Source organism: Astatotilapia calliptera, chromosome 17 (genome assembly GCF_900246225.1).
Source record: "Astatotilapia calliptera chromosome 17, fAstCal1.2, whole genome shotgun sequence".
NCBI classification, from domain to species: Eukaryota; Metazoa; Chordata; class Actinopteri; order Cichliformes; family Cichlidae; genus Astatotilapia; species Astatotilapia calliptera.
This window is the reverse complement of record NC_039318.1, coordinates 39178670-39295653: the sequence shown is the minus strand read 5'-3', so window position 1 is coordinate 39295653 and position 116984 is coordinate 39178670. Positions and strand designations below refer to the sequence as shown.

Here is a 116984-nt window from a genome sequence, read left to right as displayed (position 1 = left end):
CCCGAACATAAGTAATGTGTGGCTTCCAACAGAGCTTGTGGTCAATGATCACCCCAAGAAATTTTATTTCATTTACTCTTTCTAAATATACATTGTCAACACATATTTCTACTTCGATGTTTTTCTTTTGGTTTCCAAACAACATAAATTTGGTTTTATCGAGATTCAATGATAATTTATTTATATCAAACCACTTCTTTAATATCGTTAATTCCTGTGTGATCATTTCCAAAACCTGTGGCAATTCCCCACCTGCACACAGTATATTTGTGTCATCTGCAAATATTACAAACTTTAAAATCTCCGATACTCTGCAGATATCATTTAAGTACATAATAAACATTTTTGGACCCAGTACTGAACCTTGAGGTACTCCACAAGCTATATCCATCAAATTAGATTTATATTCATTTATTTGTACATATTGTTGCCTATTCCCTACATAGCTTTTTAACCATTCCAAAACCACTCCCCTAAACCCGTACTTTTCCAGTTTTTTTAATAGAATTTCATGATTAACAGTATCAAACGCCTTCTTTAGATCTAAGAAAACTCCGAGCGCATACCTCTTACTATCCATACATTCCGTTATCTTTTCCATTAAATCTATCAGTGCCAAAGCTGTTGATCTGTTGTTTCTGAACCCATACTGACTATCTGTCATTAATTCATATTTTTCCACAAAACTGTCAAATCTTTTTATGAAGAGTTTTTCCAGTATCTTAGAGAACTGGGAGAGTATTGACACTGGTCTATAGTTTGTAAAATTATGTCTTTCACCGGTTTTGTAAATGGGAATAACTTTAGCAACTTTCATTTTTTGTGGAAAAACTCCTTTTTGAAACGACAAGTTGAATATATATTTTAATGGTTTTACGATACCATCAAGTAGTGACCGAAAGAACGAGATCACGGATACAAGCGGCGGAAATGGGCTTCCTCCGAAGGGTGGCTGGCCTCTCCCTTAGAGATAGGGTGAGAAGTTCGGCCATCCAGGAGGGGCTCAGAGTAGAGCCGCTGCTCCTCCACATCGAAAGGAGCCAGCTGAGGTGGTTCGGGCATCTGAGCAGGATGCCCCCTGGGTGCCTCCTGGATGAGGTGTTCCAGGCATGTCCCACCGGGAGGAGGCCCCGGGGCAGACCCAGGACACGCTGGAGAGATTATATCTCTCGGCTGGCCTGGGAACGCCTTGGTGTTCCCCCGGATAAGCTGGAGGAGGTGGCTGGGGAGAGGGAGGTCTGGGCTTCTCTGCTTAGGCTGCTGCCCCCACGACCCGGCCTCGGATAAAGCAGATGAAGATGGATGGATGGAACTTTATCAATAAAACTGTCACGGTCCGCTGTGACGAACCGAGTGGAGAATGCGTGTAATGGACCCAGGTGCGTACACAAGTGAGCAGACGGGAGTGAGCTTTAACAGAAGGCGAGCCTTTTATTGTGGCTGGTAACACAAGAGAAACAAACAAGAATAAGGGCAGCACAAAAGCAATAACTAAACAGAAACCTAAACTGGGAATGAACTAAGGTAAGGCTATGACTTAGAATACAACAGACCGGGCATGGAAACACGGGGGGTGGGAACACAGACGACGCGACACAGACTGTAAGAAACACAGAGACTAAATACACATGAGGGATGATCAGGGGAAGTGGCCACACATGGGAACGCAGCTGACACACATGAACTTAACGACAGGACAGGAGGAGTGAAACTGAATACACTGACAGTGAATGCAGGCCTTCAAAGTAAAACAGGAAACATGAGACATGAACCGGGGAGATGTAGTACAGGGGGAGGTGACAATACTGACAGCATGAACTTGACAGTACAAGACGCACAGACATAAACACACGAAGGGCAAGGGAGACGTAATGCAAGGGTGATATATACAAATGGCTGGACTACCTTAATGAACCTAAACAATCAATAAACATCAAAATAGACTAAACACAAAACACTGGGTCACACGACCCAGGACCATGACAAAAACAGCTGCAGCTTTCACTACAGCACGTGTGGTACTTTGACCTTTGTACTGTTGTCATCGGTTCATTTTGCAGTTAACATGTGAACATGTTTTTTCATGTCTATTTAAGTGCTATTTATGACACTATGTTTGCACTGAAGCACCGCAGCAATTTCCTAATGTTGTAAACCTGCTCAACATTTGGAAATAAACCCCTTTCTGATTCTGATTCTGATGTTGGATGATCTGTCTGCTGTCACTGGGTGTTGCTGAGGTCTGAATCTGAAGGCAGCTCCTGTAATCACAAAGACAACAGAACCATCAAACTCAAATATAAATTTTATCCCTCAAAATTGAAATAAAGCTGATTTTTTTTTCTTTTTCTTTTTTTCTTTTTTTTTCTCTTGCCTGTCCCGTTTGGCTCTTTTGCCATCAGAATTGTTGTCTAAAGGCAAAGAAAGATGCCCAATGGATTTACTTTACCAAACTGACCATCCCAGCCTTGCCGTAATGGTCCATTTGATTCACCTTTTATTGTTTATTTTATTTTCACTTGCTGAATATGGGACAGACTTGACTGGGGGAAAGAAGGGGAGAAAGAAAGAGGGAAAGAGGAAACAGCTGAGAAGAGGGACGGGGGAGAAGGGCAAAAAAACAAAAACCAACAGAACGGGCAGAGAAAAAAAATGCATATATCGATCACCTGGATCACCTGCTGAGAAAGAAAAAAGAAAACAAGCAGAAGAGAACAAGAGTAATAGAATAAACAGCATCACAATGATATATGGGAATATGACAGTAAATACCAAATGTTAAACATTATTGTGCAGCACATAAGATCAACAGAACACAGTGTGCTTTGAGGTAAGAGCCAAAAAGGGTGTAGTTTGTGGGTGTGATCACCCGTGTGTACACCTGTGAGCATGGACGCGCTTGTTTTTTTAAAAGGTTCCTTCATGTAATGATCTGCTAGAGGGTGGGGGGGGGCCACAGCCCCGTCCTCCAGGGCATGAAGCAGGTATGGAGGAGATCAAAACTCCAGACATCCAGAGGCCCCCAGAACACAAGAGACCAAGGAAGACCAACAGAGGGGCAGCCGCGCCACTGTCCCAGAAAGAGCTGAGGAGAGTCCCAGATGAGGGCTCGCCCAGCAGCCGCGGAGCAGAAACCAGGGGGAGTTGCAGTGACGCACCCGTGAGCTCCGCCGGCAGACAGCCGTGCCTGAGTGACCGAGCCCTAGGCCGAGAGGCCGGGGGCACCCCACCTCCGAAGTGGCCCGAGCGAGCCCCAGGCTCCAGGCCCCGACAAGCGGCCGCCAAGGAGTGAGCCGGTGTGTACCTGGATGCCCATCCCCAGACACAAAGAACCACCAACGCACCAATGTCTGAGGGAGTCCGCCACTGGCAGGGGAAGTGGTGGTAGGGGGAGATAGGCCTCCAAACCCTGGAGGGCCTGAGATGTCCCCAGAGAGGTGGCGCCTGACACCCAACCTGACATATAGACACAGACATACAGGCACACACAGACACAAACATCCATTCCCACCCTCATGCTCTCATATGCACTTACTCCACACTCAACCAACGTGGAGACAGACATAAAGAGACGCCGTACACACGATCACACTCCCCAAGCGTACTCTACGAACCGGGTCTAGGTACCCTTGCCCCTGGAGGGGGGAACTGCACCCAGACCCAGGTGGTGTTACCCTTTTCCCTGCGGTGGGGAGAGGCAGACCGCCCCGACTCCGCAGCAGCAGGGAGGCCCCACACTCCAGACCGCAGTCGGACGGCCAACTCCTCCTCCTAGCCCCCCTGCTCCAGCAGGCCGCAGAGAACGGGGGTGAGAGAAGACTCCAAACCTCCCTCCACCCACTCATTGTAGTGTTGATGCATGTGTGTTCTAAGGTGCATTTAAAACCCAGGAGGGCATGGAGCTACCTGCCAAGGAGCAGCAGGTAAGCGCATAGTCCCTCCTGCTAGCCCTCAATGTCTACGTGTATTCAAAATTGAGAGGTGGGCAACAACGCCAGGGGTGAGGTGTACACCCTGATGGTCTTTTGGAGTCCGTGTAGCGTGCCCACCCCCAAGGTCCTATATGTATGTGTAATGAGAGTGTGAGTAATGTGAATGTCTAAGTTGTGGGATAAAATTGAGGCAGAGGCAGCCAGAAGGGGACAGGGGGGGGGGTAGCCTCCTCTGCACCCTGGTGACATACCCCTACTCCAAGGCCCTGCATGTGTGGGTGGTTGTGGTGGAGCGGGAAGAGGGAGGCAGCTGGAGATGGGGAGGGAAGGAAGGGAGGGGCAAGTGACCCCCATACTCCGCGACCCGCCAGGGAAAGTTAAAGTCATTCAGCCATCTGTTTATACATGGTTTAGCTTTAAAGTATCTGCATTTGTGAATAAAATTTTTTCCCATAAACAAAAACGTCCTAATCAACAGGTCAAAATCTGCATTCTCAGCAAGTATTCCAAATACTTCACAGATACTTCACCTCTTTTTTGATGTGTATATTATTTATTGCTTGCAGGGGACACTCATGCAGAGCTAGAATTTCGCATTTATTAATATTCAGCTGTAGGCCAGAAGCTTTGGAGAAGTGGTTGATCACCTGTACCCACCGACGCATGTATCAAGCTCACAGAGTGAAACCTGTATCGGTGCGTGCGTCGCTTTAAGAAAAAGTCACGTGATCGATACAGCTGCTGTATCGCTCATTGCCAACGCGCCAAACTGTGTTTAAAAGGTACCGCATCCGCATCTGCCAACGGAACGAGTCTCCACCAAAAAAAAGACAAAATTACTCTCGCAAAGATAAAAAAAAAATAATACACATCTCTCCATAACAAAATGGAGCCCGAAAGAAAAAGAAATGTTTCTGCTGCGGGGGATCATTTTGATCTTTTAACTGCAAATAGTTAGTCTGTCTTTGTTTCAGTGTGATCTATCAGAATAGAAAAAACAGCAATGTGACCTGCAGTGTAAATTATTTATTTTATTTTATGCAGGTTAAATGTCGCATCTGTTCTGCATTTCTTACACAAACAAAAGCACCTCCTCAGTGTTAAGGCATTACAGAGCCAAACATGAAGATGAGGAGATAAACACACCGAGAATGAACACAGGTAGGCCTATACTGACACTGAACAGCTTTATCATCTTTTTTTTTTTTTTTATTAAAATGTGTTTTATTATTTTGAAATCAAACATCTAGGAAGACTGTTCTGGACCAGGCAGTCCTGAATTTTATTATAAAAGACTGCCAACCCCTTAGTATTGTGGAGAGTGTCGGAGAGAAACATTCCAAGATCAGAGGATCCTTTAACATACTGGGGGAAAAGGAAGACATCCGAACCTTTTCCACCTGGCTTTACAGTTTTTGTGTACCCCAGCTTCATTTATGCCTCTGAGTTTTCCAAAGCTGGGGAAATGGTGTCAAAAAAACACAATAGACTGAATGCAAAAACATTGAATAAACTTATTTTTCTTAAACTCTGAGTCAATTACATTTAAATGGGTAATATTATATTCACAATACTTTCATTTTAATTTTCACTTAATGTCATTCACAATATTTGAAATGTAAAAGATATAAAATGATTCCATGGAAAGTACAATACCTTACAGTGTAAACAAGTATGACTAGGTCATTGAATCAGTGTCTGTTGTGAGTCTCAAGTAAGTTGCCTGCAATGATATTTAAGGTCCAGCAGGTGTCAGTATGGAGCAAAACAGCAACACTGTGTCGACACAGTATCGATACTGTTATGTATTTAGTAAAATCAGTTTATAGTTTGTGGTACTACTTTCTGTTACATAGTAGAGAACACAAAGTGTGGTGTATGTGCGCATTGATATGCCTGCGCCTTTCCTTAGACTGGTTATTAAAGTAAATCACTACAACTAAAGAAGGCGTCGTTACTTACCAGTTAAGTTATAAGAGAGAATATAACAGATACAGTTTTGGGAATGTGCTGAAACGCCTCACGAGGCCTCACTACCTCAGGCTGTCAGGTTAAAACACTCGGTCGTGTTTTCGTAGCGTAAACGCTGGCACTCCTCTCAGAGCCTACGCTCTATCTGCTATTCCCGAACAGAGATACGCAAGTTTCTCCGTGACTGCAGCTGCCAGTCAAAGCTGTTATGATGACGTTTCACAACAATTTAACATCACCACTCTAGGAATTAGAATCACACTTATGGGAAAGGAGACCCCTTGAACATAAATCAGCGTGATGAGAACTATTGAAAACAAAAGAAAGAATCTTTGAAAAAAAAAATCTGAGGAGAATAAATTTATTTTAGTCTGACCCCAGTCCCATCTGCTAACGTGGAGGGGGGGGGGGGGGGGGGGGGGGGTTATGACCTATACTGCAGCCAGGCACCAGGGGGCGATAGAGACGTTTTGGCTTCAATGGGCAAAACAATGGGCAAAACATGCACATGCTCTTTGAGAGCTTGTTCCCGGCTCGTAACCAGCCCGCTCTGCCGTCAAGGACGATCATTGGCTAATGGTCATCATGTGACTGATGGAAGCCAGATCCCTCTGATTAGCAAAACTGTGATTAATAGTTAAATGCTATTGTTGAGGGGCACAGGCAGGAGTCCACATGCACACATAGAAAATAAAGAAAAGGGCACTTCGGGCACCAATCAGGAGAGGGCCAGGTGCTCCCCCCCCCCTCCCCTCATGCACGTGCATTACAGTCTAAGAGTACAGTACAGTAATAATAATTGTACAGTAACTGTAATGCTGGTTAGTGACTGAGCAGCCTGGCGACTTTTCTCAGTTTCTTATATAAACTGTTTTAGTGTCTCATCTTCAGCTGCAGGTCCCAACATCCTTCAATTCAGTCAGAGCAGCAGATCTAATGTCTGCATGACTTTAATCAACATTCAGGCTCACAGTTATTTCTTTAATCAGGGTAAAATCACTCATGTGCACAGATTAACTGACGACTGCTCATCTTAGATGTTATGGTGACGTTGCACCAATTTAATGCCATTCAGAATTATTAGAATTATTAGAATTACACTTATGAGAAAGGAAACTCCTTGAACACAAATCAGCAAGATAAGAAGTGCTAATAATGGCAGATTTTTTTTCTTTGGGAAAAAATGTATTTGAGGGGAACTTTGTTTTAGTCTGACCTCAATCCCATCCGCTAACATGAAGGGGAGACGGGGTTTATGACCTATACTGCAGCCAGACACCAGGGGGCGATAGAGACGTTTTGTGGGGAGTTCTTTGGTTGTGTGTCCCTTTAAGATTCATGTAGCTTCCGGACTCCGTCACATTTACGTCACACACGGAACTGTCAAGATGGAGGACGGTAGAGAAGCTTCCACGAATTCACTTTTGAAGGATGGTAAAATGAGTTTTATCATGACAGAATTGGTGCATCGACTTTAAATACGATCGTCGATCGTTTGAAGGCATTTTATCAAAAGCTGCGAGAGTCTCGCAGGACTGTAAAAAATTCTTTAGCCAGTGAAGAAGCGACATTAACATCAATAACCTGGTTTGCATTGTTTGTACAATTCATTTGGCTAAATTAGTATTTGTGACAAAAAAAAGTAGAAACTACATTTGGTACCCATCAAGTCGCTAATTGTATAATTAGACAGTGACGTGTCTGATTATGTGCTCGCTGTCTAATATGTGAGACTGGGAGAGTTAATGGCTTGAAAACTGACTGCTGTGTTTGCAGAGTGTTATGCTGATTTCCTAGTAAAGGACTTTGATGTGAAGACATACACCGCTCAGGCCATTCACCATGCTGTAATCGCTGAACAGCTGGCCAAGCTGGCACAAGGCATCAGTCAGCTGGACAAGGAGCTACACACCCAGGTACAAATCCAGCTCACCTGGGCCACTGTTTCCCTCAGAATGCACTAATTTATAAACTTTCAGTAATAACCAGCATTCCCAAATTACTGTGAGAAAACTAAGCAGATCCAAATAGATGAACCCAGTGTAAGTTTAAATGTCTGTATCAGTGTGACAACTCAGGACGAGCGCTGGATCTATCCTGAGTTGACCTGTAGGATGTGTTGACGAATGCAAAACATGATTGCCAAAGTATTTTTGGGCAAGATGCTGGACGTCACAACAAAATTTAAGCCATTAAAAAGTTACTATTATTGTTTTAACAATAAATACCAACACTAAGGTAGTCTACTGAAATTTTAGCCACTTTAGAAGTGCTGAAAGTTAGAATCAAATAACCAGTGTTGGTCAAGTTACTTGAAAAAAGTAATCAGTAACTAATTACTGATTACTTCCCCAAAAAAGTAGTCCCTTTACTTTACTGATTACTTATTTTCAAAAGTAATTAGTTACTTGGTTAAAAACATGATTTACAACCTGAAGAGGTGATAAAGCGATAGATCTTTCAGCCCAATTCTACTTTTTCTGCCTAATCCGTCATACAAAATGTAATCAAATGGAAAAGTCTCTTTTTAAAACTTGTTTTATTAGTTTTAATCTTTTAACTTTATGCATCAAGCAAACATTAAATTATATGCACCATTCTCTGACTGGAAGAAATTAGTTTAACATTTAAACCTATTTTCTGCACATTCCAGCACATAAAATAAAATATTTTTTTCTGTTTACACTCAGTCTTTCAAATAGATGCAAGTAAAATACAGCAGAAAATAAATAAAGTCAAAGTCTCAGCAGTCCTGTTGCTCTATTTTCACCTGTATAGCAGGCGGATGTTTGCCCTGGTCCAGGTGTGTTGTAGCGGTCAGTTGAAGAGTTTCTCTGTGAGTTTCCCATTACGTCGTAGCTACTCGGTGCTTGCTTGGAAGTTTAGGGGTTTTTTTCGCTGTAAAAAGAAGTTTTCTTCCCACGCAGTGAACAGCGGATGCTAATTAATGTTTTTGTCACTTTTTGCGGAATCAAACTCAAAGTAAGGTCAGTACTTCCACGCTTTAAACGCTGCACGCTCACACTCTCTCCCGCACTCGATATATTATCCTTTGTTGATCTGCACACAGCTGTTGCCACAACTGTCGCACTCGCTTACGTCACTGTCATGAGACCCTCACAAAAAAATCACGGTTTTAGTAACGCAGTAACGCAGCGTGCTTACGGGAAAGTAACGGTAATCTAATTACCTTTTTTTTGCAGTAGTAATCCCTTACTTTAGTCGTCACTTGAAGAAAGTAATCGGATTACAGTAACAACGCGTTACTGCTCATCTCTGAAAATAACAATGTGAATATATAAAATGTGACTAAAAGCAACTTAAATCAAACATTAATATGTCATATAAAGCACAAACAGTTACCATAACATGTGCAGTCTTCTTATATTTATGTTTATATTTTCCAGGTTGTGGCCAGACATGAAGACTTACTTGCTCAGGCTACTGGGATAGAGTCTCTGGAAGGTAAATTGCCACTTTTCCACAAGCTACTCTCATAAATTCAGATCTGTCAACTTCTTTTACAGACAAATTGATTTTTAGCAGTTTTAGGCTTCATCGTGTGAATCACTATGCCGAACAAATGCCATGCTTTGATTAGTTCAACTACAGTCAACATTTGATCATCTGTGAACGGTGGCTATTTTTAGAACTGCTGGTACTTAGGAAGGAATTAATTACTGTTATTACACCGTAAAACCACATCTGCTTTAATATTAAACTTATACTTTTCAAATGAACCTGAACTTTGATCATTAAGAGGATGGATGGGTAACATTTGCAGAAGTACTAAAGGAGTACATTCATAATGGGCTTTTCAGATGCTTGCAGTTCCTGCAGTTTACCAAAAGAAAGATCTAACATTGCTTGAAATAAGTCTGGTAACAAAGTAGCTCCAAGTTCAAAATATCCTGAAGGACTAAAATTATGATGTTGTTTTCAGGCGTCCTTCAGATGATGCAGACAAGGATTAGTGCTCTACAGGCAGCTGTTGACAGGTAAACGTGTTTGCCTCTGACTGTAGCCAGTCTATATACTGTTGATGTTAACAGGAAATATGTAGACATGTTTGGCTTAGTTCTTCACATTCACCCACTGTTTTCCTTTTACTGCCTTTAGATTTCTGTAACTGGGCATCTAGTGTGGTCTGTTAACAAAAATAACAATGAACTAAAAAAGTGTAGTGGTGAGATCAATAGAGTGAAAAGAATAAACGTCCAGAGCATCACAGTGGACCGGATACACTCTAGGTCCTTGGGAGCTGGAAACATGTCAAGCATCAATTCTAAAGGTGAGGCTGCAAAGTCGATGTCATTCTAAGCCAGTAGAAGCAAAATCGGCTCCCACCAGAGCAGATGCCAAATAGACTCGGAGGTTGAAAGAGCTGGCATGGATGCAACTCTTAATGCGCTTAATGAAGGAGGCAAAACTGAAGCTGCTCTAGCTGCAGCAAAGGTGCCAGAAGCTGCTACAGACAGTGACGATGGTAAAAGTGAAGTCGTGGTCCCCGGCCTTCCTTTATTCCCTGCTGTGTCACTGATGAAGATGTTAATGCACACTTTAGTCATGGGCAAAATGAAGACACTTAAGAACTTGACTCAGGGGACTAGATACAAACGAGCACTTTGTTCATTAGCCATTATCCTCATTCTTTCATTTTGTTAATTATCACACAGAAATGAAAACAGACCCAAACTTTTCCCTTCAGAGCTCCAACATGACACCCCTCACTCTCTCTGACACTCTGCAGTAAGACTGAGACTGTAGCCATGAAGCCTGGTATGGATCCACACAAGGATTGTCCCGTTCATAAGAAACCACACTCTTTAAAAGTTTCCTCAAAAAGCATTCCATTTATTAAAAATGCTGCATATCTATGAACCACAAAGCTAGAGATTGCAACACTGTAATGCGCTGTTCTGAGTGCTCTTTGCATGCCGGCTCTTCCTAACGGTCCACCTCCATGCATGACACGACGGTCTTGGATTTCAGAGGAGGAGCAAGGTGGGGAGCAAACCAGGAAGAACTCTCCTATTACAACATCCAGCTGCACAGAGGACTGTGGGGAAGGCAAAGTTCAAAGCTGTGTTTAGTCAGTGTGTGTCCCAGAGGAAGTCCTTAAAAAAAGAAAATGTGTGTGGAAGAAGGGCCATTGGCTTCATAATCCAAGCTGTAGATGGTTGTGTATCCCTTGGACTACCAACAAGTTTAGCTCGATTCCCAATAATAGACAGGAAATTCCCACACCAGAGACCGCTACTCATCAGCCTCATCTCAAAGCTGCTGCTGCCAAAATACTACCTCTTGACCCAGCAGCTGAAATCCTCTCACTGCTCGTAAGGGACATTATCTGTGTCCATGAGGTCCACAGTCGGTATTATGGACCACCCCATGCACAATATGCCCAATGCCTGGACTTCTGATGGGTAGGAGACATTTGCCCACAAACCTACTGTGAACCTATTGAAGACCAGAATTCTGGAGACCGTCCAGCTCAGTTTTTTTCTGACCATGTGAGGCTTACAGGTGAGTGCGCAAACAGGCCTTCTGAAAAGCCAGTTCAGGATAACACTGGCTACCAGAGCTTTAGTCATGCCGCAGAGGATAACAGACGGGCACCGTCAGTTAAAGATGAGCTTTTTCTTCACATCATGAACACCAAAACGGCATCTGTCTAAAAACCGAGAACAAGCGAGTGTCTCACATCTCTTGGATGTGCTTTGAAAAGAAACCAAAGAAAAAAGACCACTATGTGCATGGAAAGGATCGTCAGCAGTGCTCATGCTGATCCGACAGCCGATATATGGAGCGACTGCCTCTCTCTCTCTCTCTCCCTCCTGCTGCCACTCACACTCTCTCCCGCACTCGATATATTATCCTTTGTTGATCTGCAAAGTTTAGCCAGGGGGGCCGATAGGGCATGAACAGGGAAAAGGGGGCACAAAGACATTTCTTTCTTATTTAAAATGTCTAGCTTTTAATAAATAATTATCTGAATCTTACACCCAAAGTTTTAATCTGATTTAAATGTATAGAAGTCCATTACTGTATATAGTAACTGTTAAGTCTAATATGCCCTAGTAAGCTATAGTACTTTTTCCTTTGGGAAGGTACCATCTGTGCAGTCTGTAGAAGAAAGATGCTGAATCTATTTAGGCAAGGCAAGGCAAGTTTATTTGTATAGCACAATTCAACAACAAGGTGATTCAAAGTGCTTTACAGAGACATTAGAAACAAGAACAAATAAAAAGCATGATTTAAAATTGAATAAAACAAGCAAATAAACGAACTAACTAATTAACAAACAAACAAACAAACAAACAAACAACAGTATATAAAATCAAAACAGATAAAATCAGAACAGTAGATAAAATCAGTAGTTAAATGTAAGTTTTGAAATTTAAGCTTAAAGTGTGGATTTGGTGCTTTATTCAAATGCAGCTGAGAACAGGTGAGTCTTCAACCTGGATTTAAATAAACTGAGTGTTTCAGCTGATCTGAGGCTTTCTGGGAGTTTGTTCCAGATATAAGGAGCATAAAAGCTGAATGCAGCTTCTCCGTGTCTGGTTCTGACTCTGGGAACTGATAAAAGACCGGATCCAGATGACCTGAGGGATCTGGAAGGTTCATACTGGGTCAGGAGGTCATTGATGTATTTTGGTCCTAAACCATTCAGAGCTTTATAGACCAGCATCAGAACTTTAAAGTCTATCCTCTGACGGACAGGCAGCCAGTGTTAGGACCTCAGAGCTGGACTGATGTGGTCCACTTTTTTGGTCTTAGTGAGGACTCGAGCAGCAGAGTTCTGAATGAGCTGTAGTTGTCTGACTGATTTTTTAGGTAGACCTGTAAAGATGCTGTTACAGTAATCAAGCCTACTAAAGATGAATGCATGGACTAGTTTTTCCAGGTCCTGTTGAGACATCAGATCTTTTATTCTTGATATATTCTTGAGGTGATAGTAAGCTGATTTTGTTATTGTCTTAATGTGTTTTTCTAAGTTTAGGTCTGCATCCATCACTACACCCAAATTTCTCGCCTGGTTTGTGGTTTTTAGATGTATAGATTGAAGTTCTCTGGTGACCTGTAATCGTTTTTCTTTGGCGCCAAAGACTATTACCTCAGTTTTGTTTTTGTTTAGCTGGAGAAAATTGTGGCACAACCAGTCATTGATTTCCTCAATGCATTTACCAAGAGCCTGTACAGGGCCTCGGTCTCCTGGTGACATTGTGATATATATTTGTGTGTCATCTGCATAGCTGTGATAGTTTATTTTGTTGTTGTTTATAATCTGTGCCAGTGGGAGCATGGAGATGTTAAACAGAAGGGGTCCCAAGATGGAACCTTGGGGAACTCCACATGTGATACTTGTCTGCTCAGATGTGAAGTTACCTATTGATACAAAGTATTTCCTGTTTTCTACGTATGTTTTGAACCAGTTTAGTACAGTTCCTGAAAGACCTGTCCAGTTCTCCAGTCGTTTGAGTAATATGTTGTGGTCAACTGTATCAAATGCTGCACTGAGATCCAGTAAAACTAGGACTGACATTTTTCCACTGTCTGTATTCAGACATATGTCATTAAACACCCTCACGCAGCTCCAGCTATTTCTTGACAACAACAATCTCTATGAGAAGTTCCAGTCTGGTTTTAGAGCTCGGCATAGCACAGAAACCGCCCTACTGAGAGTTTTTAATGATTTGCTTTTAACTGTTGACTCTGGTTGTGCTGCTGTCTTAGTAACCTTGGACCTGACAGCAGCCTTCGACACTGTAGATCACAACATACTGCTAGCCCGCCTTCAACATTGTGTCGGTTTAAAGGGCACTGTCTTAAAGTTTTTCCAGTCCTATTTGAATAATAGGAGTTTTTCTGTTCACCTTGGTGAACTGTCATCTCCCAGAGCTCCTTTAACCTGTGGCGTACCTCAGGGGTCCATACTAGGGTTGGGGGTCACGGTGGGGAAATAAGGCAAGAAACAAGGGTACAAAATAATAGGGCATGGGTGAAAACTAAACAATAACCTAAACTGGGTGAACTAATAACAAAACATGAAAAACCTTAACCATAATGAACTGACATGGGTACCTGGAGATGAGACATGGATGAGCAGACGACCTGACCAGGAATGACTGAAAGCGCGCGGACTAAATACACACAGGAGGATAATGAGGAAAGTGGGAACACATGAGGAAACAGCTGACACACATGAACATAACAACGTGACAAGGGGAGCGTAACATTAACAACATTGAACCTAGGAACACAGGAACCCTTCAAAATAAAACCGGAAATCTAATGAAACGCAGACCTGACAACATAAGACACATAGATAAGAAACACACGAAGCGAAGGGCAAGGGAGACTTCACAGGGTATGACAATACAAGGGGGGAACTGATAAACAGATGCACCTAGGAAACATAATAAGCTAGAACATACACTAACAGCATCAAAAGAACTGAAACTCAAAACACTGGGTCATAAGACCCAGGACTGTGACAGAGCCCCCCCTTTAAGGGCGGATTCCAGACGCCCGAAACCTCGAAAAAACAAAAACAAAAAACAACCCACCAAGGGCGGGCGGCGGGGGTCCAGGATGGAGGGCCAGAAACAAGGCCACAAAAAACAAAATGTCCAACAAAATCACAGGAGCACAGGGAACAGTTCATGACTCCTCAGGGGGCCGACCCGGAGGGTGACGGTCCAGCAATCCATGGTCGAACAGTTCCGGGGGCCGTCCGTGCGGACGGCAATGGTGGTGACATGGAAACCGTTCAGGGGGCCGACCGTGCGGACGGCAACGGCGTAGAAACAGTTCAGGGGGCCGACCTCGACGGCGGCGACGTCCAGCAGGTGGCCGAAGATTCCCGGGTGCAGAGCGAGGCTTGGGCGGCGGCATAACAGCCGTAGGACCAGGCGACGCTGAAGCAGAGGCTGGACCAGGCGTGGCAGAGGCCGAAGACTCTGACGAGGCCGGACCAGACGAGGCCGGACCAGGCGAAGATGAAGACTCTGACGAAGCCGGACCAGGCGAAGATGAAGACTCTGACGAAGCCGGACCAGGCGACGGCGAAGCAGGAACAGAGGCCGAGGCTGAAGCCGGACAAGGCGAAGCAGAGGACGAAGGCTCCGATGAAGCCGCACCAGGCGAGGACGAAGGCTCCGATGAAGCCGCACCAGGCGAGGACGAAGGCTCCGATGAAGCCGCACCAGGCGAGGACGAAGGCTCCGATGAAGCCGCACCAGGCGAGGACGAAGGCTCCGATGAAGCCGCACCAGGCGAGGACGAAGGCTCCGATGAAGCCGCACCAGGCGAGGACGAAGGCTCCGATGAAGCCGCACCAGGCGAGGACGAAGGCTCCGATGAAGCCGCACCAGGCGAGGACGAAGACTCGGAGGCCGCACCAGGCGAGGACGAAGACTCGGAGGCTGCACCAGGCGAGGACGAAGACTCGGAGGCTGCACCAGGCGAGGACGAAGACTCGGAGGCTGCACCAGGCGAAGCACAGGCTGGAGCTGCAGCAGACGAAGCACAGGCTGGAGCTGGACCAGGCGTAGCAGAAGCAGAAGGTGGCTGGACGAGCTCCTCGGGCCCGCCAGCAGACGTGGCATGAGGCTGGAAGGGCTCCTCGGGCCCTCCAGCAGACGTGGCATGAGGCTGGAAGGGCTCCTCGGGCCCTCCAGCAGACGTGGCATGAGGCTGGAAGGGCTCCTCGGGCCCTCCAGCAGACGTGGCATGAGGCTGGAAGGGCTCCTCGGGCCCTCCAGCTGACGAGGCATGAGGCTGGATGGGCTCCTCGGGCCCTCCAGCAGACGAAACTTGAAGCTGGCTGGGTTCTCCTGAACCTCCAGCAGACAAAACATGAAGCTGGCCGGGTTCTCCTGAACCTCCAGCAGACAAAACATGAAGCTGGCCGGGTTCTCCTGAACCTCCAGCAGACAAAACATGAAGCTGGCTGGGTTCTCCTGAACCTCCAGCAGACGAAGCATGAAGCTGGCTGGGTTCTCCTGAACCTCCAGCAGACGAAGCATGAAGCTGGCTGGGTTCTCCTGAACCCCCAGCAGACGAAGCATGAAGCTGGCCGGGTTCTCCTGAACCTCCAGCGAACGAAGCATGAGGCTGGCTGGGTTCTGCTGAACCTCCAGCAGACGAAGCATGAGGCTGGCTGGGTTCTGCTGAACCTCCAGCAGACGAAGCATGACCAGCAGGTGTAGAGACCACCGGCTGGACAGAAGGCTGAGCAGGCGATGGAGCGAATGACTGAGCTGAACAATGGGGAGCTGGCTGAGCTACACAGTGGGCTAAGGGCTGAGCTAACGGAAACGCAGGAAAATGACCTATGGACTGGGCTGCTATCAGAGCTAATGACTGAGCTATAGACTGAAAAGCATGCAGTAGTGGTGGTGGTGTTGGTTGCAGACTGAATTCTCCTGAGCCTTCAGTAGAGACAGGGACGGGTGCAGGAGCATGCCGGACACTAGTCACTCCCACCCGAGGAGTAGGTACGGGTGCGGAGACGGGCTGTATCCTGGCTGACCTCACCCTGGGGACCGGCATGGGTGCAGGGGTGGACTGGTTCACAGCCCCCCTCACCCCGGAAGCCGGGACAGGCACCGGCAACGGCTGGGCAACTGCCCTTCCCACCCGAGGAGCTGATACGGGTGCAGAAAGGGTCAGAGCCTCAGCCGGCCTGGAAACCAGAGCGGGAGCCAACTGGGCCTCAGTCTCCCCCACCCGAGGAACAGACACGGGTGCAGAGGCACGCTGGGCCCGAGCTGCCCCGGAAGGAGAAACACGAGCAGGAACAGGAACAGGCTCAGATAAAACAGTCGCAGAAACGGCAGGCTCCGGGTCAACATATATAGGGTCGACAAAAACGGATCTATCAAAAATGAACCCGCCGTCCACTTCATGTGTAGCAGTCTTAGCAATAGCAGTCTTAGTTTTAACAGTTTTCGAAATCCTAGGGTTAACAGTCGCAGAGTGGGTTGACTTGGGGATGACTGAACCAGACTTAACAAAACCTGAACTGACAGAACCTGAACAGACGGAAGTGGAACTGAGTGTGTTTGTCCTGGTAACATAATTAACAGTCTGTCCTTTAACCCTATGTGCAGGCTTAGGCGAGCGGGAATTGTCTTTCATCCCTCCCTGTGTAGAGGGAGTAAAACAAAACGGATCCTCCCAGTCCACGTCGTCATCCATAAGGGAAATTCCCCATGGATCGGAAGTGAGCCGATTGTTGTTAGCGTCAGACGGGACGTGAGAATAAAAGTCATTTTCACTCACCACCGTGAGCTGCTCAGCGATGTCCGGTTTATGGCGGCGTGCGCGCCGCTTCCTGCGAGTGGAGGAAGCCGGCGGAGCGAGCGACTGAGCCCCTGGTGCACAGAATGGTGACACCGAGGCTGGAGCGTGAGCGCCTGAAGCCACACGGAGGACTCCCACCTGAAGCGAGCGAGGCTTAGATGCAGGCAGCGCAACAGGCGGGGACTTTCGGCAGCTCTTGGGACCTCCGAGAGCTAGCCGAGTCCCGTGGAAAATGCGCTCGTAGTCGGGGGTACGCCACGGCTTCCAGCGGAGCTCCTCCTCCAGCTGGGCGAAGGCTGCCTCCCGACGCTCGTAAAGCTCGCGGTCTGCTGAGTCCATAGTGGTTCAGGTCGTACTGTCACGGTCTGGCTGGGGCAGACCGTATGTGTTGCAGGGAAGGACTCAAGCGCAGACCAAAACGTGGTGTGGATTAACAAAACAAGCCGTTTAATAAGGCAAGAAACAAGGGTACAAAATAATAGGGCATGGGTGAAAACTAAACAATAACCTAAACTGGGTGAACTAATAACAAAACATGAAAAACCTTAACCATAATGAACTGACATGGGTACCTGGAGATGAGACATGGATGAGCAGACGACCTGACCAGGAATGACTGAAAGCGCGCGGACTAAATACACACAGGAGGATAATGAGGAAAGTGGGAACACATGAGGAAACAGCTGACACACATGAACATAACAACGTGACAAGGGGAGCGTAACATTAACAACATTGAACCTAGGAACACAGGAACCCTTCAAAATAAAACCGGAAATCTAATGAAACGCAGACCTGACAACATAAGACACATAGATAAGAAACACACGAAGCGAAGGGCAAGGGAGACTTCACAGGGTATGACAATACAAGGGGGGAACTGATAAACAGATGCACCTAGGAAACATAATAAGCTAGAACATACACTAACAGCATCAAAAGAACTGAAACTCAAAACACTGGGTCATAAGACCCAGGACTGTGACAACTAGGCCCCCTGTTGTTTATTCTGTACTTGCTCCCTCTGGGCGATGTGCTCCGTAAACATAATGTGTCCTTCCACATCTTTGCCGATGATATTCAGATCTACCTCCCTCTGAGGTTGAACTGCAATGTTTCTTTGCAGCCGCTACTCTCCTGCTTGTCTGACATTAAGACTTGGATGACTCTTAACTTCTTACACCTTAATGAAAGCAAAACTGAAGTCATTGTGTTTGGGCTTCCTAAAGATCCCAACTTCTCTCTTGACTTTTTGGGACCCCTAACCTCCGATTGCACTTCTTCCATTAAGAGTCTTGGAGTTATTTTTGACAATGCTTTTAAACTTGATAAACAAATCAGCTCTGTAGTTAAGGGATCTTTTTATCATTTACGGATTTTAGCCAAAGTCAAGTCTTACCTTTGCAGGAACGATCTAGAAAGAGTGGTCCATGCTTTTATTACTTCACGGCTGGACTACTGTAATTCCCTCTATGCTGGCCTAGATCGTTCCTGTCTACATCGCCTTCAACTGGTGCAGAACGCTGCCGCTCGCCTGTTGACCGGTTCAAAAAAAAGAGACCACATCACTCCGGTTCTCTGCTCTCTCCACTGGCTCCCAGTTGCTTTTAGGATTGATTTTAAAATCTTACTGCTGGCTTTTAAGGTTTTAAATGGCACTGCACCTTCTTACCTGTCAGAACTCCTTAGTACTTATCGCCCCAGGAGATCTTTGAGGTCAGCCGACCTGATGCTTTTAGATGTTCCCAGGTATAAATTAAAGACAAAGGGAGAGAGGGCGTTTGCTGTGGCTGCACCCAGACTGTGGAACAGTTTACCTCCTCACGTCAGATTCTCCAAAAGCCTAGAAACTTTTAAAACTGCTCTTAAAACTCACCTCTTTTCATTGGCTTTTAGAAAGGTTTAATTTATTTGTTTATTTATTTTTTATTTTGATCAGCGAGGTGTTTTACGAAATTGTGTTCTATTGTATTTTTATCTGTATTTACTGTACAGCACTTTGGTCAGCCTTGGTTGTTTTTAAATGTGCTCTATAAATAAACTTGACTTGACTTGACTTGACTTTGGTCAGAGCGGTTTCAGTGCTGTGGTTCTGTCTAAAACCTGACTGGAAGGCATCGTAGCAATTATTCTGTTTTAAGAAGTAACTGAGCTGTTGAGAAACTGCTTTTTCAATGATCTTACTTAAAAACGGGAGATTTGAGATCGGCCTGTAGTTGTTCATTTGTGTCTTGTCAAGATTGTCCTTTTTCAGTATAGGTTTGATTACAGCAGTTTTTAGTGATTCTGGAAACACACCTGATAATAAAGAAAAGTTGACGATCTGTAACAGGTCTGACTCTAAAGTCTTTGAGACCTTTTTGAAAAAACTTGTTGGAAGGACATCTAAACAGCAGGAGGAGGAGTTCAGTTGACCTAAGATGTCCTCCAGGTCTTTGCTGTTAATAGGTTGAAACTGTTTCATGGTGTTTAAACAGTTTTTTGGTGGACACAGTACATATCCTGGATCTGCTGTTGATGTACCAATTGCTTGTCTAATTTTTTGGATTTTTTCAGTGAAGAATTTGGCAAAGTCATTGCAGGCCATGGTTGAATGAAGTTCAGCTGCCACTGACACAGGAGGGTTTGTTAGCCTGTCAACTGTAGAAAATAAGACCCGAGCATTATGGCTGTTTTTAGTGATGATGTCAGAGAAGTAGGACCTCCTTGCATCCCTCAGTTGTAAATTATAATTGTGAAGTTTCTCTTTATAAATGTCATAGTGAACCTGGAGGTTTGTTTTTCTCCATCTGCGCTCAGCTTTCCTACACTCTCTTTTTTCATTTTTCACCAGTGTGGAGTTTCTCCATGGAGACTTTTTCCTTCCAGAGATAACCTTCACCTTAATGGGAGCAATAGTGTCCATTACATTTAACATGTTAGCATTGAAGCTATTGACGAGCTCATTGACTGACCCTCTGGGCAGGTCAGGTGTTAATGGGAAGACCTGGTTAAAAATTGCACTACTGTGTTCAGTTATACACCGTTTTGTGATCACTGTTGGTGATATATTTGTGTGGGCTGAGATTTTACTTTCAAAGAAAACACAGTAATGATCAGACAGGCCCACATCAGACACAGTAACCTTTGAAATGCTCAGGCCTTTGGAGATCAGTAGGTCGAGAGTGTGTCCTCTATTATGTGTGGCCTCTGTTACATGCTGAGTCAGCCCAAAGTTGCCCAGAGTGTTACTCAGGTCTTTAGTCCCTTTGTCCTGAGGGTTGTCCACATGAATGTTAAAATCCCCAGCAATAATTACACAGTCAAAATCAACACAGATCACAGACAGCAGTTCACTGAGGTCATTAAAAAAAGTCTGTGCAGTATGTGGGAGGCCTGTAAACATTAAGAAACACAACTTTGGATGGGGCCTTCAGCTGTAAAGCCACATATTCAAAAGACTGAAAACTTCCAGGAGATAGCTGCTTACATTGAAATGATTCATTAAATAAGACAGCAACCCCTCCTCCTCTCCTGCTCGCCCTGACCTCACTGATAAAACTGTAGTTAGGAGGGGTCGTCTCGATGAGAACAGCTCCACTGTTACTTTGGTCCAACCAAGTTTCAGTTAAAAACATAAAATCAAGGCTGTGCTCAGTGATTAAATCATTAATTAAAAATGTTTTCCCAGCTAGAGATCTAATGTTTAATAAAGCCAACTTAAGTGTTTTAGAGGTATTACTTGTCCCCTCATGTTTGGGAGCAGTCTGTGGCACACAAGGTATGTTTACTATGTTTAAAGATCTTTTAGAGTGCATTTCTCTGTGTTTTGACCAGGCCACATGTCTCCTGTCACCTAAAAGTACAGAAATTTTAAAACCTTCTAGTAAACAGGGTCCCAGCTTGTCCTGGGAAAAGTCATCACTGCCATAATCCTCACAGCCCGGACCCTTCACACATCACGCATCAGACTGCGGAGACAGGGCATGAAGAGGAACTAAGGGGGGCGAGGCTGGGCAATGTGACTTCGATTGCTCTGTTGAGGGTGGGGCTCGATGGCGAACCTTTGGCCGCTCTGGTGGGGGGTTTATGGGGGACAAAAAGGGATTCGGACGGGGGGTAGATCTGAGCCCAGCATTGACCCGCTCCATCATCTCCTCAGTGAATTTCAGGTGTGGGGAGGAGGGAGAAAGGGAGGGGGAGGAGGGTGATGGCCTGTCAGGGGTTTGGGGGACTGGGGAAGGTCGTGGTCCCTTGTCCTGGTCGTTGGTGTTGTTGAGAGAGTTGGAGGCAAATAGGGACCCCTCTTCTTGCCTTAGATGTCTCTCCTTTCTGAGGCTCTTCCCGGGTGGGGGCAAATGGAGCTCCTCCTCAAGGTTTCTGCTGGGCTTTGTCTGTTCTTGGAGTACTGTTTGTTCCTCTTTATGAGATAACTCCTCGTTTATCTCAGCCTTGGCACCAAGCACGGATGGATGACGTATGGAATAAAACAAGTTGGAGGTGAACAGTTTCACCCCTGACTTGTTAAAATTAAATCCATTTGCTTTGAACAGATGCCTGCGTTCCCAAAAAATATTAAAGTTGTCGATAAAGTGCACTGAGTGGTCAGCACATGCTGATATAAGCCATTTATTCAGTGTAAACAACCTGCTGAATCTCTCGTCTCCTCCTCTGACCGGCGGTACAGGTCCACTGATGAATACAGCTGCATTCAGAGAGTTTACAGTGTTTAATAATCCAGTAAAGTCCCGTTTCAGAACCTCCGACTGTTGTTTGGACACATCGTTTGACCCTGTATGCAGAACAATGTTTGTCACAGTTGGATATTCATCTGCAATTTGAAGAATTCTCTCCTTCAGGTTGTTGACCATATCGTTAGGAAAGCAGAGGACTTTAGTGTTCTTACCGCACATCCTTTGTACATCCTTTACGGCAGAGTCACCCACAATCAGAGTTTCAGGCCTAGCCTTTAGCTTTCCCTGTGGCCTTTCACTTTTCAACAGATTTTCAGACCTTATTTCGCTGCTTTTAGATGGATGGTTGTCCGATATAGATCCAGGGTCCTTTGATAGTGGAGCAAATCTGTTCTGCAGTTTCACATTCAGTTGTTTTGGAGGTTTGTTGTTAACCTTCCTATTCACGGTTGTCCAGTCCTGTTTCCTCCCGTATACAGGGGTAGAAGAGCTTCTCTGTCTCGTAGGAAGTGAAGGCCAGTCGGTTTCAGAGATTTCAGCTCGCTGTGCCCTGCCTGTGATACGTCCTCCCCCTTCCAGGAGACATGATTTATGTCTTGGTTTTGCACCAAGACAGTCTAAGGGGAGATTATCACTTGAGGATTTATAATAATGCACAGAGTCTACTTTCTTGGTCATGTTATCTGTGCTCCTTAGCTGTGTACTAGCTTGCTCATCGCCATTGTTTTGAATCAAAGGCAAGGTTGTTTCATTTCCACACAGTCCATTTACCTCCACGTTTACTTCTAAGCGATGAATTTTTGTCTCCAGTACTGCAATCTTCTGCAGGAGGCTGTGGTAGTCATCTGTGGAGAGGGAAGGCATCTTGTTGCTAGTTAGCCTAGCGGTTAGCACCTTTCCAGGCTATTGAGGCTGCTCGGTGCCCAGACGCTGTAATCAGGCTTCAGCTGTGTCTAGGCCACAGACACACGGAGCGCTGAGGACAAGGTAACCATAAAATGTTGCTGTTTCTGTTAAGAACACTCTAGTCCTAATGATCTACAAGTGTCCAGAAGTTATCGCAGGTAAGCTCACACGGAAAAAAGGGAAAAAATCAGCATAAAAATCAATAAAATCAATAAAATCAATATAAGAAGCAAAGCATTCAAGAGCAAAGAGATGAAGCGTCCACACTCACAAAGGGGAGGAGCAAGCACTTTTAATTATTCTTGAAAAATAATTTATTTCTGTGCATTTTTTTTTCCAACCTGCATCAAATTAAAGTTGATTACGTCGATTAAGCATCATAAGGTGGAGGGTGGAGGGTGGTTCCCTATTTTTTATTTATTTATTTTTGTTGTTGCTGGGAGTTTTAGAGCCCTATTAGTTAGGTTGCTTAATATTTCTGCTAAGTACTCTTTAAAATACCAGAGTAGGGAGGATGGAGCAGGTTTAAGTTTATTAGATTGATCAGTTTTACTGAACTATGAAATATTTTGGGTGCAGTGTATTTTTAACAAAATAGCTTTAGTGTTTTTTTTGTTTTGTTTTTTTAACTTGAGTATGAACTTATACAAAAAGCAGCAAGATATTAAAAAACAGTTTTATTGATTAAAAAACACATTATATCGGATTCATATCGGTATCGGCAGATATCCACTTTATGATATCGGTATCGGACATGAAAAAGTGGTATCGTGCCATCTCTAGTATTTGCCAAGTTTTGGTATCTATCATTCAGAAACCAGGGCAAATCAGGCTACTGTTTGACTGCAGAATTTGTGGATGGGATGCAGTATTCCCAAGGGAAAACAACAAAAAGGGGCAGAGATGGAGGGATTCTCTTCAGGACAGACGGGAGCTAAAGATACTGAGAATGTATATTTTGCTCCTGTTGTCAGCAGCTCAAAGTTTACCCGACCCTCATAGACAGGAGGTCAAAGTGGGTCAGTGTTTGGGAAAGCAAAAACACTGTGTGCTTTGGTACTAGCTGCTTCAGAAAGAGTCGGATACCACGGTGGGTGATTCTTTCCTCCTGGCATAGGGTGGCGCCTGGCTACATCTTTAACGAGTCAAGACGCTTTCACGTTGATGTTCACAATCATTACACAGTCCACAGGTGCTGGGGGACAAACTCTTCATCTTCTGCAGTGGCAGACATTTGATTTTGTTTTGTATTGGTTTAAGTTAGTGTTACATCCAGGAAGCGTCAAGCTAAACTGTGCAGGAAACAGCTGTGACGGGCAGATGAAGGCACGTGGTCAGGCGCTGATTGAAGGAGAACTTGATTTTCTTTGATGTTTTAGATATCATTGGATTCTGTTTATTTAATCGTGAGAACCGATGATTAGTATTAAAATTCAGTCGACTGTGCGGCATTGCCACAGATTGTAATAAAACATGGAAACTCACCTTGACTAATGTAACAAACCTCAGCCTGTATGCACATTCCAAAAGCTGGTGTGAGGTTCCAGGTTGTTCCAGGTTGTTCCAGGTTGTTCCAGGTACAGTTTTTGCTGCAGTACAGCTCTATCTGTCTGATCTAACACTGATGTCCTTCCAGGATAAGGACAAAGATTGTTGAGCCATACAACAAGATTGTGGCCAGGATCACTCAGCTCGCCAGGCTGCAGGTAAGTTGAATATCATGTCATTTGTGAATAAATGATTGAGTGTCATTTGAAATGATAGATGACAACTCTTTACGTGACAGTTTGAGTGAAAAACCTTTGAAAACCCAGAGAGACCACGGTGCAGACGAGAAGGTCGGCTTTTGTTGGCCTGAACTCCGAGCTGCTGTTTGTGCAGCTCTGTGAGAACACGGCGCTCCACGCCTCCTGCTCGTGCAGACGAGGAAACTCAGGGTTAAATATTGATGAAACAACAGCTGTAAAAAGGTCAGCGTGTTTCAGGAGTCCCTCTGGGGCTGATGCCTCTGTGTTGTGCATGTCAGCTGTTTTGTGCTTCTAGTATGAGACTCAGCAGCTGTCAGTGAGACAGTGTGGGATCATCTACAACATCTGAGTGCAAAGGTTAAATAAAACAGTTCTCAGCAGATTTATTTTAGTAGTTTTATTTGTAAAAGGGTGACATTTTACAAAGTCTGATAATTTGCATAGACTGTATAAAACATTTTAAACTGCACACTCATTGGCTATTGGCTTGTCAATGACAAGTCCAGGCCAGTCAGCGTGCGGTTTTACAGTTAAGTGGAATTATGCCGCTCCACTCCAGGGCCCGTTCGTCTGCCTGCAGTGAGCTCTGTGGTCAGATGGAGGCAGTATAGAGAGGATGTCCTGCAGCCGGTCTGTGGGGCGCCCCTGCTGTTGTTGGTCTGAGAGCCAAGTTCAGTGTTAAACGGTGTCAGCGCTGCCGCTGTCTGTGCTTTTCATGGTTTATTTTGGTTGTTGAAGTTTTTTCACGGTTTCCCCAGTGACTGACCGAAAAGTGTACGCAGATACGTTTCCCATTTAAGATCTGTTTTTCTTTATCACAACCAGTTTTCTTTTAAAACCAAGATGGAGATGGTGTAAGCACTCATCTCCAGCCTTCAAAACTGGACGTGAGCAGCCAATAGGTGACATCGCAGTAGCTCCATCTGCTATTCTACTTTTTGATTATACCGACTCCACGCTGTGTCTGTTCTTTGAGTCATTGTGCTTCAGCAACGGTTCACATAAGTAGATAGTTGTAGCACATTGGTGATAAACCATTGATCACAATTCAAACAGTGTCACAGACAGGAGACAGGCTTGCTGGCTTACTGAGCATTTGACAGGTTCAAGGCAACGATACACAAAATTCACGGTTCGGTTCGATACTTTGGTGTCACGGTTCGATATTTTTTCGATACAAAAAAAATGTTCATGCCTTTTTAATTTGTCATTTATTAAAATTATAAATATATATTTTAACTCAAAAGTACAGTTTTTAAATTTAACCCTAACCCTTGTGCGTGTTTTTTATTTTGACAGCGAATGCGCACCTGCGGACCACTTATGTGCAGCCCTGGTTATTTAGCTCGTCATATTGCAGCCACAGAAATTCTTTTGTCCATGAAACCATAAAGCTGCACTTTCTTTTTGCCTTATAGTCTGATTTGTCATAACTTCTCCGTTTTGTGGTAAGCTTTTCTTTGGCTGTCACTTCTTCACCCTGACCTGTCTTGTTTGGCTCAGCAGAACTGAAATGCTTTTACACACGCACTCACATAAGCTCAGCGATTCTCTGCGCGATCAACCTCTCACATGTGTAAGCTGCGGGAGATTTCACTTGTCATGTTTGCATAGTAAGCTAACGATTAATAAGACGATGTCAGAGGAATTGGTGCACAAATTATCATCACTCACAGATCAGTGCTGTCGCTCTCTATACATAGAGACACCACAAAACAAACAATAGTGTATAGTATGAAACAATAGATGTTTTAATTTCATCACTTGATATATGTCGTCATATCGCACAGAAACCATTTAATGCGATATGAAAATGAGAAGCATACTGGAAACATGTTGTTCTTGACTGCTTTTTTGCCGTGTCTCAATTAATGGAATTAGTTGTGTAATTCTCAGTTCTTGTTTACATCAGTCGTCTCAACACCTCCCTTCTTCACTGCTGCAGGGTGCCTGTGACCTTCTGCGGAGGATCATTCGCATCTTGTATCTGAGCAAGAGGCTTCAGGGACAGCTGCAAGGAGGCAGCAGGGAGATCACCAAGGCGGCTCAGAGCCTTAACGAGCTTGGTAAGGACATGCATGTCTATCATAGAACAACTGTTACATAAGCAGCTGTGTGTTTTTCACAACTCAGATCTACTCGACACCTAGAACACCGGTAACTTTAAAGCCTTTTTCCACTAATACCTACTCAAGTCCGCTCGGCACGACTCAGCTTGGTTTTTGGGTTTTCCATTAGGTGGTAGTACCTTGTATTTGATACCAGCTACTTTTTTAGTACCTGCTTGGCCAAGTAAAGTCAACAGACTGCATGCGACTGATTGGCTAGTCAGCTGCGTCAATGAGTGGTGAGAGGATCTCGTTCATGAAAATCAAAACAGTCGCTTTTGAACGAGAAAAATGGCTACAGAGAAAAACAACAGCGTAGTCCCGAAGACAAACACACCACAGACCAAGCAGCAGGTATATCATCGCAGCGTGTCACAATATTCACCTTGTTGTTGAGTGGAAAAGGCAATGAAGTGTTACTTTCTTTAGGTTAGACTTGAAACAGACAGGTTTTTATTAACACAGACAATCAAAGAAGATCCATCCATCCATCCATTCGCTTCCACTTATCCTTTTCAGGGTCGCGGGGGGTACTCCGGGTTCTCTCATTTCTCATCAAAGAAGATGAAATGAACAAATATGTAGACATGTAATGTCATATTCAGGGGCTACCTCGATTTGTTTGGACTGAATATGTAGACGTTTAATTTTCCTGTGAAAACATCAGCAGGTTGCACTTTTAGGAGGTTTTTCCTTGGTTAACATATCTATAAGTTTGGAAACGGCTGAACTCTCGGCGCTTCGATGTTCAGGGTTAGATGTGATATTGTAATGAACCCTGCAGCATAAAAGTATTTTTGGTCCATACAATCACATGAAAAGAGTTTTGTACAGTGGCTCCAGTGACGACAGGACTGTTGATTTTTAAATTGTAGTGTGACGCCTGCATGCTCCGGGCTGATTCTGCAGAACACTATCCAGAACCTGAACGAGACTCAAACATAAACAGAGAAAAGCTCAGTAGAAGAGGCATGCTTCCCCCAGTTTAGAAGAATGGATGTGTTTTAGGTCGTCACACTCAAACATCATTTTATTTTTTAAAATAACAACTAGCCTGAATTTTGGCTTGAAAGCGTGAACAGAAGATGTTCGTTACCCTCTTTAGTTCCACAAAGTAACCAGACTGTTAACAGAGCACAAAGTGTTTGTTTTTTTTTGTGTTTTTACCTCCTCCTGTGCTTGTTTGATACACTGGAAGAGACCAAAGGCAGCACAATGATAGGATTGCAGTTGTGCAAAGCACAGACCCTTACTGGGAATCACTGTGGGTTTCAGTTAGGGCTGAAATAATTCATTGAGTAATCAATTGTTGAAAAACAAATCTTAAATGTAAAACTTTTGCTTCGATGGTTCGTTAAAGTCACAACTGTGTAGCACTTATCGTCCGTCTACTCACGGCAGAGAGCAGTGGAAAGAACAGGTGCAGTGCAGGAAGCTTTTCTAGCATCACTGTAACACTTTTGTTACTGTAAGCGCCATAAAAACCTGGGACAAAGCTGGCAGGAGTCCTTAATCAAACAGTCTGCCCAACAAGCTCCAACGTGAAGACAATCCAACTGATCCCATTCTACTACTGTTTGTTTTACACTGAAAATCTACAAGAAACCTACAGAAGGTAAAATAAAATATGAAGATGAACAGTTAAGGTGCCAATATACCCTTCGCAGTGGTCATCGCACAGATGCAGCCATTTATACCCGCGGCGCAGTATTCTCCTAAACCATAGGTGTCGCCACTCGGACAGGATTTCGTCATACGCGCTGATGATGAGGAGAAGTCAAAAGACTTTGTCGAGTGTTTAGTTTTTTATTTATTTTTGTAAAGTTCTTTTCACAAACTCCAGTTTTCAAACAGTCCCAAGACCTCTGCAGCAATTAATTATTTTAGTAATCGAGTAGTCTATCGATGATTCCATCAACTAATGAAGTAATCGGATAAGAAATACTTTTCTTAGTAATGAGCAATAATGAATATTCAAAAGAGAAAAGTCTTTCAGAATGACTGCCCGTCGGTTTCCATTTTAGAAACAGTTTGACTGCATACAACAACAAACCCTTTCGGTTTACGTACATGTATTACAACATGTTTGTGATGCTGAAAACTGAAGTTATGGTGGTGGAAACATTAGTTAATGCTAATAGTAATTCAGCGTCCAGCCTAACAACTGTCAGGTCAGTGGCTCAGAGTTATTTGGCCCATGTATAGAGCCATCTACTAATCGGAAGGTTGATGGTTCAGTTCCTGGTGGTGCCAGACACTGACCCATGTTAGATTGATAGCATATGTGTTTGACAGAAAGCACTTCTACATAGAAAATTAGTGCATGTATGAATGGGTGTGAATGGAGCCGATCCAAAGAGGTCAAAGGTCGATCCTCCAGCTCGCTAGTATGGGGAGTCCCAGCCAGGATAGCTTTGCATTCGTGCTGTCAGCGTTAATCTCATTAAAATGCATGTAATGCAGCAAATCTCCATTAGCGAGTTAGCGCAGATCGCCCCGTGTGTGTGGCTGCACAGCGTCAACGCGTTAGCGCAGTCAGCTCGTTAAAGCGTTAGTGCAGATCGTGGGCGGCTGCACGGCACTAACTCGCTAACGGAGATTAGTTAATATAAGATAAGATGAGATGGCGCCGGTGAGGTCGGCTGCCGTCACGACTGCTCCGACCACTTTTTCTTTGTCTTTGTTTTTTAAGTTAGTTTTCAGCGTTTCTAAATCGGCAAAATCATCACCATTGGGTACATTAGGTATGACAGTGACACTCTTGTTTCTATTGGTATACAATGTACTCACAATTCGAAGTTTTTAACTCCGGATCCGAGCTGGCCGAGTGAGATCTCGAGGGAGAACAAAGGGAAGCGGCGGCGGCCTAGAGGGAAGCGAGCCGGCGTCAGGAACAGGCTGAGAGCTCGTGCACACCGCACACCTCTGCCTAGCATCCTGCTCGCCAACGTCCAGTCACTGGAGAACAAGCTTGACGACCTCAGGGCCAGGATAAAGTTCCAGAGAGACATTCGGGACTGCAATCTCCTCTGCTTCACCGAGACATGGCTGAACCCAGCGGTGCCGGACCACGCCATCCAGCCGGCCGAGTTCTTCTCGGTTCACCGCATGGACAGGACACGGGACTCGGGGAAGTCAAGGGGAGGCGGTGTGTGTTTAATGGTGAACAACAACTGGTGCAACAGTGCGAACGTTGTTCCTCTCACACGCTCCTGCACACCTAATCTGGAACTACTGTCCATCATGTGTCGTCCTTTTTATCTACCTCGGGAATTTACATCAGTCATTGTAAGTGCCGTTTATATTCCACCACAAGCGGACACGGTCACCGCCTTATGCGAGCTGCATGAGGCACTCACACAGCACCAGACACAACACCGGGACGCTGCGCTTATTGTGACGGGGGACTTTAATAGCGCCAACCTCAAACGCGCAGCGCCGAACTTTTATCAACACATCACCTGCCCCACCAGGGGTGAAAGGACACTGGACCACTGCTACACTACGGTCAAGGACGGCTACAAGGCACAATCCCGCCCTCCGTTTGGCAAATCTGATCACGCCGCCATCTTCCTCATGCCAAAATACAAACAAAGGCTGAAACAGGAAGTTCCGGTTCAGAGGAAGGTCGCGCGCTGGACGGATCAATCGGTGGCCGCGTTACAGGACGCACTCGATGACGCAGACTGGGGCATGTTCAGAAACAGCTCCGACGATGACGTCAACGTGTTTACGGAAGCGGTTGTGGGATTCATCGGGAAACTAGTGGATGATACCGTGGAGACAAAGACTATCACAACGTTTCCCAACCAGAAGCCGTGGGTGGATAAAACCATCCGCGACGCTCTGAGATCCCGCACCGCTGCCTACAACACGGGACTCACGACGGGGGACATGGACCCGTACAAAGCCGCGTCATATAACGTGCGGAGGGCGGTGAAAGAGGCGAAGCAGCGCTACGGGAGGAAACTAGAGTCACAACTCCAACAGAGTGACTCTAGGAGCCTGTGGCGGGGACTAAGGACAATAACGGACTATAAAGCACCAACAACCGGTATGACGAACGCGGCCGTGACTCTGGCAGACGAGCTGAACACTTTCTATGCTCGCTTCGAGGCTGCAGCTAAGGTCTCCAACAATGCTAGTGTTAGCGGCGCTAACGGCTGCAGACAGGAAGATACTGCCAGCACCGGAAACGTGCCCGTCATCTCCGAGCATGAAGTAAGGAGAGCCTTCAAGAGAGTGAACACCAGGAAAGCAGCAGGACCAGACGGCATCCCAGGTCGTATCCTAAGAGACTGCGCATACCAGCTAGCTCCTGTGTTCACTGAGATATTCAACATCTCTTTATCTCAGTCGGTGATCCCCACATGCTTCAAAGAGTCCATCATTGTTCCTGTCCCGAAGAAACCCCACCCTGCTTCTCTCAATGACTATCGCCCTGTAGCCCTCACCTCAGTAGTGATGAAGTGCTTTGAACGCCTGGTCAGAGACTTCATCATTTCTTCACTACCAGACACACTGGACCCACTACAGTTCGCTTACCGTCCAAATCGTTCCACAGACGATGCCATCTCTCATCTCCTCCACACATCACTCACTCACTTGGACACTAGAAGGGGGAATTATGTTAAAATGCTCTTCATAGACTACAGCTCTGCATTTAACACCATAATTCCCTCCACACTCACCACCAAGCTGGAGCATCTGGGACTCAGCTCATCTATGTGTCAGTGGATCTCCAACTTCCTAACTGGCAGACCACAGGCAGTAAGGATGGGCGGACATGTCTCAGCCTCCACCACTCTCAGCACTGGAGCCCCCCAGGGGTGTGTTCTGAGCCCCCTGCTGTACTCTTTGTACACATATGACTGCGTGGCCACTACCAGCTCCACCACCATCATCAAGTTTGCTGACGACACCGTCGTGGTGGGCCTGATCTCTGATAACAACGAGACGGCCTACCTGAAGGAGATTAGGAATCTGGAGAACTGGTGCCAGAGGAACAACCTCCTTCTAAACGTCAGTAAGACAAAGGAGCTGATAGTGGACTTCAGCACTAAGCAGGAGAGGAACTACCAGACCCCCGTCATCAACGAGTGCCCAGTGGAGAGAGTGGACAGCTTCAAATACCTCGGAGTTCACATCACGCAGGACCTGTCATGGTCCTGTCACATCAACACCGTGGTGAAAAAGGCCCGACAGCGTCTCTACCACCTCAGACGCTTGAGAGACTTCCAACTGCCCTCCAAGGTGCTCAGGAACTTTTACTCGTGCACCATAGAGAGCATCCTGGCGGGAAACATCTTAACCTGGTTCGGGAACAGCACCATGCAGGACAGACGAGCTCTACAGAGGGTTGTGCGGTCAGCTGAGCGCACCATCCGCTCAGAGCTCCCTGACCTGCACTCAATCTACAGCAGGCGGTGCTGGACCAAGGCCAGGAAGATCGTGAAGGACCTCAGCCATCCCAACAACAGACTGTTCTCTCTGCTGAGGTCAGGAAAGCGATTCCGCTCCCTGAAGACCAACACAGAGAGACTGAGGAGGAGCTTCTTCCCACAGGCGATACGGTCTCTCAATCACACCACCACACAGTACTGACCCACACATATGGTTCTTACACACACACTGGACTTTCTGGACTTTGTTTTTGCACAACACTGGTCACTATATTCTTCATTTCCGGTTAATACTTGTACAGCTGCTGTTATTGTGTATATATTTATTTATATTTAGATTTCTTCATACATTCTTATATAGTTCTATATTGTGTAATGTGTATTTTGTTGTACAGTTATTTTATTTTCAACTTTAATTTATATATTTTATCTTATCCTTCCCAGTTAAATTTACCCTTCATTCTAATTTGTGTTGTACAGTTATTTCATTTTTAACCTTAATTTATATTTTATTCCTTCCTAGTTAAATTTACCCTTTTTAATTTTTCATATTTATTTCCTATCTTATTCATAGCCTTTTCCTTTTTTGTTTTCTTTAGGTCACGAGCAGTTGTCCAAGCATTTCACTACATATCGTACTGTGTATGACTGTGTACGTGACAAATAAAATTTGAATTTGAATTTTTAATGCGCTTATGCCGTCAATGTCATTTTAATGAGATTAACGCTGACAGCACTACTTTGCATACATCAGCAAAGCGTCCTCGCGATGCTGGAAGCAGGCTCAGTGCCAATATCCGTGCCCACACCTCTGTTCAGAGCCCTAAACACACTCAGTGCATGGAGGCTTTGGCTATTTTTCACAGAGCTCTATGAAATGGCTCTTTAGTTTGCAAATACACTGCACACTTTTTGCATGCGCCTCCAGTCAAACCTTCTTTCTGGCTCTTGGTTGAAAACTTTCTGTTGTGTTGTCTGTCTTTCTTCAGTTTTTTTATAAAGCACCTTTCCCAGAAAAATTCAAAGTGCTTGACACCAAGATGAAAAGCAAAATAATAATTGAAAAAAGACATGCATGAACAATAAGACACACTTAATTACCCAGATGTCTGTGTTTATTCCCACCTAGTTGTTTTATAAAAAAACTTCCCTGATTTGGTGAAACATGGGAATGAAGGAAAGTCATTCCAGAGCCATCACTCCAAAGGTGCCATCTGTATGTTTCAAAGTGGATACTACACACTAACAGTAATCTTGGTGTTGTACTTTGGGATTTCACTCTCTTCACAGGCCACTCGTTTGCTTCTGATGCCAGGAGGGCTTCCCATCATAAAATACTTTGAGCGTCTGAGCTGGAAGCTGTTGCTCACAGTTTGGCCTTGTTCAGAGACATGGAGTCCCAACTAAGGCCCCTTGTTGTTCAGTTCAGTAGAGTAAACTGTGCTTTGAACTCTGTGATTTGTTAGTGGGTGAAGGATATCATAGATCTGATAAAGCTGTGAGCCATGAGGTTGACCCCAGGTTGTTTAATGCCCACCCCCAGCATGGGCATACCTGACTGATGACAGTGGTTTCACCGGAAACCTCTACTGATAATGACCCACACCCTTTTTCACACCTTAGCTCATGTGATGAGGAGTGTTATCAATAGTGGGTCAATGACCCTCTTAAGTCAATTTATTTATAAGCACATTTAAAACCTACACAGGTTGACCAAAGTGCTGTACAGAGTGAAAAATAAAGAAGCAAGACACAAAAGCTAAACACCTGGGTCACAATTAAAAGCTAGAGAGTAAAGATGTGTCTTCAGACGGGTTTTAAAAATGTCGAGTGTTGGAGAGATCTTTATTTGAAGAGGCAGACTGTTCCAAAGTTTAGGTGCAACAATCACAAATCTCGGTCTCCTCTGTGTTTCAGTCTTCTTCTAGTAACAATCAGAATCAACTTATCAGCTGACCTGAGAGTTTGGTTTGGAGTATGTTTGGTTAAAAGAACAGAGAGGTACAAAGGAGCTAATCTATTTTAGAGAGTTAAAAACGAGCAATGAAATCTTACAGTTGATTCTATAACGTTCTGGAAGCAGAGTGTAAACGAGCCAAGACTGGGGAAATATGATGGTGTTTACGTGTGCCTGGCAGGAGTTGGGCTGCAGCGTTCTTAACAATATGAAGAAGAGAGAGCAGAGCCTGGCTGATACCAAAATACAGACTATTGCAGTGGTCGAGCCTGGGTGAGAAGATGTTCTTAGCAAGGGCCCTCAGCTGAAAGAAGATGGCTCTTACAACAGAATTTATTTGTTTCTCAAATGAAAATCTGCCATCAAAGAACAGAGTTTTCCAAAGGGCCAAGGTCACCCTTAAGAGAGGAACGAGGGTCAGGAGGTCCAAATAGTTCAATCTCGGTTTTTTGATCATTCAAAATCAAAAAATTCATTGCCTACCGTGATTTTAATGTTGTCAAGGCGATACGTGGGACTGTCCACCATTTGGACTTAGAACTGAGGAAGCTTCTCAAATGAGACGTGAACCGTCTTCAAGAAGTCCAGTCGCTTTTCTTTCCAAGTTCCTCAGATTTTAAAGTTTTAATTCTCTCTGTGGTCACAAAAGTGGCCTTTAGACCCTGATGCCCTCTGTCAGCACTCCATCACAGCCTTGTGCTGATTCTCCCAGTTGTAATTGTAGCTGCGTAGGCCTGTGTGACCTTCTAGTGTCACAAGAGAAAAAGTGATAATGAAGCATTTCATGTAACTGCCATCAGTTATCTATGTGCTACACTACTCTTAGTTATCACAAGGCATTAAGCGATACAGAACAGGTTCACAAGGACAAGTATTTTCAGCTGCCTGTGACCACTTCTCATACCACACTCACATATGTAAACACACACTCAACTCACAAATTCCATCGGCTGCAAAGAGCTGTTAAATTGGGTCAGAGTCCTCAGTGCTCTCCAACACGGCAACACATTTGTATCGGTGGTCTCAGTTTGTGCTGTCTGCTCTAACAGAAGGTTGCCTTCCAACAACTAAGTCAGCTTTACTAAATTCCTTTTGTTTTGGTTGTGCTTCACACTCCTGGGTCCGGGAATCACTTTGGTTGGACTAAAGAGGGTTGTCTTGTGATTTGCAAGGCACTTTTACAGCATGTAAGGCATGCGCACTGTACCTAAATAATTTATATAATTTACTTTATAGTGCTTTTCTACCCGATCTGACCACTATAAGCACTTTGATACAACTTGCCTCATTCACACAAGCGCTTTTTCATATGTTTTTTCTATGCAAGTGCTTTCTATCTAAGAACACATTCATACTCTGACGGATGCATCGGAGGGCAACTGGAGTTAGTGTTTTGCCCAAGGCTATGTGGGGATCAAACCATCAGCCTTCTGATTAATAGATGACCTGCTATACCTCCTGAGCCACTGAGAAACAATGGTTTGGTCTCTAAAACGGTTGTTTTAGAGAATGAGTAGTTGAGTCAATAGATTTGAAGCCTTTGCATCATTCCCAGAAAAATCTAAAAATAGGAATTTGATGAAGGGTGAGGGAGGAAGTGAAGGAGAAATGATATTTCGCTTGTCACGCTTGCTCCAGGTGGAAAATCACCAGGCGTACTGCCACTTGTTGTGTAGTTTATTACAAATGGTAACAAACAATATCAAGGTATGAACAGAACAGATGTTCTTCTCATACTGTATTACCAGAAAATAACAAACACTGCTGCTTAGATGAGCATTTATTGACTAAATTGTCCTTGGCACTCCACAACATTTCACAGCACATACCAATATGTTACTCTCTTCGTGTATCTATGATGCCTATCTTGAGAATTTTCTTTTGCACTGAGATAAGAAAAACAAAAAACGATATGCAGTTCTTAAACTCAAGCTACTGGTGATTTCCCTTATGACATGTGATGTGTATACAAAATATACAAAACCCTTCTTTTTTTCTGTTTATTCCTTTGTTTTCAGGGGACATGAACTCATTGGCTTATCTGAAGTTGGCATATTAGTTTATATTTCAGGTAGCTCACTAAATACAAACTATATTGCCAAAAGTATTTGTTTCTCATGTTTAGCTGTTTTCCACTTTTTCTTTGGTCATTTTAGCCTTTTTGGCCAGGGTGAAGGGAGTACCTGCCATCAAACATGAAGACAGCCGCATGTAACTACGACGGTGTTTGCTAGTTCACCTTACATGCATTAATGTAATAATGTGGTTAGCCTACTCAACGTAAATTACACACGAACAACATTAAGCTACTCATGCAGAGAAGAACGGCTGCTGCTGCATCATCATCCGTCATCATTTCTGCTACACTGGCAGGGCTAGGGGCCAGGACTCTCCTCTTCGGGTTCTTGGGGGATGTTGCTAACTCCGGGTCCGATAACAGGCACCACACCTGCACTCGGTGTGAGGTCTCGCAGCAAGCTATCAAATACGGTGCATTTCTCGGCTTTTAACAAAACGCTATGCGTCGCCAGGCGTTTCATCAGATTCGAGGTGTTACCTCCTTTGCACAGTATCAGCTTAAAGCACTTGTTGCTGCTGAGTTTGCATCTTTTGCTGTGAAGTACAGCCAGACTTTTGACCGCTTTGCCTTGGGCATTTTTAATCTGTAGCTCTGCTCTAAAAGAACTTACATACCTGGGCCTGCCGACTATCCTTGGAAAGGTAAAATGATTGGCTAAAATCCAAAGTGTATGACATCTCAGGGAAATAAAGCACCGAAATGTGCGCTGCTTTTCGGTCTGGTTACTACTGTTTATGTCAGAACCGGTGCGATACCGGTACCCATCCCTACTCGGGGCCTGGGCCGGACTTCTGAAAAACAATCCCTCACCCCAATTCCTTCACTCAACTTTACACTTGGCCCTGTAGAGTCAGACAAGTGCCATTCTCCTGACAACCACCAAACCAGGACTTGTCCATTGGATTGCCAGGTGGGAAAGTGAGATTCTGCACTGTAAAGAAGTGAAGGACTCTCTAGAGTCCAGTAGTGCCATGCTTTACACCACTACAATCAACACTTTGCATTGCACTTGGTGATGTAAGGCTTGGATGCAGCTGCTCGTCCATGGAAATCCATTCCATGAAGAACTCTACACACTGTTCTTGAGCTCATCTGAAGGCCACAGGAAGTTTGGAGGTCCGTAGAAACTGAGTCTGCAGAAAGTTGGCGACTTCTGTGTACTATGCGGCATCCGCTGACCGCATTCTGTGATTTTACATGGTCTGCCTATGATCTACATTAAGTAGCTGTTGTTCCACTTTGCTATAATACAATACCACTAACAGTTGACTTTAGAATATTTGGTAGTGAGAAGATTTCACAACTAGACATGTTGCACAGGTAGTACCCTATCACACTACCATGCTGGAATTCACTGAGCTCCAGAGAGCAACCTTTTCTTTCACAAGTAATTGTGGAAAGCAATCTGCATGCCTAGGTCCTTGGGCTTATGTACCTGCGGTCATGGAAGTGATTGGAACACCAGAATTTTATGATTTGAATAGGTGAGTAACTTTGCCAAACAATTATTAATCAACAATCAAAAGACCCAGAGACAGTTTTAAATCATTTGAAAGGCTGACACTTAGCTTTGTCTGCCCTTCGTTGGAAAATGAGATCTTGTTCTGACATATGGCATAGAGACTGAACATTTTACAGTGTTTCCAGAAAACCCTCTCTTGTCTGATCATTTTCTAATGGTATATAAATTTACAATAATGGGTTACATAGCAGTGGGGAATACATTTGATCAGAGTAGATGTCTTTCACAAAGTGCTGTAACTAAGTTTAAGGATATAATCTTAATCTTAATATTAATAATATAATTATCTTCCTCAATGCTCTGTACCAACATGTTGCAGAGTGGGAGTAGTAGTGGTAGTGTCGCCACACAGGTCCATTATCTTTTTTTAAATATTTTTACTTCTTCCCTGCATACAACTTTAGCTCCTGTGAAAACTAAGGTCTCTAATCAGAAGTACCTGACTCCGTGGTATAATTCTCAAACACGTAGCCTAAAGCAGATAACTCGTAAGCTGGAGAGGAAATGGCGTGTCATAAATTTAGAGGATCATCATTTAGCCTGGAGAAATAGTTTGTTGCTTTATAAGAAAGCCCTCCGCAAAGCCAGAACATCTTACTATTCATCACTGATTGAAGACAATAAGAACAACCCCAGGTTTCTCTTCAGCTCTGTAGCCAGGCTGACAAACAGTCAGAGCTCTGTTGAGCCAACCATCCCTTTAACGTTAACTAGTAATGACTTCATGAACTTCTTCACAAATAAAATTTTAACCATTACAGAAAAAATTACCAATAATCATCCCACAGATGTAATATTATCTACAGCTACTTTCAGTACCATTGATATTCATTTAGACTCTTTTTCTCCAATTGATCTTTCTGAGTTAACTTCAATAATTACTTCCTCCAAACCATCAACGTGTCTTTTAGACCCCATTCCTACAAAACTGCTCAAAGAAGTCCATCCATCCATCCATCTTCATCCGCTTTATCCGGGGCCGGGTCGTGGGGGCAGCAGCCTAAGCAGAGAAGCCCAGACCTCCCTCTCCCCAGCCACCTCCTCCAGCTTATCCGGGGGGACACCAAGGCGTTCCCAGGCCAGCCGAGAGATATAATCTCTCCAGCGTGTCCTGGGTCTGTCCCGGGGCCTCCTCCCGGTGGGACATGCCCGGAACACCGCGCCCAGGAGGCATCCTTGTCAGATGCCCGAACCACCTCAGCTGGCTCCTTTCGATGTGGAGGAGCAGCGGCTCTACTCTGAGCCCCTCCCGGATGGCCGAACTTCTCACCCTATCTCTAAGGGAGAGGCCAGCCACCCTTCGGAGGAAGCTCATTTCTGCCGCTTGTATCCGCGATCTCGTTCTTTCGGTCACTACCCACAGCTCGTGGCAATAGGTGGGGGTAGGGACGTAGCTCAACCGGTAAATTGAGAGCTTCGCTTTTACACTCAGCTCCCTCTTCACCACGACGGACCGGTGCAGCGTCCGCATCACTGCAGCCGCCGCACCAATCCGTCTGTCAATCTCCGGCTCCCTTCTCCCATCACTCCGAGGTACTTGAACTCCTCCACTTGGGGCAGGAACTCATCCCCGACCCGAAGTGGGCACTCCTCCCTTTTCTGGCTGAGAACCATGGCCTCAGATTTGGAGGTGCTGATCCTCATTCCCGCTGCTTCACACTCGGCTGTGAACCGTTCCAGTGCGAGCTGGAGGCCCTCACCCGATGAAGCCAACAGAACCACATCATCCATGAAAAGCAGAGATGAGATTCTGAGGCCACCAAAGTGAAAGCCCTCCGCCACTTGGCTGCGCCTAGAAATCCTGTCCATAAAAATTATGAACAGAATCGGTGACAAAGGGCAGCCCTGGCGGAGCCCATCACCCACCGGGAACGAGGCCAATTTATTGCCGGCAATGCGAACCAAGATCTTGCAACAGTTGTATAGGGATTGAATGGCCCGTAGCAATGGGCCAGACACCCCATACTCCCGCAGCACCTCCCACAGGACACCCCGAGGGACACGGTCGAATGCCTTCTCCAAGTCCACAAAACACATGTAGACTGGTTGGGCAAACTCCCATACACCCTCAAGTATCCCTGAGAGGATAAAGAGCTGGTCCAGTGTTCCGCGACCAGGACGAAAACTGCATTGTTCCTCCTGTATCCGAGGTTCGACTAGCGGACGGACTCTCCTTTCCAGCACCCTGACATAGACTTTCCCAGGGAGGCTGAGTGTGATCCCCCTGTAGTTGGAACACACCCTCTGGTCCCCCTTCTTAAAGATGGGGACCACGTGGTCTGCCAGTCCAGGGGTACTGCCCCTGATTTCCGAGCAACATTGTAGAGGCGTGTCAACCAGGACAGCCCTACATGTCCAGAGCCTTCAGGACCTCGGGGCGGACCTCATCAACACCAGGGGCTCTGCCACCAAGGAGTTGTTTAACTGCCTCAGTGACCTCGCCTCCAGAAATTGACGGGTCATTCCCCTCATCCCCAGACTCTGCTTCCTCCTCGGAAGACGCATCAGTGGGATTATGCAGGTCCTCGAAGTATTCCTTCCACCGCCTGACAATTTTCTCAGTCGAAGTCAGCAGCGCTCCGCCAGCACTATACACAGTGCAGGTAGAGCACCGCTTTCCCCTCCTGAGACGCCTGACGGTTTGCCAGAATCTCTTCGAGACAGTCCGAAAGTCTTTTTCCATGGCCTCTCCAAACTCCTCCCACACCCGAGTTTTTGCTTCAGCCACTGCCCGCGCCGCGTTCTGCTTGGCATGTCGGTGCCTGTCAGCTGCCTCCGGAGTCCCACAGGCTAACCAAGCCCGATGGGACTCCTTCTTCAGCCTGGTGGCTCCCTTCACCTCTTGTGTCCACCTGGCGTCCTCAAAGAAGTCCTGCCATTAATTAATGCTTCAATCTTAAATATGATCAACCTATCTCTAATAATCGGCTATGTACCACAGGCCTTCAAGCTGGCTGTAGTTAAACCTTTACTCAAAAAGCATCTCTAGACCCAGCAGTCTTAGCTAATTATAGGCCAATCTCCAACCTTCCTTTCATATCAAACATCCTTGAAAGAGTAGTTGTCAAACAGCTAACAGATCATCTGCAGAGGTTTATTTGAAGAGTTTCAGTCAGGTTTCAGAGCTCATCACAGCACAGAAACAGCTTTAGTGAAGGTTACAAATGATCTTCTTATGGCCTCTGACAGTGGACTCATCTCTGTGCTTGTCCTGCTAGACCTCAGTGCAGCGTTCGATACTGTCGACCATAATATCCTATTAGAGCGATTAGAACATGCTGTAGGTATTACAGGTACTGTGCTGCAGTGGTTTGTATCATATCTATCTAATAGACTCCAGTTTGTGCATGTAAATGGAGAGTCCTCTTCACACACTGAGGTTAATTATGGAGTTCCACAGGGTTCAGTGCTAGGACCAATTCTGTTTACATTATACATGCTTCCCTTAGGCAGCATCATTAGAAGACATAGCATACATTTACACTGCTATGCAGATGACAGCCAGCTCTATCTGTCCATGAAGCCAGATAACACACACCAATGAGTTAAACTGCAGGAATGTCTTAAAGACATAAAGACCTGGATGGCCGCTAACTTTCTGCTTCTTACTTCAGATCAAACTGAGGTTATTGTACTCGGCCCTGAAAAGCTTAGAAATATGGTATCTAACCAGATTCTTACTCTGGATGGCATTACCTTGGCCTCCAGTAACACTGTGAGGAACCTTGGAGTCATTTTTGACCAGGACATGTCCTTCAACGCACCTATTAAACAAATATGTAAGACTGCGTTCTTCCATTTGTGCAACATCTCTAAAGTTAGAAATATCCTGTCTCAGAGTGACGCTGAAAAACTAGTTCATGCATTTATTACTTCCAGGCTGGACGACTGTAATTCATTATTATCAGGAAGTCCTAAAAACTCCCTGAAAAGCCTTCAGCTGATCCAAAATGCTGCAGCAAGAGTCAGACTAGAAAGAGAGAGCAGATTTCTCCTGTATTGGCTTCCCTTCATTGACTTCCTGTTAAATCCAGAATTGAATTCTTTGTTGATAATATGGAATATTTTTGGCAATATAGTGTAAGCATTCCATTGTTTAATCAGCACACCATTTTAGCTTTAGTTTTTCTCCCCTGTTCCATCTCCATCTCCCTTTTAGCAATATATTGTATATATTTGACATATTTACATTTGAGCTAGCCCCATTACTCTGCGTCCTGTGAACATAGACATTTTTGTCTGGCATCTGTGTCCTCAAAGGTGACCTTCTTGTTTCTCCTGGGGTCGATCCATGAGTTATGTATGACCACATTGTTTGGTGTAGGGTCAGCTTCAACAACAGACACCACCCTCTTCTTCATCTTGCTCTTCAAAACCTTTTGGAACTTCTGCCGGGTGAAGGCGTAGAGGAGTGGGTGAAAGATGGTGGTTCCATAGGCCATTACCAAGAAACCCAGGCGGAGGCGATCAGCCAGATCACTGGGTCCAGTACTGAGGATGATCGTGTTGAGTACAGTTATTGGAGTCCAACAAAATAAGAACGTGGAAATGATGAGAAGAGACATTCTGAAGACTCGTTTCTGCCTCTCCCTTCTCTCTCGATGACGTTTTACGGCTCGTCTTAGTGCAATAATCACAGACACTGATGCTCGCATGCCCAAAGGTGCATTTCCACCTGCCCTGACACCTGTACTGCTCTGTGAAACCTCAGTTGACTCTGCTTGTGTTGCAGTGCTAAGAGAGATGGTGTTTTTGCTCTTTTGCTTCTTTTTAGGCAAGTTGTTCTGAAACCGTGTTCCAATGCGAATGTTAAGAGCCTGAAGAATCTTGTAGTAAGTCACCAGCATTACAACAGCTGTGAAAAAGAATATAGGAATCTGTGCTAGCAAGTGATAGTACAGACCCACCTCTGTGTAGTACTCATTTGTATGAGGTACAGTCACCACTGTAGTCTGGTTCAAAAGATATGAACTGGATCTGATAAAGAAGCCCACTTCCATGAATGGAACGAGGAAACTGAAAAAGGATAAAGCCCAGATGGATCCCAGCAGAACCACAGCTCGGCCCATTGTAAGCACACGGTTCGCTGGACGTACTGAGATGTCATAACGGTCCACGGTGATGGCTAGGACATTAGCGGCGGTTGCTACACTCGTGAAGGAGACGCAGGCTTCATGGAAGCAGCACATCATGGCTGTGTCCACCTCCAGTGGAATCAGAATCACCATAGTTGTCAGTGGGATGCAGCACACGCATATCTGGAAGTAGAGACGGAGACAGATCATGTCCCAAATGCAACATGTTTGATTTTATTTCATGTATTGGTTAAAGGCAGGCTTATTGAATTTATTCTTTAATTTTTTCCTCCAAGTCCAGTTTTTATCCCTCGGCTGTAAAAGGCTGATGAGTTATTGTTGAGCGGGCAACCAACTTTCTGAATCCGATAGCTTGAGAAAGAAGCCACGTAGGATTGTAAAATTCATACCATAGGCACAACTGTTAAACATCTCAGATGAGCTCAAATTTCAGTGACCTCGACCTTAAGGTCGAGGTCAGAGGTTTGGTTTCCTGTAAATCTTGCAATAAGATAAGAAGGAAATCATATCTATCTACTGTGAGGCTGAGGGGTAACACTGGCAGCTACCAGTATTTTTAATATGCATTTCTGTTAACTGTTTAAGTTTTTTCCCCACAGTGTTGTTTGGTATTAATTGCCTGTATTAACCTTGGTATACCTCTGCTGCTGTTGATAAACAGGAGTGGGCAGGAAGAAAAGAAACATACAGTTAAATATGACAATCAGAACTGTGCACAGCCAAACTGGGGACAGAGTTTTTGATAAAGACCCTGCAATATTCGTATCGATATTGAACCGTTTGATACAGTGCTTTCGGTTCGGTACGCATATGTATCGAACAATACAAAATTTGTAATTTATTTTATCAACTTTCCTTCTGACGATGCTGTCTGTGTTGAGCGCTCAGTGAATCTGCATTCGACTACTCCGCCTAGGCTGCACTGTCGAGCGCAGATCCACTGAGCGCTCAACACAGACAGCATCGTCAGAAGGAAGAGCGCAGTGCAAGCTAGCGAGACAGAAGTTAAGCTCTCCTTGCAACATGGCAAATTGAACCTCCCCCACCCTCATTCAGATCTGGCGTTTGGAATTATTTTGGTTTTCATGTGACGCATGACTCTGAAGGTAAGCGCGTCATGGACTAAAGTAAAACGGTATGTTGGATGTGCCACGCAATGCTCAATTACATGGGTGGGAACTAGTGTGTTAGCGCAGTTAGCTTGTTAACGTGTTGGCCGTCTAGCCCCATGCACGGGGCGATCAGGGGTAGCTCGTTAACGGAGATTTGCCGTGTTGTGGCGTTAAGGTCATTTCAACGAGATTAACCTGAAAGCACTAGTGGGAACACAACGAATATGACTGCACATTTACGCCGACGACATCCTAGTGCAAAGACAAAAACAACAAGCATGCATGCTACAAACTTTAGCCGAGTCATTTAGACAGCCGTTAGCACATGATTCTCCTTATGCTGCTGAGAATATAGCCCAGAAGAAGCGGATAGTATAGCTTTTATTTTGGAAAGAGCCATTTCTCTGTAATAAACTCTCTTTTCCAAAGATGAGTGATTCCTCAATCAGATACAGGGCTTGCAATATCGCTAGCCTGACGTCCTGGGGCTAGCGATTTTTCCAGTCGGGCTACCAAAATCTCTCTGCCCTGCCCGTCGGGCTATTGTAGGAAGGAAAAATATACGTCAATGCTTTTGCATTCTTTCAGAAATGTAGCTGGGTAATTATGTCATTGGCATCGGTGAGCCACTGTCAATATGTGACATATTGAAGTCGCGTTTGAATTTGCGCTTGTTTTTTTGCTTTCACTTTGCAATCGTGCAAACTATGTATAGAGAGCGACAGCACTGATCTGTGAGTGATGATAATTTGTGCACCAATTCCTCTGACATCGTCTTATTAATCGTTAGCTTACTATGCAAACATGACAAGTGAAATCTCCTGCAGCTTAAACATGTGAGAGGTTGATCGCGCAGAGAATCGCTGAGCTTATGTGAGTCCGTGTGTAAAAGCAGCAGGATTTATATTTCAGTTCTGCTGAGCCAAATAAGACAGGTCAGGGTGAAGAAGTGACAGCCAAAGAAAAGCTTACCACAAAACGGAGAAGTTATGACAAATCAGACTATAAGGCAAAAAGAAAGTGCAGCTTTATGGTTTCATGGACAAAATAATTTCTGTGGCTGCGATATGACGAGCTAAATAACCAGGGCTGCACATAAGTGGTCCGCAGGTGCGCATTCGCTGTCAAAATAAAAAAACACGCACAAGGGTTAGGGTTAAATTTAAAAACTGTACTTTTGAGTTAAAATATATATTTATAATTTTAATAAATGACAAATTAAAAAGGCATGAACATTTTTTTTGTATCGAAAAAATATCGAACCGTGACACCAAAGTATCGAACCGAACCGTGAATTTTGTGTATCGTTGCACCCCTACTGTTTACATATGGTTTCATCTACCTGCTCAACAAAAGGTTCAGTGTCAACTTTAATTGGACAAAATGTACTGCTGCTTTCAGTCTCTGAACCTATTCACATGCTTGTAATGGAGATGCAGATATGTGCTACAAGTTTGTGTTTTTGCATGACATTTAAAAATATGGGTTTAGCGAGGTTAGTACATAGGATTTTTAAAAATACAGTATTATTAATGGGCTGACTATGATTCATCACATCCACTCCACCTGCAGGGTCTTCCCCTGTAGAGCAGTTAAACAACACTACACTCTTAGAAAACAAACATTAGTGACATAATCGTTCTCAATGATGTGAGAACCTCAGAATCGTTCAGTGGTAACCCATAGTGCTATGAAATGCCTCTTAGCAGCTGACTCTGATAGTGTTGTTAGTGGAAACGATGACTGCAGTGGAGGAAATGGCGTTGGCCTTCTTCAGAGGTCATTGGGCGCTGGAGCAGGTAACGGCAGTGTGTGCATAAATAAGAATGAGGCTAAAATGCACATTTTTGTGTTCCTCACTGTCATGTTCGCACTCAGCTTTTCATTATCTGCTGTGCTGATATTGCTTTGGTATGAGGCTGTTTATGCCTTTCTGACACATGATGGTTTGAATTGGAGCTCGTTGTTGGATTACTTGAGTTACTGATAAACCAGTTGCCTGACACAGTGAGCACGTAGTGTGATCAATGCAAGCAGAGCTGTGAAGCTGTTTTTGGCGCACATCCCTACTCACCAACACATCAACCACATGCAGGTTCATGGTGATGATGTTGGACACGGAGCTGATGAGGTTCTGCTTCATACAGTAGAGGATCAGCACAGTGAGGTTGGAGCTCAGACCCAGAATGATCTCCAACAGCAAGAAGCCTGTCAGAGAAGCCTGTCGACAGAAAGACATTGGAGGATATGAGGACGCTTCACTGAACATTTTGTAGAAGTTAAATTACGTATTTTTTATTTGACTGTAAGCAAATATCCTACAGCTGTGTAATATTACTAATAATAGTAATAATAATAAAATGAAATTGCTGATAAAAGAAACCGATGTGAGAAGACATCAGATGTTTAAAAACAATAATATAATTTTATTACTTAAAAGCACCTATATTAGAAACATTTTATTAAAGAAGTTAAAGGAGGTCACAGAGTCTCTGATCTCCTTTTGAAGTTCAATCTAAGATGCGTCTATAAGGGTGCAGCAATACCTGGAAGCTGATGGGATATATTTCCTCAGAAGAGTTCATGTCAAGATCAGATGGGTCAGCGGTGTCAAGCACAGTCGTGTTGCTCATGGTGGCTGCAGACATCAACACTGAGGACGTGTGCATTATCTTGATAGGAGGAAGAGGCCTGAAGAGTAGTTTGCACAAACACAGACTGTTCAGAAGTGTGAAAGCTTAGTTATATGAAAGATTTGTTCAAGTGTCATCAAACCGGCAAACCCTGCAAAGGACACTGCGCTTGGTTTTAGTGAAGAATGGATCGTCTACAAGCACAAAGCTTTCCCCTTGCGTGACATTGCTACTCTTTGATCATTTAATTGTGCTTGTTGAAAATCTAATTTAAGTAATGTATACTTCACAGTGGAAACCAAGTTAAAGAAATCAGTGTTAAGCGGTCATAATTAAAGACACTATTATATCTTCAGAACTGCTTGCATGTCTTTTTCATGATGATTATTCGTTGTCTTGAAAACGTCAGAAATGGATGGGGTAAGTGTGTGATAAGATTTCAGACTGAAAGGATCATTCACCAGCAAAATGCAGGAATTCATTTAGTAGAAATTTGAAAAGGGTTCGGTAAAAACCAAAGACGGTCTTTGGATAGCTGCAGTCAAACAGGAAAGAAAACCCTGAACATCAAATACATGTGCCAATGGTTAAGGTTAGGTTAGTTTGTATTAGAACATTTCTAAGACTCCAGAAGGCTTAAAATGATTTTACCAAAGTGGAACTGGACACATGTTTGTATAAAGAGCAGTGCTTTAACCAAGAAAAGCATGTCGTTATTGGCCAGGTGTGTGAAGAGAACAGCCAGTGACCTTTTACTCGAGTGTTTTTAACATTTTTTTTGCAGTTACTGTAGTTATTTTCCATGTTTACAGCCACGCCAAGTGAAAGTAAGCTTTCCATTAGTGTAGCTGTTTAATATATAAAATATCTATAAAAACATTTATGTATATATTTGTTTTGCCTTGAACACACATTTTCATTGGTTCCACGTACACCCAGGTTCTTTAGCTTTAGGACTTGTAGTGTTCTCGTTGGGAACAAGTCAACTGTAATCGTCTAAGACCAGAGGTGGGACCAAGTCATTGTTTTGCAAGTCTCAAGTAAGTCTCAAGTCTTTATCCTCAAGTCTCAAGTCAAGTCTCAAGTAATGTCAGGCAAGTCAGAGTCGAGTCTCAAGTCACTGGTGTAAAAGTCCGAGTAAAGTCACAAGTCTGAAACTTTGAATTTCAAGTCCTTTCGAGTCTTAAAAAAAAAATGAAAAAATAATGTTGCAGTTATGCTAAATGTAAATATTAGACCATGTAATTTTTAAATCTGTGTTTTTCTCAACACATGACAAAATAGTGAACTTAGAAAATATACACAAATTGTGAAATTGCACCTCTTTAAAATGCAGCTCAATTAAACTTAGCTCCAAGAATAATTTTCACCGACAGTTCTGAGATAAGCTGCATGTTATTCTTGGATGCGCTTGTAGGACCGGCTTTAAAATCGCATGACAAAAATATCATACACATTAAAAAAACTGCATCACCAACAGAGCCTGGAAAACATTTGCTAGTTAGATGAAGTCAGCTATCTCATCGTAGCATATTTATATGCATATTTATAATCATACGGTTCTTGGAGTGAGTGCATACACTCATGAAGTTTAGTAACTTCAGGTCACTGCAACAAGCCCAGGTACAGTTTACCGACGGATGGGTGCAGGACCTTGAAATGCACCGTGTAGAAAGTAAAGACCATCGTATGTATCATAAGTTTACCAGTCTCACAAATCGTCGTCATAAATACACATTCGTTAACCGTTTATTAATATAACCTTTGAGCTCAACGGTAATTAATTAGCAGTGGAAATAATTTCTGGTTCATCACAGAAATGTAGCAGTGACAATAATATTGTATGCTGTAATCGCACTGGGCAATTAGTGATACAAAACAACAGTTTTATCCTGTGAATAAAAGTATATGTTTTTGTCAATGTACCATAATAACAGAAGCGAAACGCAATATTGTGTCAGGACAATTCACTATTTATGCACAATAAATAAAGGAGCATAGCGCGACAATTTCTGTTCAGCGCCAGACTTGCTTGTAACCTATATCACCAGTTATGTTAAGAAAAATGACGTATTAACTACAACAGCAGACTGACCTGTGTGGAAATGCTTGGAGCAGACTAACCTGTGAGCTGGAGAGTTCTGGGACGTTATAATTGGTCTTTGAATGGCTGCAATCCAGTCGCCTCTTTATTACTTCGGAAACATGGCTCGAACAATTTCTCTTCAACGACGTAATCCGATAACAACCGATCTCTTTACCCGTCGGCTTCCCGTGGCTGTCATGCGACCGGCTATTGCAGTTAATAATACAACAGCTTCTTGACATTTTTGTGTTTCTTTTTTATCGCTGTATAACTGATTTTAATTGAAAGCCTGCGTGCGCTAGTACCGCTTGCCACGAGTTCCCAGAATCCTTTGCGGTTCTACCCGTGAATGACGTTACATTTTCAATCTCTATATAATATGCGTGTTAAATTTTATATTTGGGGTAAAATATCAAGTCTTTTCAAGTAAACCGGTTCAAGTCCAATTCAAGTCCCAAGTCATTGGTGTAAAAGTCCAAGTCAAGTCACAAGTCTTACAACATTTTTTCAAGTCAAGTCTAAAGTCATAAAATTAATGACTCGAGTCTGACTCGAGTCCAAGTCATGTGACTCGAGTCCACACCTCTGTCTAAGACTGACACGAGAGGTTTAAACTCACCACTTCCTCCTAGCAGTGTCCTCTCCAGCTTAGCAGTATTAGAAGCATGTTGGACCACTCCACTGTCTCCGGACTTGGTAAAGTTCATTTGTTTGATCCATCTCTTTTGCAGCTTTTGATGTTCAGGGATACTGGTTCCAGTTATCCAGTGGTAAAAGTCTGTGCAGTGCACACCCACCCCTCTTCGGGGTGCATGTGATTTGCACCAGTGAACTAACATCAATGGCGTCTTTCATGTAAAGCTCTGTCCTGTCATTGTCCGTTGTGCTTAAACTGTTGCCTCCAGTGTCATCTCTGCCTGAAAATGATGCCAGCACCAAAACAATCCTCCTCTCTGCTCTGCTTCCAGCTTTTCAGGACATATTCAGCTTTTGACCTTTGGAGATTATGAAAGTCCCGTTAGGGGCTAACGCACCTGTGAGACTTTGTCAGGTTCTCGTGTTCTGCACAACACTGAAAGGAGAAGGTTGAAAATGGGGGGAAGGAAGGTTGTTTGATTGTTGCTCTGAACTTTAGAGGCCTGTGGTCCAAGGGCAGGGAGTGTTGCACCAAGGTCAGCACCGAGATAGTCACACATGCACAGAGAGTCCTTATATACCAGTCGGACTAACGGAGTCCATCCACTGATTTATCATTCATAGACTGGAAGAACTGATTGAAGCAGAGAATTTTGCCATGTCCCTCTGTCATCAGGATTTGTGCTCCTCCTCAGTCAAATTCCATATGACCCTAGGGCAGGAAAAGGTGAAATATTTTTTATTAGGAAATGTTTTCCTCCTGGTCTGGATGTCACATCACATCTCTATCATTTAACTCAACTGGTTGATCATCCTCTAACACATGGCCTGGTCCCTCTGCCGTCTTCTTCATGTGCACAGTCTGCATTTAATCAGTTTTTGATGCCTTGCCTTTTGTCTTTGATGGTTCTCATCATGTGGTGTTCACAAAATGAGTGCTGAATACTGCGAGCTGGTTCTCTGCAGTACAACCAAGGCGACTGTTGTTGAGGTTTGGCACTGTATACATAAAACTGAATTTAATTCATGTGTATGAAACGACACTGATGGGTCAAAAACAGAGCACACATCGGTTTGTCACCACATGACTATATCTGAACTTAAACTGTCTGGTCTTAATCGGATCAGATAATTCCTGATGGAGATCCAAATTTCCCTACAGTTGAGTGGTCAAAGGAGCTTCTTCAGTTCCTTAGAACTGAAGAAGCTCCTTAGACTACGATGACCTGGATGACTGAGAACCTTCACAGACCTACAGTTGAGTAATTGAACTTTGAATGAATTAAATTGTACTCACAAAAAATCTAATCTAAAACCAGAAATGATGGCATCATGCCACACCTGGTCCAATATTCCTCATGTAAATGTAGGATTCATACATTTCTGAAAACATTACTGGAGCCAACAGTGCATGCGCCATTTTGATTATTCTAAAAGATTAAAAATACCTAAATGTATAAATCTGGTGTCTTCACTGATTAAAAACAGGGTAAATTTCAGGTACATCAGTATTTTTGCACATTGAACAAATAATAAGTGTTAGCTGCAGCACATCTGTGTGCTGTGAGCTCAGACTTTTCGTCAACACGTTTGTCCCCAAGCAGAGTTCAACACCTTCATTTGCTGTAGTGTAATCTTAAAAATGCCCCTTTGAGAACACAAAATTACTCTTTTATTTAAGCTCATATTATCTGTGACATGATAAGGTTTGTCCTACTGACCTCAGCCTAAAGACGCATGTAAATGAGTTTGGTGTTGTATCAGCATTTTGTTGTGTCCATCTCCTCAGGGGGCAGCAAAGTCGCTGCATTTATCTTATAAGAAGTGTTTGTTGCTGCTTGCCAGCCGCTCATTTGGTCTAATTATTCTCTGCTCAGAATAATCACTGCTGGAAAATCGTGACTCACAGCTCAGCAACATGTCAGCACGCTGTGTGTGTTTATCTACAAATGAATTCCTTTTACGGTGCAGCACATTCACATGCTGTCAGAGCAGCACTATATGATGATGATGATGATGATGTGCATTAGTTTACCTGCTGAGATCATCTCTCAGTGATCCTTCATCCTCAGGTGAGGTAGTGCAGTGGCCTCAGGTGATGTGAGGTTCAGCTCAGAAGTCCGTCGTGCAGCGATCACACTGTTGAATCCTTTCTGGGTGGAAATCTGTCTGCATGCAACTCCAGAGAGAGAGCGAGGGACTCGTAAGACCACAGCCCTGCCTCCCCCTCTCTCTGCGCTCTGCTTCGCTTCTTCTGTCAGCCTGTCTCCGTTTCCACCTCTAGTAGCCCATCCCACTCATCCACTGCTCCCGCCCCCTCCATCACCCCCCACCATCAAACCATCTTTTCCTGCTCTTCTTTTTCTTTTTGCTCTTTTGCGCTTAACTAATTGGGTTTACAAAGCAGACGTTCTCCTAATGTTTTTCCCGCTCTCATGCTTTGTTTCTTCCTGTACTGTATATGTGTTTTGAGCTGCTTGTAATAAGTTTCCAGCATGCAGGAGTCATTGTTTGTTTCCCTTTTCTTCTGCACCATCTCCCCATAAGTTTGTTTGCCCTCATTAAAGCAGTGGCCATGACGATACCAACGACAGCATCTTTCCTGTCAGGACTTTGGCCACTCCTCCGGTGTTTGTGTTTGCAAAGCACCTGCCCGATGCTGCATGCTTAATTGTCCCGATCTGGCTACCATTCAAGTAGCTGCGGTGTTGCCCTTATTGCTCGCCGTGCGTATCTGCGGCGTAGCTCGCGAGTGCACTAATTAGAGCTACTTGTCATTGGCATGGCAACAACAGCACCACCAGACAAAGCCAACCCCGACACGTTGGATCAGAATTCAGATCAGGACCGTGTCTGTTTTGTGTAGGGTGAACATGATTTTTCACTACATCTGGCTGCTGCTCTTCATCTGTTTATTCAAGAAATGTAACAGGGATGATGGTCTCTGCAGTCCACCTGTTCTCAGCCACATCAGGTGTTTAGCAGGAGAGAGATGGCCGACCCCGGGGTTATGAAGAGGAACTGAATACAGGCTTTTTCTCTGATGACAATTTACATGAAATGTGAGAGAAAACAATGGAAGGAGACCGAACACAAACATTTCTGCTCAGTTTAAACTCTTATGCTGCTCTAAGCACGGCAGAGCTCATAAATGTAGTGACACGTCGTCTCCACTATTTCAAACAGACGTGCACATTGAAAGCAAAAGTGTGTTTTCAGGAATACACAACCAACTTTGTGTGACAAATGCCATATTAACAGACACTGACGTTAGGCTTCAGAGGGAGAGTCTCATTTTTATTGCCAAGAGTCCAAGCTTCACACATTTGGTTTACAAATAATGCCGGTGCACAAATACTTCACACACAAATCCAACAGTCATCCCTGAACAACTTCAGAGCTCGCTCCATCTTTGAAACTGCAGAGGAAGCAGGTAAGCACTAAATAACATCCAAACATCCTAGTTTTGTGTGAAAACAAGAATATTTTGATGAGTATAGAGGTATATCTTTGAACTGTCTCCCCATCTCGCTCATCCTCATGAACACCCCCAGTTGCTTTTTTATTATTATTATTATTATTGTTAAGAACAGCTTTTTATCTTGTGTGTTTATATGAGAACACCCACCAGCCAAATATACGGTTCTTTAAGTGCAAACCTATTCAGATTAATTTCACGGGTAATGAATTTCTTTGGTTTTATTATGTATTTATTTGAAATGCTTAGGATGTATGAGGGAGAGCTAATACCCAAAGATTAGAGATCATTGACATTGTGCCTTTAAGCAAATGGACAAACAGAAGGACTAGTTGTGATAGCCTTGAGCTCAGCAGCTGCACAGTCTCTGTGCTTCTTTACGTGCTGTGTTTACAAAGATGTTTCAGGCATTCTTCTTCTTGAAAGCTAAAAATAAAACTTCCTGCAGAGCTGTCTGCTTTGTGTTACAACACATCTCCCCTTTTATCAACAAAGTATTTGTCAGAGAATCTTTCTAAGTTCAGCTTGAAGAAAGTCATTTTGTCTCCTGTTTTTGTTTGGTATGTTTGACGTTTCACAGTAACAAATGGATCCATTTCTCAGTTTTATTTCTATTTCAATGCTTCCCTTTGTCTTTTAGTGCAGATGTGAGCTGACCTGATAAAGGTTTCTTTTATTCGATCTTGTTTGTTTGCTTATCAGGAGGACCATGAGTATGGGCTCATAAAAACTTTGCTAATTAGCTGAAGCATCTGCATAGAAACGGATTATTTCAGCTTGAAATTTAAAGGTTCTCTTAGTGAGCATATCAAGACTCTCTCTCCACACCGTTACATATGTAACGGTGTGGAGAGAGAGTCTCTCACTAAGAGAACCGAGGTTACACTGTAACCGTACGTTCTCAGTCAGAAGGTCATCGTGGTCTAAGGAGCTTGGAAAGAAAAGGGTCTGGACTTCTTTAAGGTTCCTGAAGACGTTTCATCATCACCTTCTCAGATGGGAGGTGAAGCATCTCATGAAATTAAAGCCCCTTTGAAACTGAGAAGTTTGAGGTGTGTTTCAAAGCTGCTGTGATTACCGAGCGTCCAGTATATGACACTTGGTCATAACAGCGTGATGTTTGACATTCACCCAGTGCCATTTCTGGTGTGTATGAGAAACACTGTAAAGCGAGAGGCATATTTCAGTGGTCTCTCCTGACACACTTGCACATCTAACCAAATAGTCTCTGTGGCTGACGCGTGGGTCCAGAGCAAAATCAAACTATATTTAATGTCATTTAAGGATTTGGCAGCTTTGACAGGGAGGTATTAATGAATTTTTTGGGAATGATAACGAGTCAGAGGAGCTCTGTGTGGCCAAACAGAAGCCAGGTACTGCTGCAATGTGGTCTGGGAAACGCTACGTTTCCATGAAGCGCGTAATACTGCTCTCATTGTTCTGCCTCTGGGTGACCGTGTTCTTATGTTCCCTTTGAACTGCAGCAGCTCCAGCTCTGCAGCCCTGTTGTCTCCTCTATGGTTCCTCTAGGTCTTATTCCATTCAGTATCACTGGTCTACTCCATGCATCACTTGGTCCTGTGTGTAAACAATGCAAATAGTTGTGTGCTTTAAAAAAATCCCACAGATCCCAGGCCATTTGTGCGTTACTGAAGATCCACATGACTCTTGTTTTCTGCAAAGGTCATCTAAGCAAGTGTAACACTGTCCCATTAGAGTGGCTACTGTAGTGGTTGACACATCCACCTAACAAGCCAAAGATCCCAGGTTCTTTTCTGGGTGGAGATGGGAATCATAATGGGATTGCATCAGGGACGACATCTGGTGTAAAACCACTCAAATATGCGGAAGTAACCGCAGTGAAGGCTCATTGGGTGTAGTTGGGCCTGCCATGCGTGGTGTGATAGAGTAGCTCTTACTGTTATCTCTTTGTTCTCTATTTCATACGCTGAATGAATTCACCACGTGTGTACAAAAGTCAAATTTTTCCTTTTGGGTCTAGCACATCATGGCCTGCATTATCTGTGCATATTTAGACACAAGTCAGAAAAGACCCAGTTTCATTGTTAAACACAAACCTAGAAGGAGGCAAAGAGACATGGAGCTCATCTGTTTCATCACGGAAACCATCGCACTGGGTCTGAGGCTTCAAACAGATCGGTTTGACTCGAAGGTGGCTCCTGTCCAACTCCCTCGTCCTCTGTGCCTCATCCTGCCACCTGCCTGTAAACACTGTCTCTCTCTCTCTCTCTCTCTCTCTCTAGACAAATAGCATCTCTGAAATGGGTTGTTATCAGTCCCGGTCACTCTTTCCGCCTCTCTTCTCATATTCAACAGCTGATGTCCTTTTATTTTTCTGTCCTCTCGATCTATCAAAACATAGCCGTGTACTGGAAACATCCATCTGTCACAGGGGGGAGGAGCCTATCCCAGCAAGTCCAACATTGCATTCAAAAAAATAAATAGAGACCGTTTCTAAATGGAAAGATTGTTTGTATGCTTGTGTGCTCCGTATGGGACTGTGCGGGATCAACAGTCAGATACTTTGTGTCTGTTTTAAATTGCAGATTCTGACTCATGTTGATGGTAAAGTTCAGGCTTTGCTCTTTAATAACTTTTGACAGATCCACGTTCAATATTCTCCTGTGTGCTTTCTCCAGACTATCTGTCGCAGGGTGTGGATCTGAGTGGCATCGAGGTGATCGAGAACGACTTGCTGTTGATCAGCAGAGCCAGGCTCGAGGTGGAGAACCAGGCCAAGCGGTTGCTGGAGCAAGGAATGGAAATCCAGGTAGAAAATTTCCGTTCTTTTGTTTTCTACCTGTACTGCGCTGTCTGAGACCTGGTGTGCTGCCTGAGATTTAAGTCTCCTAAGGGAGAATGTCAGTGACTTATCAGGCTGAGAGATCAGTCGGTCTTCACCTGGCAACCACTAATTGGTTGTGGCTATTCTGAAACCAGTTGGCAAATGGTTTCTGGAGGTCGCTGGCAGTCACAGTGAGAGCTGTACCGTGTTTCCATGTGACGGCTTTTAGATGCTGCTGTTGTGAGTAGCGTGCATGTTAGAGTGTGACATACTTCTCACCAAGCAGCAGTGAAAATGTTAAACACAAAATAGCATCGTACGTTTGTGATCCTTTAAAAACAGCAGTTATGGGAGAGGTTATACATTTTTTTTGCAATATTTGATAATGAAACATCTACGAAAGAAGAGTTCATTTATGGTGATGAAGAAATAACAACATTAGAGCTATTTCATGTTTAGGTGTGTGAACCCAAAGAAATGCTGAGGAGTGTCTGCAGCTGCTGACAGAGTGGAGATTAGTAGGAGACTGTGACTGTAAGGTTCCTGTGAACGTCTATGTCTGCATCGAGACAATAAGCCGTTCCTCCAGAAATAGAAAAACACACACACACACACACACACACACACACACACACACACCTCTGTCCCCCTGGTGTATTTCACCCACAGGAGAAGTATTTTTATCCTGACCACTGCTGTGTGTGTGTGTGTGTACACATATGAAAAACGCACACATCACACATACTGTATGTACTGTATGGACACACAGTGACAGCTTCTTACGCAGTTGCTTGTTGTGAATGTTATGTAAGCTTGGACGTGCTGGCTGGGCTGTGTGGGAGATTCACCTCAGTCCTCTGATTTTTGCTAGCAGATACCCTGTAGCCCATCTGGTGAGTGGGAGCTCCACTGACCCACGTAAAAAAACACAACAACAAAAAAACCCACACTGCTCTTCTTTATCTAAAAAAAACAAACAGTGGCTAAAGTCTATAATGTTAATATTATGGGTAACTCTGTTTTCATGAACATCACTGAAGAGCGCTGTTAGGGTTCGTCTGATGTCCTGTCAGACTCTAACGTTAAGGTTTCTAAATGTAAACGTAGCACCGTTGGTGCTTTCACTGTTTCATAGGAACACAGATTAGCTTAGAAATCATCGGCTTAGCTTGCTCTCTCTTCATCACCGCTGACTGCTGCAGTATCCGCATCACTGCCGACACTGCACCGACTGTCTGCCAGTGTCCGACTTCACTCTACCTTTCCTAGCGCATAGGACCCAGAGATACTCCACTGCTCCTGTGGGGCAGCTGCCCATTCCTGAATTGGAACTCAGCCCTTTCTGACTCTAAGGTGCTAACTCTCATTTTTGCAACTTCACACCATTGGCTGCAAACCAGAGAAAACTGCCTGATAAAACCACAAAGATAAAATCGTCACCGACGGGGAAACCCTGCAGCTGCTGACTGCTTCTAGAAATGCTGTCTGTGATTGTTAACCCAGCTCTCAGGATGGTTCTTGGTTTGACATACAGCATAGAAACTAAACATGTCACAGTATTCCTTGAAAACCCTCTTTTCCCTGATCATTAATAATATTTAATTTAAATGTATAATAATGGATAACACAGCAGTTGGGAGTACATTTCATTACAGTAGATGTCCCTAACTGTGACTAAATAAAGACACATAATTCCTTCTCTGTTATCTTCTTCGGTACCATGTGCCGACGCACTACTTTCAAAGAGGTCGGTTACCTTCTGAATACTTTTACTGCATATGACTCTGAATACTGTGACTCCTCTGAGAAAGAAACCTTGGCTCCCTGGTATAACTCTCAGATGCCCGCCCATCCCTGAGTCTGGCTCTTCTGGAGGTTTCTTCCTATTAAAAGGAAGTTTTTCCTTCCCACTGTCACCAAGTGCTTGCTGATAGGGGGCTGTCTGTTTCTTGGGGTTTTCTCTGTATTATTGTGGGGTCATTAAATTACAGTATAACACGCCTTGAGGTGACTGTTGTAATTTAGCACTATATAAATAAAACTGAAGTGAAATGAATTGAATTGATTGCTACAGGGACCAATTGGCCAATAATAATGGTTTTTAGAGACCTGGTCCTTCTGAAACACCCCCAACAGGAATCCCTGAGGGACGTAGCTGAGTGCTTTCTAGAAGTCAATCAATCAATCAATCAAAATTTATTTATATAGCACATTTTTAGGACTGAAGTACACCAAAGTGCTTTCCAGTAAAATCGCAGTACAAATAAAATCACAATAAAATATAAATTACAAATATATAAAATATAAGATAATTACAAGTCCACAACACTCATCTAGATTGGCTGAGCAAACGCCTTGAATAGCTTCAAGAGGATAACGAGCTTGAAACGGTCCCATGGCCAGAAAGAAAACCCCATTGTTGTTCTGGCTCTGTGGCTCTTCTAACAGCCCGACTCCCCCCCCCCCCCCCCCCCCCCCCCCCAACAATGGTCCCTAGTGGGTAACGACCAACACCCCAGTCAACATGACTGAAGTCACAATTTGTCCTTTCAGGAGTAAGTTGATATATAATGTCAGTCTGTGTTAAGTACACTGATTGCTATCAGGACAGGTTAGCTTAGCTTACCATAAAGACTGGAAATACAGGAGAGCAGCTAGCCAGGTTTGTTCAGACTTACCAACTCCTCAACATCTCTGACGAACATGTTTGAAGAAATTAAAAAATGACTAGGATGTTTCTTAATGAACAGCAGCCAGTACTTCTGTAGTATTTCTGGTTGTTTCCTGGCAACGTTGTTGTGACGACAAGACTGTGGCAAGTTTACCCCCTGGCACATTTCATGAGAGAGACGTGGCACTCATATAATCCTGAAGAGATTGTGCTGCCCTACAGAGGCGATCGACATCCATGAATGCACACAGTAGAGGCCGAGGACAGTTTCCGCTTTATGTAGCAGTCATATTAACTTGCTACGTTGTATCTAAGTGCTTCTGATGTTTTCTTTGATTACTGTGTCCATAATGGGAATTAGCATGGCACGTGCTTGGAGATTAGACGGGATACCGATTCATTCAACACTCAAGCACTGAGTCACAGACTCACAACGCGTGTCTGTGTGTGAGTGTGCTTGTTTGCAGGGCGGGGATTTATCAAGTGTTACAGTAGATATGCCTAACAAAGACGCTAACAAAGCTAAGAAGTGTAATGCAGGTCAAGTTAGCCAAACATTTTTAGCGACCTTATTAATGCTATCAGAAAGGCTTTTATAGAAGATAACTGACACTGACAAAAACAATAATGTTACTTTTCTCTCCATCAAATGTTTTTTGTTCTTGTGTGAATTAAGCTAAATCTAAATGAATGTAGCAGTGGACCTGCAGCTGCTTCGTTCTGTGAGATTAAGCTGTTTGGTGACCGCTTTTAAAGCTGATATCGACGCCTCATTCATTTTCACCCCCCCCCCCCCCCCCCCCCCCCCCCTCTTTCTTTTGATAATCAGAACCCAACCCAGGTTGGCACAGCCCTTCAGGTCTTCTATAATCTGGGTAATCTCAGAGAAACCATCAGCCATGTGGTTGGGGGTTACCAGACCACCATACAGGACAACATCACTAGTGCTCTTGACATCAAAGGCCTGACACAGCCAGCTAACCCCAGAGGTAAGCCTGAAGAAGACTGTGCTTCAGAAAGGTTTGCCCACTGAGTGCATTGTTCTAATTTGTAATGATCAAACAGAAGAACATTTAATAAGTGGATCTATTTCATGAGTTGGTTTGAAAAACAGTGGTGTGAACAAGTGTTTACCCCCTTTGTCGCACATAAATGTTTCAGATCAATTTGAATATTGGACAAAGATAACACAAGTAAACACAAAATGCAGTTTCTAAATGAAGGTGTTTGTGATGCAGACTGCTTCTGCCAACATTTGTGAAAGAATGGGTCACTTGGTGAATTCCAGATTGGTACTGTAATGGGATGCCACCTATTGTGATATTTCCTTACTACCAAATATTCCATAGTCAGCTGTTAGCGGTATTCCAACAAAGTGACTGGGAATGACAGGACCTCTGCTGTGTACAGTCACAGAGCGGGGTCAGCGGATGCTGAGGCGCATCGCGCACAGAGGTCCCAACTTTCTGCAGAGTTAGTCGCTATAGACCTCCAAACTTCATGGGGCCTTCAGATTAACTCGGTGTGTACAGAGCTTCAGAAGCTGTTTGGATCCAAGCATTACATCACCAAAGCGATGTGTTGGAAGCAGTGGTGTGGCGAAGCTATGGAGTGACGAGTTGCGCTTCTCCACATGGACCAGTCTGGGTTTGGCAGCTGCCAGGAGAATGATGCTTGTCTCACTGCGCTGTGCCAAGTTTGTGGGGGGGGGTTACAGTCTGACCTCACCAATGTGCTGCTAAGATGGCCAGAAATTCCCACAAACACCACAGACACACTTCCAAACCTCATGGAAAGCAGGTAGAGTCGAAGCTTTTGTAACTGCAAAGGGCACATTGTACTAAACTCTGTGGTTTAAGAATGTTGCTCATGTGTTTGATGGCAAATGAGCAAATACTTATCTCGGTCCTCTGTGCCACTGAACTCCACAAGACTATTAAAAACTGTATGTCAGTATTATTCCATTACTGAAACTAGTCCCCAGCGTATATACTGCAGTATTTCACACTAAATTTGTTAAAATCTGCAATCTTTATGAGACTATATTTGTAAGAAATCGTCGACACATGTTGAGTAAACCTGGAGAAAATCTAATTAGGAAGCTGCTTTGTTGGTGGAAATGATTTGTGGTTGATGTTCCTCTAGGCGCTCCTGGCAGAGCAGTGCTACCAACACCAGGCAACACAGCTGCTTTCCGTGCTGGTCTGTGGACCAACCTGGAGAAACTGATGGACCAGATATGTGCTGCATCCAGACAAGTACATATACATATACACACTGAAGCCTGAGCGTTAAATAAAACAGCACAGCTGCCAGCGTGGCTGATGAATTAAGTACGAGGCCATCTTTGTTGTGTGTCGTTTCAGGTGCAGCACCTGCAGAAAGTCCTGATGAAGAAGAGAGACCCCGTCACTCACGTGTGCTTCATTGATGAGATCATCAAGGTGGGTGAGCTATACTGCTACTCTGGTGTTTCATTAGTGAAACCCAGTAATAATACTCAAGCAAAAGTCACATGCAGAATAACCAGGAGACTTTACATGTCAGTTGGTCCAAATGGAAATAAAATACTTGCTGCAGACCTCAGTAAATTATATTTTTATAATTACTTTCAGTATTCTGTTCCCCTGGTGTCCCACTCGCAAAGGAAGCACGAGTCCCAAAGAGGTGTTTAAAAAACCGGGACAATGTTCAAATTTGAGATCAAGCCCATTTGATTTGTTTATACAGTGTTGAGAGAAAGAGTTTGGCCCCGTCCTGATGTTTGTCACACTTAAATGTTTCAGATCAAACTGTAAATGTTAGACAAAGATAACACACAAAATGCAGTTTCTAAATGAAGGTGATTATTATTAAGGTGAAAAATCTGCACGTGTAAAAGTGATGGCCCCCTGGTGGGCCCCCTCAGCGTCTGCAATAACTGGCAGTGAGTCTTTACAGCTCTGTGGAGGAATCTGGGTCCACTCATATTTGCAGAATTGTTGTAATTCAGCCACATTGGAGGGTTTTTGAGCATCAACCGTGTTTTTAAGGTCCTGCACCACCGTCTCAGTTGGATTCAACTCAGGATTTGACCAGTCTTCATTTGGTTTTTCTTAAGCCAATCAGAGGACGACTCACTGCTGTGGTTTGGATCATTGTTGCAGAACACAAGCGTGCTTCAGCTTGAGGTCACAATCAGATGTTGGGACACTTTCCTTCAGGATGTTTTGGTCGACGGCAGAATTCATGGCTCCATTTTCCCAGAGGTGTAAAGTAACAGAGTACAAATACTTTTGGTCAGGCTGGTCCTATTTAAGGTATCTGTTGATTGAGAACAGGTGTGGCAGTAATCAGGCCTGTGTGTGGCTGAAGAAATCAAACTGTGACACACCACAGTTAATTCATTTTATAACCGGGGGGCCATGCAGGTTTAATAATAATCACCTTCATTTAGAAGCTGCATTATGTGTTTATTGGTGTTATCTTTGTCTAACATTTACATTTGTTTGATCATCTGAAACATTCAAGTGTGACAAACATCAGTACGGGTGCAAACACGTTCTCACACAGCGGCCAGCAGCACGAGTTCGTTTGCCTGCCTCCACAGAAACCGAGTTGTAGAAATGAAAGCAGGAGAATGTTACTATGGAAACAAAGCTCTCACCAATTACCCAGAGATGGAGGTGTGAGTTTGGGACCTAATGACATGTCTAAATGCAAGTCTCCTCAGCAGTGCAGCAGCACCATCAGCTTCACTGTTATGGACACAAGTATACATGTAAGAATGGACTGGCTGTCAGCAGCTCTGAAAGCATTACATGAAAATATGTTGAAGGTACAGTCAAAGTTCTGAACACTAATTCAGACATGTAAATGTGACAGAATCAGCTGTAAATTATTATGAGGAAGATGTTATTTTGCATCATGTACTCAGGAGTGTAGCTGAATAACACCTCGCTGATTCTGAAGTAGTTGTTACATTTCTGGGGCTTTTTCATGCACAGTTACACACAATTATGCAAAAACCTGTTTGTTCTTCCACGTTACAGGAGCGCTTGTTTTCCCCTCCATCACAGTTTTTCATGTGATAATAGTAAACTCACCACACGCCCATTCTACTTACAGAGAAAATCTCTGTGTGACAAACATGTGGCTGACCTGAACAACTGAGCTGATGAAACTCTGTTTAGTTCTCCACACTTGGTCAGTGTCATTCACCTAAAATCATAATAATATATTAATAATCATATGTCAGTAATATATGAAGTTACTGTAACTACGAGTGGATTCTGCAATAGAGAATGCAACAGCCAGATATGAACCCACTCCCAGAGATGAGCCAGTCCTTGCCAGTACTCTTTACCAGCCCTGTAACCTTTTGCCGTGTCTTTTCATTTCCAAACCACAGTGTTAAAACTCTGGCTGTAAAAATCAGATGATAAGTTCAGGATCCTGTAAGCAGGAGATGAACAGACACCAGCAATCAGCCACTCACAGTCAAGCCTGAATTTTCACGGTAAATAAAACACAGACCGGTTCTTTGTACTCTACCTGAACACTAAAAGGGCTTTACATACAATATTCACACCCACTCATACAAGGACTGTGCTTTCTAAATAACATTCACATACATTGGATTTACAGCTTGGAAACTTGGAGCATATCCACCAACCCAGAGTTAACAAAGTGTTGCTTTGGCAAAATAAGCATGAACTGTAAAACTTGTCTGTACTGCCAAGATTGCTGAGCATGTCCTCACTGAGCACTGAGCAGGCTCTATCCATGAATGGCTCTACGTTACTGAGAAGCAGATTAAATCCTTATTTTTGTGACGGATTGTGACGCTAATACTGGAACACATTAAGTTATTATGGATCTGGATCTTTCAGAGAGTGACTTTTGTCCTGTCTGCCTCCCCTCATACCCAGCTGACCCTCCCTCCTCTGGTTACGCTGAAGGGAGTTTTTCCTCCCCACTTTCATCAAGTTCTTGCTCATAAAAGCAGTGGGGGCTCTTTAGCTTACAATATAATGCATTTTGAGGTCACTGTTGTTATAAATAAAACTTAATTCAATTTGAAAAAAACTGAATTGAAACTTGTCTCTAAATTCCAACTTCAAAGTAACTTTGGTTTCTGTATTTCTAATTAACAAACAAAGACAGATGTGCAGACAGTGGGGAAAGTGAGAGGTCAGAGGCATGCCCAACAGACCTGCAGCATGCTTCTCTAATAGAGCACTGAGAACAATACACAGGAACATGCCCGGTTCCATGAAATAATTAAAGCACTTTCCACAATCAGGTTACCGTATGTGTGTTGATGTGTGTATGTGTCTGCAAGTTCATGTTTCATACGAGTTTTGATTGTAGTTCCTGTGTGTCGATGCAGGTGTGAGTTTAACCCGTCAAACGTGGGAAAGTGTCACACAGAGATTTTCTCTGTGAGTAGAATGGGCGTGTGGTGGGTTTACTGTTATCACATGAAAAACTGTGATGGAGGGGAAACAAGCGCTCCTGTAACGTGGAAAAAAAAGGTTTTTGTAGGGCGCTGGTTAATCAGGGCGACGTGGTCGAGTGTCAGATAATCAGTATTCCTTTGTTTTACCAACAGGATAGTCAACCTGATATCCTCTACACCTTCTGGAACAATATAACTACGACGCTCAGTGAAGAGTTTCATAAAGCGACTGAAGGTAAGGCTGTTTATTCTCCCGTTTTCACTCCTGTGCACCAACGTCTGTCATGATTTTTCTTTTCACACAGATTCAAACAGAGTTTGTTCCACTTGTCGAGCTGTTGTGTAAGAAAGTAAATGTTCTGTGTTGTGCATATGTAACAGAAGCATCGCCATGTCCCAGAGCGCGCTGTGCTTCGGGTGAGCTCAGTCCCAAACCTGCAGACACATCCTGTTTTCTGTGTTTACATACAATCCAGATGTCATAGGGAGAACACTGGACAGGTTACCCATCTGTCACAGGGCTGACGCGGAGAGACACTCGAATATTCACACCTGTGGTCTGTTCATGCATGTTTTTGGACTGTGGGAGGAAACCAGAGTATGCAGAGAGAACATGCAGACTGCATACAGAAACACCTCAGTATGCTCTGAACCGTAGGACTTTCGTGCTGTGAAGCCACAGTGCTAACAACAATACTAAATAAATCCATTCTCGTGCTCGGTGAGGAAGCCGGACATGCAAACACCATACCAGCGTGCTTCCTTTTAGAAATACTCCAAGTTCTTTATGTCTGTAACAAAGTTAAATGATGACCATTATTTCTACATTCAAATCATTTGTTGTAATAATATTTATTTTGTCATTTTCCATTAGTAGATCTATTTTCGTTCCCAGTTGAAATTTCACGCAAAGCACTTGAAATTGACAGAATAGACACTCTCAAATCAAATCAAATCAAATCACTTTTATTGTCACATCACATGTGCAGGCACACTGGCACAGCACATGCGAGTGAAATTCTTGTGTGCGAGCCCCACAAGCAACAGAGATGTGCAAACACAACAACACAAACGAGCAAAATACAAGAATGGCCAACCTGAAATTAATAAATATATGTACAATATATAATAGTGTATGCATTTCTGGATGTGTATACTAAATATTTTCCTGTGTGTGTGTGTGTGTGTGTGTGTGTGTGTGTGTGTGTGTGTGTGTGTGTGTGTGTATACACATTTTTACAAATTAAATAGTAATAAAAAAAAAAATAATAATAATAATAATAAAATATATAAAATATACAGAGTTGAATATGTGCAGAACAAGTGGCGTTTATATACAGTGTGGAGTGCATAATGTTGAAGTTCCAGTAGTGAAGCTGAGGTGTCTATGACGTGTTCAGCAGTCTGATGGCCTGGTGGAAGAAGCTGTCTCTCAGTCTGCTGGTACGGGACCGGATGCTGCAGAACCTCCTTCCTGATGGAAGCAGTCTGAACAGTTTATGGCTGGGGTGACTGGAGTCCTTGATGATCCTCCCCGCTTTCCTCAGGCAGCGCTTCCTGTAGATGTCTTGGAGGGAGGGAAGCTCACCTCCAATTATCCGTTCAGAGCACCGCACTACTCGCTGGAGAGCTTTGCAGTTGTAGGCGGTGCTGTTGCCATACCAGGTGGTGATGCATCCAGTGAGGATGCTCTCAATGGCACAGTGATAGAAGGTCCTGAGGATGCGGGGGCTCATGCCGAATCTTTTCAGTCTCCTGAGAAAGAAGAGGCACTGCTGCGCCTTCTTCACTGTTTTGTTTGTGTGTACTGACCACGTAAGATCCTCAGCCAGATGTACTCCAAGGAACCGGAAGCTGCTCACTCTCTCCACAGCAGCGCCGTTGATGGTGATGGGGGTGTGTACTTCTCTGCACCTCCGGAAGTCCACTATCAACTCCTTTGTCCTTGCGACGTTGAGGGTGAGATGGTTGTCTTGACACCAGTGGGTCAGGGCGCTGACCTCCTCCCTGTAAGTCGTCTCATCACCGTTGGTGATAAGACCCACCACTGTAGTGTCGTCCGCAAACTTCACAATGATGTTGGAGCTGTTAGTGGCTGTGCAGTCATAGGTGTAGAGTGAGTACAGGAGAGGGCTCAGTACACACCCCTGTGGAGCACCAGTGTTCAGTGTGATGGGGGATGAGGTGATGCTGCCCAGTCTGACCACCTGGCGTCTGTCAGACAGGAAGCTAAGGATCCAGCTGCAGAGGGAGCTGCTCAGTCCTAGATCCTGCAGTTTCCTGTCCAGCTTCGAGGGAACGATGGTATTGAATGCTGAGCTGTAATCTACAAACAGCATCCTCACATACGTGTCTCTCTTCTCCAGGTGTGACAGGGCAGTGTGTAGTGTCAGGGCTATGGCATCATCAGTGGACCTGTTGTGGCGGTATGCGAACTGTAGAGGGTCCAGTGAGTCGGGTAGTGCAGAGCAGATGAAGTCCCTGACCAGCTTCTCGAAGCATTTGCTTACGATGGGGGTCAGGGCTACAGGTCGCCAGTCGTTCAATGAGGAGATGGTGGAGGACTTGGGTACAGGGACGATGGTGGCCATTTTGAAGCAGGCTGGGACTACAGACAGAGAGAGGGAAAGGTTGAAGATGTGCGTGAACACTCCAGCCAGCTGAGCCGCGCATGACCTGAGGACGCGGCCGGGAATCCCGTCCGGACCAGTAGCTTTGCGTGCGTTCACCTTCCTGAAGCACCTCCGCACATCCTCCTCAGACACAGTGTGCGCACTGACGTCATCCGCGGTGCGCACACTGTCCGGTCTCGTGGTGTTCGCTGCGTCGAATCTAGCGTAGAATACGTTTAGATCCTCACACAGAGAGGCCGTGGTCTGCGGTGTGCTGGTTTTCCCTCTAAAGTCTGTGATCGTGTTTAGTCCCTGCCACATACTCCGAGGGTTGTCAAACTGTTGCTCCACCCTGTCCCTGTACTCACCTGTACTCACGTTTGGCTGCAATCTTTTGGTCTATTTATATAAAAATGTCTGCATGTAAAACCAGACATTACCGGCTTTAGCCTTTCCCCTGTCCTGCAGAGAGCCGTGTGGATTCTCTGAGCCTTTGCCCTTGAAGACCTTCACAGAGAGTTAAACCTCTCCCTACAGGGTTTACACTCAGTTCCACAGGACTCTCGATGCTGTGGGGCTATCTTGGCTGGACAGTGAATCTGGATTGGCAGGCTTCCCCTTTTAAAGAAGTATACAAGTCTACTGGAGAATTTGTTTTGTGGGATGTGACTGAGTGTCCTGATGCGGGTTATCTCAGAACATAGTGTTGGACTCACTGTTTCAGCTATTTGGTCCCTGTACGTGTCCCTTTGTTGGGCAGCCATTGCAAACTGCACTGGTGTTGGTGTGTGACATGCTGTGAGTGAACATTAGCACATAACCCTGTAATGATGCACACACATGAGATGCTGTTTCTGATTTCACAAACAGCTTACAAATTGTCTTTGAGATGCAGTTAGTTGATGACAGTTGTGGCCAAAAGCTGTGGGCAGAAACCAAAAGAATGAAACGGTGTCTGGAAGCAGCAGAAATGAGCTTCAGGGATTTGGGTCGTGCCTCAGAGACAGGAGAAGGAGTTTGATCATTCAAGGCTCAAAACAGATCTGCTGCACCTCCACAGCCGTTTGAGGTGGTTTGCGGATGTGGCTAGGATCCCGATTGGACGCTTCTTAGTTTAGGTGTTTCAGGATTGGCCTGCAGGGGGACAGACCTGGGGCATGCTGCAGAGATGGGTCAGTGTGGCTGGTTTGGAAACACCTCTGTGTCTGCCTGGAAGAGCTGGAGGAGGGAGTCAGGGGGAGGGTATCTGAGCATCTGTACTGAGTTTGCTGACCTCAGTCTAGTCTGTCAGCAGATGGTGGTGGATGGAATCAGGTTTTTTGTTTGGCTAAGAAAATGAGCATTTGGAAATGTGGCGTGGTTTTTGGGGTTGCTGGGCCTCGTGTCTAACTGCAAAGTTTTAAACACACATAAGAACCAACAAAAAAAAAATTCAGTAATAACTTTGTCAGTATTGATTATTGATTACAGTATTGACCATTTTCAGTGTTTCTGGTGAGTAGAATCATCTGGAACAAGTTTAAAATGTTTGAAGGTTTTGGTTTAACTCAGTAATCATCCCTCAGGTGTTCTTCATCTTATCAGACTCTGTAAACTACAGGTGTCCAGCCCCAGGCCTCGAGGGCCGGTGTCCTGCAGGTTTTAGATGTGTCCTTGATCCAACACAGCTGATTTAAATGGCTAAATGACCTCCTCAACATGTCTTGTAGTTCTCCAGAGGCCTGGTAATGAACTAATCATTTGATTCAGGTGTGCTGACCCAGGGTGAGATCCTGCAGGACACCGGCCCTCGAGGCCTGGAGTTGGGCACCCCTGCTGTACCGGTGATGAATCGACAAAAGCAGCCCCTCAAAAAAACAAAGAAATAAATAAATTTTAAAAAGTAAATAATTTTGACGCAATTATTCTCTCGCTGTCACATGGAGGCGTTGGGTGGCGAGTGAGAACAGGAGAGGTGGATTTGGCTGCTCGCTAACATTTCACTGTCATGGCCTCTGTGTTGTGTGTGTGAGTGTGTGAGTGTGTGTTGTGAAATCTGTTTATGTTGTCCTAGTAAGGCTACCATGAGGGCAGCCACTAGAGGTCGCTAGGAGACCGGTGGTATATGTGTTTTTCCAGAAATTGATGTAGCGACGTACACTGCTGCTACAATTCAATAAAAGTGGTTCGTGCTTGAGAACCCTGCGTCTTATTGCCTCCGAACTATTCTTGAGCTCTCAGCGAAGGCGGTCGCACTTTCTCCTCTCCTCCTCACCCTTATCTTCCCTGCTTCGCCTCTATGTCCTTGTCTTGTCTTGTGTGAATTTACTTTCCCTGGAACAGTCTCTCACTGTTGTTCTCTAAACCTAAAAGAGAATTATGGATTTGATCAACTGGTCTCTGAGTGCTATTGACACCCTTTTCTCAACGAGAAGTCGGGGCTCGGGAGAGCCTGAGTTCCCTGGAGGGACTTTCCCTGCCGGTTACACGATGGACGGGTGGCAGAACTGGAGGACTGTGTGCCTGGCGGGACTGTCGATCGAGGACGCTGAAGATATCTACCTATTCGGAACCATGATAACAGGGTTCATGCTGATCGGCGTTGGCTTAGCCCTGGTTTATCAGAGAAATAAGAAAGCGGAACCGGCTGTTCAAACCCCCACAAGGCTGCCCGCTGGATTCGAAGCGACGGGACGAGGTGCGACCTCTCACAACGAACGTAATATGGTCAACACCTTGCAGACGCTTACAGCTGCTGTGAAGGCTCAAAACAACACCATTGAGCGTATGAGGGGAAACATCAGAGAGAGGCCTGCTCAAAATGAGACCCTTGAGCGACAGTTGGAAAACATCGCGGAACGGATCACTGCAGTTGTAAGGTCTCAGAATCAAAAGACTAACAACACCACGGAACAGAAGTTTGATACCATCATGGGGAGGCTCGCAGCTCTTCAACGGGAGATCGAGAGATCAGCCTCGGAGTGCTAGAATTCGAGCTGCTCACAAAGGAGAAATCAACAATATTCAACATTTGGACACCACGGCCCCAGCTGCAGGCCCAAGGCTGGAGCCCACCAAAACAACTCCCTGATAACGACTGTGTGATGACTATTCTTCCCGCCCCATGAAGGACACCTGGATTGGCTGGAGGACTGTTTACTTAGCCTGATAGGCCGAAGGACACTGTCTCAGCTAAACTATGGACACGCACACACACACACTTACACTGATAAGCACTCACTCATCCCCCTCCCTTTCCAACGCCTTCGATGCTTGTGCCCTACCGGGGATGATAGCAGTCAACTGGACCAGCACAGATGCTGCAGGACCGGATGCGCTGTCTACGCCGGCTCTCTCTTACCCTTTACCCGCCCTGTTGCTTGTCTCGTGTTTCTATGGTGTATTGATAGTCATGTGCTTTTGTGCTGAGGTGTTTTTTCTTTTATCAAACTGTTCTCCCACTAGGAGCTCAGTCTGAGTGGAGTTTTTTTTCTCCTCCTCTTACCTCATGTAGTGTATTTTCGTTGTTTTTTTCCTATCAGCCTACCTTCTGACATGTCTGCCCAATGTGATGTTTGTGTAAAGTTGGTCAGAAGGTTCCTTTGTGAGTGCGCATGCACCATTAGCGTGCTGCCTGCTGTAACCCCTAATTTCCCTCGGGATGAATAAAGTATTCTGATTCTGATTCTGATTCTGACATGGTGTCAGAATTGAGGACTTCACGCCGAGTTACACGAAGAAATGGCTAAATTTGGACCTCCGGAGCCGTTCGACTTTACACAGCTGGCAGAGTGGCCGATATGGCGGCAGAGATTCTCCCGTTTTCGAGTGGCGTCCAAGCTAGGGATGGAGAGCGGCGAAGTGCAGGTGAACTCGTTTCTTTACTCAATGGGGAGAGATGCCGAACCAATATATGGCTCATTTGTGTTTCCTGCTGCTACGGAGGCCAGGCCAAGTCCGCAGTTTGAGTATGATCTGGTTATACAAAAGTTCAATGAGCACTTTGTCCCAAAGAGAAACGTTATCCACGACCGCGCCTGTTTTCACAAACGGAGCCAGAGGGCTGGGGAGACGGTCGAGGCTTTCGTGCGGAGCCTGTACGAGCTCGCGCAGCACTGCGAGTTCGGCGGCAGTAAAGACGAGCAGATCCGGGATCGTATCGTCATTGGATTAATTGACAAAGATGTTTCACAAAAACTCCAGCTCGAGGCGGACTTAACTCTGGATAGAGCCATTCAACTAGCACGCCAGAGTGAACAAGTCAAACAGCAAAGTGCAGACCAAGTGGAAAGCACGGTGAATGAGGTGAAACAGAGGCATTATAACAGCATGAAAAGGAGTTACTACCAACCTCATCAGGTACATGAGCAACAACATGGTAAGAGTAAACCAAAATGCCAAAGATGCAACAGGGTGCATGACAAAAGAGAAAACTGCCCAGCCCGCAATAAAAGATGCAGAAAGTGCAATAAGTTGGGACACTTTGAAGTTGTATGCAAAACCAAAATGCTAAAAGAGGTCAGGGCTGAGGCTGTACAGGACTCAGATGAGGATTCATTCTTCATAGGGGAGCTTTTCCTGGGAGCAGTAATTGAGCCAAAAACAACAGTCATTGAGGAGTCAGGCTCAGATGCCGACTGGGACATTGAGCTATTGGTAAATGGCAGTCCAGTTGATTTCAAAATTGATACAGGCGCAGACACCACTGTTATGACAGAAACGACCCTTAATAAGCTACAGCAGAGACCCAAACTTATCCAGTGTAAGCCAACTGTGTACAGCCCTGGTGGAAAAGTCAAGTGCATGGGTAAATTCCTTGCTACTACAGTGTACAAAAGCCAAAAGTACCAGTACTGGATTACAGTTATAAAAGGGCAATATGCAAGTAACCTACTGGGGAAGACAGTAGCAAAGCACATGGGATTAGTCACTAGAGTTAACAAAATCAGTAGTGACTTAACAGAGGATGTGTTCAGAGAAATTGGCCTGCTGAACTGTGAACCTGTAAAAATCGAGCTGACCGAAGATGCAGTGCCATACAGTGTAACCACCCCACGCCGGGTGCCTTTTCCTCTCCTTCCAAAAGTGGAAAAGGAAATAAAGCGCATGCTCAAACTTGGCATCATTGAGGAAGTCATCGAGCCAACAGACTGGTGTGCACCAATGGTGCCTGCTCCAAAGCGCAACAAGGATGAGGTCAGGGTGTGTGTGGACTTAAAACGTCTGAATAAGGGAGTAAAGCGTGAACGGTACATCTTGCCCACATTGGATGACATAACTCCTAAGTTAGCAGGGGCTAAAGTTTTCTCCACTTTGGATGCCTCCAGTGGGTTCTGGCAAATACCACTGGATCCCAGCTGCCAAAAACTAACCACGTTCATAACTCCCATGGGCAGGTTTTGCTTCAGACGCCTGCCATTTGGCATAACTTCAGCACCCGAGATCTTCCAGCGGCTCATGAGCACCTTGCTCAAGGGCCTAGAGGGGACTGTCGTCGTGATGGACGACATATTGGTTTTCGGGGCTAACAAAGAGGAACATGACCAACGCTTAGGTGCAGTATTACAGACAATCAAAGCATCAGGACTTAAGCTCAACAGGTCCAAGTGCCACTTTGGAAAGAATGAACTACAGTTCTTGGGTCACATCATCAGTGCGGATGGTGTGAAACCTGATGATGGCAAGGTGGAGGCTATTGCCAGGATGCCCAGCCCCACCAATGTAGAACAACTCAGGCAGGTACTCGGATTAATAAACTATGTTGGAAAAGAGTGTTTAGCATCTGTCTGGGCCTGCGAACGTTTTACCCGCTACATCCAAGGCATGGGTCATGTACGTCTACAAACTGACCATAAGCCCTTGGTGCCTTTGATCAACTCATACGACCTTGATAAAACGCCACTGAGATGTCAGAGATTGCTGATGCGACTGATGCGATTCAATGTCACTGCTGAACATGTTCCCGGTAAACAGTTAGTGGTGGCGGACGCACTCTCCAGACATCCACTGCATGGATGCTACCCGTCCGAGACAGACAGCCAGGTCAAGGCATATGTGAGCAACGTAGTGACAAGCAAACCTATCAAGTCACATAAGTTGGAGGAAATTCGTAGAGCAACACAGAGGGACCCAGAACTTCAAAAAGCAATCATCTTCACCAGACAAGGGTGGCCTCGGAGAATGGCAAAGAGCTCACCACTGCAAGGCTTTTATGCAGCTAGAAGCCACCTTTCAGAATCAGATGGTCTAGTGCTCTACCACGATCGCATCGTAATTCCCACAGCACTCAGACCCAGTGTCCTTGACCAATTACATGAAGGCCACCAAGGACTAACTAAATGTAGAGAGCGCGCAAGATCAACAGTGTGGTGGCCCAACATTGGACTTCAAATAACACATAAGGTGAGGTCATGCAACTTTTGCAGAGAGCACAAGCCTACACAGCGACGGGAACCTCTCGTGACTACTCCTCTGCCCGATGGCCCCTGGCAAAAGATTGCAGCTGATCTTTGCGAGCTTGAGGGTAAGAACTTTCTTGTCGTTGTTGACTATTTTTCAAGAGACGTTGAGATTGCTTCCCTCACTACAAAAACCAGCAGACAGGTCATTAACAAGCTTAACCCTTGGTAAAACCTCAAAATCCCATCCTTTCGTGAACCTCGGGACCAAAAATGGTCCCGCCCCAAAAGTGCTCTAAAAATGTTATATATCAATATTTTTTTCTACTTTAAATTAGTCAATCTTTTAAAACTACTTCTGCTTAAAATATCCATGTCAAGTTTTAATTATATTTTCATTGTTTTAACCCTTTAAATCCCAGTTTTATTATATGAGCGCCCTGTTTTTTTAGCCCCAAAAAACAAAAAAACTAAATATTTTCCAAAAAAAACATTTGAAGTAATATTTGTTTGTTATTATAATTAGGCCTTTAGATGGACTAAAGATTGGCACCAACAGTCATTTCGATCGCCTTTTTTTTTTTTTTCCAGGAGCGCATTTCATAAAATGCACACTATCGACCACGCCCAAAAAGTGCTATAAAAAATTTATATATTAATATTTTATTCCACTTTAAATTAGCCAATCTTTTAGACCTACTTCTCCTTGAAATATTCATGTCAAGTTTTAATTACATTTCGCGGATTTTAACCCTTTATATCCCGGTTTCGTCACATGAGCGCACTGCTTTTTTTGCCCCAAAAACATAAAACATAAAACATAAAATATTTTCCAAAAAAAACATTTGAAGTAATATTTTATTGTTATTATAATTAGGCCTTTAGATGGACAAAAGATTGGCATGAACATTAATTTCGATCCGGTTTTAATTTTTTTTCCAGAAGCCAAAAATGTCCCCAGGCGGCGCTGCTGCTCCTGCTCCCCCGGGGAGGAGTGCCTCTGCCGCGGGTGTGTTTCGCGCAGCGCCGGAGCATATGGTTCGGTTCCCGTGTCTGCAGCACACACTTCCGCTACCACGTGAAAACAAATACGTCATTTCCTGTTGATTAAAAAAAAAAAAAAAAAAAATCAAACGAACCTAAGGGCAGAAAATGGTCCGGAACGAGCAGCGGGCCAAGCTTTCTGTGGTACGCGGGAAATTAGTGTGCCTTTTCCGGGTATCTGTCTCGAGCAGGCCGCTGGAGAACATGTGTATGTTCCAGCAGGCGTCACATGTGGAGCAAGGGCGCCACCCGGTGGACAAATAAAAAAATTACAACTCTAAGGCCTGTAGTCACTTTTTGGCACAACACCGGAAACCTGACGATCGATTTGACCGTAATTTTTCTGGCGTGAAAAATAGCGTTTATAATGGGTTTCAATGGGGCACAAATCGGCCACGAGGTTCGATAGTGGATGTATGCCTTTTATTCAGCCTTTTACTCAGACTGAAATTTTAAAATAAAATGGGAAAAAAATACATGTTTGAAAATTTGGCTATACTCCATTAAACACAGTGGAAATGGCGTGGAATTAAAAAACGGAAAGGCCACGAAATGGTCCCAGGTTCTACAGAGGGTTAAACACATGTTCGTTAGATGGGGCATCCCGTTAGAATCAGAATCAGAAAGGGTTTTATTGCCAAATGTTGAGCGGGTTTACAACATTAGGAAATTGCTGCGGTGCTTCAGTGCAAACATACTGTTATAAATACTGTTATAAATTAAGCTTAAATAGACATGAAAATAAAAATGAGAATAAGAATTAAAAGTGCTAAGTAGATAGATAGATATATACATGATATATACATGAGTGCAGGTGGTGATCAGTGCCAAACATGGAATGATGCAGTGAACACAGCGTAGGGTCATGTGTTAGTGGTGGGAACAGTCATATGGTTATTGTTCATGTGTCCAACAGCAGAGGGGAAGAAACTGTTCTTATGGCGAGAGGTTCTGGTGCGAATGGACCGGAGCCTCCTGCCTGAGGGGAGCAGGTCAAACAGACTGTGTCCAGGGTGAGAAGGGTCAGCTGAGATCCGAGCTGCACGCCTCAGTGTCCTGGAGGTGTACAGGTCCTGCAGAGATGGGAGTCTGCAGCCAATCACCTTCTCAGAAGAGCGCACAACACGCTGCAGTCTCTGTTTGTCCCTGATAGTGGCTCCAGCGTACCACACGGTGATGGAGGAGGTGAGGATGGACTTGATGATTGCAGTGTAGAATTGCGTCATCGTCCGTGTTGGCAGGTTGAATTTCTTCAGCTGCCTCAGGAAGTACATCCTCTGCTGGGCTTTCTTAATGACGGAGGTGATGGTGGGCTCCCACTTCAGGTCCTGGGTGATGGGGGTGTCAGTCAGGATGATGGGGGGGAGTGGAGCTGTGTGCTTCCTGAAGACCACAATAATCTCCACTGTCTTCTGGGCATTCAGCACCAGGTTGTTGTGGCTGCACCAGGACACCAGACGTTCAACCTCCCTCCTGTAGGCAGACTCGTCCCCGTCCGAGATGAGTCCAATGACGGTGGTGTCATCTGCAAACTTGATTAGCTTGACAGACTGGTGGGTGGAGGTGCAGCAGTTGGTGTACAGGGAGAAGAGCAGAGGAGAAAGAACACAGCCCTGAGCCGGTGCTGATGGTCCGGGAGTCCGAGACATTCTTTCCCAGCCTCACATGCTGTTTCCTGTCCGTCAGGAAGTCAGTGATCCACCGGCAGATGGGATCAGGCACATTCATCTGGGAAAGCTTGCCTCGGAGATGGTCTGGAAGGATGGTATTGAAGGCAGAGCTGAAGTCCACAAACAGGATCCTGGCGTAGGTTCCTGGGGAGTCCAGATGCTGCAGGATGAAGTGTAGGGCCATGTTGATGGCGTCATCTACAGACCTGTTGGCTCTATATGCAAACTGCAGGGGGTCCAGGAGGGGGCCGTGAGGGTCCTGAGATGGGAGAGAACCAGGCGCTCAAATGACTTCATGACCACAGATGTCAGAGCCACGGGTCTGTAGTCATTTAGTCCAGTGATCCTAGGTTTCTTGGGGACAGGGATTATGGTAGAGGACTTGAAGCAGGCAGGCACATGACATGCCTGCAGTGAGGAGTTGAAAATGCCAGAAAACACTGGGGCCAGCTTGTTTGCACAGTGTCCACAGGGGTGGACTACTCCAGCCAAGGTCATCAGTAAGTCTAAGGAGCCGAGATCCTACTTGGTGGAGATGGCGAATGGGAACGTGACTCGCCGCAACAGACGACACCTTCAGCCTGTCCCAGGCACCGCTGATCCTGAGGAGCAGCAGCAGAGCACTGTTCCAGCTACACCGACTACTCCAACTAAAGGGGCGGCTGCTTCCCAAGAACCACCAGTAAGGCAGACATTGCCAATCCCTGTCCCGGGGTCTCCTCTCCACCCTACCACACCTGTGAGAGTGACTTCCAGGGGGTGGGAGATTAAAGTACCTCTCAGATTCAGAGACTGAGGACTATCTCCTTTCTATGTTCTAAGGGCAGAATAATCCCTTATCAGGACTGAGGGTAGTCTACCCCTGTGATGTCCTGCGTTCTGACAACACTGTTTTATGTTTAAAGTACTTTTGTTAAAGGGGGAAATGTTGTGAAATCTGTTTATGTTGTCCTAGTAAGGCTACCATGAGGGCAGCCACTAGAGGTCGCTAGGAGACCGGTGATATATGTGTTTTTCCAGAAATTGATGTAGCGACGTACACTGCTGCTACAATTCAATAAAAGTGGTTCGTGCTTGAGAACCCTGCGTCTTATTGCCTCCGAACATGACAGTGTGTGTGTGTGAGAGAGAGATGAATTCCAGAACAGAAGTAAAACAGGTGATCTGTTGAATAATTTGGTCATTTGGAGGCTCGGTTGCATAAGTCTGTGTGTTGTCGTCACTTTAGTCCTTCTGCTCTCTCTGTTTCCATCTGACGTATTTTTCTTTCTGTTATCAGATTGATTTGCTGTTAACAAGTATCATTTCCTCCTGTCAGTGTAACATTTTTACACGTATTTCAGGAAATTGATGAGGTTTTTTCTTTGTTGTTTCAGCTGAGCCAAAACCACACCCACTTTAACACGTTGGTTGGCGTCTGCATTGATCAGCCTGTCACTCGCCCTTCCTTCCATGTAAAATCCACTAAATTGAAATTAATCCAGTCTCATGAAGCCCGTTCATAGAGGTGGTTATATTTTGAACGTTGGAAACAGCCAGGTTAGCGCTTTGTCCTTTTCCCAGTATTAATGCTAAGCTAGGCTAACAATGTCCCGTAGTACCAAGGGCGTAGATTTGGCATGGACGGAAGGGACATGTCCCCACCAATATCCTGCGATTATTGAATTGTCCCCACCAATAATTTGATCTCTTCGAGTAAAGAACAACAGTCCCGATAGTAAGAAAAACCGATCTGTCAGCGTCTCATTCACCCAGCGGAGCAGAAAGAGTTAAATTACTTCTCTACTGGAGTCCTAGTCATGTGACAAATATGGCCAATGTGATTGGCTGTGCCTTTCAGGGAGCTCTGTTTAGTTTTAGCAGCGGCAAGCCTGCGCTGCGAGGAGGAGAGGAGGACGGCAGCAAAACGGAAGAACCTGGATGTAAGAAAGTGTTTTTCAAAGAAACCTGTCAGTCACTTAAAGTCAAGTTCACTCATAAAATGTGTCCGTCATAATAACGTTACAGGCGATGCTAGGCTTTGGCCCACATCAGTCTAAGTAAGACTGTATGTAACCATGAATAACCTGTTTTGGAAACTACCTGCACAACAGGCAGCACTGTTAGTTCTTTCAGTCTCAGAGCAGCATTTCTAATTTTGATTGAAACTGTCAGAGAAAACGGCAGCCTCGAGCAGCCCGGATATTAGTTTACAGAGGCTGTTAGAATTATATGTCTAACGTTAAAATGTTGGTGACACAATAATTTCATCCTAATGGCTCTGACATATTCATAGGGTTAATTTTGAGACAAAATGTCATGAGGTCGTCATGATTTTACAAATATTCCACCTTGTAGTGGAGTTTGCACAAATTGTTTTAAAAATGCACTCAGCCTACAAACATTACTGATGAGTGAAGATCTGCACAAAGTGACAGAAACACTGAAGCAGCTCCACATTTTATTCTTATTGTCATGTATGTCCTGTTTGTCAGGTGACAGAAGAACCAACACAAAGCTCAGAGAGTAATGATGACACAAGATCACAGGTGAAATTGGATGATGACTTGTTGGTTCATGACTGTATTTGAAGCTATTTTTATTTTAGCATGATACCTGATTTATATGGATTATGGCTGAAGTAAACTAAAGCCTAAAATACTTAGTCAGTCATTTGTTTAATAGTAATTTAACATTACATAATTCACATATAAAACTATGAATTGTAATTTTAAATGGTTTAAAAGCATGCAGAATAGCATATGTAGGCAAGTATATTTCTCCTTTTTTATCAAGAAGCAAAGACAAAAAGGACAAAAATAAGAAACAGGACAGGGTTCAGTGGTTGAATCATCCGTCCCCATCAATGCCAAAACCAAATCTACGCCCTTGCGTAGTACACTGGACACTGCTGGCTCACTGACATGGTTTTGCGCTTCGGTTTGTAACGTGCACGTTGTGGAAAAAACTACGAATATTTCAGAGAAACCTGATCGAGCACTTGTGAAGTGTCCAAAATCCTGCAAACGTCTGCTGAGCGGGATGTCTGTGAGATCGCTCTTTCTGGTCTCACTCAGAAAAAACTGAGACTCTGTTCATGAATCCAAACTTTAATTGTGTGTTTTTCTCTGTTTGTGGTTCTTTTGTAGCCTCGTCGTTCTTGAAGCAGGCATTTGAAGGGGAGTATCCCAAACTCCTGCGACTCTACAACGAGTTGTGGCGCCGACTGCAGCAGTACAGCACCAGTCTGCAAGGAGCGTTAACCAGCAGCGGTGGGATGGACGCGTCTCTGGATGTCTCCACAGTAGAGACAGACAACCAGGACCTGTTTACACATGGGAAACAAGACTACAAGTGAGCCCAGTCAAACACAGCAGCACGCACACAACAGCTTGTTCAGTTTGAAGCACAGAGAAAAAGTTGAATTCAGAGCGTATTTGAGTTTTCTTGTTTTGAGTCACACCTTAGTTAAACATTCAAGTAGAAAGTCTGCTCGACTCACAGGCAGAGTTTGTGTCCTCCTACAGCTTCGAAGGCTTCCTGGGTCACAGGTCAAATGTCTTCACTAAATGTATTTTTAGAAGCAGAGACGACCGTTAAGAAACAACAAGAAAAACACTGTGCTGCTCAGTGAAGCCAATCTGATTGGTTCTCACTGTCGGAGGGCAAAAACAGATGGGACAGTGTTTGATAAGAAGGTCTAACAGAGAACAGTGCAATGAGGGATTGTGTGTACACAGTGCAGCAAAAACCTGAGGAACAAAGGCATCGTGTTACTGATGGGGCACAAAGACATGGCAGACACAAAGTCCTCTCATGTTAGTGCGTGTGCACTAATGACAGGATGTGAGGGCAGATACTTGGAAGTAGAGTGACAAGCTACACACATCTGTCTCTTCATGCAAAAGCAAAGGAATAACTGCAACAGTTTATGTACTTTCCTTTTCTTGCATTGTCACGATGTATAACAGTTATTAAACGAATCAGCACTCAGCTGCACTGAACAGTAATGCGATTGGATAAGGTGGCGTTTCAGTTCCACTTATGTCAGACAGAGAACATCTTTGTTTTATGACGATGATGACACCATGATAACTGAGAATGTTTTTGTGCTTTTAAACGTAACCTTAAAGGAAAGTCTCCGTCTGTTCAAAGCTTCTCACCAGCAAAGTGTGTGTGTGTGTGTGTGTGTGTGTGTGTGTGTGTGTGTGTGTATATCTCAGTTCTATTTTGAATGATGTTTAATTAATAAATTTAATTCAGTGTGTATCTTTGTGTGTGTGCTCGTGTAGCCCAGAGAAGGCTCTGAAGGACTCTCTGCAGCCGTACGAGGCAGCCTACCTGTCCAGGTCTCTCTCTCGCCTCTTCGATCCCATCAACTTGGTATTTCCCATGGGGGGCCGCAACCTGCCTTCCAGCGATGAGCTAGACAGCATCATCAAGACCATCAACAGGTGTGTAGGCTTTTCATTATCCAACATATCAAGAGTTTGTAGTTTCGTAATACTGATCAGTGGATCGTTAATTGAAATATTAAATCAAAAGAAGAAACTAGTGAATGGTTGGGGGTCAAATTTAAACATGATTTTTCTTTCCTGTTGGAATGTTCTGAATCATTATCAGTGAAAACACAGTGTGTGTGATTAAAGCCGGGCACGCTGACTCTGCTGGTTGTTTGCAGTGAGCTGAATGTCGCCTCGGTGGATCCGAGCCTCTCTTTGGCTGTGGCCAAGAACGCCGCCAAGACGGTCCAGCTCTTCTGTGTCAAGTCTGAACAGCTGGTGCGTACCTCACTTAGTGTGTGCAGTGCTAAAGTAACCTTTGAAGGTGCGTTCATGTTGATCACTGAGACTGTTCCAAGAGGAGTTACAGAATTAAGTCCAGAATAGTAAATATGTGGCTGTGGTTCCCTCCCACGCTGATGAGGGTGAAGGTGCGTGGCTGTCTGTGTTAGCTGCCAGCGTGTCCATGATGTACCCTGAGCCTGCTGTGTTAGCACTGCCACAGCGTAAACCCATTAGGACAAAGAAAGCTGTGGGGATGCCGTTTCCTTCCTTGCTCTCACCTCTCAAACTCTGTCTCCAGTTGTGCACTCAGGGTGATGCCAGCCAAGTGATTGGTCCACTAACAGAGGGCCAGCGGAGGAATGTTGCTGTAGTAAACACTCTATACCGCCTGCAGCAAGCTGTCACCAAGGTAGGAGTAAGACCTTGAGTCCAGTTACTACAGCAGCATGTGCAACAGTGTGTTCTCCCCCGTGGACTATTAACCCACTGTCACAGCAGAAGAAAGGCACAGGATGCTGGGATAGCTCGCTCAGGCGAGCTGTGTGAGCAAAGGCTAATGCAAGGCCGTGAGTTTGAGTCCACTCCCAGACAGTTCATGTCTATAAATGTGTATAAAAGATGATGATGATGATGATAATGTTGGCGTAACGTAAGAACTGCGTTAATCTCATGTTTCACTGAAACTCTGAAGGGTGAAAAAAGTTTTGAAACTTTAACAGTCAAATGTAATTTATGCATTCAGACTTTAATCAATACATTTCTGTTCATGTTGATTAGGAATGATTAAAAAATGTGACATTATGGTCTTTTACCCAAATTCAACACGATGCAGTGTGTGACTGATGTGTGTGTGCTAACCTGTTTTATCTCATAGATCATTTCAGGCTTGGGATCATGTCCACAAGCTGCTGCAGAGTCCCTCGCTGCTTCTTTGGAGGTATCCTCTTAGCAGTAATTAAGTACTTCTCTGGTATGCGAGTATTTATCACTAATGCTGTGTCTTCGCACACACGTGAACTCGAGTTGCGTCTGTGACCTCCCGTCATATTTCTTTTCAAGATTTTCTTATTTAATCACTAGTGTACATATATTTATATTTATAGATACATATATATATTTAGTCATCTTTTCTCTTTTACCATGTCTCTCTAATATTTGCTCCTTACTATTTTTCTATTTTCTTTATTATTTTATTTTATTATATTTTCTTCTACTGTACCATGCTGCTGAGTGACTGCTGCTCGTCAAACACATTTCATTGCAATGTTGACCCTGTGCTAACTTGCATATGACAAATAAAACTGAAACTGAACTGATGATGTCGGCTTCAGCTTCTGGTCACGCGTGGTTTGTGAGGTCACACCCTCATATTTGACAACAAGGCCTGGCTCGCAGTCTCCACTCTAACGATTCCCAAGGTTTTCTCTCGGGTTAAAGTCAGGACTTTAGTCAAATTCTTCCACACCACACGTGTCTGTGTTTTTAAAGACTTTGTGTGCAGTCGTGTTGGAACAAAGTTGCATGAAAGTGTCCAAAATGTCTCGGTTTGCTGAAGCGCTTAACACTTCCTGAAAAACAGCCCCCGCTGTAATCACTCTTCATCACACTTGCTGTTATTCTGACAGTCACCAAATGTACACTCATCCACCCCAGACAGAGAAACGTTATTGGTCACTCGCTCCACTGCTCTAGACTCCAGTGGAGATGTGTTCTTTACAGCATCCGATGCTTTGCATTGCATGTGGCGATGAAGATGCTGCTCAGCCGTGGAAACCTGCTCCATGAAGCTCTTTTACATTGCCTTCATCACTGAGTTGCTGGAAATTTCACAGCTGGGCTTGTTGCACAGGTTGCATCCTATCACAGTACCAAACTGGAATCCACTGAGCTGCTAAGAGCGAGCCGTTGCCTAGTTGCTAAACTTTATACACCTGTGGCCGTGGAAGTGACTGGAACACCTGAATTCTGTCTTTGGGTGGGTGAGCGAACACGTGGAGACTCCTCTCAGGTGCTGGAGGCTCCAGTCAAAGCCTGAAGCTTACATTAGTTTATCAGAGCTGTGATGACAACATTAGGCTCATATTTAGGTCAACACAGAGTTTAAAACTTTGTATGTTTTGATCTTTGTTCTTAAAACAAAATCTCTTTTTTGTTTCAGTTTACGGGGATTTTTTATTTCATTTCGATTTAAAGTTATAGTTTAATCATCTTCTAAGTGTCCTGATGCTCCAGCTGTCATCTTACACACATCTTACTGTTAGCAGCTCTGCTAGCTGTACTGTTGGCCCGACATGCTGTTGTCCATCTGGAGCTTCACCGTAACACTATAAAATGTGATAAAACATTAGGCTGTGGATGTCAGTTCATCTATACACGCGTGAGTCTGCTCATCTGACTCCACATGTTGCTAAGGTAGGCGTGATGCTGGTGTCCTCCTGTTCTGTCCTGTCACATGACTCTGTTTCTCCTTCTGACCTCTGGTTCAGGGAGTTCAGGCGCTGATGAGAAGTGCGGTGCATCCTCTCCTGCAGTCAGTCACCGACTCCATAGAGGCCATCATTATCACCTTACACCAAGAAGACTTCTCAGGGTCAGCCTCTCTGCATCAACAACAGCTCAGTACATATAATGTTAGAATGTTTTTGGACCGAATGTGCCTGCAACATGAATCAGACTCATTTTTATTGGTTGTAGCTAGAAAATCGAAGACCTTCATGAGTGGTTTTAGTCCTTCTAACAGTCAGAACTGTGCCTCTGGTTCACTGACGGTACAGATCACACTTGATTTTCAGATTGAATTCAGTCTTATTTTGAAAGTAAGTCCAAGACTAGGACCGTCAACACGTCGTCACTGCTATGAATGAAGATTAAAGTCCAAAAGCTGCAGCTGGACTCATCTCGTCCTGCTCGTCGTCGGCTGCACTTGTTGTTCAGCAGTTGGTCCAACATCATTTAACACGAATCAAACAGCTGACGCTAACACATGCTCTCGTTTACAAACACAAAAAGTGACACACAGAAGGTAATAAAGAAAAAATGTCTTGTTTCGAGATTAATGTCATACAGTAACAACCCTACAACATTTGAAAGAAACCTCTAAGGATCAGAGGCCCCCCACAAGCAAACGGCTGACCACAGTGTGCAGACTCAGTGTGTGTGTGTGTGTGTGTGTGTGTGTGTGTGTGTGTGTGTGGTGTGGTGTGGGGGGGCTCACTAAATCTTCTAGTTTCTAAAAATCACTAAAAGAGTGACATGTACCAAGCCAGGTTTCCTCACACTGATCTGCTTTCTACAGTTGTGTTCAGAGTGTTAATGCACAGCATCTTTTCTGAGTCCCACAGCAAACACATGTTAAACACATGATGATGTGCTGTGTGTGCTGCAGGCCTCTGTCCAGCCCCGACAGACCTGATATTCCTTGCTCTCTGTACATGAAGGAGCTGCAGGGTTTTATCTCCCGAGTCATGGCAGACTATTTCAGACACTTCCAGTGTGTGGACTTCATATTCGAGAGCACGGAGTCGATCGCCCAGAGAGCCATCGAGCTGTTCATCCGCCACGGCAGCCTGCTGCGTCCGCTGGGGGAGGGGGGCAAGATGAGACTGGCTGCTGACTTTGCGCAGGTAACGGAGATGCCATCTGTTTTCTGCTCTTCGGCCTTGTTTCGCTCAAAGGCCGATTTTCATTTTGACTTTTCTGTTTTTACGCGTGTCAGATGGAGATGGCTGTGGCTCCTCTGTGCAGACGAGTGTCTGATTTAGGGAAACCCTACAGGATGCTGCGCTCCTTCAGGTGTGTTGGCTTCAATTAACAGTCGTCACAGTTAGATGGTGCACTTTGTTTTTTCATGTAAAGAATTACGGCCTAACAGGCAGTAATGGTGATGAATCATGTTAACCATGCAGGACTTTACCTACATGCACTCGGTGCTGTCCTGACCTAGACACTGTGTATTTTTCATAGTAAAACACTGCATTTTAAATACTACATATCTACAGTACGTACATACTAGTTCCAGTTTATTGTTGTTTTTAATATTACATAAGAAACTGTTGACCTTCATGTTATTTTGGTGAAAGCTGAGAGTTTAGGCACAGCGAGTTATCCAGCATCGAAACTCCACAAACCTGCTCTGGTTCCAGTCCAAGTTTGGGAGAACGCATCAGTTTGTAAAACCTTTACTGGGAAAAAGTGAGCAGCAGGAGTCCTTCATCAAACCACCTGATCAACAAACTCCGACATGACCCACCGCCGTTTGTCTTACACTGAAACGATGTGCAGTAAAGCTGCAGCCATTACAAAGTAACTCAGTCTGACACCAGTTTAAGTTATACTGAAGGCTGACAGCAGCCGGCCTAGTTACCTGCAGCACAGGGGTGGGTGTAAAGGGGGCCACGGGGTGCACCGGACCATGTTTATTTCAAAGCTTTCATAACATTTTTCAGATTGAAAGTGAAATATTATCAAAGAATGTCTTGATCAAATCACATTAAAAAAATATAGAAATAAAAGCTAATAAAACTCTCATTTGATTTCTGACTGGATTTTTTTCTTCGGGGAAATGGAACCAGTCGTAGGCAGACAGTTTCAGTGTTCGTTCAGGTGCTCACACAGATGACCGAGGCTTTCATCAGGTTATCAGAGAGCTTTTCCTGTAAGCTCGTCTTTCTTCTGAATGAACACGATGAGCAGCAGATGTTTTACATGGAAGGTAAAAAGTGCTGTTTGCTTTGTGTTTGAGGCCGCTGCTGTTCCAGACCAGTGAGCTGATAGCCAGCAGTCCAGCTGTCGGTGAACTGATTCCCTACAGCACCTTACTACACTTCCTTTTCACCAGAGCCCCACCGGAGCTGAAGTCACCTCACCAGGCCTGTAGACACACACACACACGCGCACACACAGTTCAAGCTGAATCGTCCATCATCATGTGGCACTTCTGCAGTGTGTACAGTGCACCATCTCAATAAGCCTGTCCCCCACAGAGAGCAGAGTGGTCCATCGCCAGGTACTCACAGTGGCTGGATGATCATCCCTCTGAGAGAGACAAGCTCAGCCTCATCAGGTAGGCTCGGTGACGTAAACACATCTGTTAGAACACTTTGGTCTGTACAACAGGACAGGAGCTGCCACTGTTACCTGAGCTTAGATTACCTAATCTCAGGGGGCCTTTACTGTGATGAATGGGCTCCCTCTAGTGGTAGACTGACTGATGTGTGTGTAATTTAAGGAGTCACTGCTGACTGCCAATAAGAGTCCTAACTCAGTATTAGTTTGCACTACAATCAAATCAGGTAATAGCATGAAAAATATTTACGCCAGCATTAGGTGTTGGGCTTGTTGTACTACATGGTGCATTTTGGCTTCAAAGGAAGATCAAACAGACATTTAGTTTGAGCTTGAAGTAGTGAGAGGTCCAAAAACACCATATTTAGAATCCCCATGTGTTCCCTACCAACTGCCAGTACAAACAATGTTTTAAATGGCTGTATGCTGCATTATTATCGCCTTGACCTTCAAGTCTGTCGACCTTGAAGGTCAGAGGCCAAATGTGACACGTGTTAAAAATGCACACTGTTCTTGTAAGACTCGCAGTTTTGAGGCACCAACTCTTTACACTGACCTTGAACACCTCGCTGGATACAAGTCAGATATGACAACTGATTTGTGTGCACTGTGATAACAGATGTGCTCACTCTGTCTGTCCTCTCAGGGGCGCTCTGGAGGCCTACGTGCAGTCAGTCAGGGTTCGGCAGGGGAAGGAGTTCGCCCCCATCTATCCCATCATGCTCCAGCTGTTACAGAGGGCTACCAGCACCTGACCTGTGTTTGGGTCCACAAATAATCTGCTCATTTTTTAACAAGTGTGGTCCAGGGGTCGAGAGAGAGTATTTACAGTAAAAGTAATCTCAGCAGTAACAGCAGAGAGCCTCGTCCGAACCACAGAGGAGGACAACGCAGCTTCTTAGAACAGACTTGCTGATATAAAAGTAATAATTTGTGACACACATCAAAAACTCATCTGAATAAAGGCAATATTTCCAAAACTTTAATGTAGTACTTCATTGAAAGCACAGGTTTTGCCTTCACAGACAGTATGACAGGAACACTACACACGCAGACTCAGATGGGCCACTTCCACTGGTTGGGGGGCGGCTCCTCTACCAGCGGCTCCCACGGCTTCCACTCGGACATCTTCCTCGATAACGCCAGCTCACACTCAGCCTGCGCGCAGGAAAAAAATCATCAGCCACAAATACTAATGTATACACTAATACTGTAAAGCAACCATACTTTTTAGTTAAGTTGAGACAACTGCGTTCACATATTCACCGAGACCGTCCGGTCTGTATGAAGGCTGACGGGAACCAACCGAACACATCAGTGATTTAATGTCGACTTCAGTGTGAAACAAACAGTAACTCTGTACTACGAGTGTGTCAGCTACTCTGGTGAGAAAAGCACTCTCAGAATAAAAGAGGCAGCAGTCTGTACAAAGCCACGCGCTCATTTAAAGACCTGGGAGCAATACAGTACTACCAGCAGCGTATTAGCAGTCTTCAAACCAGTCGGAATCACTTTAATCCAGGGATTCAATTTTAATCCCTGGATTAAAGTGAACCAGAATGATCTGGACCTGCGCTCCAACACCTTCCGTTACTAAGCTTGTCACTGTGTTCATGTATGTAGGCTATATATGTCATACACCCCTCTGCACTCGAGCTGAACACGAAGTCGTGACTTTTAGGTTTGTACATGAAGAGTTTTCCACTCAGCTTCATCACTTTGATCAGAGTGAGGCAGACTGACCGCGACCTACCTGGAAAATGACCTCTTCAATCTGACCGCAGTTAATTTTCTTCTCAAGCTTCTCAACATCGGGTTCCTGTGAAGAACACAAATCCTGTCAGTTCATCTAAGCTCCTCTGTCATTCGTCTGTCTGCTCACACACTGACCGTTTTCACGTGGCTGAAGCGCTCATTGACCAGCTGCTCCGTGTACTTCCTGTAAGCAGCGTCCTGCGGCATGGTCTGCAAGGACGCCAGGATCTTTGTGTAGAGGATCCTGAGACGCTGAGAGGAACAGCACAGGGTGAGTACACTGCTCAACTCCCTCAGCTTCAATGACAGCTCCATAAACGGCACACGGATAACACGAGTGTGATCCAGGACTAGTCTGGTCACAGTCAGGCGATGGGAAAGATTAAAAATGAGGTATGTGGTGCAGTCACCATCAGCTGCTCACCTCCTGTGGATTTTGAGACACTGCCAGGCCAACCAAGCCGGTCGTCTGGAAGAGAGGAAAAGGAGAGCTGTCCAAGAGTGGCTAATGTCAATGCTTTCACCTTTAACCACGTGACTCCCGCATCGGCACTCGGCCTAAACCAACCCTCAGTCTGTCTGCTCGCACTGTCAGCAACCAGCTCCACAGCTGGTTTTATGACTTGGACGAGACACTTGTGGTTCTTAATCACCTCCAACAACATTTCCCTGCTAATGTGGAACTTCCTTAAAAAACATTCTCTGAAATCCATCAGCCCTCACCTTCAAATATGTGCACTTTATTAACATTACAGGCAGGTTTGCACTGAGCAGGGATTTTATTTTCCAGGTCTGTTGGTCCAGATTCGGGTCTCCAGTTAGCCATGTAAGGGAAGTATGGCTTAACCAGTTTCTTCAAAAGCTCCCACGGGTGTTCGGCTGACTTAACCGTGGGACCGGATTCAAAGTGTTCGGTGAGCTTTCCTTTAGTTTGCCACCTGCTCTGACCGGACACTGCCGTGCTAGCTCCTTATCAAGTTAGCATGCTAGCACAAGCTAGCACAACATGCACAGCGCGCAAACGGAGGTGACAGTACCGTCACCTTAATAAAACTAATACAGCTGTTTTATTGTGTTTCTTACATTAAAACAAGACATGACCTTTACTCATACCTTCTTCAGCAGCCCAGCCATTCTCCAGACGTCAGGAATGCGTCATGATACTTCCGGCTGCTAAATATGACGTCGGTGTTGTCTTTTTTTTCTCGGCGTTTTGAAAAACGATTTGTCCCTGTCGTAATAAATGTTAAAAATTAGAAAACGCGGACTGTTCTGTGATCACAGCAGCGTAAAACTATATACATGCTATGTATTCACGCTAGCATAGCATAGGTCGGATGTAGGTACAAACATCTGAACGTTTTGCTTTTATCCAAGCAGGCTGAGGTTGTGTCGCTTGAAGTACGCGCACTACGCGTACTACGTACGGTGTGTACTGTACGAGAAGTGCGGAAGTAAGAGGCTTGTGAAATGGGACGGTCTAGCCTTCGTCGCGCTGTTCGGGTTGCCTAGCAACCATGATACTAACCGCGAGTAATGTTACATACAGCATTGTTTGACAGAAATGAAGGAGAAACAAATGTTTTGTTAGTCATGCATTTTCGTCATGACATCACTTTGATTAGTTGAGTATCTGAGGCTGAGACCACTAGTGATGGGCAGATGAAGCTTCATGAAGCACTGAAGCTTTTCATCCAATTGGTTCATCCCAGCGCAAAGCTTCTTGACGCTTCATTTGCTCTAGTAGGACACCTACTGGACGTAAAAATATTAGTTGGCATGAATTTGAAGAGTGTGGCCTTTTGCACACAGCCTGTAAATGTCAACAACAAAAGGAGTGTGTAAAACATGTATATTGTAGTGATGGCAGTATACTGTTTATATTTATACTGGCAGTATGGAAAATGATCATTTGGAAATGCTTAAAATGGAAATGATCATTTACTGTGAGGTGAGGTGTGGTTGGGGTGTGGACAGTAGTTGTGCTTTTGTAACGTTGAGGTATGGACAGCTACACACTCCTGCCTGTTCACATTTTATTCTGTAAAAACTAAATTTTCACTGCTTTTATGACCTTTTCAGTGGGGAGAACATAGCTAGGATTTAATGATTTAACAAATCTTTTGAATCCTTTGTCCTCCACAATGCTAAATGGCTGGGAGTCCTCAATCACCATGCTAACCAGATCTTCATCTATTTGAGATTGTCTTTGTCTTTCCTCAGGAGAACAAAGCACAAATATAAATATCACACACGTAACTTATTACAGTTGTATAATATTGTTATATCATTTAGTAACATTACAGCATGCTATATTATCATTGCATTTGATGGCTCACCTGGTCTTGCTCCACAATCGGTGTTCCCCTTATTCTCATGCAAAGCTCTGTAGTGCCTAAGCATGGATGAGGTGTTGTTGTTATATCCCAGCTCCCTGGCACATAGCAAACACTTCACCTTGTACAAAAGTCAAGACAGCTTAACATAAATTGTATTGCACCATCAGTATTATGAAAATACATCTTCTGTAGAAATTTACATACTTTGTTGGGAGGAATAAGATCAAACTGTTCCCACACAGGGGAGGACATCCTCCTCTTCTTAGCTGGCTCCATTCTCTCCTGACTTTCTCTCCTCACTCTCATAAACCTCCAAACTGTCTCCAAACTCTCACTAACAACTCTCCATCAAACACCCACATTTTGAATGTAGTCTGAGGGGTTTATATCGCTGTCATATCTCGCGGCAAAGTTCGAACCACTTCATGAACCAGTCACGTGGTACAGCCGGGCAGCGAGGCTTCGGACGTCATCATTTTCAGCTCCTCCCATAAATGATGCAAGCCTCGATACGCGCATCGCGGAAACGCTCCCTCAATTACTCGACACAAGCTTCGAAGCCTCGATACAGAACGTCACATCACTAGAGACCACGGGACTGTAAAACATGATTGTTGGGCTTCATTTCTGTACTGAGCAGTCATTTCAAGATTAGTCAGTAAATAACAATTAGTTGTTCATGAGACTAAAATCATCCCACTGTGGTAATGTAAATATAAATATGGCCAATATTATAGTATTGTCAGATTATTATGATATATATACTTTAAAACCAAGTTAACGCTGAAAGTACAAACATCACTAATGTCACACAACTTTGCCGACATGTGGCCAACAGCAATGTTTTAATGTTCTTCATTATTAAACATTCGCACATAAATAAGTGACGTCATATTCAGTATTTTGACAGTTCACTCTTCGACTGCTCCCTTCTGCCGTATTTTGCGGCAAAATTATCCACACCCACCGCCGCGCTATGAATTGTGGGATATATGGGACCACGAAGCGTGCACCGGACCACGCTTGATATTTGGGGAAATCGACGGCGCATTTGGAGTATGCATTTGAAGTACACTTCGGATTGGGACAGCCGTCGTCGCGTGGCGGTGACGTAATCGCACTTAAAATGCGTACTTCAAGCGTGCAGACCCTGAATTGGGACAGAGCCTGAGTTTGCATACTCAGTCTCAGGATGAATTTGCTCGTCAGTTTTCGTTTTTATGGGCCGATGGGGTTTTATTTCTTTTCTTTTTAACGGTATAAATGAAAGGTGGTGGATTGGCCAGTTGGTCATGATCGACTCTGGACTGGACCAATTACAGCCGAGGAGGTCGAACTTTAAATCTGAGATGAAAAGGAACGCGATTTGTGCCGTACTACTTCAGCTAGAAAGTTGCTAATTCAATCATGAAACTGATCAATGATCAGCTGATCGGCTTTTCTCTGCGCCAGAAACAGGAAACCAGCGGAGGTCGGGCTAAACAACAGCAGCACGTTTAAGCTTGATCAGCTGTTGTTAGAATTTATTTAATATTAATTTATTTACCATTAATAATAATGTAGATTATTAAAATGCTCATTGTTCATCAAGTTCAAACTCTAGTCCTTGGGGGGCCAGTATCCTGAATGATTATCTAGGGATAAGTGGAAGGTTGTCATCATACAGATGACTCTAACATAATATATAATTAATAATATCTAATCTAATTATTATATTTTTTTATTATATACTAAATAAAATAAGATTTTATTATAAAATCTATATATATTATAAAATATAGATAATAGCTAATATTAGTAATAGTATACTAGTAATATATTACATCATAATATATTATATATATATATATATATATAATATATAAATATATATATATATACACATACACACATACATTCATATATGTGGGTACAGATCTAACATAATATATTATGTTAGATTATAATTATTATATAAACAAATTATAATCTAACATAATATATTATTATGTTAGATTTTTAGGAGGTAAAGACTTCAGAGCAGGTGGACACTGGACAAGTTTAATGACATCATACAGAACAGTGTCAGTGTATGCACGATGAACATATCCTCTTTTAAAATATCCAAAATGTTCTGGCAGAAAAAAGACGTCTATCTACAGTCCAGGTAAAATCCAAAGTATAAAAATATATTACAAATCTCCTGTATTTACAAAGACTGCTTCTCTCTACAGTTACAGCTGTCAGTTTCCAGCCTAGTTGTGTTACTTACACTTACATACACTCAGTAAAGTCAGCACCTAATGTAGAAAACACTGGAGGCTACACGAATCACAACAAACAAGTCCCTCTACGTCCCACCGACGAGGGAGCGACAGCCGAGGTCACCACGAGCCGCTCAGAAGAACATTCTGCAAGAGAAACGGTAAAAACATCAGAGCTGTTTTCTTTTTCTGTCAGCATCTAAAAGCATCTTTGCAGGCGTACCTGTAGATGTTCGGGTCCAGGAGGACAGCCGTGTCTGAGGGCAGCTTGGACAGATGAACCACCTTGGTCTTCTGCTGCACTCTGTCGCTCTCGTTCACCCACACGTCGGGCAGTCTGACGCGAACGACAACACGGTTACACTAACATGCATGTTTAACACTGTGGGTTCCCCCACTCAGCCTGGCCTGTTCTGTGTAACTGAAGCTGGGGAGGACTTACATGTCCTCAGGTGTCCAGTGCAACAGGACCTTCACTTTCCCAGAGTCCTCCTTCCTTTTGGCAATTACCTGAACACGCACAAAACATGGCATCACACCTGCACAGGACTTTGTGTGTTTGCTATGTGTGTGTGTCTGTGTGTGTGTGATTACCGTGCTGTGGAAGACTACACTGTGTCCATTACCCAGGCTCTCGATGTGTGTTGCTAGATTGAGAAGGATGGCTCGGTGGCGGATGGCGTCCATGGTCTGAGCGTCAAAGAAGTCGTGAGGTCGTGCTAGAAAGACGAAACGATGAATTCATTTAACGTGTGAACCTGGAGGGACGCTGTGCGTGTGTGCGGTACGTACGGAGCGAGCGCCTGTGCTTGTTCTTCAGCTTCCTCCTCTTGTTGAGGCCGGCCTTGGATGGAGATTCCTCTTTGACTTTACTCTGGCTGGACATTTTGGACGAGCTCTGGGAGCTGAAGTGCGTGGGGACGTGGCGTGCGAGCCCCCCCTGGGAAGCAAACGTGGCGTTGCAGCCCCCGACTACACACTGGAGGAAACACAGACATGAGTGCGCGAGCGAGGCAGACTAACAGACGCGGTGACGTGCGTGACGTCAGCTGTGTGCGATCACCTTAAAAGGTTTGTCTCCACTGTGGGTCAGCATGTGTCTCTGCAGCCAGCTCTGGCTGGTGGATGGCGTGTTGTAGACTTTGCAGCCCTTCCACAGACACACAAACACCTGTGGGCACAAACACAAAGACACATTACTGCGGCAGAGCTAGAGCTGCACACTAACATGCACCGCGCATTAGTGCCGACGTCTGACCAGGTTTACACGAGCGATAACGAGACCGTCCCCTCACTACAGGCTCTACCATATAAAGCACCTTGAGGCGACTGTCGTCGTGATTTGGTGCTATATAAATAAAACTGAACTGAAGTGAATATTAAAAAACGTCATCAAATTTAAAAATGTGTGCATTCCTGTCATTAGCAACACGTTAGCAGGATTCAACCAATCAGTAACCTCGATAAACCAGAAGCTCCCAGCAAGACAACTTTAGTTTGGGTTAGCCAGCAAGCTGCTGACGAGCCGCAGTAATGCATCTAAGGCTGTGTTCGTTTATGTTGTCCTCTTCTTTCTTCTGACCAACAGAAACGTATTTCCTGCTGGAATAAATCAAACCTCCACGTCAATCAAACATCTTTATTCCAGTTTTACTTCTCTCCTTGTGTTTGGGATCAAACTGACTGGCACAAAGCTTTAATAGAGCAAATATCAGTCCAAACACAACCAGCCGGTTTTACTCAGGAGGTGGTGAACACTGAACCCCACGTTCACACCGGGGGTGAATGAAACGTGCTGGTATGAAGGCAAATAAACGGTGTCGCTTAAAGTCTACCCGAGTGCTAAATAAATACTGTGTGTACCTTCATTACTTATGCATTATTACACACATTACACGATACTAAGAGGAAGTTCTCTTCTCTTTTTCTGCACCCTCACTACTAAATGCAGGGAGGTGGGTTAGAAGACAGAAAATCACTGAAAACAAACCAAATTCACACTTCCTCTTTCTTTGTGGGCATTAGCACTTTTTATTTTCTGAACAGTGGCGGTCGCCTGGTAGAGCTCATGACTGCTTAACCAAAGGTTGTTACAGGCAGCTCAGTGTAACTCGAACACGTCGCGTCTATCAAAACTACTCTGACGTATGAATCCAGCACACAGCTGAAACTCCAGATCACATGTTGGTCTGTTGAACCTCGTTTTGAGTCCAGACTCCATTTTCACCATCTGCTGTTTCTGACTGGAACCTCTGGTTTGACATTACGATGGCTCGCCTGGCCTCTAACCACCCATCTGAAACCAACACACACAGTAACGTGTCACTGACCCCGCCTCTCTGTCCATCCACATGTGTTGCTCTGATGTGCTCAGCCAGGTCAGGGCTGCTGGGAAACAGCAGCTGGCAGTGATCCCAGCAGCAGGTGTAGCTCAGAGATTTGCCCCCTGCCACCAGTGAACCACTCCCTGCTACTCCACCTGTGTGACCGTTCAGCATAGCGGGGGTGGAGCGACCGCTGGACGCTGTGCTCTCCATGTCCATCAGAGTGGAGCTGATACTGAAACACACACAAAAGACGAGAAATCAAAATATGATCTGACAGAATGAAAATAAATGCATGTCAAGTATTTTATTTCACTCGTCACCCAACTGATGGGTGGGGTCAGTGCAGGATGAACCACTAAAACCAGTTTAGGAACAGAGCCTTCTCCACAGCTGTCACACAGCTGTGGTCTGGGAGAGAGTCTGTAACTCTGTCTGCAAATACAGTAAATAATGACCAATGTTGGGCAATTAATTATATCAAATCAAAATTTATTTATATAGCACATATTAAAAACAACAGTGTTGACCATAGTGCTTCACAGTCAATAAAAACATGAGACAGTTAAAACAAACAATAGGTAACAACACAACAAGCTAAAACAGCCAACTAGACAGAATCAAAAGTCAAAGTAAAAAAATAAGTTTTAAGACGTAATTTAAAAGACTGGATAGACTCGGCAGTGCGAATATGAACGGGGAGGTTATTCCAGAGTCTGGGTGCCACGGATGCAAAGGCCCGGTCGCCTCTCGACTTCATTCGAGTCCTAGGTTGTGCTAGGAGCCTATGGTTGGATGATCTAAGTTATAGTTACTTCTTCAAAAAAGTTACTGAGTTTTGCAAACAACAAAGTGTTTTGCAGCTGTTTACCTAAAAATGCAGCCAAGGCGTTTTTTAAACAAACATTTCAAACTATTTACAGAACAATCAGCTGTTCTGCATCAAATCTGATGCCACACAAATTATTTGTGTCACAAAAAATAATTTGTGTCCACTATGAGATGAAGGAGAACATCAGCCTGATACCTGCAGGCCTGACAGCAGCAGATGTGTCACTGCTGTAACACCTGTAACACTCAGCAGGCGCCTCATTGTTCTGACACAACAACACTACTGACTACACTACACACTAACTACACACTCACTACACACTCACTACACACTCACTACACACTCACTACACACTAACTACACACTAACTACACACTCACTACACACTAACTACACACTCACTACACACTCACTACACACTCACTACACACTCACTACACACTCACTACACACTAACTACACAAGATTTACGCTGAACGTCGCAAACATCTCACATCTCAAACACGCCGTCACTCCTAAAACTTCCCCCCTTCCTAAACAACTAAATGCCATGTTGCCATTTTTTGATTGGCCCACATGGTACATTTTTCCACCAATAGGAAAGGCTGGTGGGTTTTTTGGCTCACAGGCTTTCGAGCGTTTTCCTTATAAAACGCCGTTTTTACAGTTTCTTCCCGCAGTAAATATAAACAACGACAGTATTCAGGAAGAAAAACAAACATTGAAGATATTTTTATCATAACTCTGGTTTTACGTGGCCGATCAACACGATTTACAAACTGGTATAAAGTCCACACTTTGTCCGTCAGTTGTTCCGTCTGTCCTGCTCACATCTCCAATGGTTGGACACGTTGTCATTAACGTGGCTTCACTCCACATCAGCCGCTTTGCTAAAACACCGGCACATAAGGACGCTGTCAGTCAACCACGTTGATTAGCTGCATATATACACGAATGTGAATCGCATCATTGGCTGGACTATGGGATAAGGAGGCATCGTTCTGATCCCATACGGGAGTAGCCAGTCACTGACTAACACTGCAAAACAGAATTGTTGACATATTAATTTTAATTTCAATTCAGGTAATTTTTTTTCTGTGCGCAGAGACGCCAGCAGTGCGCACGCGCGCAGCTTAGAGGGAAAATTGACCGTGAGTCCAGAAGATTTACAAAAACTCTTAAAACTCGATGAATATTTATCTCAATATCCAAACTATCCAATACTAATGTGTAGGAAAACTGTCTGACACCACATCAGACAGTAGAGATTGACAGACCACGTGACTTTCGTGCATTGCATGCCGGGAACTCGTGACAGAACAATCCAAGTACCGCATCAAATGCAAGCATTTGCAGCACCGCAAAACGTTCATTCTTCGGTTCCAATAAATTCTTGCTTTTTCTTTGCCCCCCAAAAAGGTTCTGTACAAAACGAAGGAGAACAATGCCGGTCCGTACAAAGACAGACTTGATGAAAAGTCAAAGAAAAGATACGAGGAAAAAAAGCAAACCAGTGAAAGGGTCAGACCCTCACGAGCACACAGAGGGACAAAATACGTCAGTGTGCTGCCCAACTTTCACCACGCTCAGATTTATAATCATACGGTTCTTGGAGTGAGTGCACACACTCATGAAGTTTAGTAACTTCAGGTCACTGCAACAAGCCCAGGTACAGTTTACCGACGGATGGGTGCAGGACCTTGAAATGCACCGTGTAGAACGAAAGACCATCGTACGTATCATAAGTTTACCAGTCTCACAAATCGTCGTCATAAATACACATTCGTTAACCGTTTATTAATAGGACCTTTGAGCTCAACGGTAATTAATTAGTAGTAGAAATAATTTCTGGTTCATCACAGAAATGTAGCAGTGACAATAATACTGTATGCTGTAATCGTACTGGGCAATTAGTGATACAAAACAACTGTTTTATCCTGTGAATAAAAGTATGTTTTTGTCAATGTACCATAATAACAGAAGCGAAACGCAATATTGTGTCAGGACAATTCACTATTTATGCACAATAAACAAAGGAACATAGCGCGACAATTTCTGTTCAGCGCCAGACTTGCTTGTAACCTATATCACCAATTATGTTATGAAAATGACGCATTAACTACAACAGCAGACTGACCTGTGTGGAAATGCTTGGAGCAGACTAACCTGTGAGCTGGAGTGTTCTGGGACGTTATATTTGGTCTTTGAATGGCTGCAATCCAGTCGCGTCTTTGTTACTTCGGAAACACGGCTCGAACAATTTCTCTTCAACGACGTAATCCGATAACAACCGATCTCTTTACCCGTCGGCTTCCCGTGGCTGTCATGCGACCGGCTATTGCAGTTAATAATACAACAGCTTCTTGACATTTTTGTGTTTCTTTTTATCGCTGTGTGACTGATTTCAATTGAAAGCCTGCGTGCGCTAGTACGTCTTGCCACGAGTTCCCAGAATCCTTTGCGGTTTTACCCCTGAATGACGTCACATTTTCAATCTCTGTTCAGGCTCCAGTCCACGAGGTTCATGACTGAGCGCCTTCAGGCAGCTGTTTTTGTGACAGTTGATCGTGTACGGGTCTGGTTGCTACTTTCTGTCACAGGTCACGACCTCAAACAGTATAAAGACACACTGTGCAGTGAAAAACTGGCTAACTGGAGCACGGCCTGGCTCTCACAAGGACTACTTCAAGTGAGGAAGACCGCAAGTCTTAAAAATTCACAGGTAACCACAGATCATCATCAATACAGAAATAGAGCCATGGCAGGATGCCTGCGGGGGATTCAACACTGGCTGAGATGGTGATCCTGGCTGTGTCATGTTAGAGGACAGTTCCTCAGTTTTACTACATTTAAATGATTTTACAAACCAGTTTTCCTTCGTGCTGATCGCAGAAATGAAAGATAACTTGGATAATGCTTCAGAATAACTGCCAAAGTAAATACCCCTAAGATCTATGAATATGACTTGTGGATTAACTGGGCCTCCGAGTGTGCTTACTGATGCTGTGAAGTGTAACGCCATCCTTCTCCCGACTTCACGGCACACAATTTATATCAGTATGTTATCAACAACCCCTCAAATGACACTGGACGAGATGTGAAGCCTAAAGGTTTGAATGCTCATCAGCACTTTGTGTCAGGATGTGACTGTAAGTCCGTGGAGGACCACGGTCACTGCTCAGCACCTGATTTTTATTACGCTCCGTCACTGAGTCGGCGTAGCTTCTGATTAACACCGGTGAGGACGTTTGGGGTTTTGTGTCAGCAGGCGCTGCTGTTCGCTGATATTCACGTGGGCTGACTCGCACATAGCAAATAAACTTAAATCAAACTGTTGATCAGAGAGAAATGAGCTTAAACGTTTAAGACGTGTGGTAGCTTGGATCGTTATGTTGTTGTTTAGCCTTCTCTTGTCAGCTTTCCAGAGACGGGAGGGTCGCACGTCTGCTGAAAATAACCAATCACAACAATATCGAGATTAAATACGTTCATGTAGACTTTCCTTTGGTAGAAGCCAAACTAGAGCCCAGGAGTGAGGTTTTAGGTGAGGAGGAAGAGGATGAAGAGGAGACGGAGGGAGCAGTGCTGGAGGAGGCAGATTAAGATGATAAATGTAAAATGCTCAAATGGTCACATCTTCTTTGAAACAGATACCTGAATGTTTGAAAACCACGGTAACTTCTAATAATTACAGTATTGATTTGATGCCCGTAACTGATCATTTTTCCTATTTCAGAAAGAAGAAAATGGGGAAAAAAAACGTCTGTCGTTGATTATTGTTGGACAACAATGTGCAGCGGAATATCAGCACTGTGAGGGGAAGAAGAAAACAGTGATCATTTCCATGTGAAAGTACGTATGAGTGATTATCACGCGCAGTGTGGCCGACAGCTCGAGCAACACCGGCGTGACGTGTAAAACCTCTACAGGGAGCTTTTTTATTCCAGAGAAACAAACAGGTTTGTCTGACATTTCTTCAGTTTTTCATTTCCATTGATCAGCTGTTAGAAATGCTGATACTCATAGCTAACACCGTCAGATAACATCAGCCTGCTGATAACTCCATTTTACAACTGTAGACTTTTCAGCGAGTATTTGATAAAACAAACAGACCGAGGTCTAAACTCAAACTGCCGAAGCTCTTTAAACCTCGACCCTCATGACAAAGACAGATGGAAACCAGTCACCTCGGTTTGGTGGATGAACAGTTGACAGAGTAACTTCAGTTAACCAGTAAAACCAACCACTATAACCTGGGCTTCATCATAAAGCAGCCAGTTTGGGGTTTTGTTTTTTGGAAATTATGAATTACATCATCTTCTTTGCGTGAGTGTTGTCCACTGATTGGACCCGCTGGTGTAAAACTGTTGGTGGTGTCTATTTTTCCACTTTAGTCAAAATGCGTCACACAAATAAAGACTTCACGTGAGACGCGTTTACCCCGGGCTAACCCTGCAGACCTGTCTCTTACTGCCTCCATACGTTTCACTGCTAACACTAACCACAGGGCGGTTGGCAGTCCCACTTTCAGACCTGATGTCATCTGTGTTTATGCCTTTATAAAAACTGAAGAGAACCGAGCTGACAGGAAATGACATGTTCCAAAGTAAAACAACACGATGCAGAGAGAAGCTGATTAAGAGTGTTGTTGGGAGGGAGGCTGATTCATGCAAACAGAGTGGGCATCTTATTTTTAGGAGCTAGCGACACTCAAGTTCCCCAGCATGCTATCAACAATCGTTTGTGGTGAGAGCCTACACATCCAAAAAGTTCAGCATTATAAAAGGTCCTCACTCTCCATGCTTTACAGTTGTGGTCATCATATTTTCGACACAACAAGGAAGAAACTGTATAGTTTACAGAGAATGGATGTATGATTAGCAAGAACCCAACTAACAAAGAACAACAAAAACCCACATGTAGAAAATGACTCACAAATCCTACACGACAAACAACGACTGTCTGCAGCTGCCTCTTGGTTATACATCCATACTCAGTTACTACTTCTGGAAGGCTTTTACAAAACAGCTGCAAGAAGTTTCCATGAAAGCATCCTTGTATGCCAAAAATCTGCAACAACCAGTGTGTGCGAGTTTTCTGTCCATCTGCTTATAAAACGCTTATTTCACAAATCCAAGAAAGAAAGAAGACTTATCAACCGAGAATGATCCCAGACTGTGACCTTCATGAAACATCTGCTCCTATTTGGCTAATTTATCCTGGTTTATTGATCACATAGGTAGATGGCACGTGCGAGGGTATGGTTCCCCCCCGGGGGGGTGAACAAAGACATGTAGGTCAGCTGTACTTTAGTATTAGCATGAGACTACATCATATTTGTGTAACGAGCATTGCTGTGAGCCAACACTCCCCCCACACTACACGCTACAGTGGACTAAATACAGACCAGCGTGTCCTATAGAGACGTTCAAGAACTACATGACCCGGCGGAAGCGAACATTTTTCACCTGTAAACAAACTGCTTCAAAGCTGTGAACTTGGCATGGTGCTGTAAGATAAGGCCACCGCTCAGTCCAACAAACCTGTCTTCTGAATCCATCCGGCTGAGCGGCTCTCCGTCCGACGAGGTGAACTCCGTGCTGGCCCGTCTCTTGATGCCGTGCTCAGGCTTGTCCGCGGTCTTTGTGTGGTCAGCAGGCGGCGAGGCGGACGCGTTCCCCCCCTCTCTTTGTTCTTGTTTCAGCACCCGGGAGCCCTCTTGTGCGAAATCGGTGCTACTTGCCAAGCTGCCCTGTGCGGGACTTTTCGCGGCTTCACACAGTTCGAGGTTCGGGGCCCTTTCGCCAACAGCCGACTTTTCGGTACGCGGAGCGGTTTCTTGGTCGGGGACGGGGGACGGGGCGTCTCCGTGCTCCTCCGCCGCATCGCGGCCACTCACTCCGCTGGTCTCCGCTTTCCTGCTGTCGTTGTTGTCGCCCGGTTCCTGTTTAGGATCGGGGACGGCCTGTCCTTCCATGCCGGTTACGGTCGTCTCACCGGTGTCGTTTTCTTTCGACGTCCGCTGATAATCTTGTTCGGCTCTTTCCGTCGTTATCTGCCGCATTTTCGAGCAACACCAAAGGCTATTTTTGTGACGTTTCACCGGAAAAGTTGCCCTCGGGCTGCCCTCCTTGTTGCACTCACGCTTGCTTGTAGCGTAAAGCACAACAGGGGGTTTGATGACGTCGACGTCAGCGATGCCGAAGCTGGTCTATTTGAAGATGGCACACTTTGTCGTTCACCGTTAAATGTAACGTTAGCGCTCAGTTAACTCGCGAGGAAGACCGTGTTTGTAGTTTAACCGTAAGTTACGAATAACACTGATAACCCAGAAGTAGCTTTGACGTTAACGTGTAACTTATACACGTGTCTGAGTGCGAATCCATCATCCGGGCTTTCGTGCAGTTTCCTGACGCTCCAGCTTCCTCCCGCAGCCATAGATGTGGTTACTCGGTCATTCCTGTAGGTGTGAACTTGACTGCGATTGGTTGTCCAGTTATAGACTAGCGACCGGCCCACAGTCCAGACCGTAACCTTTATGGGAGACCGCGTCTCCCATAAAGGTTACCGACTTTAAAATATTCACACAGTTTGATTTGATTTATTTGAAAATGAATAAATGTCTGTATTTGCAGAGCGGGTGAGTCATCTTCGCAAGCACACATGATCTGTGGCATTGTGGTTCTAAGCTCCACGTGTTCCGACAAACAGAAAAAGGAGTCCAGGCAGAAAGTGCTGAAGAGGCACATTGTTCCGCGTTCCTCATGCCAGCGCTGCTCTCAGGAGCTTTTCGGAGCCTTCGTGTCAGCATCAACACTTTCCCGAGTTCAATCTCAGCTCACCCCACTGACAGAAGCCGAGAAGTGTGCTGACGTCATTGATCAATTGTTTGGGTGAAATGGAGGCCTGTCCCTTCTCTGCTTGTGTGTGGATGGAAACAGGCTTTCAGTAAATACTGTTTCTTTCGATGGTTGGTAAATACAATACACTGGGCTTGAGACCAGTTGGCTGACTAATCCATAATAAAAGTTAGTATATGTATGCCAGTATGTTTCACTAATTACCGTTTTCGTTTCACTTCTACATACATATGTGCCGGAAATCTCTTTGGTGTCAGTTTGTTGGCAAATAGTAACGACCGGTCACTGTAGGATGAGGCTGCTTCCAAGTAAATCACCATCTGAAAAATGTATCTTCTTTTTTCCATATTCATAGTGAGACTGTAAATGGTGACTAACATCGAACAGGAACTCTGGGCCTGACGTCGGCTCTTCATCCACATATTTGCAGCTTTACTGGAAGCCTACAAACATGTTGCCCATAGGTAACAGTAGCTTGCTAGATTAGTGGTTTTCTCTTCAGAAGCCTAGATGAGCACCACTCATTAATCCTCAGAGAAGAAAAACATTTGAGCCCATCAGTTTTAGATCACACAGTGGTGTGGAACAGAATTAGACATAATCATTTCATCCACAGGGTGTGTGGTCCTTCAACGAGTCCTGTGATTGATACCAGGAGTCATCAAAAGCTTTAGAGGGTGCACATGCTAAAATGATTGCTTATAATAGGTTGAGTGTCTCTGAGTCACCTTTCTCACTCACTATGTGTTAACAGACCTCTCTGCATTGAATCATATCTGTTATTAATCTCTGTCTATTTTAGTATTTAGTATTTATTTATTTATTGTCATTGTCAAGAACAATGAAATTGCGTTTGGGGCTTCCATACAACCCAAAAAAAAAAAGAAAAAAAAAAGAAGAAAATAATAAATACCCCTTAAAACCCAAGTGTACATATTTAACCCAGTGTGACTCCAATGCAATAAGACAATCCTTAGCAATAATGTTTGTAGAAATTCAGACAAAGACCTGAGAAACATGACAAAATACAACAATGCAACCCATTCAATATTATTGTACTGTGAGATATGATATCAGATATGATAGTTATCTATTTAAGAAAGAGGGGGGGGGGGGCAGGAGGGGGAAGAGAATAAAGATATGATGCACCAATGCAGACCAGTTCATTGCTATTAAGAAGTTGGATATGGTTATTGTCCGTGAGAGGGGGGCAGAGAGTTCAGGAGCCTCACAGCCTGTGGATACAGGCTGTTGGCCAGTCTGGATGTTCTGGCCTGTATAGACCTGTACCTTCTCCCTGAGGGCAGCAGATGGAAAAGGTGGCGCGCAGGGTGATGTTGGTCCCGCAGGATACTGTGCACCCTCCTCAGACAGCGAGTGGGGAAGATGTTACTGATCTCTGGCAGACTTGTTCCAATAATTCTGCCAGCTTCTTTCACCACCCGCTGGAGTGCTTGCTGATCGGCCTTGGTGCAGCTGGGGAACCACACTAGAAATCCATACGTCAGAACGCTGCTGATGGCACAGTTGTAGAAGTTCAACATCAGAGATCTGGGAATGTGTGCGCTCCGCAGTCTCCTCAGGTAGTAGAGGCGCTGTTGGGCCTTCCGTACAACTGAGGTGATATGGTTGCCCCAGGACAGGTCCTCGGTCACAGTTACCCCCAAGAATTTAAAACTGCTCACCCTCTCCACCGCCTCACTGCCAATGAAGAGAGGCAGATGGTTGTTATGACCCCTCTTCCGGAAATCTACAATGATCTCCTTGGTCTTTTTGGTGTTTAAGACCAAGTTATTGTCGTGGCACCATGACTCTAGTTGTTGCACCTCTGTCCTATAGTTTGTCTCATCATTGTTGGATATAAGTCCGAGCACTGTAGTGTCATCTGCAAACTTAACAATGAGATTGGACGCGCAGGAGGAAATACAGTCATGGGTGAAGAGAGTGTATAGCAGAGGGCTCAGAACACACCCCTGAGGGGCACCGGTGTTGACCACAAGGGTGGAAGAGGTGTTCTTACCCACTCTGACACTCTGTCTACGGTTAGTGAGGAAGTCCACAATCCAGTTGTACAGAGAGGAGTTAAGTCCCAGTTGGTGGAGTTTGGGACGGAGTTTGTATGGCCGGATGGTATTAAAAGCCGAGCTGTAGTCTACAAAGAGGAGCCGTGCATAGGTGTTCCTGTGTTCCAAGTGCTTCAGTAATGTGTGCAGCACTGTGGCGATCGCATCCTCGGTTGACCGGTTCTCCCTGTATGCAAACTGGTGCGAGTCCAGGGATGGTGGAAAAGCAGCTCTGATGTGTTTAATGACCAGTCTCTCCAGGCATTTGGCGGGAATGGGGGTGAGTGCCACAGGTCTGAAATCGTTCAGACATGTGACATTTGACTGTTTTGGGATGGGAACGATGGTTGCTGCTTTGAAACAGGATGGTACCAGTGAACAGGACAACGAGGTGTTATATATAGAGGTGAAGACATCCGCCAGGTCCGCAGCACAGTCTTTTAGCACCCGGCCCAGCACTCCATCCGGCCCGGCCGCCTTCCTGGTGTTAATGCTCCAGAACACATGCCTCAGCTCATGAGTGCTCAGGACCGGAGCAGGGTCGGTTGAGGGGAGAGGGGACAGGACAGGGTCGGTGTTCTCCCTGTCAAAACGGGCATAAAAGAGATTTAGATCCTCAGCCAGAGTAGAACTGTCGGCTGAGATGGTGATGGTGTTCTTCTTTTGTAGTCCGTGATAGCCCTGATGCCCTCCCAGACCTGCCTTGGGTTTGTGTTGTTCTCAAACCTGGCCTCGATACGCCTCCTGTGCTGCTGCTTGGCAGTCTTGATGCCTCTTCTCAGGTTGGCCCTGGCAGCACTGTATGCCTCCTGGTCCCCGGATTTGAAAGCGTTGTTCCTTGTTCGAATAAGTTGTTGAACTCCGTGTGTCATCCAGGGTGGATTATTAGGGAACACACGGAATCGTTTCCAAGTTGTTACATTGTCCACACAGAAACAGATGTAGTCCAAGACAGTGGAGGTGTAACTGTCCAATGCGACACGATTGTCAGTGTCCTGCACCTTGAATACATCCCAGTCTGTGCAGTGGAAACAGTCCTGAAGCATCGGAATAGCGTCCTGCGGCCATGTTCTCACGGTTTTGGTTGTAATCCCAGTGCTCTTGATCTTTTGTGTGTATATTGGGTGTAGCAGAAGGGAGAGATGGTCTGACAGACCCAGGTGGGGATAAGCCTGGGCTCTGTACGCATTCGCCATGTTGGTGTACACCTGGTCCAACGTTCTATCTCCTCTGGTAGCACACTTCACATTACGGTGGAAATTGTGAAGTACAGATTTCAGGTCCGCGTGGTTAAAATCCCCAGCCGCAATAAAGACACTGTCCGGGTGTGCTACCAGGCTGTTATTGATGCTGCTGCTCAATTGTGCTAACGCTTGCTTAGCATTAGCATCTGGTGGAATGTAAACAGCGCAGATGTAAACGGCAGAAAATTCCCGAGGGAGATAGAATGGACGGCACTTTAACACCAACAGTTCTACCTCTGTACTGCACAGTTTTTCCGTTACCGTGACGTTCGTGCACCAAAGGTTGTTAATATAGATGCTCTCTTCCACAGCATGTCTTTATCCTGTCTTCCTTCTCTCACCCCAACCAATCACAGCAGATGGCCCTGCCCCTCCCTGAGCCTGGTTCTGCTGGAGGTTTCTTCCTGTTAAAAGGGAGTTTTTCCTTCCCACTGTCGCCAAAGTGCTGCTCATAGGGGGCCATATGATTGTTGGGTTTTTCTTTGTATTATTGTGGGGTCTACCTTATGATACAAAGCACCTTGAGGTGACTGTTGTTGTGATTTGGTGCTATTTAAATAAAATAGAATTGTGATGAAAGAATCCGCCCTGAAAAGCATCACTTCAAAGAGAAAAGTGAAACAAGCATGTTTTAAGAACATCAACATTTATTTCACGATATAAAACAGATGAGAAATGAATGTTTTGCATATTGACTCTAATATTAATGATAATAATTTCTTATACTTATAATATTCACTCTTCTTTTTTCACTGTGTACATAAAGTTTTCTATCTTATCTTAATTTTTTTTTTTACAGTTTATTTATCTCTTAATTTTTTAAATGTCCTGGGGCTTCAAATACCTATTTATTGCTTTGTACATGTGCCGTTTTCTGAGTTTCCACCACCTAGGACAGAGTCAAACTAAATCCTTTTTATGTGTATTTTCTAACTGATACAAACCAAAGTGAGGAAAAACAAAGAGAGACACAAACTGAGAAAGTAGACTTCAAATTCAACTCATTCGCATATTATGTGAGGCTTTGCAAGCACGTCAGGGTATTCAAACCATCTGCTCAACATAAACAATCCTAACTTCATACCTTAATCTGTAAAAAAACAAAAACAAACAGCAGCATGATGTGGCACCTTGTTAAAGTAAAAAAACAGCTTAATATTCATATAATATATGGATATACTTATATTAAAATGAAGGCTAATCTGTTATTTTGCAGGTGTAAAAGATGTGGGATCCCTCCAGTTTGAAATCAACCAAAGGATCCAGATCCGAGCAGGTTAAAGATTAGCGGCCACTTGGGGTTAAAGTAAAGCACTGCGTCTGTGTCGTTTGGTGCTGTGCCATCTGTGATGAGGCTTCTCAGATGCTCATATATACAGCTGTACACTCATCTCTAGCAACTCAGGAACAGCTAATATCCCATCCACCAGAACTATAGATAACTGTTATTTTAATAGTTATGTTAGGATGACTTTAGCACTTAGTAAGGTATCAAAAGCTCTGTACACGTGTATGTATTTGGCAACACAGTTTTATGAGGCTACATTATATCCAAAAGAAGTCACACATAAAAGTGAGACTGTACAATGGTTTAGCTCAGATTCTTGCCTGCCCAGAAATATTCCTACATGGTGTTTTGGAGAAAAACAACACGCTGCCTCAGTGGCAGCACATGGCTGTAGCATAACAAATGGAAGGAAAACATTAAGTTTTCAGATTTTTTTCTTTTCACTTTTACCAGATAAGTAGTACAATCTTTAAAAAATGGTTAAAGTGAATAATCTGAGTTTATGTTTCAGACAGTGTCTGGACCAACTGGCTACTACAAAGGTTGAAGCACAGGCGAAGATTTGAACATGACCGGGTTGGTAAATGGGAGGGATCTCTGTCAACTTCAGGTCCTCCTTCCTTTCAGTCCCATGTTCCACTGCCTCTCACTCCGAAACACGAATGCACACGAAAAGGCACAATACAGTGAGCAACTGCAAAATATCACGTCACCTGAACTCAGCCAAATAAACTATTTATATATATGGATGTGCTTGATGTCAAAACTGATGATTAAATTAAAAGCTTAACCCTTAAACTGAATGTCCAGTCCCAATCTGCTTAGTTTCCCCTCACTCAGGAGTACACCCTTCAGATACTTGATGGGGTTAGTGCTAACCTCAGACTAAACAGAACAGTCCACTGGTTTCTCCATCACCCCCTTACACCACATCTGTCTGAGTCTAGATTACAGGGATTTATCCAGCTATTTCCAAAGACATTTACAAACACTTTATGTTAGGACTGGCCATTTGTCCTGAGGTTAGGAAGGAGCCACGTGTCATAATTTCCATTTACAAGATGAATGGTTTGTTACTCTGCTATATGTGGGCCTTTTGGATCATGGAAATGCTTTGGATTGCTCATGTGCCACAGATTACAAAGCCATTATCAGTAAACCACCCAAATTTTATGAAGCTAACTAAATTACACGGTCCATAAAAGTGACTGGACGCTATCCGTCTCCTGTGAGGTCTAAATCCTTTCCAGTCAGCATCAGGCTCCACTCGGCTTTTCAGGGCTACTCAGAAGTATTCACACCAGAGCAGTGGCTACATTCTGCCTGGAAAAGGCAAACCTTTCCCTTTCATCTGGGGTTTGGTCACCTGCTCGCTGGTTAACTCCTTCCTGTTTACAACACATTCCCAAAAAGCAGGGGCACTGTGTAAAAAGTAATTTGACTTGTTTGATTATTTAAAGCCTTATTCAATTAAAAAAAATAGTACAAAGGCAACATATCAAACATTAAATCTGAGCTGAGAAATTCAGTGTTTTCAATATACTGAATTAGATGCGTGAAACATTAAAAACTGAGACCAGGTTTGCTCCCGTATTTTAACACTCCTTAAACTTTCTGAAACGTGTGGAGAGTGAAGGTTTTTTCTCCACTCTGTGTTTATACACCTCTCTGCATTTAATCATTAGTAATAATTATCATCTCTGGCTCTCTTTATCCCATCTTCCTCACATCAACAACCAGCCATGGCAAATGGCTGCACCTCCCTGATACTGGTTCTGCTGGAAGTTTGTTCCTGTTAAACCGGAGTTTTTCCTTTCTGCTGTCGCCAAGTGCTTGCACAATTACACGGTCCTTCTTTCCTATATACAGTTCATGAGGTGACTGTTGTGATTTGGTGCTATGTAAATAAAATTGATCTTTTAAACATTTAATAACTTGTACTTTAACTTTGGAGTTGGAATTGCACTTTGCTTTTAATCATATTTTGCACAGCTGTTTGAACGCTGAACAAAGCTTTATTGTAACACTACAGCAATGAATTTCTGGGCTTCTTCAGGCATTTTGTAGTTAAACCACATAATTTTTAAACTAAACCATTTTACAGTCCTAGAATATGCTGACATCTCCACAGAATGTGTTTTGCTTAAGGACAGAGTATGTGCCGGCAGATCTAATGAGCACTAAAGATACAGAATATCTGCCTCTTTGAATATGATGGCTGGTCGTCTAGGTGTCGGTCAGTCTGAATCATCATCCTCTCAGTCTCCGTCTCTGTATTGGCACGTAACACTAGTGCCAACAGATTTAGTTGTAAATGCAGGAAGCATTGCTCTGTGCAGGCTGGATACATTTGAGCTCAATGGGACGCCAGTGAGGATGTCCAGGCCGCCATTGCTCATGTGTCACTGCTCACCAAAGTGAACGTCTGCGCTGCAAAGAGAAGAAGAGGAGAATGAAATTTAGATTAGTGCTGTTCTTTTTTTACTTATTTACCTACTAGTACTTTAACCATCGATGTAGGTTTATTAACACTAAAACTATTGGGTATTAGAAGATAATCCTTCTAGAGAATTGGAACAAGTATTTGGTGAGTCATAAGATAGAAAGTGATTTAGTTGCAACTGGTATATTATTATTATTATTATTATTATTATCATCATTATTGTTGTTGTTGTTGTTGTTGTTATACTTGCACAGTGGAGAGCACTGCTGATTATAAAAAACAAGATGTTTTTTTATAAATAATAAGAATAATCGTTGGCTTCATAATATCTTACGTAACACGGCGTGAAAGGCCAACAATGAAACAAACAACATTAAAGAGAAAATCTTTTTCAGACTTTTGGTTTGTAGTTTGCAGTGAATGAAGATGAACTTTCTTTGGAACTTGTTTCGTCGTTGACTCAGTGCTGGGGGTCCAGCACATAACAGTCTATAACAACACTAATTATATGGTTGAACATTATTAACAAACGCTGGTAGTTAATAAAATGGGGGGTGAATTTTGTTAGCTTTGCACATGTTCTAGTAGACACTATCCTCTACAGTGTATTTAATTTGGAGATTACAGTATAAGCATCAAAAACATGCCTCTGTACACCAGCAGTGTACAGAGGCATGTAAGTCCAAAAATAAACCTGAGGCTAAAGACGTTCAGCTGCATTTAAGAATCACAGTCAATTGTATATAAAGATGAAATGAATTGGAGACAAACAGTCATTAGTCAATATTTAACGGGAAATGAATCAGTCACAAGACAGAAGTTGATTCAAAGTGTTTAATTAGTATTTTATGGTTTTTATTGTACCGTGCATCTGGAAAGTATTCGTAGCGCTTCACTCGTTCCACATGCTGTCACGTTACAGCCTTAACATGGATCCAATTATTCTTTCACCTAAAATTCTACTAAATAATGACACAGTGAAAAATGTTGGCTTGAAATTTTTGAAAATGTATTACAATTAAAAAGTAATGCAGCCTTTGCCATAACACTCAAAACTGAGCTTAGGTGCATCCCCTCTCCACTGGTCATCTGTTAGACGTTTCAACAACTTCACTGGAGTCCACCTGTAGTAAATTCAGTTGATTGGAAATGATTCTGAGAGTTGCCCACCTGTCTATGTAAGGTCTCACAGAGCTGTGTCGCGGCACACCGGTGTGCCGTGAAAAATGATCAGGTGTGCCGTGGAAGATTATCTGGCTGTATCCCAATTCAGGGTCTGCAGCCTTAACGGTCCACAAGGGCCGCCCACTCAAAGACCGCTAAGGCCGGGAGTGCGAGGCTTCTGAAATGGGACGGTCTAGCCTTCGCTATGCTGCCCAGGTTGCCTAGCAACCATGACACTAACAGCTGGAAACATTTCAAACAGCTTTGTTTGACAGAAATGAAGGAGAAAATATTTGTTCATTTGTTTCTACATGAGCTCTGTGTGATTAGTTGAGTATCTGAGGCTGAGACCACAGGACTGTAAAACACGATTGTTGGGCTTCATTTCTGTGCTGAACAGTCATTTAAGATTAGCTAGTAAATAACAATTAGCTGATGTTGTTCATGAGACTAAAGTCATCTCACTGTGGTAATGTAAATATAATATGGCCAATATTAAAGTTATTATATTAATCATTATGATTTATTACAGCAGTGAGTTTGAACTCTGTGTCAAATACTGAGCTGCAGTAAAGATTCAAGTTGCATTTATTTATATTTCCTTAAATCTTCACTCAAAGACAAGTATCTTTGACAGTGTATCTATAGATGTGTTATATATAAGAGACAAATATTGTTTTAATACGTTGGCATTACTAAATTTGGCTCAATGCTTACATATATGTGTAAAAGCAAATGTACGAGCTGTGATAACTGTGTCTGATAGAATGAAGAGTAGACTGATATATGAAATATTCCTTTATTGGGTGAGAAAATCAGACCATGTCATAACTGCTGTAAGTCACACAGAATAGATATCAGAGCCTTAAACAGGCTGACGTCTGCTAAATGGGTCAAACTGGGCAGGAAGTCTACAAACACATAACATCCTTATAGAATATGATGTAACACTATAGATCAACTTACCTCAGAATATATAAAGCATATAAACAGTTACAGCAATATGATGCAACACACACAGCAGCTACTGATCCAAAATACTCAAAGCTTCATAGAACTGAAACCAACATTTATTTTAGCTCCATTCTGCTGCTGATACAGACTTTAGGTTTCTGAACATTAAACTTGTTGCTGCTTTTCATAGTGTGTAACTTGAAGGCCCTGAGTACTTTCTCCCACACTGGAAACACTGGGATGATCACATTATTTGAACATTACCTAATAAGACTGATTCAGGACAGACGAGGAGCGTGTCAGGTTACATTTCACTGTGTGTTATACAGTGGGATGCAAAGGTTTGGGCAACCTTGTTAATAGTCATTATTTTCCTGTATAAATCGTTGTTACAATAAAAAATGTCAGTTAAATATATCATATAGGAGACACACACAGTGATATTTGAGAAGTGAAATGAAGTTTATTGGATTTACAGAAAGTGTGCAATAATTGTTTAAACAAAATCAACAAAAAAAGAAATGGAATCAATATTTTGTAGATCTGCCTTTTGCAGAAATTCCAGCCTCTAAACACTTCCTGTAGGTTCCAGTGAGAGTCTGGATTGTGGTTGAAGGTATTTTGGACGATTCCTCTTTACAAAACATCTCTAGTTCATTCAGGTTTGATGGCTTCTGAGCATGGACAGCTCTCTTTAACTCACACCACAGATTTTCATTAATATTCAGGTCTGAGCTGAGATGAACGTTCCAGAACGTTGTTCTTGTTCCTCTGCATGAAAGCTTTAGTGGATTTTCAGCAGTGTTTCGGGTCGTTGTCTTGTTGAAAGATCCAGCCCCGGCGCAGCTTCAGCTTTGTCACTGATTCTCCAGAATCTGCTGATACTGAGTGGAATCCATGTGTCCCTCAACTCTGACAAGATTCCCAGTCCCTGCACTGGCCACACAGCCCCACAGCATGATGGAACCAGCACCATATTTTACTGGAGGCAGCAGTTGTTTTTCTTGGACTGCTGTGTTCTTTTTCCTCGATGCATTACGCCCCTTGTTATGCCCAAATAACTCAGTTTTATTTTCATCAGTCCACAGCAGCTTATTCCAGAATGAAGCTGGTTTGTCCAAATGTGCTTTAGCGGCTCTGTTTGTGCTGTGGGCAGAGCAAAGGCTTCCTCTGCATCACTCTCACATGCAGCATCTCCTTGTGTAAAGTGCGCCGAATGGTTGAACGATGCACAGCGACTCCATCTGCTGCAACATGATGTTGTAGGTCTTTGGTGCAGGTCTGTGGGTCGACTCTGACTGTTCTCACCGTCGCTTCTGTCTATCCGAGATTTTTCTTGGTCTGTCACTTCGAGACTTAACTTGAACTGAGCCTGTGGTCTTCCATGTTCTCAATATGTTCCTAACTGTGGGAACAGACGGCTTACATCTCTGAGACAGCTTTCTGTGTCCTTCCCCTAAACCATGATGCTGAACAATCTTTGTCTTCAGGTCATTTGACAGTTGTTCTGAGACCCCCGTGTTGCTACTCTTCAGAGGAGATTAAAGGAGGAGGGAAACTATCATTTGACCCCCTTAAATACTCTTTCTCATTATTGGATTCACCTGTGTATGTAGGTCAGGGGTCACTGAGGTTACCGAGCCAATTTCAGTTCCAATAATTAGTTCTGAAGGTTTTGGAATCAATAAAATGACAACAGATTGATGCACCTGCCTGATTTTGTTTAAACAATTATTGCACATTTTCTGTAAATCCAATAAATTTCATTTCAGAATCAGAATCAGAATCAGAATACTTTATTGATCCCTGGGGGAAATTATTTTTTGTTACAGTGCTCCAGTAACAGCTTTCACTTCTCAAATATCACTGTGTGTGTCTCCTAAATGATATATTTAACTGAAATTTTCTTATCGCAACAACCAACAATTTATACAGGAAAATAATGACTATTAACTATTAACAAGGTTACTGTACTTGTATTACTATGCATGTGACGAATAAAGAACCTTGAACAGTTAGTGAATTTAAACTTTCCTAGCAGTCCTTCACAAACAGGGAACAGTCTGTCTATTCTCTCCATCTGTCAGCTGCTGCTGGCTCTTCCTCCTCCTCTTCCTCACACACTGCTGAGTTTGTCCTGGTGGATCATCAGGGGTGCAAAGCCTCACAGATGATGTGCAGCAGTGGGTCCCTCAGTCTGTCCTCACTCTGGACACTTGCAGTCGTCACACATGGAAATCAAATGTGTGATAAGCTGCAGGATTCAAACACAAGTGTAACTTATAAACACATGTTCATACTTTTATTACACAATCAGAGAGAAAGAAACAGAGAGAGAGTGCAGGACAGACAGACAGGTGACAGTCTCAGGTGTACACACTGCTACACAACAGCACAGAGAAGCAGGATTTAGTGTTTGTGTTATTACGAGTGTAAACAAGAAGAGTTCCAGATGGTGCAGTGGACACATGTGTGACTGCTGTGATTAAAGCATCTTTCTTTCAGCTTAACGAGTGAACCGTCAGCTCGTTCAAACACACGTTAAAGTCCGTTTGGCTCGACACCACCGAACAGAGGCAGCAATATAACATAGCTAACATTAACAGTGCAGTGAATCCTGCTTGTGCCGTGATGTTCAGGACTGCAAACTAGAGATGGACCGATCCGATATTACGTATCGGTATCGGTCCGATACTGACCTAAATTACTGGATCGGATATCGGAGAAAAATTAAAAATGTAATCCGATCCATTAAATATCACGAAAGCACCTCACAAAACTTGCAACACGCCGTAACTCACCTCAGAACGTTAGCAGTCGGAGCAGTATGCATCACGTGATAGAGCGGCTGTGGCATGCAGGACCTGTCAGTGGTCTGGATAGCATTTGGAGCTTCGCTAGCAACCCGGCATTTCATCTCCGACAAAGTTATCCCGAGAGAAGTAAAGCAAGTGTGTAAGTCCATCTCTGAATGTTTGTAAAGCATTCCTGCGTTAAGCTTAACAAGCGATATATGGAGCGACTGCCTCTTCTTGCTGCTACTTCAATCATGAAACTGCTTAACGATCAGCTGATCGGCTTTTCTGTCGCGAGTCCGTGTCTCTAGTTTGCTTTTGGCCCACTTTGCACCAGAAAGAGGAAACCAGCGGCTGAACAACAGCAGCACGTTTAAGCTTGATCAGCTGTTGTTAGAATGTATTTAATATTACTTTCTACTCCAGGATCTTTTTCTACGTAGCTGACGGCTGGTAACTGTGCAGGGGCGGATCTAGCAAAGTTTAGCCAGGGGGGCCGATAGGGCATTAACAGGGAAAAGGGGGCACAAAGACATACTTTTCTTTCTTATTCTCATTTAAAATGTCGAGCTTTTAATAAATAATTATCTGACAGCCAAAGTTTTAATTTGATGCAAAATGAATCCCGTCCATTACTGTATATAGTGACTATTAAGTCTAATATATACCCTAGTAAGCTATAGTACTTTTTCCTTTGGGAAGGTACCATCTGTGCAGTCTGCAATTTTGTTGAAGAAAGATGTTGAATCTATTTAATATTTCTTGAAAAATAATTGATTTCTGTGCATTTTTTTTCCACACTGCATCAAATTAAGGTTGATTACGTCGATTAAGCATCATGAGGTGGAGCGTGAGGGGTGGTTCCCTATTTTTTATTTATTTATTTTTGTTGTTGCTGGGAGTTGGAACCCTATTAGTTAGGTTGCTTAATATTTATGCTAAGTACTCTTTAAAATACCAGAATAGGGAGGATGGTGTAGGTTTAAGTTTATTAGATTGATCAGTATTGCTGTACTATGAAATATTTTTTTTTTGCATACAGGTATAACAGAATAGCTTTAGTGTAGTTGTTGTTTTAAACTTGAGTATGAACTTATACAAAATGCAGCAAGATATTTAAAAAACAGTTTTGTTGATTAAAAAACACCATATCGGATTCATATCGGTATCGGCAGATATCCAAATTTATGATATCGGTATCGGTATCGGACATAAAAAAGTGGTATCGTGCCATCTCTACTGCAAACCGAGCAGCATCACTGACTTTCAGCTTGTTGTGTTTGTGGATATATGACTGACTTTAATTATCCATAAAATCATCACATTCTCTGTAAGATTAAGGTCGACTATTGAACGGCGTATATTTTAAAGTAAAGGCTTTAAAACCAAGTTAGTACAAACATCTCTAATGTCACATAACTTTGCCGACATGTGGCCAACAGTCATGTTTAATGTTCTTCATTATTAAACATTCGCACATAAATAAGTGACATCATATTCAGTACTTACTTTTGAAAGTTTACTCTTCTTCCGCCCCGCTTCAGCCGTCCGCCGTTTTTTTCCGGCAAAATTATCCACACCCACCGCCGCGCTATGAAGTCTGGGATATGTTGGGCCATGGAGGATACACGGACCCATCCTTCAAATCCGGGGAAACGAAGGACGCATTTGAGGGCTGCATTTCGTGCAGCCTTTGAATTGGGACAGTCTTCGTTGCGTCGCTGTGACGTGATCGGCCTTAAAATGCGGCCTTTAAGGCTGCAGACCCTGAATTGGGATACAGCCTCTGGTTCTACCTGATTAGTACTCTAAGCTGGTTTCCTGCAGGTTTTAGATCCTTGATCCAACACAGCCTATTTAAATGGCTAAATGACCTCCTCAACATGTCTTGAAGTTCTTCACAGACCTGATAATGAACTAATCATTTGATTCAGATGTGATGACCCAGGGTGAGATCTAAAACCTGCAGAACACCAGCCCTCGAGGCCTGGAGTTGGACACCCCTGCTCTAAGTGATTGGCGTGAGTAACGGGCAGAACAATTACATTCTCTTCCACTAGAGGGCAGTACAACTACCTGGTCTAATAAATGGGTTGTCAACTGCCAGTAAAACAGAAGAAGAAATGACATAATCGTCATGCTGTGAGACGACGCAGCGTATGGGCTCAAAATGTGGTCATAAATATTTTGTACTTGTAAAAAAGATTTGTATGTGTAAAAAAGAATTTGTGTGTGCGTAAAAAATATTTGTGTGTGGACTTAGAAAAAAAAACCCTGCAAGTTACAAGTACGGATTTTGACCCTATTTTTCTTCCTTTCATCTGATTGGTCAATGTCATGTCAATCACAAATGTAACAATCCAATCAGAGAACAGATGGGTTTGGCTGTCGGAGGGGCGCTTTTTTTGAACTGCAGGTCTTTGAAGGGAATAAATGCCCTTTTACATGCCAACCCAGCGTTTTCCTTCATCACCACGAAGGAAAACAGTCTGTGGTCGTCCGAGTTTGGTGATTTTTGTGTCACAGGACTAAGTGTTTAATACAGGGACTTCCACAGCCTTTTCAACAGCGCTGCGGACCGCGGTGTGGGGGCGGGCAGTGTTTTGGAAATGACAGTCTTCATTACAAAGCTTTCTTCGTTATGAATTAGCATACATGTTTTTATTGAACATTTGAAGAACCAGCAAAAAAAAAAACTCTTGTAGAGGACATAAAGTCAGAGATAGAAAAGACAAGGAGCAGGTGCATCTAGTACAGGTAGAGCTGCTGCAAAAACCCACAGAGCCCAGCAGCCAGCGCAACAAATTCTGGATCCTTTGCTTTTAGTTAGCATTAGCAGCACATCCTGCGTCCGATGTGAAAGGACTTTTATGCTGCGCACTGTGACTCACAGCAATGGTCCTGGGTCAGCCCTGACTTTGTGTTAAACTAATCCTAAAGTAATGATGTATTTCTAACCACTGATATACCACAACTTTATCCTTTCAACAGCTACTGAAAGTTAAGGGACCTAGCTGCTATCGGATATTTATATAGAGATCCTCCAGCTTCAAACTGTATCACCCTTCAAGGACCTGCAGTTCAAAAAAAGCTCCCCTCCGACAGCCAAACCCATCTGTTCTCTGATTGGATTGTTACATTTGTGATTGACATGACATTGACCAATCAGATGAAAGGAAGAAAAATAGGGTCAAAATTCGTACTTGTAACTTGCATGTTTTTTTTTTCTAAGTCCACACACAAATCTTTTTTACGCACACACAAATCTTTTTTACGCACACACAAATCTTTTTTACGCACACACAAATCTTTTTTACGCACACACAAATCTTTTTTACACACACACAAATCTTTTTTACACATACAAAATATTTATGACCACATTTTGAGCCCATAGCAGCGCGTAACAGATAAATATTTGAAAAGAACCAGTCAGGCTGACTTGGTCCTGCAGAAAACTCCGACCCAGATGAAGGCCCTGGCAGGAGTAGTGGTCAGAAGAAAGCAAAGAAGCTATGCTGGGCACAACCTGAGCCAAGTCAGCTATACCTGCTGCGCGGGGTGAAATTATTAATAT

The 116984-nt window shown here is 44.0% G+C and overlaps 5 protein-coding genes across 7 annotated transcripts in view; 1 reads left to right on the top strand and 4 right to left on the bottom strand.

The window, feature by feature from the left end:
• Window positions 1–7251: 7251 nt before the first annotated feature.
• cog5 (component of oligomeric golgi complex 5) lies at window positions 7252–86083 on the top strand. The gene is made up of 22 exons (XM_026148263.1): window positions 7252–7337; window positions 7680–7819; window positions 9311–9368; window positions 9847–9901; window positions 24432–24501; window positions 26489–26609; window positions 55314–55444; window positions 58960–59119; window positions 60276–60388; window positions 60497–60574; window positions 63724–63805; window positions 78402–78606; window positions 79545–79706; window positions 79934–80033; window positions 80338–80448; window positions 80914–80976; window positions 82526–82629; window positions 83425–83662; window positions 83755–83831; window positions 84781–84907; window positions 85022–85101; window positions 85750–86083. The coding sequence occupies exons 1-22, from the start codon at window positions 7292–7294 to the stop codon at window positions 85856–85858; spliced, it is 2430 nt and encodes an 809-aa protein (XP_026004048.1). The 5' UTR covers window positions 7252–7291; the 3' UTR covers window positions 85859–86083.
• Window positions 41610–53333, bottom strand: LOC113009755 (probable G-protein coupled receptor 22). The gene is made up of 5 exons (XM_026148264.1): window positions 51211–53333; window positions 49159–49887; window positions 46367–46511; window positions 45895–46041; window positions 41610–42870 (listed from the first exon to the last, which is right to left on the bottom strand). The coding sequence occupies exons 3-5, from the start codon at window positions 46487–46489 to the stop codon at window positions 41818–41820; spliced, it is 1323 nt and encodes a 440-aa protein (XP_026004049.1). The 5' UTR covers window positions 46490–46511; window positions 49159–49887; window positions 51211–53333; the 3' UTR covers window positions 41610–41817.
• On the bottom strand, window positions 86071–88270 carry ndufa5 (NADH:ubiquinone oxidoreductase subunit A5). Its single transcript, XM_026148265.1, has 5 exons — window positions 87972–88270; window positions 87283–87327; window positions 86994–87110; window positions 86857–86922; window positions 86071–86261 (listed from the first exon to the last, which is right to left on the bottom strand). The coding sequence occupies exons 1-5, from the start codon at window positions 87990–87992 to the stop codon at window positions 86160–86162; spliced, it is 351 nt and encodes a 116-aa protein (XP_026004050.1). The 5' UTR covers window positions 87993–88270; the 3' UTR covers window positions 86071–86159.
• A 2953-nt stretch (window positions 88271–91223) lies between these two features.
• LOC113009315 (zinc finger protein aebp2-like) lies at window positions 91224–101563 on the bottom strand. Its single transcript, XM_026147541.1, has 8 exons — window positions 100140–101563; window positions 93771–93999; window positions 92504–92611; window positions 92233–92419; window positions 92035–92159; window positions 91883–91950; window positions 91664–91777; window positions 91224–91587 (listed from the first exon to the last, which is right to left on the bottom strand). The coding sequence occupies exons 1-8, from the start codon at window positions 100658–100660 to the stop codon at window positions 91575–91577; spliced, it is 1365 nt and encodes a 454-aa protein (XP_026003326.1). The 5' UTR covers window positions 100661–101563; the 3' UTR covers window positions 91224–91574.
• Window positions 101564–105390: 3827 nt separating this feature from the next.
• The window catches only part of LOC113009022 (pleckstrin homology domain-containing family A member 5-like), a 164239-nt gene continuing 152645 nt past the window's right edge, over window positions 105391–116984 (bottom strand). For all 3 annotated transcript variants that reach the window (XM_026147049.1, XM_026147050.1, XM_026147051.1), the window contains one exon: window positions 105391–108481. In XM_026147049.1, coding sequence (XP_026002834.1) covers window positions 108447–108481 — 35 coding nt within the window. In that variant the 3' untranslated portion in view covers window positions 105391–108446. The remainder of the gene's footprint in view (window positions 108482–116984) is intronic.

Coding starts and splice junctions, on each gene's coding strand:
- cog5 (XM_026148263.1), top strand. CDS start 7,292: ATGGAGGACGGTAGAGAAGCTTCCACGAATTCACTTTTGAAGGATG. Junction 26,610..55,313: donor TCAGAGCCTTAACGAGCTTG/GTAAGGACATGC, acceptor TGCTTTCTCCAG/ACTATCTGTCGCAGGGTGTG. Junction 55,445..58,959: donor AGCAAGGAATGGAAATCCAG/GTAGAAAATTTC, acceptor TTTGATAATCAG/AACCCAACCCAGGTTGGCAC.
- LOC113009755 (XM_026148264.1), bottom strand. CDS start 46,489: ATGCACACGTCCTCAGTGTTGATGTCTGCAGCCACCATGAGCAACACG. Junction 46,042..46,366: donor TATATCCCATCAGCTTCCAG/GTATTGCTGCAC, acceptor TTCTGTCGACAG/GCTTCTCTGACAGGCTTCTT. Junction 42,871..45,894: donor TGCATGTGGTTGATGTGTTG/GTGAGTAGGGAT, acceptor CTCTACTTCCAG/ATATGCGTGTGCTGCATCCC.
- ndufa5 (XM_026148265.1), bottom strand. CDS start 87,992: ATGGCTGGGCTGCTGAAGAAG. Junction 87,328..87,971: donor TGGCTGGGCTGCTGAAGAAG/GTATGAGTAAAG, acceptor CCTCTCTTCCAG/ACGACCGGCTTGGTTGGCCT. Junction 86,262..86,856: donor TTGAAGAGGTCATTTTCCAG/GTAGGTCGCGGT, acceptor TCCTGCGCGCAG/GCTGAGTGTGAGCTGGCGTT.
- LOC113009315 (XM_026147541.1), bottom strand. CDS start 100,660: ATGCGGCAGATAACGACGGAAAGAGCCGAACAAGATTATCAGCGGACG. Junction 92,160..92,232: donor CAAGCACAGGCGCTCGCTCC/GTACGTACCGCA, acceptor TCGTCTTTCTAG/CACGACCTCACGACTTCTTT. Junction 91,778..91,882: donor CACTGGACACCTGAGGACAT/GTAAGTCCTCCC, acceptor CGTTCGCGTCAG/ACTGCCCGACGTGTGGGTGA.